The 141564-nt window shown below is 42.7% G+C and overlaps 5 protein-coding genes and 2 long non-coding RNA genes across 20 annotated transcripts; 4 read left to right on the forward strand and 3 right to left on the reverse strand.

Annotated features, from left to right (window-relative positions):
• Positions 1 to 17899: 17899 nt before the first annotated feature.
• Positions 17900 to 19283, reverse strand: B3GALT6 (beta-1,3-galactosyltransferase 6). The gene has a single exon (XM_010311455.2). It carries the CDS (start codon positions 19138 to 19140, stop codon positions 18097 to 18099), a length of 1044 nt encoding a protein of 347 aa, XP_010309757.2. The 5' UTR covers positions 19141 to 19283; the 3' UTR covers positions 17900 to 18096.
• On the forward strand, positions 19236 to 36284 carry SDF4 (stromal cell derived factor 4). 5 transcript variants are annotated; one of them, XM_075773335.1, is made up of 7 exons: positions 19236 to 19325; positions 21276 to 21644; positions 28120 to 28256; positions 28748 to 28861; positions 31739 to 31897; positions 33038 to 33213; positions 34795 to 36284. In XM_075773335.1, exons 2-7 carry the CDS (start codon positions 21337 to 21339, stop codon positions 34969 to 34971), a joined length of 1071 nt encoding a protein of 356 aa, XP_075629450.1. In that variant the 5' UTR covers positions 19236 to 19325; positions 21276 to 21336; the 3' UTR covers positions 34972 to 36284. The 5 variants fall into 5 exon arrangements, with proteins under 5 accessions (XP_075629450.1, XP_075629453.1, XP_075629451.1 ...); XM_075773338.1 differs by lacking the exon at positions 19236 to 19325 and adding an exon at positions 19544 to 19745; XM_075773336.1 differs by lacking the exon at positions 19236 to 19325 and adding an exon at positions 19546 to 19647.
• A 680-nt stretch (positions 36285 to 36964) lies between these two features.
• On the forward strand, positions 36965 to 64474 carry LOC104641877 (tumor necrosis factor receptor superfamily member 4). Of its 9 annotated transcripts, XM_075773004.1 has the most exons (15): positions 36965 to 37752; positions 39453 to 39589; positions 39739 to 39972; positions 40061 to 40121; positions 40444 to 40527; positions 41855 to 41969; positions 42097 to 42157; positions 42936 to 43058; positions 43419 to 43520; positions 43936 to 44002; positions 44555 to 44784; positions 45080 to 45205; positions 53318 to 53451; positions 54255 to 54367; positions 55641 to 56649. In XM_075773004.1, the coding sequence occupies exons 6-15, from the start codon at positions 41904 to 41906 to the stop codon at positions 55660 to 55662; spliced, it is 1044 nt and encodes a 347-aa protein (XP_075629119.1). In that variant the 5' UTR covers positions 36965 to 37752; positions 39453 to 39589; positions 39739 to 39972; positions 40061 to 40121; positions 40444 to 40527; positions 41855 to 41903; the 3' UTR covers positions 55663 to 56649. The 9 variants fall into 9 exon arrangements, 8 of the variants coding, with proteins under 8 accessions (XP_075629119.1, XP_075629118.1, XP_075629120.1 ...); XR_012838545.1 differs by lacking the exons at positions 36965 to 37752; positions 39453 to 39589; positions 39739 to 39972; ... (1 more) ...; positions 41855 to 41969; positions 42097 to 42157 and having other exon boundaries at positions 40136 to 40527; positions 55641 to 55747; positions 56537 to 56655; XM_075773003.1 differs by lacking the exons at positions 36965 to 37752; positions 39453 to 39589; positions 39739 to 39972; ... (1 more) ...; positions 41855 to 41969; positions 42097 to 42157 and having other exon boundaries at positions 40136 to 40527.
• Positions 64475 to 68675: 4201 nt separating this feature from the next.
• LOC142604708 (putative pleckstrin homology domain-containing family N member 1) lies at positions 68676 to 77536 on the reverse strand. Its single transcript, XM_075773077.1, has 11 exons — positions 77165 to 77536; positions 75868 to 75946; positions 75206 to 75352; positions 74272 to 74358; positions 73063 to 73135; positions 72272 to 72408; positions 70806 to 70952; positions 70461 to 70547; positions 70232 to 70307; positions 69728 to 69804; positions 68676 to 68952 (listed from the first exon to the last, which is right to left on the reverse strand). Exons 1-11 carry the CDS (start codon positions 77251 to 77253, stop codon positions 68878 to 68880), a joined length of 1074 nt encoding a protein of 357 aa, XP_075629192.1. The 5' UTR covers positions 77254 to 77536; the 3' UTR covers positions 68676 to 68877.
• Positions 77537 to 77735: 199 nt separating this feature from the next.
• Positions 77736 to 97547, reverse strand: TTLL10 (tubulin tyrosine ligase like 10). Its single transcript, XM_075773626.1, has 11 exons — positions 97445 to 97547; positions 93596 to 93761; positions 92548 to 92666; positions 91152 to 91272; positions 90426 to 90511; positions 90036 to 90207; positions 87886 to 88057; positions 85962 to 86102; positions 84557 to 84673; positions 79418 to 79511; positions 77736 to 78419 (listed from the first exon to the last, which is right to left on the reverse strand). The coding sequence occupies exons 1-11, from the start codon at positions 97545 to 97547 to the stop codon at positions 78076 to 78078; spliced, it is 1635 nt and encodes a 544-aa protein (XP_075629741.1). The 3' UTR covers positions 77736 to 78075.
• A 3789-nt stretch (positions 97548 to 101336) lies between these two features.
• On the forward strand, positions 101337 to 109650 carry LOC142604709 (uncharacterized). The gene is made up of 3 exons (XR_012838551.1): positions 101337 to 101435; positions 106848 to 107088; positions 107531 to 109650. It is a non-coding gene; the product is annotated as an uncharacterized LOC142604709 (long non-coding RNA).
• Positions 109651 to 119290: 9640 nt separating this feature from the next.
• On the forward strand, positions 119291 to 121988 carry LOC142604710 (uncharacterized). Of its 2 annotated transcripts, XR_012838553.1 has the most exons (4): positions 119291 to 119339; positions 119468 to 119534; positions 119971 to 120074; positions 121439 to 121988. It is a non-coding gene; the product is annotated as an uncharacterized LOC142604710 (long non-coding RNA). The 2 variants fall into 2 exon arrangements; XR_012838552.1 differs by having other exon boundaries at positions 119297 to 119339; positions 119468 to 120074.
• Positions 121989 to 141564: the final 19576 nt, after the last annotated feature.

The raw sequence follows: 141564 nt of genomic DNA on the forward strand, positions 1-141564 counted from the left end.
GACGCCCCTTCTCCCAGTAAGTAGTGAGTTCAGATCCATGCTGGGCCAGTACAGGAGTACTGGGCAGCCATTGGGAAAGGAGTTTGTGGGTTCAGTCCAGCCTGCAAAGAGCAAATAGTTTTTGCTTGCTGGTGGCCTTGGCACAGCAGCCCTGTTTTGAATGGGCTGTAAGCAGTGGATTATGTCAGCGTTCCTGCAAGGGGCCCCTTCCGGCCCTGCAGGGAGAACAGGGCACGTAGGGAGAGCTTTGTTAAAGGGTGCCATGTCTCAGCACGTTGCTGGGAAAAGGGGCAGAGGAGAGAAAGCAAAGGACATCTGCTCCCCTGCTAGCCTGTGCCCTGAGCCAGCAGGACACAAGCCTCTTGACCCCTGAGAAAAAGAGCGACGGGCCGGTTTACCAGCAGTGGTCAGCAAGCGTGAAGTCATGTTGTTGGGGGGGGGGGGCACGGTGCCTGGGGGGGCTCAGTCCTGCAGGGAGCAGAACGAGGTGCTAAGCACCGTCATGGTCGCTGAAGCCTTTAGTCCTGGAGAGTGCTGAGCCCAGTGCAGGATTAGGCCTAGTACGCACCATCTAGGCGGACCTAGGATGCAGTTCCCTGCTCTGGGATGAACGTCCCAGCCTTCTGTGGGTTGGGCTCAGACTGAGCATTGCTGTAACGTTGTCTTTGTTGGTTTAATTTTCTAATAACATATTTCATCGAGCAATGCAGCCAGACTGGAGCCATAACCCAGAACAGCAGTTGGCATGAAAAACTCTACTGTATTTCTGACACTAGGGTCTTTTGTAGCCAGGGTATGATGGTTTCAGCACCACTGCAATTGCAACCAAGTATTAAATATCCCAATTAGTGCAATTCACAGTTATCAACAACACTGGTTTCTTTCCAACATTCCCCCAGGACAAGCAAATGTTCTGTGTGAATCTGAAAGCTTCAGAAAAAGGAGGCGTTCATCAGTAGGATGCTGCAGTGTTTAATGTGTCGGCTCCAGAGCTGATTTGGGGCTGGGCAGAGGTAACACATTAGCTTGCTTAGGCAGCCAAGGTAAAATAGACCCACCAGCCCTAATCCACCATCGAAGAGGGGCATCCGTGTAGCAACGGGCACTGTAGCAATTGGCATTTGGTGGACTCTTGCTTGCAAACAGCAGAGCTGAGAAAAGAGAAGACAGTAGAGCTGAACTAGAATCCATTTGCTGCTTCAGCATCTGCACAAGCCTCCAAATGCGGGCATTTATTTTGCATTTCCACCTGCTTTGTGGAAATGAGAAGAAAGCTCTGCAAGATAGTCTTCATAGTCATGAAATGTTTAAGGGAAAAGCACAATAATATTGAAATAGTTTCTCCAGTTTGGACTGTAAATCCAGATGTGTTTCTGGCCGTGCTCTTGCGGGGCCTAGTCCCCGTCAGACCTGTGCTGCCATCTTCACTGTGTTACCCAATGTCGCCACATTAAAATACTGTTTGCCCAAGCTCATTTCACTAGGTTGTTCTAGATTTGCCCTGAAAAAAAAAAGGGGGGGGGGGGGGGAACCAATTCCTCACATTTCCTTCCCTCTAACCTGACTACCTAATGTCATTCACAAATAAAGGCATGATCCTCCAAACGCGAGCGTGTGCACTCACGGTTGAGCACACGCTGCCAGCGAAATGCAGGATTGACTCCCAAAGATCAATGATTACTAAATGATCATTTTATCCCAATTTCTATCTTTAATTATTCAATTTTTTTTTGGTTTCTCCACCCTCAGTTTCTTGCTCTGTAAAGCCAGAGAGGGAAACAACACAGCTGCAGAAAGTTGCTGGATTTCAAGAGTTAAAAAATGACAGTAAAAAAAAAAAATCATAACTGCCTTTTAAATAAACATCACTGTTACTGATCCAGTTGTTTATGACTCTCCGTTCCAGCCCATTTCACTGACAAAAGCCAAGTGAAATTAGCATTTGATGCCTGAAAAGAAATGGAAAGCCATAGGCCTCACATGAAAGGGGAAGCAGTGCAATAAACAAATCTGATTACATGGAAGAGGTTGCGTGCTTGCTTAGAAAGAAATCAGTGAATCACAGGTTGTTTTCAGTCAGAAGAAAGAACATATTCTGAATAATTCAAGGAATGGGGACACTGAGACACTTGGAGACCTCTGGTGCTGCTGGCAGCCTGAGGAGAGATGCCACAGCAGTCTGGGGGCCGGGTAGGACCATGAAAGGTGTCTCCCTCTGATTTTGTTCCTGAGCAGCAATGTCAGCAGGTTCCTTGTGCTCTGTTAACTCTGGGGGCTGGGGGTCTGAGCTGATTAGCTTGAGTTCAGCATCATGCTAGCATGGTTATAACGTCTTCCTGAGACAGCTGGCTTGTGTCAAGCTTGTAGAGGAGACTAAGATTGGATCTGAAGGATGATGTAGAGTTGTCATCTTGGTCTCCCTGTGCCTCAGCTCCCCTCTGAAATTACTCCATAGCACTGACCTTTTTAGTAGAGATACTATGAGGATAGGATGAGCCTGGGCAGTTCTCTGGTAATGGGAGCCCCTTTTAGTATCTGAGCTAAGTGGAAGGAGCTCCCTTCAGCTCCTAGTGTTCTGGCCTAGCAATTCTAACCCTGTCTGCAAGCATGGGACCTTCCAACTAGCTTCGTACCTGTTTGGTCATATCTCTGAACCTGTCTTTTTTCTTGACTCTGAATAATACAATTTCCAACTGCTATTAACTCAGCCTCTTACAATCCCCTGATCAAGGAATCTGCAGCCACTTCCAACCTGCTCCAGGCTTGTGCCTGTTCTTTTCCTAGAGGTTCTTCAAAACTGCACTTCCCATGCCATGGAGAAATCCCTGGTCAATGTGAGCCCTAGCCTGGACATGGAAGAGGAATGCAGTGGGAGGAAAGGAAATTAGGGCCTTTGATCTCTTATTTCATCTGCAAGGCATTGAGAGCCAAATGCTTTTGAATAAACAAGCTGTCAGAGGTAGGGAGTGAACAGATCCACATGGATTGGGTGGGGTGCTCTCTGCACGAGCCGACGTGGAACTGATATAAGGCAAGCGATGGGATGTTTCCCAAGCATTCCCCTGCCCACTGATGTAATCTCTCATTTGTCATGTGCCCTGGCTAAAGCTGATCTCTACGCAGGCCAAGGATGAGTGGAGGCAGACTTGCTGTCAATCTTAGCATAATTAATGTTGGAAGAGACCTCTGGAGGTCTCTAGTCCAACCTACTGCTCAAAGTGGGGTCAGCTTTGGGGGCAGAGCAGATTACTCAAATTTTATCCAGTCTCCATAGTTGGAGACTGCACAACTGGAACTTGGGCAAGCTATTCCAATAATTGACTGTTCGCATGATGAAAAAAAATTCTTTTAATCCAGTTCGAACCTCTCTTATTTCAACATGCCCTTGTCTCTTCTCTTCCTGCCATACACTCCTGTGAAGAGCCTGGGTCTGTCTTCACGCTAACTTCTCACAGGTATTGTAAGCTTGCTGTTAGTCCCCTCCGTCCCTCCGCAACTTTTCTTTTCCAGGCTAAAAGAGCCCAGCTCCCTGGGCCCTTGACCGTATTGATTCTCAGTAGCTTGAGTCTGGAAAGAGGCAGCCGAAGGCACACCCCCCTTCCTCGGTAGTGCAGGGAGTCTGTTCTGGGGTCCTCAGACGAGGATTTACAGACCTATGGGCAGGTTAAGGCAACTACAATGGGTTATCAACACACCAAACAAGAAGTAGAGGAAGAAATTCTCAAACCAGTGCACCCATTTGCATGACCCGTAGGTGGCTGGGTGCTGTGTGGCACCCAGGGATCGCACAGCTCGTAACATAGGAAGTGGGCTTCTGACATCACATTGCCTGTGGTCACCAGCCTTCCTTTTTCTTCCCAGGGTACGTACCTCCTCCCAGCCAAACAAACAAAATTCTCCCCCACTCCTAGTCCTGCCATCTCTCTGCTATGATCATGCAAACTTTACCCCTACCAGCCTCACTAGTCTTCACCGTGGTGATCTTTGAAGTTACCTCTATAGCTCATTTGGAAACACTGCCTGGTGATCAGGTCCCCAGCTGGGAGATGCTGACTTCACTCAGGCATTGCCCACTTCCACCGGCTCCTACCCATCACCCCAGAGCAAGTCCCTGGGCTAAACATGGCTCCGGGTCTTTTGCGGTTGTGCCCCGCTCTTTTCCAAAAGCAAATGGAGCAGAGACCTGTTGCTGGTGCACTGCAATGAGGATAAAGTTCCTCTTGTCACAGCTGGAATTAAAATCAAGGTCATTTTACCCCTACAAGTTCCTCCTTTTCATCTCAGTCCTTCCCCAAATAGGCATCTGCCTCTTCTTTAGTGACCCCAGCACTTAGGAGAACGGGGACAGGACATCCCTGCCTGGTGGCTGATTCCACCCAGTTGCAATGTTTATGTATTTCTTGCTGTCTCTTGCTCTTTGGGACCCTGCAGCTTCCTGATCACTGCGTTTCATTTGTCTCAGGTTTTAGAATTTATTTCGGTGACTCCAGTCCTGATGTCTGGGACTGGCTGAAAATAGTAACTCAGTCTGATCTTATCTGCAGCTATTAGAGACTTCAATTATATCCTCCCGGGACTATCTGTTACTCCTAAGAAATTAGATCTTGGTTATTGTTTTCTTACCCCTCTCCCTGTCCTCATAAACCTTCCAACTATGGGTTTTGCTTTGATGAAGCTGTTCAGGAGCCAGATTGGACTTTTACAAAGTGTAAGATAATCAGGCACTTCCCTCAGTCCAGCCATGCCGGGATCCCAAAGGCCTTTGATAGCTTTGCTTCACAATGCCCTGAGAAGCGGTAATGTTACTATCAATTTACTGAAGGAGACACTGAGGCACGGAGTAGTTATTAGTTTCATTTTAAGAACTATTTCCACTGGATTCTGTTGGAATAATGGATACACAGCACATTAAGAACTCGGGGCATTGGTTTGGCAGGCCTGCCCACAGCTACAGACCAACCTGATGGTAGGTTCCAGGAGTCCTGACTACAATTAATTGGTCAGTTCTTCCTTTATAATGAAAAAGTGACCAGCCTTGCAGGCTGCATTAGCCAGTGTTCAGCACCAATATCTTACTGCTCCAGCACTCGAGCAGATGTTACTTTGCTCTTCCAGGAGAGACAGGGTTCCAGGAGTAACTGCATCTTCCAGCACCTGGTTGAGGAGCTGGCTAACGTGAGTCTCTAAATCTGAAGGTGTGGAGAGCAGGCTGTCCTCTCCGTTCAGTGCATCACCAGCAGCTCTTCTCCATTTTGCCATGCCTCTTGCTAGGGCACCCTTTTGCCATTTGGTCGCATCTCCTTGAGGGAATCTCTCCTCTCCATCTCTCTACGGCCTTCCACTGCCATGGTGAGCCACCCACTGCTCTCTGCCACAGGGCAAGAAGCAGCAGCTGAGTGACCCACCACCCTGAAAAACTTTGCAGAATAGTATGCTAGACAGCAAGTCAGAGAAGAAAGATAAAACCCCACCAGACATCTTACTACCCAGGAGTTCCTATGAAATCAGAGCATAGTGATGGCAAAGAAAGCCAGAATAGCTATAACTTTTATAACTCCTTGTGCACAGCACCTCAGATTTGGGAAAAGCCCTGTGTGGCTGAAGATTGCCCTAACGTTCTTTGCAGGCAAACTCAGCAAGGTTTGGTTTTAGGAGGGGGGACAGTGTAGCATTCACAGAGAAGCCGTTTGAGAGGGACTATGAGAGACTAGCTGCAAATTAGGGCAGCGACGGCTGAGAAAATTGCACACGCGAGTGTGCAGTGTGTAAACATCTAAGGAACTACAAAAGATACCAAAATTGTCTGGGTTAGTTCCTGGCCTCCTTGATCTTAGCAGAGCCATAGATTCAGGCCTGGAGCTCAGCACGGCACATCTATAGGGGTGGTTTTCCAGTGCGAAGAACGCTTGTTTTATTGAGGTCAAGGCATGGAAAGAAAGACAAATATATTAGACAAGATAAGATCAGAAAGATTAGACCCAAAACTCCAGTTCTTAGCACCTCAATTGCTGGTATGTTTGCAATCAAGATCTACTATCTCTGGCTTGAGTCCTTCCCTAAAGTAAATATATAAAGTAAATATTTGTAACTCTTGTGGCTAGGATCTGTTCTGGATAAATGTTTTTGCAGTGTCTTGTGCTATGATGCTTCAAAGCCAACTGGAGCCATTTGGCACTATTCCAAATCAATTGATCACCAGCAACAACAACAACCTTTTCCTGTATTTAAAAAAAAGACAATGCTATTAATTTTCCAGTCCCCTCTTGCTTATGTATGGTGCACTTTGCACTAGAGGCTCTTGGCGTGGAACTCCTCTACTTGTCCAACGCTTTGGATTTCAATACTGCACATCAGCCTGCTGCCTGGAAAATAAACAGATGCTGTAAGAGGACTCACATGCCCTGGATCTTGGCTGTCAAGCAAAGCAGGGAATGACATGGACCACCAGAAGGTGGGGCTTGTGGCCTCAAATAACTAGACATTCTTTAGTCTCCCTGCCAACTTGCTAAAGCACGCTGCTGTGCCGGGCAGAGGCGATTGCCTTGGCGTCTCCAGAAATCAGGGCCAGAGAGATCATCAAATCGTGGGTAGCAGGGGGTGGATGTGCGGGCTTGTGGCTTTTTGAGTTTTCATCAAAGCATGAATCAGTGTCTAGATTTTTCCACATTTTTTCCATGTTTTCATTGAAACCGATAATAAAAAAAAAGAGAAGGAGGAGAGGATGTGGAAAGTATGGGTGAAGTTTGGATTTTATGCAATGTTTGTGACCTGGGTATAAAAGCAAAAGGCTATGACAGCTCGACGACAGTGCAGGAACGAGGCCAGAGCTGTGCCACTCCATACGCACGAAGACATAAATTCCTGCACGGACAGAACCACCGGCTGATCTGAGCGGGGCCCTAGCACCATGCTGGGACGCTGGGGTGGAACCCCACCAGGGCTCCGCTTTGCCTGGCATGCTCCAGAGTTCACGTATCTGAGCAGTAGTACGTGCAGGTCCGGAGACAGGGCGATTCTCAGAGCTGCTCGGTATTTCCCTCGTGTTGCTGTTGGGGAATTGTTTTACGGAGTGGGTGCTGTTCAGAATTAATAAGGACTTTGGAATCAGACTCAGAACAAATATTTATTTCGCCTGCAATAACACATAAGTATTGATAGCTCATTCCTTAACCCTACCTTTTCAAAATTATTTAACACTCCCTAAATTTCAGCATCAAGTGCCAGGTGAATGTTTTAATTAAAGATAATGAGTAATTAGTTCCATATCCCAGAAAAGACTCACCTGGGAAGCTCCTAGATTCAATCAATGTTGATAATTTTAATAGGTCTCATTTCTACATATTCTTTATTCAACCCAAAAGTTCAAGAAGGAGTCATACATGGACATTCTTTTGAACGGAATTCTTCTTTGAATTTTTTTGGGGAGGGTTTCCCTTAAGAAAACTAAATTTGACAACTCAAATCAATTGTATTTTCAGCTGATGAAACCACAGAAAAGCTTGACTGAAGGGGGGGCAGGGGCACAGGGCCTGGGGGGTTTGGTTTATTTTGGCTTGTTCTATAAAAAATGTCCACTTCATTGAAAAGCTATTTCTCTTCCACCTGCCAACCCTCCCCCCAACAACAACAAAGTCCTTTGATGTAAATTTTTTGGCCAGTTTTACCACAAACATACATAGACAAGAAAAAGTCATCCAAAGATTTTGGCCAATCATAGCTGCATTTTTTTCCATAACAGGCAGAGTTAGTTATCTTTCCATAATCCTGAGTTATTGCAGCTCCCAAATGGTGTCTAAACTTCACTATCATGCTGACCAAAATGTGGCTCATCAGTTTTAGTTCATTTGCTTTCTCCATTTTTGGGGGCTTTGTGGGCTTCTACAAAGGTTTCTCTTTAAAATCTAGGTGTGCGTCGTCAATCATTAATTACATGGAACAATACGTTGGCTCCATCCTCAATAATTCCTTCAGAATTACATTTCTGAATTGGAAAACTTTTTTTTTTTTCCCTTTCCTCCCCAATCATCCATTTGTGCCTGTGTTAAACAGCAGATACTTATTAGAGAACACAGCTAGATTTCAGTCATAAGCAACTGTCTGTTGACACTGTTTAGGTTCCTGCTCTGAGTCCTGTTTTCACCAAGGGACTCAGCCCGTTCTGTGCTCTTCAATGCACATGGTGACATCTAGTGACCGAATTGTATAGGGCAAGTAAACAGGAAAAGAAGGGTTCCAAATAGAAAGGTCTGCTTCAATAACAATTAGAAAGTTATTTTGAATTATTTATTGGGGGGGGGGGGAAGTCTTATTTTAAATCTTTGTAGCAAAGATGCAAAAAGAAGTGAGTTCATTATATGTATGTGAAAGACTTTAATTTGGATGAAAACGCATTTTTAAAAAATTGCAATACACATTTTAACTGTATTAGAGAAAATAGATAGACAATAACTACGTGGGGATGTCCCTTTAAAATAGTTGGGCATAATCCTCATCTGTGGCTGATTTGTTGCTTCGCAGCTGATTTCCTGAGGTCAGCAATAAGGTGAGGACCATCTGCTCTTTATAAAAGCAGCAAAAATAGTTCTGTGGGGTTTTTTTGGTGTGGCATGTTTGGGCTGTGGTAATGGACATCATTCTGTGGAAGCTGCTATTGGGTAAGTGGCTTTTATTTGCTATTTTCCTGGAAAAAAGGTGAGGTAGGTGAGTTGAAGGGCTTGGTTTGGCTCTCAGGCAGATAGTCTTTGAACAGTGCTCCTCTAACAACAGTTGGGCTGTTGCAAAAGAGGATGAGTTCGGATTTAGAGGAGAAGTGATGTATTGCTTGTCTATTCTGGCACCCTGTGTTATGTGGGGAGGGGGGAAGAGGAAAAAGAAAAAACTTTCACACTTCTCTGAAAGCTTATATTGGTTATCTGGTGTTGTGCATCAACTGCAAACCTTCAGCTGATGTGACCAGTTCAGCCTTGCTTCTCTTTTGCTATGTGAGAGCTTGCTTTTGGGTTAATAACCCCAGCACTTGATGAGAAGCCATCTGCAGAGCTAATCCTTTTAGCCTTAAAGGCTGACAGTTGCCACTGTAACTCACTGAGGATCTGCTGAGAGCGCCTACGCGTCCCTGACTTGGGGAAGTAACTCCTGGGAGTAACAGCTGGAAACGAACCTGATTATAAATACAAGGGGGAGTTAGATGGCTTAGTTCTGCTGTGAACAAACAGGATGGAAATCTGTTGGATTCGTACAGTTCTGGCGTGTTTCTTTTGAAAGGAAGAACTTATGATCAGCTTGTCTGCAAGATTTGGGATGCTCCCAGCAGCTTTTTCCTCAGCGAGAGGAGGGCCTTAGCCTAACAGCACCAATGACTAATTTAGAGCTTCTGATGTGTTGCCAGCTTCCTACATGATCTTGGACAAGTCATTTCACCTCTGAGCTGACTTGTTTTCACTGTAAAACTGATAAACTGTGTGCCCTTGGACACTGATTGTCCCTGTGTTTTCTATAATCCATTAATTCTATTTTTAGGCAACTTTCTTCGTTACTGGCAGAAATCTTTATATATTCGTCTTTGGTTGATGACCTGGGCAGCTTGTTTTGAATTATCTCACTTGACTTGCATTATTTGTCAGTTTTCTCCTCTTATGTTCACTTCAATAGCAATTTGATCATTTGTGTTGGAACTAAAACATCTAACATCATGTAGTAAAATAACTCACCCTAGATTCAGGGTCTTGTACGTGTGCCTTTATTTACTTTAGATTGCTTGGCCTTGGAATAATTTCTGAACTAGCTTTCTTTGGAATTGGATGACTGAGTTTGAAACAAGCTTTGAGCAATGAAAACTTACCGTGTCCCACAGACAATAATTTAAACACATAGGGTGGTTAGGTCCTAAGTAGAGCAAATAATGCATAATTCATGGTGTCTCACAGCAAACTTGGGTGTGGGGAGAAAAGGAACAAACCCAGCGAATCTGGTCCAATCCACTTGCTCCTGGTTTCCTCAGAAGCTTGCAGGAACTGATAGAGAATGATAACGAAACATTATTCTTTTACTATGGCTCTAGGCATCAAGTGGGGTAAATAAAGATTTTTGTTCTCCTTTCCTGAGATATTTGTCCTGACCTTGAGTTGGAGTCAAAAGCTCATTTTCTGTTCTTGCACTGATGTGGTGTCTCCTTGCTACTTGAGAAGCGGCAGAGGAAATACTGATAATTTGAAGTCTAAATTCTGTTTCTGAGGCACGCTACCCCTTCATGCCAGTGCAGTGGCGAAGCACAGATCAAGGGTGTTGTGCTGCCCTTTCTCCCCAGGGCAGGCTGGCACAGCAGGACTGAATGCACTTTTACTTCCATTAGGAACATCCTCCTCAGTACTTAGTTTTCCCTCAGAGTACGCTTGGGCACCGGGTGATCGTAGTGCTTAGCTGGATGTGATTATTGCAAAGACTCTGAATAGTGTGCAGTATTGCTGAAGTCAAATTTCTTTATCCCCTCTTACTAATACATAAATTGCTTTTTGTCCAAATGTAGATTAAAGCTGAGTTTGTAATGTGACCTAGACATTCAAAGCCATGTACCGATTAAGAGTAAACTGGGAGGAGAATCCAGCATCGCTTCTGTGGTTCTGGTTTTCTCCTACCTTAAATGCTGCTAGGGAGCAGAAGCACCACTGGTGACATGAGCCTTTAAAATGATACTGTGTCTGATTAGACAGGTGTAGGTTGGGACTATTTTGCTCTGGGAGCCCAGAAAAAAGGGGAAACCCCGAGGTACGTGATGAGCCAGGCTGAAATAGCTGTCTTGTTGGCTTGTTTCAAACAGATGCTTCTCTTTGTACTCTGGTAATTAGTAGATCAGTATCACTTCCATGGCTACAGCAGAACCAACGCACTCAAATTGCTTCTCTGGCTGCACACGGAAGTATTAACTGTGTTAAATCTTCTGGTTTTCAGTGTCTTGCATATAACCAGAAAATAACTTGATATTGTAACAGGCTACACGGTATGATCTCTTACAAGCTATTAGTGATGTCTTGGTTTTCAAATATACTCTCAGGAATTGCAAAAAATGATGGAAACTTCAGTACAGAGTTGCTACCTGAATAAAAGTAATAAGGGATCTGCTGACTTCCCTTTGTTGGCCTCCACAGTGTACCCAAGGTTACTAAAGAGGACAGGTGAGAACTCTGTTCAAGTGCAACTACACCATTTGTAATTGACAGTTCTTGAACTCAATTCACCGTTGGACTTAGTATTTCAGCAAAAGAGGCGATTGCCTGTATTATCTGGCAATCTTAGTGCTTTATGAATTTTAATTAAAGCTCAACACCATTGCTGCTGGAATGTGGTAGGTATGAAACTTTTGAATTTAATGATGGCCTATGGGCCAGGGTGCAAGCATGGAATCCAAACCCCCTTTTCCACGCTGCCACTTGGCTTAAGAATTCCAGAGCACCGAAATACTTCCTTGTTCCAGTCTCCCTTGATGAGGAATTTGACTTGCACTTCTCTTCTTAAAATGAACGTGCACGTGTTTACCTAGCACCGTATCTGTAAATATCTTAAAGACACAAATCTTACTATTCGGCTTACCACAGTTCTGAATTATACTATGTGCATAAATCTGCATACCTGCTACTCGAAATGAGAACTCCAGTGCTCTATTTCAAGGGAATGGTACTCTGGACACTTCCTCTCCTCACTTCAACTACTTAGATACCTATCTTAGATATCTTGGATAGCTACGCCGTATCTTCTTCTGCAGAAAGAACATCAGGTATGACACCTGGACACTTGGAAAGGGCTGGTGTTTCTCGTGGGCTTCTGCATGGTGGAAAAATACGTATCATAAGCTGCTGAAGATGTGCTAATTTTAGAGGTTAGCTGCACCCTTGCTGTGACTTTCTAAGTATGTAGATTCTGAGATGTCTTTGATTTCAGTGAAACAGCAGCAAAAATATTGTGTTGCAATCTTAATTCCACTTTAACTGCATCTTCATCAGACTGTAGTGGTTTTAAGTTACAAATGCACCGTAGAAGTGTTTTTATTATTACTTCTCTGTGCCTCTACCTCAGCAAATACAGCAATGTAAATACTTAATGCAAATGTCACTGAGCAGATGAGTTAAATGCTCACAGTGGGCGAGGTAAGAAGTGTACCGCTTGCTCTCCACTTAGGAACTAATCGATATGGCTAGCAACGTATGAAATCTGCCAAAGCTTTCCAAGTGCCAGAGGTGAGTGTGATACTTTGAGATCATAGTATTAAAAGGGAAAATGACTATTGGTTTTCTGGTCAGAGTACTTAATTACAAACACCTCCGAGAAAAATCCTAATAGGTAATTGAAGAATGGCTAGTGAGAACCAGGATGCTTCTGATCAAAAGCAACAACTTGGTCTACTCAGAGTTATCTTGTGCATCTGGGTCCAAATACATTGGTTTGTTTAGCTAAAAACAGAGGTGTTGCTCTGGGCTAGAGCCCAAAATGTGCTTGAAGGTTTTGGCAGAAGCAGCAGCAGTGAAAACACATTCAAAGAGAATGGACTAGCTGCTTCATCAGCAGAAAGTTAGTGCTACTTAAACTGCTCCAAGTGTTGAAATGATTTGAACAGATGTTATAGTGAAAATATTCTCAATTCTTTGTCAGAATGTTGCTAGTATTTTGGTTTTTTTAACAGAAAACAGGACTATAGCCAATGGTGTTTATCAATGTCTAACTGCTTAAAATACTTCTTAGCTAAGACCAGAATCAAGACACTTTTTAGTCAGAGAAACCCTTTTTCTGACTGCATTACAGTTTAAGTCATGCCCCTATATTGCTACCAATGTAAAATTAGGATGAACAGGTACCTGTATTTACACGTACACGTGTGACTCAGCGGTATTCCTTCAGGGTTCTGCCATGCGGATCGTCATTATTACTGATGTTAACTGAAGCAGTTTTGTGCAATTGCTTAAGACTGAGCCACTCCTGTGCCTCTCAGACAGTGGCATAATAAAATAACCACACTTGTATCTTTTCTTACATAGAACAAGCAATCATCTATACAGCAAAAGTCTTTTATTAAAAATCACAGCACACAGATCCTTTGGCCATTAAAGGCATACAGGAAAGGACATAAATACATATACAATACGCTTAGGCAATTACCATGAGTCTTCATCATCACAGATAGCTTCAGATTTCGAGCAGTTTATTTCCTATATCGATGCTGAGCAAACAAACTGTGTGCCACACCCCACCCCCAAATGGTAAAGTTATGTGGCTGCAAAAAAAAAAATGTGCAAATTCAGTCAATTGTTTAAAAGATACTCAGCACAGTACCCCACGCTAATTCTGTTTCATAAAGGCACACTTATTACGTAGCATCCTTCAGCTTCAGACAGGCTGTAAGTAGCAGACTGATCTGTTTCCAAGTTTCACTAGACATTACCTAAATAGTCTGTATTAGAAAGTAAAAACTGGCATATTATGTTGGCATAAAGCAGTTCCAGTTCCAAGGTAAAAGCATATCTTACACAGGTACATGTAGCAACAGATTTGAGTCTTGCAGGCAGTGTGTTCTAAATAAAATATACAGTAGTGTAGGTGTTGACAGTTTGTTAAGCATACAGCAGTACCAAAACCATGTTTCAGCTCTGATGCTGGAGCTGAACAGAAACTAATAGAAATGCAATGTTTAATCACCTTCCCATGCTGCTGAGCTTTGAATCAAACCTGCAAAGCTAACACCTTGGCCCCAAAACACTAGCGTTAAGACATGAAATGCAAATTTAAACACTCAAAAAGGCATTTCAACTACAGAAAACATAACATTTGTCAAAAGTATGACACATAGAAGCTGTATCTGAGCAAGCTTCACATAAACAAGGCTAGACATTCAGAAAAGAAAGTATTCAGTTACAGGAATAGTAATTTCCAAGTTGGGTGTGGTGGTTTGTTTTTTTTTTTAAATCTTGAACTGGCTATATAAATTCTTGAAAGCTTGAGGGTTTTTTTAAGTGGAGCAGTTAGCTTATTTAGTGTGGAAATTAATGTTTTAGCTACTTATTTCTACACACTGCAGTAATTAAGTCATGTTGCACATAACTTCAAAAAATCACTGCAAAATAAAATCAATTTTCTAGTGGAGTTTATGCCATTGTCAGCTTTAAATATTTCAGTATCAATTCTTAGATATGATCACGGAGAGAATACATCATGAACAATTAATTTCTCTATTAGCTCTGGTAGAATGCTAAATCCTAAATGCCAGATTTTAATTTTTAAAAAAAAAAAAATCTGTAAATAATAACAAAAACCTCAGTAGCGTTACAGATCAACTCAATGGTAGTCCTGAATGGACACCAACATAAGCTTATAAACTTGACACAGTTGCTTAACTTACAGCACGTAACACACCGATATCTAGAAAAGCTGACGTGATAATTTTTCCCCACACTAACAATAATATTAAAAAATGCAAAGTATTTATGAAAACTTGGAAACCAGCAGAAACACCATTTAAAAAAAATATAAAAAGCCCAAGATATCACTAACCTTTTGCCACTAAGAATGGCTACAAAAAAGAAGATAAATCTGTTCCTGGATAATTTTGTTTTCACTAAGGCCCACAACAAAACTTTCCAGTCTAATACAGCTGCTATAAAGACCAAAACCTGCTTATTTCTCAGCAGATCTAAACGTTCTCCCAAATGCTGGACCCACTGAAGTCAGACTCCTCCCCCTGACTTTCAAGACACACAAAGATTACATCATGGTTTTCAAGTATAAAAACAAGTATAAAACTTCTGAGATGATTTCAGGAATATGGAACCTGGTCCTGAGAAGGTATGAGAGATAGCTTGTAATTACTACTTTAAAAATATTCAATTCATATGTTGTTCAAAATGAGCTTTATATTTTGCTTTAGGAAAAAAATGGGCTCAAAAATTAATTTTGGATGGAAACTTTAAGCTTTAAAACTTTCGTGACTCACTCATGCAATACACAGATGTTTCTTGATTATTCAAAATAATATCAATAGGTCTTTCACATGCAAACTCTTTCTAGTAAAATATAAAAAATAACCTTGTACTAGTTAATGTTTTTCTGGGGTTTTCCACACAACATGTGGGATGTCCGCTCTCTCCCAAACGATTCAATTTGCTTTTAAAATACTAAAAAAAAAAAACAAACTAAACGTCATCTTTTACTTTTGTGGAATTTCCTGGTTAACCGGGATTTAAAGCTAAGTGCTATATTTGCAGTAAGGGGGTGTCTACTAAGAAAATCAAAGCCACTTACCAAAGGACAAGAATCTGTCAAGCCTTCCATGTTAATTTGTTTTGCAACTAGAGCAAAACATGGCTAACCTTACACAGAAAAGAGTAAAAAGATGCTGTGTCAGACTGAGATCCAGACATCAAGAATGTAAGAGTGGTCACCATTGTTTCGGAGCTTCGTCGTGCACCGAGACAAGCACCAGGCTGTGCTGCTGTCGAGATCTGCTCTGCCAGGTGGTGCACTTGTGCTTCACACTTGTGTCAGAAACTCTTCAAGAGAATTTCTTAGCGATTAAGTATTTGTACGCATCATGTCTTCCATGGGGTCAGATATCAGATGGAGATCCAGCATTTTCCTGCCATTAATTTTGCCAGGAATGAAAAAGATCTTTTTTTTTTTTTTTTGCAGGGTTGGGATGGGGGGTTGTGGGCAGGGAGAGTCAAAGTCAGCAATGTAAACAACTTCCATGAACACAGTTATTGGTAGAAATGGATAAACTGTACATTCTTACTAGCTTGAGAGACATGCAGCAGAGTTTTGATCTGCAGTTCAGATCCCAGTACTTTAAATAATGGCTTGTACACCAAAAAATTCAAGCACTGCTTGATATGTAATTTTCATGGACAGTACAGTACCTCCTTAAACAAATTTAAAATGACATTTAACTATCTTATTTTTTCTATACATAATACATTTTCAATAATTATAAATAAATACTCACATTACAAGCATTTAATCACATATATACACACAATACTAGTGAACCCCAATTGGCAAATAGATTTTTTAAATACTAAACCCAATTTAAAGTTCCTGTAATCATTAAATTAATGTTTTAGAATAGCATACCTTGTTGAAAAGCACATCTGCCTATCTGTCAATACATAAGCATGCATTAGAATGGACACATGCTAAAAACTTTTTTTCCTCAGTATCTTAATTTAACTTTGTTTTAGAAGGAAGTAAAAGATTTGTTTAAATTTTCAAACTAGAGAATTATCAGCCTCTGCAGAAGACTTTTCTTAATTATCAATAATTTAAGCAAAACAAGAGTAACAAAAAACCCCCATACTTGATTCCTTTGGTATGAATTGCTAACTTGTTAATTTAAGAAGCGAAAATACAGAGATATTGGCAGCCTTTTTTTTATCTTTGCAATTTGTCTCTTCCTGCAGGTGGGAACAGACACTGACCTAGGGAAAGGAAGAAATGAAATCGTATGAAAGTGCAGTGTGCAACAAACAGTGAAACTGTTAAGAATGCCCTTTGGGCATAAAAGTAAAAATTCTGCTTATGCCTAAAGATCTGTAGCTGACAGAAGTCAGTAGCTGTGTGCTAGTACTGGAAAAGTATTTGTGTGTTTTAGAGCACCTGCAACTCAAAAATGTTTGAATTACAGGCTTACCTAAAGCTTTGAAGATAAGTAACATGGTGAAACTGTCTAAGTGATCTGTTCTACAGCCAAGAATGTCCTGTCTGTGTTTACTGTTCAGTACTGCATCTGGTGCTGACAAGCTGCGTCAGTACTAGCATTATTTGTAGTGTAGACAGGACTAAGGGACGTAATCCCATTTACTGACATATCACTTGAACAATTAACTTAGACCTCCTGTAAAAGTGTTTTTAGTTCCACTAAAAGGTACTATTGGAGAGAAGGAGGGAATCCACACGGTCTAACTTCGGGGATCTAAATGTAACAGTCGGGCGATTAGTCTCCTTAGACTGCAATGTAGCTCCTGAAAAGAGAGACAAGGTTCTCCTCAGATAGCTGTTTGGGGGGTGAGGGAACCCATTTCTCTTGACTACATAGAGTTTACTTTCTTAGCTGAGGTACCCATGTTAGGGCAATCTTATTTGAACTCCAAATAGTTTCCACTTATCTAATACTGTTAAACTTAAACTTTATAGAAGTAATCCAGAACAATACAAATCTGAAGCCTACGTCTGACCTTGTAGTAGTCAATGAGATTACTTACTGTTGGGAGGGGAAATGTTTCTTCATACACAGTGTGTTTGGAGGATAAGCCAAGAACAACACCTATGCCTAACTGAAGGCTAGCTCTGTAGCATACTTGCCCCCAGAATAAGATATTTTATATCTGCCAAATACCATAGCTCATCCACCTTTCTAAATATACTTACTCCGTACCTGCCAGATAATTTATGTACATGTCTTTAAAACAACAAAAAGCTTAGAGACAAGTTACACAGAAGGCCTAATAGTTCCATTCTTGTAAATCAGAGCACTTACCAAAGAACAGACTCTCCCTCCCTCCCCTAACATGAATATGCTAGGTACAATTGTTCCCTTTACTTGACTGCTTGTGTCAATAACCAGCCACCCGTTCCCACTGGCAATAGCAACTGATTTGCAGCCCCATTAGAATCTTCAAACCTTGTCAAACTGACATTTGTTCCTTGCCAAGAAATAAACAGCAGATGCTAGTTTCACAATCTTACAGATAACATAAAGGCCTGTCATGATCTTTAGCAAATAAATCTTAGGGTCTGTTAAACACCTTCCAGCAACTTTTCATCCATGTTATCTTCCCCCAAACTTTCTGTACTATCCATATTTTGCAACCTATTATTTGCCTTCAATCCTGTCATATGAGCCTTTCCATGTTTTTTTGTCATCTTTCTTTTTCTTTAAACATCTCTACATCATGCCACACCAGTAGCTCTTAGGAGTTTCAGGGTTTCATTGACTGTGACATAATGAATCGTGCAAAAGCTTTTGAGTAATTTTTAAGCCCTAGTTACTGGGATTCTCCCCAAGTAACAGTAACCAAGCTCAGAGTCCGTTAACATTCTGCCTTTTCCTTCCTCAGACTTTCACGGGATGCCATCCTTCCTCTGGCAACACTGCGAAGGAGGCACTCCCCAATCATACATGTAGGAAAGCCTGAGCTTAACCTCTTCCTTACAGAGCTTTCCTTCTTTAGCCAGGGTCTGGTGCTTTTCCAGCATGTCCTCGATGCTTTGCTTATGAGTTACTATGTACTTATTGTTGCAACCCCGTGACTTATACTCAGTGTCAAAACGAGGGTCGTGCACTCTCTTCACATCGATGGGAGCTAGCCACACTCCCAGGGAGACATCTTCACTCTGCCACATGTTCAGGTAGTCTCTGCTAAGACGCAAATAGCGCACCAGATCCGCAGAAATCACATAACCACCCCCCAGAGCATATGGTAGATAGTAGTCACAGAGCACCCAGGCGCTCTCTTTCCATTTGCCGCCAGATTTGACTCGACCACGGCCAGAAAAGAAGCCCCAATAGAGGCGACGCGGCTCCTTGGCTCTCAGCTCCTCCACAAGCACATCCAAGCGTACGAAGGTATCGTCGTCGGCCTTCAGAGCAAACTGGAAGTCCAGGTGCAGATCCAGCCAGATGTACGTGGCCAGGACTTTAGCAGTCAGGTTCTCGTAGGAATCCCGCAGCTCTGGCAGGAGGAGGAGGTCTCTGTGCCGGCTCTGCTCTAGCTCCAGGCTACGAAGCTCCTCAGCCCCGAGCCCCCCCGTGCCGATCACAAAGCGGCTCCAGATGTCATCGTGCGGGGGGCGGCCGGCGGCCGAGAGCCACGTGCTGCGGATGATGCTGCGACGTTCGCTGTACTTGGGGCCGCTCGTAATGAGCACGGCCAGGAAGGCAGTCTCCTCAGGCGAGGGTGGTGGGGCTGCGGGGGGATGCGGCCCCCTGGCACCCCGCGGCGGCAGGGCTGCAGGCTGGCTGTGCGGGAGCCCGCGGGGGGCTGGCAGAGGCCGGAGGCCCTCGGAGGTGCACTTGGCCAGGTAAAGCAGGACCACGGCGAAGAGCGACAGGCCGCCCAGGCCCAGGGCCGTCTTGTGGCGGCACAGCAGGCGCAGCAGCTTCATGGCCGCGGGGCCTCGAGCGGGCCCCGGCCGGAGCCCCCTCCCTTCCAGGCCGTGAGGCCCCGCCCCCCGAGGATTTAGGCGGGAACGGCAGGAGCCCCGCCCCCGGGGGCTGGAACGGCTTACGGCCGCCGAGAGGAGACAAGGTTCCTGTGGGAACGCTTACCGCGCTTCGCCGTCCCTCAGAGGTGGTTTCATGTCTCCTTCCTGCCTTTTCCCCTTCTCCTCGGGAAAGCGGCGGCCCAGGTCGGGGGGAGGAGCGGCTCCGTCCCTGCCCACCTGCCGGGCCTCCGGCGCGGACCCGGTGTGTGCAGCGGCCGCCGCTTCTCTCGCCGTCTGCCTTGTGGGGGAAGGGGTAGGAGGAGTGGCCGCGTCCTGCACCACCTGACCGCGCACGGCGGCGCCTTGCGGCGGCCATCTTGCAATAGGGCATGCGACGCCGACATGTTGCCATCTTGGTTCCGGGCGCGCCGTGCCGTGCCGTGCCGTGCCGTGCCGTGCCGGCTGCTGGTTTGTGTCACGGCAGGGGAAGCCGCGGGAAGTGCCGGTGCAGCCGGGGGCGGGCTGCGTCTGGGCTGGCTCTGTGTCCAGCACTAAGGGGAGCTCTGGTGCGTGGCGGCGTTGCGGCACGGTATAGTCTTGGGAAAGTAGTCGTGAGTTGACTGGGTAGCTAGCTGTCCTGATTTCGTAAGGAGTGCTAGTGGCGTGTTACGTACAAAACCCAGTATTTCAAGGGCTCCCGAGTAAAATAGAGAAGCACAAAACTGGAGATGTACGTATAGCCAGGATCTGACAAGGAATTAAAAAGGCTCCTTCGCACTTGGAGGAGGTCTGCTTAAATATTAATTGAGGTAAGGAAGAGCACGTGAGCAAACACGCTCAAATTGTTAGCACGCCTTGTTTTGCCTTCCCTCTTTACCGGGTCGTGGCAGCCGCAACGCCCGGGTGGCTGCGGCGGGTCGGGGCGGACCCGCTGTGAGGGGAAAATGGCTGCCGCCAGCGGAACGGGCCGGCCTCCTGCCCTACTCCAAGATGGCGGCTCCGGGCCACTCACGCACGTATTGCGTTTTGACGAAGTTCCTACGCAGCGCTGGCCCTGCCCGCGCTCCTCTTTCCGCCCGTGTCTCTGGGACGGGAGTGGGCCTGGGGTCCTCCGCGCCGCGTGACGTCCTTCCGTGAGGAGCCGCCGCGGCCCACGCAGGGAGCGGGGCGAGGGGCAGCGAGGCCGAGGCTGGCCTCCCCGCGGCCTGTCACGGCTCTCGGAGGCTGCGTCCCCCTCCTGCAGGGAAGGGGCACGGCGGGCGCCCCGACCCTCTCGGTGAGTGCGTGTGACCCTTCCTGGAGCGGGGTCGGGACCGCCGCTGCCCTTCCAGCCGGTGGAGAGTTAGCTGTCGCCGCTCGGTCTGTGACTCCTGCTCCGGGCTGGGCGGGCGCTGCCTGCCCGGGGCTCTGCTGTGCCCGCGGGACCGTGGATTTTGTGCTCCTCGACGCTCTGCGGTCCTTTTCCCCGTCCCTGCGGTCTGCGAACTCGTACGTGGCAGCGATTTTCACGCCCCAGCAAGCAGGTCGTGGCTTGTCCTGCCGGCTGTTTCTTTTGTGTTTCCAGCTCGGCTTTACGTGGTGGCATTTGTAATCGTATTTCCCTCAGTCACCTCTTTCCCAAAAAAACCCACCTTTACGTCTCTCGAGCCTTTCTAAAGAGGCGGTCTGAGATCTCGTGTAAACTGTTGCGCTGTCATGGCTGTTTCTGCAGCTTGCTGGGAAGTGCAGTGCTGGTGTTGGGGTCACTGCACAGCTGAGCTCCGACAGTAAGTGCTCCCTGCGCTGGGCTGACTTGTCAGGAAGCGTCTGGGTTTGAGCTGTCAGGTCAGCTCATGCCGTAACACCAGAGGACAGTTTTGAGAGCAGAACTAGGCATTTTAAAGGATGCTATCTTCCAAAGTCCTCTGACGGGGGTTACAGTTGTGCAGACTGAAAAGATTAACATCTTGTCGTGTATTTATTATTTAACAGGCTTTTAAAATGCTTTCACAGCAAATACTTGTGTGTGTAGGTTCTTCTGAATTTTAGGGTGTTTTATTAGTGACATAATATTCCAGAGTTTAACTTGTGTGTGTTCTCTTCCTTTTTGTTTTTAGATCACTTAGTCCATTCACAGTAATTCAATCAGCCAATACTGTGAATCAAAAGGAAAAAAAAATGATGTCAAGACAGGCCTTTCTCTGCAGTTTGGGATCTCTGTATTTGTCCCTTCTGTTTGTATTTCTTCTAATGGATGTTTATGCAAGGCCTGCGAATAATTCGGCCCTCAAAGAAAAGCCAGCTGACAGTAAAGATGAGAATGAGATCTTGCCCCCAGATCACTTGAACGGGGTCAAAATGGAGATGGATGGACATCTTAACAAAGAATTTCATCAAGAAGTTTTTCTAGGAAAAGAGATGGAAGAGTTTGAGGAAGATTCGGAACCCAGAAAAAATAGGAAGAAGCTCATGGTCATCTTTTCAAAGTGAGTTATGTACATTGCCAAGAACAGTGCAGAACTTCTCTGATCTTCAGAGTAAAATTTGCAAAGTTTTCTGTTATATTTAAAAATTGTAACGATGAGGGGGAGAGCATCATACTATAAGCACTGTGTTCATGTTATTAAGGTATTAACATAACTGTATGAACCATTCTTGGGAGTGAGAATACGTGTGTTGAGAGTCATAATCAGTATACAGGATTGGTGCTGTGGTCTAGTAAAATCTGTGACAAAACATACTGTTTCTATTTGGAAAAAAACCCCAAACCAAACCCAAACAAACAAACTACTTAGCCTCTTGAGGTATGAAAATTGATTATTCCTTGGGCCAGGAAACCAGGAAAAAGTAATATTAATCACACTTGTATCTTAGATTAAGGAATTAGTAACGAAGGGCTTCCTTAGTGGTAGGATGCCTGTGCAGTGGATTAGAAGGATGGGAATTTGTTTCAGTTTTGTTCTAGCAGTAGTATGCTCTTGCTTTGCTGTAAGTTTAGTTTTGATTGGCAATCTAAGTTTCTTATGTATTGCTTGGTTTTATATTCAGTGTGGATTTTGGTTTTGTTTCTGTTGTGACTTCTGCAAATAACTGCAGAGGAAGAATACTGAGAAGACAATAGTAAAGCCAGAAGGGAAGAAAAGGGACAGACAGATAATGGGGTAAGATTGTGGTAAACAGTTGCTTTCTGTTCACAAAACTTCCTAGTAGATGCCAAGTGTCTAAAATGTGAGTGTTTCAAATTAAGTACATGAAGGTTAAAAGTAATTATGCCTAACTGCACATACCATGAATTCAGAAATTGATGTGACAGCTTTCTTCATTGTTAGCAGCGTTAACAAAACATTGAGCTTCTCAGAATTTAGAAAAAGAGAATGAAACATGAGAATTTTGTAGCCTTTTTGAAAACTTCATCTAGCTCTTTATTTGGTGTAAAATATTAACTTTACTTTTAGACATTAAAGTATTTTCCCTTTTATAAAGTGCTTGTGCTAGGTAAGGTTTGTGTCAGGTAATAAAGTGTCAGATGTTAGGAGGTCAGTAAACATAGTGGCAATGGCAATCAAAGTCAGTACATACTTTTAGACACTAGGTGGCAGAACTGGCCTTATTTGCATTTTTGCAATGGAGGATTAATTTTATTAGAACAGCTTAAATAACATTGGTGCTCTTAATGCTGATGACAATGTGGGGATGCACATGTACTTGAGATAAAATGAGAAACAAACTTTAACAAAGTTTTAACAAACTTTTTTTCTGCAAACTTTTCATTAACAGGGAAAAAATATCCATAATAACATTCGAATTTTTTTTCCTGGTGTTCCCCCGAGTAAAGGCAGCTAAAGCAAGTAGGCAAACCAGAGTGCCTTCTTCATTTGGAGTAGAGTCCTTTATTACTATGTCTGCTATTCAGACCACTCACTTCGTTGGTAGGGTATATACAGATATTAAGATTGTGCTTAGATGCTTTTATTTTCTTTATTGCTGTATGCTTATTGGAAACATTTAACTGGTGGTTAGTAGATGTCATACACAAATTGCAAACTCTGTTCATTTCTGTCTGTTACGGAAGAGATTGTCTTGGGAAGCTTGAAGCAATTGGATTCAAGATCAACTTCACGCAGATACTTTCTTAAAATTACATTCCGTCAGATGGTCAGATTAGAAATTAGAAAAGCGTTCTGAGGAATTTGGTTGCTTTCTAGACATGGTCTTAAAGGCTGAGTGACAAGAAAAATACTATGAACTTTTGTGAAAAGCTGGTAAGTCACAGGCTTCCAGATGCTTTGAAAATATTTTCTTTGAAAGCATAAAGAAAACACACAATGTATTTTTAATTAATGACAGCTGAGATTCTGTGGCATGCCAGTATGATATAAAGTACTCAATTCCAAGTATACATTATTTTCAGTAACCCTATTAGACAATAAAGTTGAAACATGGAAGAAAAGTTCCCCAAACCATGTTTTTCTAGGCAAGCAAGCTATATGTGACTGAAAGAACAAGTGGCACTTGATAATTTTGTATTTCAGTTTCTGAAGTCACTTTTTACTGGGAGGACAAGCCGTACTTATTTAAAGACGTGGTTTTTTACAAGTTAACCAGTACTTCTGCTTTGCCCTGTGAAATTAGAGTATCGTGCAGAAAATCCTGGGTGCTTCTTTTTAGTCGTCTGCCAAGGGTAAGTGTTCAGGTGTCTTCAGGTCAAGAAAATCTGTCAGAGGGACTTACTTAACATCCTTTCTTCTTGTACTTCTCATAATTGCAAAAAACCACATTTGCTATAGTCTCCATTTAAATAGTTTAAATTAGCCTGGAATCTATAAAAAACTCTTTTGCTCTATGGTGTAGTTTACCTTGTGTAGGTGGGTGTTGATGGGAGGGAAGGAAAAAAGATATCGAAAGCACTCAAACGTATTTATGGTAATGCTGATTTCACTAAATCGATGGCGTTGGGTACTAGAATTCGGTTTGGTGAGCCTTGCTTCAAAGGGTCAGTTATCTTTTAAATTACCTGTACTGAACAAAACCAATAAATTCAAGTACAGAAGAATGTAATGTGTGTGGCTTTCTGTCAGGGTGTTTTTGTGGTGATGGAGTTACTCAGCTTTCAAACTCAAAGAGGTATCCTTCTAGCATTTGCATTTTGCTGATGTTTTCAGCTACTTAATGGCAGCCCTAGTTGTGATTTAAAAGTTAATCTTTGTGTTAGCTAAGTACTTACCTTGATGGTCATTCATCAGGTCACAGGCTAAAATACACCTTCTGTTAATTACTACCGTGTACAGAGATGTTTTGGTTTATTTTCTTCTCCTTGTTTAAAAGTCCTGAACTTACCTTTTCCTAAAGCAGAACTTGTTCTGAATCCCACAGTGCTTCTAAGCATAGCTGAGACTTTACAGCTGTGACTGTTTGTGTTCAGACTGCACGTAGGGCAAGATCCGTGCCTCCTTAATTTTGGATTTCTCATAGCCTAACACAGAATTCATTTCGACTGGTATGCATTCTGTCTGTGGCAGGAAGATGCTAGTAACAACAGCTGATGTTGGGCAATAGCAGGTAGAATGCAGAAGGAGGAGAAGGGACATTTTAAGTTTTCCTGTTTTGTATCTTTGATTTAGATTACAGATTTGTATTATTCAGTTAAAAAACTGTTGGCTTTGTGTGCTATTGGAAGATTTCAAGTAGCGTGTGCGCCCCGATTTGTGTTTTTCCTAACCTGTACATTTAAATGTACATCTAATAAATTTTGCATACCACCAACTGTGTAAAGTAGAGCTTTGCTTTGGTTTCTGTTATTAAAAATTATTTTCTGGATCTGCTTTTCATTATTTGAATGAAACAGAAACCACCTCTAAAGTGATATGCATTACATGCTCAAGAAAATCTTTAGTCCTTTAGGTAAGATCACTGCCTTCCTGCTCCCCCCAATACCTCAGGCAGCATTGCAGTGTTGTCATTTAGGAATCTGAAAACCTGAGTGGCCAATATTTATTGATAATACTTTTAGGTGTGGACTTTTTGAAAGGTGACCACAAAAATCTGATTTTTAATGGCTTGTGGTTGAGAAACTGTGCTGAAGTGTTTAAGACTTGTTTTTCCAGGCTTGACATCTATATTCAATGCAACCCTTACTACATGCTTTTGTTAAAGAAAAATTTCCAATTGTCCTACAAAGTAGTATACTTGCTTGTTTCTTACTCAAAGGTAGTATTAATATTTAGGCTGTGAATAGATAATTAGTTTGAATAGTCAGTGAAGTGTTAACCTTGAACTTAGACATTATAAGGAGCTGTTGTAAATAATGGTATTTATCATGCTGCATCAACTACTGTCTGGGCTGTGGTTTAGCTATAATTTTCTCTGGAATGAGACAGATAAGCAATTAGATAAATTGCTCTCTGTAGTCTGTTTTTTTTAATTCAAATTTATGCTAAAAATTGTCTCTGCTTTTACAAAAGCTTTCTTTGCTGTCAATTCAGGAAATAGTACATCATATACCTAAGTTTTGATGAATTTGACATAGGACTCTAGCAGCAAACTATGCTGCTTGTAGAAAAAGAGCAATCGAGTTTTTGTTTTTGGTTGTTTTTTTTTTAGCTAGTATACCATGAACTTTGAGGAAATCATCACAAGATTTCTATACACAAATTTCCAAGGAAGGTTTGAGCAAACTTGTAGTTTGGCATGATATTCTTGCTTGGGTTCATCTTGTTTTCATGAACTTAAATTCTTTCTTGCCAGTAGTTGTTCCTGGGCAGTTTTTTTTTAAGGAGGGCATTAGAAGGTACCACTCTTTACTAACATCTTTTGAGTGTTCAGGCCTATCTGCCTTAGAAAACTGATTGCCCATCACTGTGCTATAAAATCAATATTCTGTGACTTACCAATATTAGGTTGTTAAGCAACATGTAGTTATCTAAGCTTGTCATTATTAGTGGAAATGTTTTGAGTAGTCGATTTAGAATGAGATAGTTATCTAAGGAAGCATGGACAGTCTTTTGTTTTTATTGTCTTAGATGGTAACCTCGCAGCAGGACCGTATCTTATGTTTCATATAATTGTAAAGTTGTAAATATTCCTCTCAAAAGCAGAAATGCTGTTTATGGACACTGAAAGAATTTCAGCTCATCTTATACAGTGGATACCTCTTAGTTCATGAAAATCTGAGTCATTGGAGACTTCTTGTGAACTGTGGTAGCAGATCAAAGGTGTGCTTTCATGAGCTAGAAGAGCAGTAAAATGGAATGTTTGTTACCTTTCTCCCTAGTTACAATGTGATTTACATGGAAAGTACGGCTTGGAAGTAGTTAAGTTTGATAGCTTTGATGTAAGGAAACTAGAATGTTAAATGTTGAGGGGAAAATACTTTGTTTTCCCTTCTCATTTTTGATAGTACCTATTCCGTATCAAACCCCACGTTTGTTCACCTGGTAAGTGCAAGGTGGTGTGAGCGGAACATGGCCATTTTACTGGTCTTGCCGTTGATACTGAAAAGTTGCTAATACTGAGCCTGTGCATATGTATGTGGAAAGATATGTTACAATATTTAAAACTGCTGATACTGCATTTATTAATACAGTTAAGTGTAGAAAATTAGGTGCTAGGGTTGTTATTTGCCTTTAGCTTTTAACATTTACTTGACATTTAAAGGCAAATCACATATTTAATGACTTGAGTTTCAGTGATAACACTTCAGTACTGTTAAGACAGTGATAGAAACAGATAAAAAAGACATAATCAAGCTGGGGGTTTTTGTGTTTTTTCTTTTTTTTTTTTTAATTCAACACAACTGGTTTTGTTATGCTTTAAATAGAATCTTGCCTCCTAAATGTTAGTGGTATCTCTTCAGTTTTAAATATTTAAATACGTCTTTTTTTGAGTAAATACTTCATGATATGCTCAAAAAACCCCTTAAAGTGGCATGTTACTGTTTTTTATTTGTTCTTCAACTGTAATTTTTATATTAACTTCTTTTTTATGAAATAAGCAATAATGGAATTGATGGTATGGCAGTGTATCTTTCTTGATAAAGCAATATCGGTAATACATTAAGGAGAATAGTGGATTGTCAGATTGGACATTTACTGATAATTTTAGTCAGGTAGAAGAAGTTTAGTTCTGTAGCTCAGTAGCACTGAGTACAAGCATATCCTTTGACAAAGCAAAATGAGCCTGATAACTCAGAAACCTAATGGAGAACAAATGTATGTGCAGAACTTTTAAATGTGTTAAGAACTAAAAACTATCAGCTGTAATGTATTACCAGAGATCAAGGTATAGTAGAGGAAACTTGGTTTGTTTGGGGTTTCTTCCACTTACAAGTACTACAGTCAAAGTATTAAATAGCTTGAAAGTCCTTGCACCAACGTTATTCACTTTTTTGGTTTAATTGTTTTCGCTGGTCACGATAGTTGTGATGTAATCTAGGCAGACACAGAGAGACAGTTCATCAGTAAACTTCAGAGATCTTGGAAGATCGAGGTAAAAAGGACTTAGATAAATTGAGAGGGAGTTAATGATTTGAGAGAATGTTAGAGAATAAACTTTTCAGTGTACTGAAAGTCTGTACCAGTTGGCAATTAACCGTTCGGAACCAATAGGAAATGAGTTAATATGCCATGAGTGATGTATTTGTGGTTTCATCTACTTAAAAAAATTACTTAAAAATATAATATTGAAGTGAGTTAACTTACAGCAAAGTGAAGTATGGCGGAACGTTTTTCACTGAGTAGTAACCTAGATGTTGTAGTTACTTAATTATGAAATAAATGGCTAACTTGCTACTTGTTTACTCTGTAGTTTGAAGAATGTACGACTTCTCAGAGAGAGTTATAAATATACTTTTTTCTGTAGCAAGCTGTTTGTTATTGTTGAACAAAGTAATTAATTTAGAAGCTAAAAATAATCACACCTCACCCCCATCCCCAATTCTAAATCTCGTTTGCTATTCATCCATAGGGTGGATATAAATAATGATAAAAAGATAGGTGCGAAAGAGATGCAGCGCTGGATCATGGAAAAGACAGATGAACATTTCCAGGAAGCTGTGGAAGAGAATAAAATGCACTTCCGAGCTGTGGACCCTGATGGTGATGGTAAGGTGAACAGTTCCTCCATCTCCTGATGACATCTTAAGTCAATTGCTGGTAGCCAAACCTATTGGCTGCTCTTTGTGCTGTGACAAAATCCAAGTTTCTTTGGATGGCATGTAATCACAACAGTTTTGATCAATACAGAAGATAATAAAGCAAAGAAGTAATGTGCTCCAGTCGGCACTGTAGTTCTGTGTTGACTGCTATGTTATTTCACTTCTGGTCATAGGAAATTGTAACAAGTTAAGTGGCTCTGCCAGGGATGGGGGTGAGGACGGTGACATAATTAGATTATTTTCATAAGGCCTGTCTGGTCTGAAGAAATATAAAAGTGAATCAGGTGATAGTATTCCTATTGTCATTCATAAAGCTTAGTGTGATGGTTACAGTGCTGAACCAAAAGATTTTTAGCGCGTACCATTTTAAGTAATGAGACCAAAAGTTCATCGTTTAAACATACTATGTCATGTCTGAGAGATGTCCCTTTCTTACAGGCCATGTGTCCTGGGATGAATATAAAATTAAATTTTTGGCAAGTAAGGGCTTTAATGAAAAAGAGATCGCAGAGAAGATCAGAAACAATGAAGAATTGAAAATAGATGAAGAAAGTAAGTGCGCACTGTTGGTGTGTGTCGGTTTTTCTTTTACTTAAAACCTAAAACCTGAATGTCAAAACAGTTCTTAACAGAACATGAATATTTTAGTTGTTCTTCTGCTTCTACACAAATGTAGAATGTGTAAGTCATTAGACAAAAATACTAGATTCCTTTCCAACTCAAATCTGCCTTCCCAACACTCTTGAAGTAAATACTTAACACTGAAAAATCTTGGTTGATTATTTGTTACTGCCTATTTAAATAGTTTTCAGTTATTTATGTTTAACAGTCTGCTAAAATTTGTCATACCTGTGTTGTCTGTGGGCCATTGTATTATTTGTTAATGGGGGAATCAGCTTCCCTGTTGCTCCAAATGAAAGGCAGCTGCTATACATGATTCCTGTTCTAAAATTGAGGAGGGGTGTACGTGCTACCAAACAGTGTTGTGTTTAAATAGGTACGTGCTTAGGCACTGCAAAGTGTACTAGAAGTTAATAGCAGAAGGTTGCCTAACAATTGTTTCATGTTTTGTCTAAGTTCTCTATAGAGAGATACCGATTCTTTAGGTTAGTGAGATTTGATCATTTCTTCCTTATTACTTTTGAAACTTTCATTTTAATCTGGCTTGGTATAAACACAACTCTTAACAGTGTAATCTCCCTGCTCCCCACCCCCCCATCTAAAAGTGTTTAAATTTACTGTTAAGTAAAACACAAAGCCTTAGCCTTTCCTTGCAGGAATTAGTCATTTAAAAGTGGGTTATGTTATATTTTCCATTTATCAAAAAGCAACTAAAATGCAAATGGGCCTTTGAATTTTATGGCAGGGAAAACACCTGTGCAGTGTGTTCTATGGCAGTGTGGTTAAGTACAGTTTACAGGAATGCTCATCAGATAAAAGATTTGCTGAATAAGGGAAGTGTGTACATAACCATTTTTCTATCTAGGTAACAAGCCTTGTTTGGGAAAATCAAGTTAGTTATCTACCGCTTCCTGAGGATGATAAGCTAAATTTATTTTCATACTCTAGTGCAGTGCAAAAGTACTCTTTTTCAGTCTGTATAATAAAAAATAACTGAATATATGGATTTTAGGGCATGTTCTGAGTCTTGTGCAGAAGCACGCTACAGTTTGGATGCCAGGCCAAAACTAGGGACACAACTTTATTTACCTTATGCAAATAAAGACAGTTTCAACTGACAGTTGAGTTTCATTTAAGAATGAGTAAGAAAGGCAGGCAAAGGGAGATTAACTTGTGACTTCTAACGTTTGGGGTTGGCTACACTGGAAAACTATAAGTGATTTGATTATTCTGTGTTTACGTGTATCCTTGACATAACAAACTTGCCATTTACAAATGCGTGCTACGATTCATACTGTGACTCTGAAGGATTTCTTTACTATTCACAAAAAACATTCACTGAAGACTTACCTTTTAATTGCAACTAGTGATTCAAAAATGTAGATGTGACCATTAGCATTTTTTTTCCTCTTGTAACTCAACAACCAAAAGCATGCAGGAGATATTTAAAGAGAGTTTATTAAATTAAAAAAAAAAAGTTTATTATCTGAAGACAGTAGTCTTTCAGAGCGTTTTTAAAACTTGTGAAAAGCAAATGCTTCAGATTTGTGTTTGTTAGTGTATTTTGCAGATAGTAGGGTGTGCTACACACAGTATTTTTTCCAGTGTGTCATTTAGAAAATGCCTACACCAGAAAAAGAATACTCTATACAGGTATTTTTTTTCCTGTTTGGTTATGTTCAGGACCACTAGGTGCACATAATATTCATGTTGTGTGTGGCAGGGTGTTTTTTTCTTCAAATCAGATGCGTGGTTTTAGCGGAAACTCATGTACAAATTATGATTCTCAGTTAAGTTTAGGAAAAATTCACTTAAAAAGTGCTTGTCTGCATGGTGTAAGAGGAAATGAAAGAAGTGGAAATGCAAAGTGATTTTGGTGCTGATATATTTATTCACACACATGTACTTCAACTTACTCCTTGCAGCAAAAATATTTCCCTTTATTAAATTATAGTGATAACTAAAATATATGCAGGGTTTAGGTCTGAAGTCAGAATGCCTTCTGATAGAGAATAGACAAGGTAGCTAAAAGGAGTAATAAGTACTTGTATCCTTAGGTAACTGAAAACTAAATGCATATCTTGGTGCTTAGCTTAGCATCGGTTCTTGATGTTTCCAAACTTCCTTTTGTAAGAAAAGGGTTGATTTTTTTGTAGGAAAGGGTTTGTTGTTCTATGGTTATTATTTGGGTAGGAAAATAATTGGTTGACATCTTCCTTTCCTGTAGATACTAACTAGGTGTGTGATGTCACAATTGCAATACGTGGAGATAGTGAATGTGAAGAATAGTCTACATTTGAAGAATATTTCAGTGTACAGGACTGTTTTGAAGTAGAAAACAAAAATGATTCATTCAGAAGAAAAGTACTACTGGTATTCAGGCAGGTGAAAGATTTCTGTTGGTAGTGGGCTTCAAAATACGAAAATAAGAAAAGAGAACAACAAGTACTGAACAAAGTTGGATTATTCATACCTCCTACCAGAACCGTCTAACAATACTGGTAGGACAATACTTTTCTCTTGATACCTTGAAGCTTTGGTACAGGTGTAGCTAAATCTTTATTCTCATCGCTTAATTTCAGTTCAGTTGTTTGGTTAAAGGATCTTTCCTAGTGTTTCAGCACAAACTAGACTAAATGAATTGCACTTTGTTTCCCCTTAGCACCCACCTCCCCTGCGAGTTGAACTGTAAAATAACGGGTTCATAAGTCATTCTTGTTAAACAATTGAATAACAGACTAAGGTATATTTTTAAGACCTTTAAAGAGATTGAACATGATAGCTTAAATCTTTTTCTTAAATTTCTAGCACAGGAAGTTTTGGATAATCTGAAGGATCGGTGGTACCAAGCTGACAACCCACCTCCTGATCTGTTGTTGAATGAAGAAGAATTCTTGTCCTTTCTTCATCCAGAGCATAGTAGGGGAATGCTGAAGTTCATGGTGAAAGAAATCATCCGAGATTTGGGTATGTCATTTTAAAACATGCTTTCCTGGGAGTTGTTTACTTGCAAACCATTTTATTGGGTAGACATTATTAGGTCATTGCACTGTTATTGGTCAATCTGAAAGGTTGGCACGTCTTGTTTGCTCTGTTCTACACATCTTCTAATGTGATGAGTAAGAAAAACTAACAGCACAAATGCGTGCATCTCTGTGGAGTTGTCCGTGCATCTCTCAAAACTAAATTTAGTTTCTGGTTGTTAAAGAACAGCACAACATTATATGTTAGATATTCTGAGTACTTCATACGAAGATCAGCTGACGCAACTTCACACTGAAGTGCTGCTGCATTGTAGGGTCACTGTAGCAAAGTAGTAGAAAAGGTTTGATGAATAGTAAAATATTATAAAATATATTGATGCGAATGTTCCATGAGGAGGGCAGTAATTACTTTGTGCTTCCCCAGTACAGCAGCCGTGTAAGAATAGTGACGTACCGTCATGAAAGTGGAAATAAATGGTTGAGGTTTCTAAGAAAATAAGTTTTTTTAAAAAAATTCATAAGTATTGGCACACGTGTTTTTTTTTTTTCTATTGAGTCAATAGTGATGCATATTTAAAACTGCTAGAACATCTGGATTAAAAAAAGAGAGAACTATGACTTTGCTTGTTGTTAGCTTAATAAATATGAAGAGTTTCCAGTGATACTCGATTGTGTGGCACGCACAGACAGAACAACTGCAGTACACAGTGTTTTATGAGGGTTAATTTACCTGAACACTAATACAAGGGCAGACTAGATACAGCTGTAAGAAAATTTCTGTTGCAGTACCTTGTTGAAAAATAAACAACAATTAAAAAAAGTTAAAAAGCCCAGCTTGTCACCTGGTGTGTCCTTCAGGTCCAGTGAAATTCTTTTTGTTTAGATTATAGATGAGTGTATATTTATTATTTTTTTAGCTTTCTAAAACATTGTATATGTACTATAATGCAGAGAGGTTTTGGCTAACCAAAGGTGTAAATGGTAACTATTCTCTGCTAGAGTCAGGATTGTGGGCTGCTGAAACCAGGCAGGCTGTACCAATGTACATCTGACATGAAGGAATTTATAATTTTTAATAGACATTAAGCTAATACTTTTCAGTTTCTATGTACTTTTGTTGTAGATCAAGACGGGGATAAGAAACTTACCCTTTCAGAGTTCATTTCATTACCTGTTGGTACTGTAGAGAACCAGCAAGCTCAAGATATTGATGATGATTGGGTAAAAGATAGAAGGAAGGAATTTGAAGAAGTCATTGATGCTAACCATGATGGTATTGTCACAATGGAAGAGCTGGAAGTAAGTCTTCCTTAAATAGTACTAATGTTTTCAAAACCAGCAGTGTTTTTTTTACTACAGGATTGAAACTACTTCGGAGAATATGAAGTCCAAAAATATTTGAATTAACACTACGGTGTGTGTGTCTACTTTACAAAACTTTGGATTATAGTGTTGTTCTATAGTGCTCGCATATAGTGTTATTAGCTTTTTGTTAAAGCGGAGGGGGCGTTTTCCTAGCATAACTCTTATTCATAGGTATGCTTTTAGGGTTTTTGTCACATAAACATTTGCATGAATATGAGGTGCATGAAAGCAAGTCACAGACTTCATTAGGTGCACTGGTTACTGAGACAGTTGTACTTTCAGTTGCAAAAGGAGTAACTGGCAACCTATGTATTAAAAAATAAAATAAAAAAACCCAACCAACGACGAACAAACCCTGGGCCTCAGTAGCCTAGAAAATAGTAGAGATCCCTTGTCTTCTTAGAGTGTTTTTCTTTTTAAAAAAAAAAAACAAATTATTATTTTCAAGTGTGGGTTCTAGTTTGTGGCTTTTTGGACTTTGGTTTGTAGAAGTAAGGCTTTCTTTTAATAATACTGTCTGCAGAAGAGTCTACCAAACAGCATGAAATATTTTGCACCCTATAGTTGTGGCAGTTTTGTGGCCAATCGAAGAGGCTTATGGCTCATTTCTGGCTTTTTGTCCTTTCTGGGTGTAAGAATGTACTTTGACTAGCAGAATTTGAACTGCAGCATAGGCAGTGTGAAAGGAGAACCTCTAAAATGTTGGTCTCCCTGAGACAGGATGAATGTTAAAGTTCCTAATCTTGTCAGTATGCAAATAGGTGGGTAGGAATGATAGTGGCACTATGGATAAACAGTTATAACATAGACAATGTTAATAGCCTTTTTACTGAGAATTTTCTTTTAAAAATAGCCGCTTTATCTGTCAAGTCTTTGTATACATATACACAGACACATCCACGCACGTGTCACATCTTCTGGGAAGAAATTGAAGATAATCTTGAGTCTTCTACATCATGAACTAAAATGCTGTGCTTGAAAACTTTGAATATATTTCCAGTTAGGTGAAGGAGCAAAGTGCTTTGAATGCTTTGTTTCTTAGACTTCTGACCTCTGTAGTGTCTGTCTGGTGGTTTAAAATGGAACTAGAAAGTTCTAAATTGAATGCGTTCTAAAAAGATTATCTCCAGAAACAAGAAAATTTAGGTCATACAGATCGGTAGTGTGTACCTTTTAATTTTGAATTGATATTTCTTCACTAAAGCCACCAGATTTAGTAGTTTGGTTTGCAGCCAAAATGTCAAAAATATTTTTATTGTAGACACTGGCATAAGCTGAGAAAATGTGGATTCCTGTTAGAACAGCTAAGGAAGCAGTAAATGGAAAAATAGCTAGAAGATAGATGTAAGCCTGTCAAAAAGATGTGCTAACACCTTTTTCCATGACTTATGTTCACTTTGAGGTGTCTTATGTTGGTCTCATAATTGCTGAAGCTTACATGGAGCTATGGTTCATAATTCTGATGTGTGGGAATGTGTGCTTAGTGGTTGAAAATTATTTTTTTACTTGTTTTAGGAATATATGGATCCTATGAATGAATACAATGCCCTAAATGAAGCAAAGCAAATGATAGCAGTAGCAGATGAAAATCAAAACCATCACTTAGAGCTGGAGGAGATCCTGAAATACAGTGAATACTTCACAGGCAGCAAGCTTATGGACTATGCGCGTAACGTCCATGAGGAGTTCTGATCCTGCTCACTTTTCTGGAGCTCTGAAGCACTTTCTTGCTTTCAAAGAAAAAACAAAAGAAAAAAAAAAAGAAAAGAAAAAAAGATCCAACCCCCAAACAGACAGAAAGTTACTTTGCTGCTATCTGTGTTACATGCCTACAGTGTGTTGTCCTGACTTAAAAAAAAACTTCCGTCCATACATAAGAGCTACAGCTCTGTTGCCTTCGGTATGAGGGGGGAAAAAAGGCCCGTAAATAATGGGGCAGGCCCTGCAGGACATCAGTTTGCCCTGTTTTGTACGGTTAATCCAGCTGAAGTTTCAGCTGCTTTTGGCTAATCATATCTGGTGGAGGCTTCTTAAATATTTAACTCTTCTTGGTGCCCTCGTAGCTGCTGATCCATGGAAATCACAAATAACACTGAAAGATGTTGGCTTTTTTGTAAAAGAGATTGTTGTTCAAATACGTGTGTTCTGACCTCATGAGAATATCCATACATAGACTGATTGGCTAATCTTCCGGTATTTTTCTCAGTGCATCTCAACCTACTTATGTGTTGTTGAGAATTTAATAGAAGTTCTCCCTCCATTGCTGAACTATCTTTGGGAGCTGTGGGGAAGAACTTATTTTAAATGTTACAGAGGAACTCTTTTGCATCTACTTTAAAAAGAAAACTGGTTATAGTGTGACAGGTTTTGTGTTTGCAACTGCACTGGGAATGTGAGAGACTTGAGATTGCTTATGTCTTAAAAAAATCAAATTTTATTCTAAAATGAAACAACAGAGAAGGTTTCTTTGTGGACTTAAAGATGTTGGCCAGAACAATGGTGTTCACTTAGGTGTATGGTTACTACTTAACTAAAGTTCATTGTTAAAACTAGCATAATTACTTGCCTCTGTGCAAATTAATGATGCTGATGAAGCTGGGGGAAATACAGGCTTTGCTTTTGAACTGCTTTTGCCAGTGCAGTGTACAGTCAGCACTTCAGAAGCTTGTTAATGAGTCTGGTTTTGGGTAATCTCTGAAAGCATCTTGCAACACAAGGGTCATATCCACTACTGTCTAAAATAGAAAATTTATTTTTACTTTGGTTCCATCTTTACTGTAAAAACCCCTCTTTCTGAAGGGTTGCCTGAAAATCCAAGTGAGATGTTATATTTGATTAAATTTATTCTCTTAATATAATGTAAATACAAGCATTGCTGTCTGTTTCTGTTTCAGTATTTCCTCTCTTCTTTTTTTTGTTTTTGTTAAATGGGTTGTGTCAGAGTCTTTTTATATACGTACATCTTTTTCTTTTTTCATTAAATACTTTTCTCCACGCTTTGGAAATGTTGCTCGTTTTAGGATTGTCAGTGAGTGGGGAAAAATTGAAACGCTTCAGAGGACAGACAAATTATAACATGATTTTGCAAGAACTGTGAGAGGGGGATAAATTTGGTTCATAATCTTGTGTTAAAATGAGTTTAGATTGTCTGCCACTACTGGGTTTGCGTGGCAAGGTTTTGGTAGCGGGGGGGCTACAGGGGTGGCTTCTGAGAGAAGCTGCTAGAAGCTTCCCCTGTGTCTGACAGAGCCAATGCCAGCCGGCTCCAAGACAAACCCACCGCTGGCCAAGCCAATCAGTGACAGCGGTAGCATCTCTGGGGTAACAGAGTTAAGAAGGAAAAAAACCCCTAGCGTAAGCTTTTGCAGCCAGAGAGAGGGGTGAGAAGATGTAAGAACATCTGCAGACACCCAGGTCAGTGCAGAAGGAGGGGCAGGAGGTGCTCCAGGCGCCGGAGCAGAGATCCCCCTGCAGCCCGTGGTGAAGACCATGGTGAAGCAGGCTGTTCCCCTGCAGCCCATGGAGGAAGGATGAGGGGGTGTAGTGATTCCACCTGCAGCCTGTGGAGGACCCCACGCCGGAGCAGGTGGAGGCACCTGAAGGAGGCTGTGGCCCCGTGGGAAGCCCGCGCTGGAGCAAGCTCCTGGCAGGACCTGTGGATCCGTGGAGAGAGGAGCCCACGCCAGAGCAGGTTTGCTGGCAGGACTTGTGACCCCGTGGGGGACCCACTCTGGAGCAGTTTGCTCCTGAAGGTCTGCACCCCGTGGGAGGGACCCACGCTGGAGCAGTTGGTGAAGAACTGCAGCCTGTGGGAAGGACTCATGTTGGAGAAGTTCATGGAGAGCTGTCACCTGTGGGAGGGACCCCACGCTGGAGCAAGGGAAGAGTGTGAGGAGTCCTCCCCCTGAGGAGGAAGGATTTTGCAATGTGATTGTTCACAATCTAGTTAAGACAAAAGTTTTAGCAATATTAGAGTATAATTATATAAATGTCCTGACTGCATTCTTGTATTATACTCTAGTTATTTGCACAATTATTTATAATTAGAGTGGACAAGTTCTATCTTGTCATGCCTGATTCTCAGAAAGCAAGTGCTAATTTACAGAGGGATTCTTGAGCAGCTGAAATATGATGATGACATTTGGAACTCTATCTTTCAATAGAGGCAAAGATTATGCATATGCAGTTTTAGTTTAATCTTCTGATAATGCGAGCACAAAATCCCTTGAAAAATACAAGGTAACACAGTATTTAGCTAGCAACTGCAAAAATGTTAAAGTATCTATTGTTGTTGTGCTATTTGCCACATACCTGATAAATCTGAAGCTTGAGGAACAACTGTGAAAAAAAAAAAATTAATGAATGCATGGAGTTCTGCACCTTAATGTGTTTTGTTTTTCTCTGCCAGAAATCTGGATCACACATTAACTAACAGCTGTAAGGATGAAGTGGACTGCATGGTGAGATTTGGAGGTACATGAGATTATTCCTGTCTTGGAATTTTAGAAGTTCAAACTATTCTCATTTGTCCATAGACTTACATATTTTTAAAAAGTATTTTACATGCACTCAGTCTTTCTCAGATTCTTGCAGGTCCTTTCCCATAGGAGAACCCTTATTTGCCTGCAATCCCTAAGGAATCTAGTGACTTTTGTTTTAAAGCCTTTTATTAAGCACTAGTTTTAAGTTCCATGTTCTTTTGGGTGTGTGGTTTGGTTTTTTTCTGTACACAAGCAATCTACCTACTGTTAATAGGACTTGGTATCTGAGTGCTACTATCTCATGGACAGGTTTCATCTTTCCAGAATCCAAAAGCTGGTGTAGGATATCTAGGATAACCACCTGTAGTCAGAATGATACATGTATATTAAATAAAAGCAGCGCAGGGTCTTACTTCTGACCCATAGCATGGCTCAACTCACCACTCTGAAGCTCTCCTCTCTTACTACAATCAGAGTAGCTGCATCCAGGCTGTTTTTTGGGAGCAGCCTGTTGCACAAGTGATCCCTGGGGCAATGCCAGGCAGCATTTGGGAGAGGTTAATTTGCATTGGTGAAAATCCAGCCACGGAGTGTACTAGAGCGGATAATTGCTGTGTTCTCTCCCCGTTTTATTTACTTGCATAATATGGCCACATCAAGCCTGGAAACACTTAAGGATGCCCGACACAAAAGTTGAATTCTCAAGATGATATACGAAGTTTGTGTGCTAACTGCTTTCATTGAATGAGGATTTGATTTGTATTAAAGCATCCTTAACAAGAATATTAATGCTTCATCATCATGGCTGTAGTATTTTGGGCGTTTTCAGTTTAAATGTGTATAGCAGAATTCTAGCCTTACCTTGTTTGTGAACATCAAAGGAGTTTGCATTTTCAGTTTCTTACTGAATAATAATTGGCTTATTGAATAGGTAAAGTCTGCTGCTGTTGAGAGAGAGAATTGGGGGGGGGAAATCTGCTTAAACGTTGCTGAGGAATGACTGAGTCATGAGGCATAAAGCTGCTTAAATGGCATTGAGTGTGATGCTAAATTGGGAAGAGATACGGATATTTCCTGCGTGCAGCTACCAAGTGTGAAGGCAGTTGAAGTTCAGCTGGTATGGTTTACTTGCTCTGTCAGCTTTGCTGCCTTTTGGAAAGAATGGCTGTAGGGTATAACTTCTTTTCCATAGTGGTGGTTTTCCAAAATGCTTGGAAAATAGGAGAAGTAGAAAAATAGTTACTGTTTTGCCTCACTTTTGTTTCCTCTTCCGCTTTTAAACAGTTTTACAGAAATTTAAGAAAGAAACGAACAGCAGCAGTTCTGGATAAAACATGCCATGATATTGCTGTTCAGTCCTCCCAAGTACTGCAGGCTAATTGGGATCCCAAATGTAACTTCTCTTCCAATCAAATCTCCTTTGCGTTTAGATGTAAATTGACTGTAGATCTGCTGTGGGAAGTCTGGCTCTGGTTTTTTAAACTAATGTAAATAAAACATCTTTGATTACTGTAGGATGTCTTGTTTACTTGGGCCTTTGCGTAAGAGTTGCTTGAGTCTCTTAGAACTGAAATTTAGATCCTAGATCAATAAGATCAAATTAGTAAAATTCTAATAGCGAACCTGAAAAGTTAAGCCCACTAATTCCCAGCATGATCACTTTTTTTTCTCTACTCTACCTGCCTGTGTTAGGTGAGGGCAGGACTCCAATGCCAGCGTGCTATTCAGCCGCCTCCGTTGCTGTCCTATCGTTGCTGGCTTGCACGGCTGGATGGAGCCGCCTGGGGGTTTGTGGTCCAGACTTAACGTGCTTCGGTGGAACAAAATAGGTATCAAAAGAGCTGCTACGTGAATATTGCATCCTTTGCTTTCACAGAGCGCACCTCTGCTGGAAGCTTTTATTTCCACGGGAGCAAATGGTAGGGGTAACACAGAGTCTCTGTTTTGGAGTCAGGAGCTTACTTCTCTTCTGTGGCAGTGCAGGGAGTCTGATACTAAGAGTCAAAATGGAGACTGCAAATGCTTCTCATCTGTAGCTTTTGCTTAGCTCCTGAGGGCAATATCAAGATGACTGATGCTTTGTGATTCCGCACTGTCCCTGAGAAGAGAACTGTATTAAGAACGTTGGGTTTTATGCAGCAAGAAAAGTCACAGGTCTACTGTTACCGGGAGAGAATCTGTCTGTACTTCGCCTTTTAAGGAGCAAGCCTATGTGGGGTATGTTTCATTTTACCTATGACTCTCATCTGTAAAGGTTTTCAGGCGTTACCTTTATATTGCTTTAATACTCTTCTTTACAGTAACAAGGATCATCGCTTCTAGTTCTCCTGGCATTCGACATCTGTGCTTTAATACTGAGAGGTATGTAGAGGCACTCTGTTTTAAGGCTATGAATAGAAATCTTTTCATAACACTATTCAGCATGCTTTCTGCCTATGAATATTTTAATTGTGAAGTGCACAAAATAGGTTTGTGGGGTGTGGGAAGAAGGATGGGGGCGTGGAGCACATGCTGGGAATTTCCCAGCAACTGACATATGTATTTGTTCTGATCACCAGTGATTTAGAATTGCTTCTCCAAGATTTTGCCACTATCAGAATTTTGCTGGGACAGTAGGGCTGCATTATGGTAGCTGTAGGCTTTTACTCACGTTTTTCTACTCTTTTGTTCTTGCTGCTGGCAGTCGCTATTAGCTGTTGCTTGGGATTGAAATGCAAAGAACATCAATATCCTTTCGGTGACAAATGCTGCAAGGACTGTGCCCCTGGTAAGTGATTTTCACTGGATGTTGGTTATACTTGCTCGATGTAAAATTTATCGGTTAATAACCTGTAGGTAGTAGAAAACAGCTTGACGGAAATATCATTCAAATGTAGGAAGCATAACATGGAGAAAAAGCGTTTAATGAGGAGACTTTCGTATCAGTCTAGACTGACAAAGATTATTTCTGTAACACACTAGATTTAGGAATCCTCCTTTCAGAAAGAACTAACGTGTTCCTGAACTACTTTTGTGTGCCTCAGTTTTCTTAATGTGTCAGTGAAAAGATGGTAGCATTTCTGTTACTGTCCTTTACCTATTACATAAAGAAGCTCAGAAATATTGCATCATAATGGAAAAAAATCAGGTAATTAATTCTGTTGCTAAAGATGTTTTTTAAGCTTTCTTTTGTAGCAAGGTTTATACTACTTAAGATTTGGGGTTTTTTTAAGGAAAAAGATACACTTGATTCATAGACAGAGATGAGCAAAGCGTAACTTCACAGGAAATGTGTGTTTCCTCCTTTCTTATTGTAGAAACTGAATGAGTCTGAATTCAGGGCTTTGCATGCATATGTGTGGTTTTTTCCACAATCTGAGTATCTCTGAAGGCAATGCAGTATTGAGAAACACAAATGCACAAATATCAAACCTCAAATACTTTAATAGTTGGGATTTCTTTACAGAAATGACTTGGTGATGAAGAGTAACAACAGTTAACAGGCTAATATTGCTGTTGAAGAGGCAAGCCCCTTAGCAGAAAGGATTCTTTTTAGTACAGTCAATATTTACTGTCCTAAAAAAAAACGGTACATCTGCACGCCTAGAGGGAGTGTAGATCATGTCTGTAAATGCAGTTGCAACTTATCTTGCATACGGCTTTATGTGCATATTTCAGAATAATTACTTCCTCTTTTCATAATTAAATCTACTGCACAACATGTATATGACATGAACTGATGCGGTAGCATTATCTTCAAAGATGCTAATTGGAATAAATTCAACCTTTAATCTAAGACTTGAGGCAGTTTATTGCATTATTCTCAAAACTACTTAAATCTGAGTGTTTCTGAACTCAATTTCAAGAAAGGCATACTTGTATGCAGATACAGATATGCCTTTATCTCTAGAATTTCAGTGTCAGGTGGAACAAAACCAACTTTCATCAGTTTTTTTGCATTGTTAGCAAATCTGCTGCTGTTGTGAAGAAATGCTTCCCCAGTAGAAATTCGCATTTCTTCTTCCTGATTGTGCAGATGGTAAAAATTTAGAAGTCAATTGCACGTATTGCGATCGCTAAAAATCCCCTGTATTTTGCCACTCAATACAATGCAGAGAGCATTAGAGAGAACAAAAGACTTGGTGCTTATTGTTTGCCTAGAGAATGGGAAAATGGAGAACCAAAATGAAAGAAACAGTCCATGAGAATAAGGACGTATTTAAGCTTAAGGTAAAAACCCTAGTCGTTAAAGCTGTCTATAGTCGCTGCAACCTGTGCGGTATGGAGAGAAGCTAGTGAGATGGAAGGAATATGTCTGACTCCTTTTCCAAAATCCACTCTTAACTTGCTGTTTCAGTTTGGGCAAGTCGCTCTGCTTACAAACCTTGTCATCCTAGCGCATCAGTCGGAGCTTCTGTGTAAGTGCTGTGTATCTTACAGGTTGGATTTTGTGGGTGAAAGCGTTCAGAGCTTGTTTGTCAATGCAATGTGTGATACACACATACTGTTTGGAACAGTGACAAATGCCTGCCTTACATTTTGTGCTGTGTCTGACTGTTTATGAAATGGAGCTAGTAACATCTTTGATGTTGCATGCCAATGTAGATGCGTATCGAAATACAGCCGCATTCTTTCATGCCTACTGGGCTTACAGAATGCCAACAGAAAGATACAGTTATTCTTGACTGCTTTGCTAATGAATTTTCTGCAAACCAGAATAGTAGTACATTGCCATCTTTTGCACCTATTTGGGAATACTTTGGCTTGAACTGCATGATTTATCTCATAAGGGAAGGCAGGATCTGTCATAAAGCCATTGTATTACACCAGAGATCAGATCTATTGCTATGCTAAAAACCTGCTTTTTTTTCCAAACTGACACTGGCTGCAAACTGTTATGTCTAAACCATATGAAATGGTGGTCTGGAGAAGTGGTATTTGGAATCCGCTGGGAGAATTATTTGGGGCATTGCCTCAGCTCTCAGCAAGTCATCAGGCCCCTATGACCCATTTTCGGTCATGCTATGGGTCAAAACTTTTAGGGATTCTGGCATGTCTAAATCTACTGAATGTTTTCAGCCAGAGTTGTAAGTGGAACCATCACTTTCTGGGCACTCTTTCATTCTAATGCATGAAAATGAAGGGAGTTCCTTCTGATAACAATCAGTTCCTCCTTCTACATGGTCTTTGTTTCAGGTGAAAGAATGAGAAGCCGCTGCACAGCAACAACAGACACAGTTTGTGCCCCCTGTCAAGACGAATACTTTAGTAGTGAGCACAACCACAACTTCTGCAAGAGTTGTACAATCTGCAGCACTAGTAAGTCGGCTGTATAGTGGTTATTTCTTGATACGAATTTGGGAGGCAAGCAGTCTTCATATCCTGTCTTATCTTTGTGTGCTCCTCAAAGGCTGATGTCATATAGCCTGTCACTTGTGATGACCAAATCCAAAGGCTGGGTTGTCACTTCAATAGCTGATATCTCCTGGTTGGTACTGATAGTAGAGCCTTCAAAGGGAAGCAGGCTTGCTCTGCCTGAAGACTGGTGTCTTCAGAATTATTAATAAACTCTGTTCTCTGCAGTTGTTTCTACACACAACAGATAGGCACAGAGTAATTAATTTTCTTTGCTGTCTTTATTTCTTGTCTCTCACTCGCCCTTTATTCTGTTGTTGCTAGGGAAGGGGAGCATGGAAGTGAAGAAGTGTGAGAAGACCTCTGACAGAATCTGCGTGTGTCTTCCAGGTTACATGCCAGATGTCAGATATACACTGGGAAGTGGTAAGTTAGTGATGTGCCAGACTCTCCAAACTTTTGCATCCGCTTCAGATGAGGTGGTTGTTATTTCTAGTTTAAAAGCTGTTGTCATTTGTCTCATTGGTATCTTCACACAAGTGTTATAGCAGTGGGGTTGTGCAAACTGTTGCTCTGTGATTCCTGAGCTGTGAGAAACCTTAATGCTCTCCTTGTACCCATAATTAGCCAGTAGAGAAGACAGGAAACCTTGCCAGTAGCAGCTTAAAATGAGCCACTGAGTATGTTGAGTTACTTCTGACCCAATGACTGTGGCTTTTAGAGGCTACGTGGGTTTCGTTGGGTCTGTTCTATAAGCTAGAGTACTAGTATAAGCTATTAGTGTAATTACTGTGTAGCTGTATAGTGCTAACTCAAATTCTGCCTCTTTCTTTTTTCCCAGTATGCTCACCATGTCCTGAAGGGTCCTATTCCATAGGGCAAAATGAAAACTGTCAACCTTGGACCAAGTATGTATCACTGACGGAAAAATGTTCAAAGCAACATTTTGGGTTTACTTCTGTAGCAGTTCATGCCCAAATCGTGGTGTGAGGAGTAAACCTGCAGCAGATGCAGTGAAACCATGTTCCTCATGACTCTTGGGAGCCTTGAGCACTGTGTACTGATTTGAAGCATCTGTCTGCCTTCCACCCTTTCTCTCTTCACCTAAGGCAACAACAGTATTCTCAGCCCTTTTTTTTTTTTTTTTTTTTTTTTTTTTTTTAAAAGCTCTGGATGCTTTGTGTCTGTAGCAAAAGGTTCCCTTGCCAAATGCAGCCATGTTTCGGGGCTGTTACATGCACAGATGCTAAGTAAAACAGAATGTCAGGGGTTTTCTCCAGTAATAACTTTAGTTAGGTTAGTTGTTGTTCACGTATCTGTAGAATCTAGGAAAAGTGAAGCCTGAGTTGGTATTGATAAAACAAGGATTGTAATGTTTCTCTCACTTGTTCCATGGAGATCACTTAAAGTCATTACTGCAACTGTTTGTAAAACTACACTAATTTATTTTACAACTCTAGCTGCAGCCTTCTTGGGAAAGATACTCTTCGACAAGGGACAAAAACAGATGATGCTGTTTGCAGCAACCATGTCACGCAGCCAGCTACCTCTCGGAATGCAACACCTGCTTTGTATCTTTCCACCACTGACAACAAGAATAATGTGTCGACTGCCATGTTGTCACCGTCCAGACCCAGTGTGATTCCTTTCATTTGCCCAGATACGAACAGCCCCACAGAGACTAACTGGGGTAAGGAGAGGGAATGACCAAGTCTAGTCTCTCTATGTACTCTTTTTCTATTTACATTGGAAATGAAATCACGCTCTTTCTCCGAAGCCATAGCTGTATTTTACACGGTCTTTCAGTGAGACGTACACATGATTCCAGACTTCTTGGTAATTTGCTTGGCAGCTGGGACTTTGGGCTTTGTGGTTCAGGGGCACTTCTGGAGTTCTAGGTTCCTTCTTTTGAAGCTGGAAAGCCATGGAAGCTCCAGCTAGAACCACGAATCTTCTTTAGTGTATTCCTCTGTTTTTCTTCCCAGGGTCTTTATCACTTATCCTTATTTGCCTGATACTGCTTATGGTGAGTGGAATGTCCATCCTCCTGTTGATTATCCAAGCAGCCAAAAAAGACACCAAAAAGAAGCCTTGTAGGAACAACCAGCAGGGTGAGTTTCTTTTTATGGTGAAAAACGTCATAAAGAAGGAATAATCAGGGCGCCCTATATGATAAATTGTTTCAATCATAATGAAGTCTACCTGGCTAAGTAGCACAGTGTCATCTGCACTTAATACCCATGGTCGATCCTCTATTTAGCCCTGATGTGCTGGAGGTCATAGTGTCTCAAGTTTGCATTCTTACAGAGCACAGATTCCCCTGCTTGTTGCCATGCAGGATTCTCTCTGATTTTAACTCCTCCTAGCTTTTTCCTCTCTTATTCCCTGCAAAAATGATGTAATGATTTTGTGCAGGGAATTCTATTTAGTGCAGAGAGGATCCAGAATTGACAGTCTTTTTTTAAAGAGTGTATCGTGAAGTTTTTTGCCTATGTAGAAATGAATTCTCTTGAAGTGTCTCCTGCAAACACAGGAAAGGTTTGGCTGAGAAGAGCTGAACCCTGTATTTAGAATTGAGTGACAGCCTGGCTCTTGAGTCAGCCCACAGCTGCCTCATGTTGCATTCACAGAGCAGTGGTAAAGTGTACTTTCACTGTTCCCTATGCTTGGTGTTTCCTAGCACTGGCTGGAAAGATGAGCACTGACCCAAACGTTACTCAGTCACCCATGAAACTAGAAAAAGTCCCTGGATTCCCTTTTCCTGCCCTTTCTACTCTGTACAGCTTTTTTTTTTTTTTTTATTGTTATCTTTCAGAAGGAAGGAGCTTTCGAATTCCTATCCAGGAAGAACAAATTGACTCCAATTCTAGTCTCATCAAAAACTGACTCCACATTATGTTACTGTTTTCTGCATTTCTGAGCCGATCGATTGTAACAAGTCATGTGACAGAGTGTTGTATGGATGTGTCTAACTGTTTAATTGTGCTTTGGTTCCTTTGGTTCTCGTTGAGCGTCCCCTTTTGCATTAGGACCCACAGGAGGAGCTGTTCTTGGTGGAATCCTGTGATTCTGAGGCGGATCCTGTACGCAGATCCCTGTTGCCAGGACTGAGTTGATATAGTCCTCTCTGCATTTCTAGCCAATTCTGTATGTAGTAATGGGCAGTTGTCTTTGGAATGAAGAAAGTGTTTATGGAGCTGTAAGAGCTGATCATTGAGCAGACAGAAAAACAGGGAAAGCAAAAGACTTACTTTATGAATGAGTTTATATCTTGTCTTACAATTCTGAGAAGCTAAGCAGAGCATGTCGCTCTCTTCTCAGTGCAGGGATCTCCAGTGTTTCAGTCTAGTCCCCAAATGAACTCTCCTCACTTTAGGTGGAGGATCTCCCATGATGAACCTACCCAGATTCCTTTGTGCTTCCATTTTTTCAAGTTATGGCATACGTCAGCTGTGCCTCCAGAGACAGTTGTCATTGCTGGTCACTCTCATGCTAGCTGTGCACCGGAATAGCACCAGAATTCTGGTGTTAGCTGTTAAATGACTGTTGAGATACGGCTATTCGATGCCCCTTTTCTCTTTTCTGCATTTCTTCAAACATACTCATTGAGAAATTGTCACGTTAACACGTTGAGCAGTGTCCCTGTTGTCAGGCCAACAAGTGGAATGGCTCATGATCACCAGGTAGGTCCAGATCTCCAGGAGTTTGGAAATCTCCATGGAGATCTTCATGTGTGTGGAAAGTAGAATATGTGGTTTGCTAGAAGGCAAAGGGAATGGTGATTTCTGATTAGAACGTTATTAGTGGAAACTGTAGTTCAAAATAGCGGGGAAAGGTAGAGTACCACTTGTCTAAGCTTTAGTAGTTGCCATGTATAACTAATGTTTTATCTACAAGACCTGTGCAACCGACACGCTGTGTGCTTCCTCTTGGTGGACATCCTGTTGTGCTGAATACCCTGGTGTGGCTATCATCAGCAAAGCTACTTCAGTCAAGCTTGGACATGTCCACAGTAAAATTGTTTAGCTTAAACCACTTTTGTGGGACTGGATTGCTTGCTGTGAACGTAGGGAGAAATCGCAAGCAAGTTTGGTTCCAGTCAGTGCTCTGGATTTGATAAAGTTAGTTTATGTCTTAGGTTTAGGAGCATGTACATGGACATTTAGAGTTTTTCTGCTGATGAACAATGATTTCTGTGATGGTTTGGAAAACAGTAATTCCTTAGATGTTCTCTGTTGGTAAGAGGCAAGAGCTGAACTCTTAACACAGCGCTGACTCCTTGGGCCTTCAAGCTTTGCATTTTAGCAAAGACATGCAAAGATCCTGTAACAGTGGACAGATGCCTAAACTGTGCTCTGACCGTTCCTCTGGATGATCACCTTGTGCATGCTGTCAGTGGAACCTGCATGCAGAACTGAAGAAATGTTCTTGATTCAGTCTCTGCATAGTTAAAACACCTGGTTGTTTGCCTGTACGCTGTATGAAATGAATTTTACTTCTGTCACATTTTACCACAAGTTAGTCTGTAGTTTTAGAAAGCATTCAAATTTTAGATAGCAAGTTCAAAATCTGAAGTGTCTGAGAGAAACTTGAAGTGTTATTGTCAATAGCTTTTGATGTAATTTAAATGCCTCAGTGTAAAAGTTCAAGAAGCAGTAAGTTTGGAAGTTAAATAATTCAGAACTGCTTTTCACTTCAGGTATAACTCCTCACTAGATAACTCATTAGAGAGAAGTATTTTATATACACAGTACCAAAGCATGTGCCACAATATACAACAGGAAGTGTATTCAAGGATACAACTGGTCTCTACAAACATGTTTTTAAACATATGTTTTCTTATATGTTATACATATGGTGCACTTAGCAGTGATTTCCTATTTGGAAGTGCATATACAGTGTATATAAACATTTGTATTATATACGAAGTGTGATAGTGACTTTTTGAAATAAATTGTGTTAGCAGCTAGATGTGCGTGTATGATGTGTATGTTATTTCAGCGTGTGCATAATTCTCACAGAAGGCAGGATCACCAAATGGTCAACCCTATGGCTTAGCAGGCTTTGAGTTCATGTGCTGCCTTGCCCCTACCTTTCTGTGCAACTTGAGAAAGCTAGAAAGCTGTGTGTGGAGTGGTTTTGGTTCGGTTTTTTTTTCCCTCTGTAAATCTCGCCTGGCAGCAGATTTGACCTGAGAGTTGCTGGGATGTTCGAGATGATAAGGCTCAGCCCCTTCAAAAGCATAGGGTCCCTGTTGTGAATGTAGAGGACTTTAAAAGTGTGCCGTGGCCTAAACACTGTCATCTTGCAGTGAATTGGCTGGCAAAGTGCAACGGAAGAATCCGAGAAATGCATTCCAGGGAACACCCAACAAATTCTCAGAAACAATGCTTATCAAGCTTGTAGGCTGCACTTGAGAGACAATAAAGCAAGCACCATGTTTCCATGTAACCGAGCAATGTGCAGATAACTAATGAGCTATCTGAAGTTGTGGGTTACATGGTGAAAACGCAGCCCACAGGAACAGATGAGCTGCTGGCTTGACAGAAGTGCTGCTGTGACAGCTCCTCTGTGGTGCGGGCTCATTAACCGTTTCCACGAATCTTAACTTGTTTTCTGCCCTCTGGCTCAGCTGCACAGGAAGATGCCCGAGTGCGCTCGCTTCTCGTGCTTTCCTACAGCCTCCCGCTCAGGAGATGCCCTCACGCTAGGGCCCGCGTTCCCTCTGGTTGAAGAAGGAGCTGGTGACGGCTGTGGAAGTGCACAGCAGAGGTGGGGGAGCCGAGGACAAGTTGCATTTTCTCACCAGCGTTTGGAAAACTGAAAATGGACAATTTGATGTCCTGCGTGGCTGAAGGCCCGTAAGAGCAAGCCCTCGCAGGCAGCAGTCGCTGGGTTTTGCGCTAACCTGTGAGCCAGGCGGTGCTGGCTGTACTGCTGTGGAACTGTATCCAGCCGCTGTGCCGAGATGTGTAATCCTATCAGAGGAGTTAAACCGTAATCACGTTTGATAGGATTGGAGGCATTTATAATTTGATTTTTTTTTTTTGAGGATTTGAGTGTTGGTAGATTGCCGGTTTAAATAAACTAATGTGATATTTCACACTAAATAAAGCAATAACTTTTTTTTTAAATTGCCACTTTCAGTCTTGTCACTCGTCTGTGAAAAACTTAGTTGGACTTTTTGTTCCAATCCTCCCTGAAATGGCAGAAGGTAGTTAAAAATAGGCAAAGCATCTTGAACATTTTGGTGCTGCCTTCTGCCCACGCTTGTCTTCCTTCGTGCCAGAAATGAAAGTCCTTTCTCAAAGGTATAGGCCTGTGTCACAAAGTAAGATCCTGTTTTTCAACCATTCAGATTTCCCCTTTTTCAGGCACTCGAGAGAGACAGTCTAAGTTGTGCAGCTTCCTCTAAGCTGATAAAGATAGGGCTGTACTGGAAACTTTTTCCGGTGTAACGCAGTAAGCTGAGGTGTCAGTTCTTTTATTCTGCAAACCAGTGCTAACTCTGGGTTTAGCATGAGCTGTACTGGCAGTTAGAGTACTTGGTAAGCCTATATGATTTGTGAATTAAATGCATCTTGGGTTGCCATAGAGCCTGATCCAGGAAGTCACTTAAGCACATGCAGAACTGTCTGCATGGATGTTGTCACTAAAATTTGGCCTCTTGATTGTTTTAAGAATGAAGATGGTTCACAGAGATGCTCAGAGGGCTGGAGCACCTCTGCTATGGAGACAGGCTGAGAGAGTTGGGGTTGTTCAGCCAGGAGAAGAGAAGGCTGCGGGGAGACCTTAGAGCCCCTTCCAGTCCCTGCAGGGGCTCCAGGAAAGCTGGAGAGGGGCTGGTGACAAGGGCAGGGAGTGACAGGCCAAGGGGAATGGCCTGAAGCTGCAGGAGGGGAGATGGAGATGGGATGGGAGGCAGAAATCCTTCCCTGTGAGGGTGCTGAGGCCCTGGCACAGGGTGCCCCGAGAAGCTGTGGCTGCCCCTGGCTCCCTGGCAGTGTTCAAGGCCAGGTTGGATGGGGCTTTGGGCAACCTGGGCTAGTGGAGGGTGTCCCTGCCCATGGCAGGGGGTGGGAACTAGGTGATCTTTAACCATTCTATGATAAGATGGTATTTGAGAGCCATGTTGGAAAAAAATTCTATAAATGAGCTAGGTTTTGCAGTTCTTGAATGCTCCTTTCAGACTGCGGATATGGCAATTAATATATGTATTTCATGTTTCAGTAGTTATTTAAAAAAAACCCCACACATCCCTAAGTTTATGCTTTTTATGTTCACACCCTCCTTTGTCTTTTTTTTTGTTTGTTTTTGTTTTTTTTTTGTTTTTTGTTTTCCCCTACAAGTATCTGCTGCTGTGGCTACGCCAGATCTTTTATGTGCTGTCTTTTCTCTTCATGTTCTCCTGTGACTTAGAAGCGCCTCAAAGTGACTCAGGTTTGCCACGAGAGATGTAAGAAAGGTCACATCCGCTGATATACGCCATACCAGGTACTAAACTGGAAAGGAAGTGCACACCTCTGTCTGGTTTTGGTTTCCCTCTATGAAATGTCAGTTATGTTACTACCTGGTCTCTGTGCTATTGGGATTGTCTGCGAGGAGTGACAGCTTTGGGCAGCCAGGCTGTGCAAACAGCCCCGAGGTGAGACTGAGACTCGTTCCGTAGGCTGAGGCGGAGCTGTGATGAGTGCATGCTGCAGGGTCCTCAGCGCTGCTCCAAGGACGGATCCAGGGTTCTTTGCAAAGCTCTAACTGTTTCCGGGTGAGGATTTAATTTGCCTCGTGTGGCATTACGTGAATCACCCGTGCCTCTGCCGTGTTGTTTGACTGCTGTGCCCCAAGCATTACCTGTGATGGGTTTGCAGGGCAGTAATTCTCCCTGCGTACCAAGAGAGGGCAGGCATTAGACAGGCACTGCTAATACCCCAAATCTGGAAACCCCCGAAGTAGCCAGTCGCAGTCACTGCAAAACCTCAAGGCTGGCCTAAAGGTCAGCAGAGCTGGCAGGAACCCAACAATTTTGTCTTCTAGTTTCAGGCTGCAGATCAGCTATTTGTCTTCAAGGGTTTTTTTACCCCAGTCTTTGGACGGTACTATGGGAGCCATCACTGCTGGTATGGTACCCTCCTGGGGAGCCGATGTCCCTGTGCCCCCCGGTCCAAACTTCCCGTGTGCTTGCTGCAGAATGTGCATCCTGTAGCTAGCAATGGAGCTTTTTACAGTGGGATGAAAACAATTTATGAGATGGAGCTTACGAGGCAATTTGTACATCGGTCTAACAAGTATCATTAGTCATTCAGAAATTACGTAGATTTCATGTGAACGACCTGTAGGAGAATTGGATGGCTTCTTTGGTCACCTATTATGGGTAATCAGACAATCTCTATGTCAGGAAACCGAATAATCTTCCCTAGTAACAATACTATGTCACTGGTGACGTTAAGTCCAAGGAGTGTCAGTAAAGCCACTGGACTTGCAAGAACTAATTACATGTTTGAGGAGGGGTTATGCTCTTTTTTGTTGTTTTGGGGGTTTTTTTTCTCCCTCTTTCCAAAAGGTTAGTAATCTGGATGGTTCAGCAAACTGGTGGCTCCAGTGACCCCAAGCAAAAAGGAAACTGTAAAATGAGGCTCCTGGCATTGTGTATAGCGTTCAGCTCATGGCGGGATAGCCTTAAGGTGGGCAAAAGTAGAATTCACAGCCAGTTCTGTAAATACTTTTAGGAGTGTGCGCCCTGAAGACAGAAGTACAAGTTGCAGCATAGGTGCACTTCCACGTGAGCGTGTCCTGGTTTCAGCTGAGAGGGTTAATTTTCTTCATGGTAGCTAGTATGGGGCTATGTTTGGGATTTGTGCTGGAAACAGTATTGATAATATAGAGATGTTTTTGTGATATGGACCTGTTGTTGTTGAGCAGAGCCAAGGCCTTTGCTGCTTCTCTGCCGCCCCGCCAGCGGGATGGCTGGGAGTGCCCAAGGATTTGGGAGGGGACAGTCAGGACAGCTGACCCCAACTGACCAAAGGGATATTTCATACTATATGATGTCATGCTCAGTTTATAAGGAGCTTGGGGAAGAGGAAGAGTGGGGGCGGCGGCATTCACAGTGATGGCGTTTGTCTTCCCCAGTCACTGTTACGTGTGAGGGAGCCCTGCTTTCCTGGAGATGGCTGAACGCCTGCCTGCCATGGGAAGCAGTGAATGATTTCCTTGGTTTGCTGTGCTTGTGCACGTGGCTTTTGCTTTACCTATTAAACTGTCTTTATCTCAACCCACGAGTTTTCTCACTTTAACTCTTCCAATTCTCTCCCCCATCCCGATGGGGAGGAGCGAGCGAGCGCCTGCATGGTGCTCAGCTGCCGGCCAGGGTAAAACCATGATGGGGTGGAAGAATCCACTGATTCTTCCTTCGTAGCTCATCCTTGAGCACTCCTCCTAGCGTTACGTGTGCAGGTCATGGTAGCACAGAGGAGGGAGAAGGGATTAGGAGATCTGTAACATCTTTTCTTCTGTTTCATCACTGTGCGCACTTATATTTCGACCTTTGGTCTTTGCCACGTGTTTCTGTGCCCCCCTTCCTTTGTTGAAGGAAGGAAAAGCAATCCATCTTCCCCAGGTCTCCTGCTAGAGTGAGGCCCCACACTTAGAACTGAGGTTCATTTATTGGAGACAGTCATAAAAGATCAAGGTCTCTTCATCCAAGACTGAGGAACTAGAGCCTGGCACGCAGGAGATGTTTCGGTTCAAGCTCCAGCACGAGCCCTTGCAGAGTCTCTCTTCAAAGGGACAGCAGCAGCATCGTTTGGATGTTCCTTTTTAGTGGCAACTGGGAACCCCAAAGCATTTCTGAACATCTCGGCCCCTTGCTTCTTCTCTTTACCTGCTCGAGACTGTGCTATGTCTTCCTGTTTCATGCAAAGGAGAAGGCACTGCATGATCTACGTGCTCAGACACCCTGAAGGCCACATTGTTTCTAACAGCCTTTTAACCCTTGGGATTATAGTTTTGAACAGAGGTCACGTGGATCGAAAGAAACTCCGCAGGCCACAAAACCGCTGCTCGTGTGTGAAGATAAAGACTGTAAAGATTCCTAATTTCTGAAAGTCTTGGTCAAATATTGTCTAGTTCATTCAGCTGCTGCTGAATAAAACCACCAAATAGGTGATGAGGAGTGAGAACTACTGGTTATTGATGAGCGAAACAGGCATTTTTTCTATCAATAGGTGCAGAAAGAGTTGGAAAGCCTACCGGATCAGGCAGCGGCATGGAACCTGGCAGTGTTGATGTACATCGCATACAGGACAGAGCAAGAAAGGGATTGACAGATGAAATGTCAGCTACCTTACATCAGAGACGGGTAAGGTTAGCTTTAGAAAACCCCCAAAGATTTTTAAAGCCAGGTAGTCAAGTTGTCTCTGAAAGGTCACTGCTGACTCTAGAGATTTAGACTTGGCGTATACAACTATTGTCTGTGATCTGACTGTAAATGTTCCATCATCTGGCAGTGTCTGTGCATGACTGTCATGCTTGAACAAGAATGAAAGCACGTAAAGACCAATTCAGGAAAAAAACCATTCAAAAATGATAGAGGGAAATAAATGATTAGTTTCTATTCTGATAAACACCAGGCATCAGGTACCACGTACGCTAACTGCCTGCCTGCAACCTTTGCCAGGCTTAAGGTTCCCTTGGGTGCCACCTGCCAGTTGTCTTGGCAGGACCTTTGGAGGTCCCTTCTCTATTGCTGTGTTTATGATGCTGAGTAAAAGTCTGATTAATGTTCATATTTTGTATTTAGGTAGTGCTAGTTATTAAGCCTGAGCTGCACCCCTGGGCAAGTGTCTCAGCGACACACAGAGCTGAGCCCGTCTCTTCCTATTCCTGAGTTACATTTTTCTCTGCACACCTCATGAATAAATGATTTGTCAGGGTTACTCCTAAGAGCATTTGTGACATGTCCCATGGTTTCTGTCGGTGTTGCCAGCTACTGTAAGAGGGTTTGCAGCCCTTTTATGTTTGTAGAGAGCCTACACGCTATCATTTAATGAAACTGGAAGCACCTGACCTCAAAGGCAGGTGCTGATGGGATGATGAAGAAATCTTGATTACAAGTATTTTGTCTTTCCTTCATGGGTCTTTTGTTCTTGTTTCTACATGCAGGTGAGACTAATACCTCTTTTACAGACTCTAAGACAGACACGCAGAGCCAGGGAAAGTGTTGGGCTGAATCGGAAGGAGTATCCTGTCCCATCCACAAGCTCTTTATGGATGCGGTGAGGAGCTTCTGGTGCCACATTTCCCCACTGTACCAGCCCGTGCTGGGGAAGGGACAAAGGGTAGGAGAAGGTGGCAGGGAGAGTTTGGCTAGCACGCTGTTTGCAAGGGCAGTAGCAGCACTTGTCATCAGGGCAGAGGTGGGTGCTCTGCCCGCACAGTGAGTTGGAGGGGCTTAGGGCACTCCAGGTATTCCTTGCCTTGTTGTATGAGGAGGAGTCGTTTCAATCGGTATTGCAGCCAGCACGCCCTGCGGTGAATCTTAACGTAACCCCATGGGAAGGATTTTGAAACAAGTTCTCCTTCTTATTAGCCTATTCTTTTGAGAGCCAGGGATAATAAAAATATCCTCGGAGTTGGTCAGGCCTTGTGTGCACTTCAGAAATGGTCATAACCGATTGGAGTGTATTGCTGCAGTGTCCCAGTGCTTTGCCTAATAACTTGTCTTCCTCATGAGACTCTGCTGAGTTCTGAAGGGGGTGAGATGAAGTTTTGCATGCTGCTGAGCACACCGTGTTTTCTGTGCAAGGGCAGCACCCTGACCAGTACGTGTAGACCTTCCCTGTGTTGCCCAAGCGTTGCGGTTATGCTGTTTGGAGGGGCTTGGCGAAAGGAATCCTGGCCTGGGGGACTGACCCCAAAACTGTGGTGTGCAGGACTTTCCGTGGCCAGCTGGGCAGCAGCCGCAGCGGGTGGTGTGTCTGTGTTTCCAGCGCAATGTGAATGGTACAGGGTTTGACAAGTGTGAGGAGCAGTGCTATGTGGGAAGAGAAGGGGATCTCCTACAAAGTAGGAGGCTTTTAGGTTCTGAAATGTAACAGTTGGCCTTCTAGGGGCATTATGTGGGAAAAACTGACGGCAGACACGTGCATGTTTTGCCTGTTAGCACCTAGTTTGGATGTTATCTCTTGATAGAAAGGTTTCACCTAGCACAGTTAAGAGTACGAGTAGTTTTGCAGCATACATTTTTAAAACTAGAAGGGTCCTTTGCATACCAAACCTATCTGATTATTTCCAACCCATGACAGGAACACAAGGAGATCCCTGAGTAGACCAAAGACTAAGTGAAAAGTGCGTCAACTGACCTGCTCTTTGAGATCCATAGGTGAATCTTCAGTAAGAAAGTGTAGAACATGCTGAAGGAAGAGTGCTGGTGGCTGTGTGGGAAGGTTATTCAGGCTTCATTGGCTGTGTATTAAACTGAGGAATTAACACGGCAAATGTCAAATGCTGTTGGCATGGCATTTTCTAGTGGTGCTCATCTCTTCACAGGTCTGACTCTCCCTTGCCTTGACCTATGTGTCATCACATGCTCTGTGGAAAAGAATCCGTTAAAAACTGCTTCTGTATCAGAACTCATCTGTTCAGTTGAGAATGAGGTTGGATTTTAAATACTGTCTTCACTGTGCACACATAAAAGCAACCACAAGCTCCAGGGATAGAAGCAAACCCCAGGGTACAGTGGAAAAATAGTGTGTGTGGCGGGGAGCAAGCAAGCTGTCTACACATAAAGCAGAGATGGGAGATTGCATATGCATCTGTATAAGGCAAGACATTTTGGAATTGAAACCCTGCAGCAGGTGATGATTACACGCAACACAGCTGTGCCTATGTACAATTTTGCTGAGCGGGTGTCTTTTGTTAAATCTCAGTGCTCTGGGGGTCAGAGGAGCTGTATGTGTCTCTAAAAAAGAGCCCATTGCAGCCGTTTTCAGCTTTGGTGCTGATTTTGCAGACCCTGGGGAAGACAGTATTCTTTCTCTTGGTTTCATGGTGTATCCAGCTCTGGAAAATAATTCAGGAGTTTCCTGATCCAGAGTGAAGGAAGTTGAAAACAATTAACAGAATCAGAAAATCTGAGTGCATGGCTGGACTTACTGTACCTTACAATCTGATAGTTAAATCCTTGAAGGTTTCTAAATTCATTAGGAACTCTAAGTCAGAATGAAATAGTCTGAATAGAGCGCTGAAGTTCACACACTAATTTCATTTGCTTTATTTTCCAATTGTATATAAACTTGCAAAATCCTTTGAAAATTAAATTACATGATGCTATGTCTCACTCCTAACCTTTTGTTCTCTTAATGAAGTTACTGATGTATGGTTGCTTAGCTCTGCTTTTTTTTAGAATTTGATGACGTAAAATAAAACATTTTCCCCGCCCCAAGGAAACAGGAACAGTGCAGTCACAAAAAGCACAGCGCCTTCGCAGTGTTGGGGAAAGCATACTTTTGCAGCAAAGCCCTGATACAAGCCCACCCTAGTGTGCTTTTGGGTTGCAGAGCTCCAAGACATGATTGAACAGACAAGTGAAGTCGGTCACCTCAAGATTCGAGCTTGCTTGCTGCTGGTGGTGTGCCTGTGGCAATGGACACAGCAAACTCTGGCAACGCCGTGCCAGGACGGTGAACTGAGAATAATCAGTAAAGACAAAATGAAATGCTGCCCCAAATGCAGCTCAGACAAAGGTAAGGGAATGATGTGTCGGTCTTCTTTCTGTTTCTCAATATTGTTTTCTGTCAACCAGGGTAATCATGTGCGGGGAACAGGTGTGTGTGTATGTGAATGTATCTTGAGTAACTGTATATGCAAAACAAAATGGAAAGGGCTTCCGTCCTGCCCCCCTAAATTCATAACGTGCCTTAGCGATAAACTTCAGAGTGGACTCATGTTTCAGATTTATTATGTACTCGTAATTATGTAGTAGGGAAGGGAAAACTAAGTTTCTGTGGGTTGGTCTTGCTCCCAAGGAAAGAAGGTGTTCACTTAACGCTGATTCTGAGCCCTTGCTCCATTCAAACGTGGTTTCAGAGTTTGTCTGTGCCATTCAGACTTCAGAGGGATTACAGGGGGCGATGCTCTCTGTAAGGGTCTCCTTTGCAATTTGTGGTCCTAAGGAGTGGGAATCATCCCACTCCAGTCCCTCCATTCCACTGACCTGTGCTTGTCCCAGAAGTCAATGGTCAGACAAGGTCTCAGGTGATCATTACTTACTATTCTTCCTAATTTAGTGCTGTCCGTAATGGTAGACAGAGCTGAGCAGTAGGGAACATGCAGCTTATTTCTATGACCTGCAGTGAGGAATGCACCATCTGCCTCAACTGACAACAAGGACTCCGAGTACCCTGTGGAAGGAGTGAGTGGACACGTGGGATTTGTGGGAATGAGCAATAAATAGGTGAAAAGCTATAGAGTCCTCAGTAGTGTGGAGACCCCAGGGTATTTCCCTTCCCACTGACATAAAGTCAGTCAGCATGAGGTAGGAGAGTCATTGCGTGGTGGGATCAACTGCAGAATCACCCACTAATTATATGCAGAAAGAAGCATCCCCAAGTTGTTCCTTTTTTGCTGCCAGACTTCTTAAAGTTTTGAAGGCCAGTAAGAGGAGGCCAGTGGGCAGAGGAAGATGTGGGCAGTTTCCTGGTTGCCCTGTACATTCCATCACCAACCTCAGGAAATAATCTTTGCTTGATCTTTGCTACTCACTGTGGGTTTCTAAGCACGATATTGAACTAGGCAGCATTTCCCTCTATATGTTTTTTTCTTTAAGGTTATGCAGCTTCCTGGTTGAGCAGCACTTTTCCTCTAACTGACCTCCAACTGCTTGAAGGACTGCTTGAGACTGTTTACTGATGGATCAGTATATATGATCAATCCTTTGCTTTCACGAACCTGGGTGCCTCTTAGAATTAAAGGTGGTATTTTTGGAGTGCAAGCAAAGTTCACAACAGCACCCCTCCAGAAACAGAGAACACAGGGTAGGAAGGTAGCTGGTTTTATGGCGTGGATTTAGACCCACTTCTGCCAACAGAGTGTAGGAAGCAGCTGCTGTTGTTAGGAAAGGCATGGAAAAGGAGCTCTAGCTTCACTGGCCAAGGATCTTTTGGGCATCCCTCCTCTCAAGGCTGAGCCTAAATGAGAAGAGCTATGGCAGTGTCCTGAGAGCTGACTGGATGGATAATTAATGTGTAGTGCTTCTCGGGGGCACTGGCAGTGCCCCCCTCATCCCCCAGTGTCTAAATCTGCGCAATGTAGTAAAGCAAACCTGCTGCCTTACTGCTGTCTACCATGACTTACGCTGGTATTCCAGGTAAGAGAGAAGGGCTACCATGGTGAGTCACGCAGTGCTCAGATAACCAAGGTGTCAAAATCTGCATGGTGCTGAATTTGAGTACTCTAAACTTTATCCAGTATCCCTGGGAGCGACATCTTTCTGGTATCCATTTGTTCCACCACATCACAGTAAGGAACTATTTCACCTGTGTCAGCCAGTAAGACTAATGGTTGAGTTAATTTCTGGCCTCTATGACAAAGGCAAATCTAACTTCTTTCTTCTTGACAGGAGATGACGGCATATGTCAAAACACCCAGGACCACGAATGCAAATGTCGTCAGGGATACAGCTGTACTGATAGTGCATGTCACTACTGCAAAAAGCTGCCTGAATGCGCAGAGGGCGAGGAGCTGGTTAAGCTTGGTAAGTAAAGAAACACGAATGACTCGAACAGCCAGAGTTCAGTATAAGTGACTGGCTGAGCAGCAGACAGTTTCCTTCACTCGTTATAACCTACTTTTGGGAAGGCTCATGATGCAGAGAGAAATGGCATTTATACTGTAGCCTCTCTGACTAAAACTCCTACTTTCCCTGTTTTATAACCCTTCCCTTCCTAAATTTGAGACTTTCACTTTTCATGCTCGGACTTTTGGAATCCTTTTCTTCCAAGCTGCTAGAACGGTCGGCAGGAGACTGTTTTACTCTGTGTTGCCTCTGAACCTTACCCCCTCTGCTATCAGATCAGACTGTTCTGTACCCCTTCTGTAAGGGGTCCACCCATATGTTTCCCAAACCCCAAAGGTGGTAAGAACTGCTTATGTGTTTCTTATGGGGGTGGGGGGGTAATTCGTAATGCAGAAAATGTGTAGAAGGAATGCATTATGCTCTAATCTGTTGTATCTCCATCTTTCAGGAAAGGCCACTAATAATTCATGTTCTCTTTTCTTACAGGCGTTTTAGACTTCACGTTCAAATGTAAACCGTGTGAGATAGGAACCTATTCTAATGTTAAGAATGGCAGGTGCCATAACTGGACTGAGTAAGCATTTATTGATACTTTACTTCCTTGGAAATATGAATGATAAAATTCTCAAATGATTAATTAGAAAATAAAATTGAATCAAAGATGAAATCACCAATAAGATTAAATGATGAGGTTTTTAAATTCAGCAATATGATATTTCACTCTCCCTTGGCTTCATAAATAGTCGATCTCAAAGCAGAACTTAAGACAAACTGCTGTGTATTCAACTTGCTTCCAAGTCCAGCTCAAAGTGATGCAGAATTATACCAAACATGGACATAACTTGAAATAAACAGACTAAAAAAATATGCAGATAAACAGTTGTAATGTAGGGTTATCTTGTTGGGGAACAGCCTTAACTTTACCTGTATTGCTATAAAAAGGAGAAAAAGGAAACAAGGTGTGGAAAGAGTGGAGGGAAGGCAGAAAGGGAGCCATGGGAAAGATTGGAGAGGAAGGAAGAGAAAGGCAGGGACATTCTAAATGTGACTCTTATTCTTCTTTTAGTTGCGAAAGTTCTGGGTTTCTAACAATCAAGCAAGGCAACAGTACACATAATGCAATGTGTGGTTTCCCTACTAAAGATTTGGAGAAAGGTACCATCTCACAATGACTTGTCTTTTTTGAGCCTGTAACTTTTCTCTACAGTTTTTCAGTTGGTGACTTGCTGCATAGTTATCATCCAGAGCTTGCTATCATGAACATTTGCTTTGAAAATGACCGTTGTATTTCTGGCACTATTAATATAGGTAGAATTGTTGACCTGGGCAAGGATTCCACTGTTAAAGCACCATCAGTAATAAAGGTAGAGAAAAGCCCAACAATTATCCTTGAACAGAGCACACTTATTTAGCAAATTATCAGAGTTTTCCATTGAACTGCTCTTGCTGTTTTGCTAGATTTTCTTAGGAAGACAATAGCTTAGTCATCCAGTTCCTTTATGAAATCAGTTGAGTCCACAGCTCCCAGAATTGAAACCTCATGTCTTATCATGAGTCAAATTAGATAGCAATAAGTGGGTACGGGCTTTGCAGGTACTGAGTATCTTGAAGACAGCAAGCTGCACTGCTCCTGCCTTTCCCCCCCACCCTTGTCCCTACAATGAATTGGTGTCTTTCAGATCTGGACCCTTTATTCAGAGAAATTGTTGGTTCTGCTGACACAAATTGAAAAATGATCCTACTTTTATCTCCCACAAGGCAGCCGCAAATGTGAGAATTTGGCTTGCTGCAATGCTGTTTAGAGAAACATTGAAGCCAAGTCCCCCCAAAACGCAAAACCCAAAACCAAGTAGATAGAACAAGTGATAACTGCAAGAGGGAGAGACATTGAGCAATGAAGAGATCAGGCATGTGGGGTTTTTGTACGAATGCTTCCTAGTACAGACAGTGATCTATTGTACCTCTGACTTAGAGCAGCTCCATTTTATTGTTAATACCTGCACTGCTTTTTTTTCCTTGGAAAACTGTTTTCCACTGAAAGAGGAAATTAATCTCTAAATTTCCTTGGAAGAACTGAATTTTCTTAATCTTTAATAATGATATTTAATTGCAGCTCCTGTTACGAATGACTCTCTGTATATCACCATCCTGGCCATCCTTACTGCAGTGGCTGTATTCGTTCTCATCTTGCTGACCTTCTTCTTGCATTTCTGCATATGGTCACTGAAGAAAGAAAAATACCCCACAGCTGACAGTAAGTGCACCTTTGTGGACTTCTATGTACCTTTTCAGTGGCGAACAACGTGCCCATCGATGCAGGGTCAGAATGGAATAAATTAAGTTGAATGAATAGAGTAAATAAGGATTTACTCTGTGATTATGGGTGGGTTACTTAGTTTCACGAAGATGCAGTGCATCACCTGGGTCTTTGTCCTTTCCTCGGAGAGAGGCTGTATTGGGGAAGGTAATGGGCAAGCTAAGAGACATGTGTGAAGACCTCTTGTGTGCGCAGTGCTTTTGCTTACTCTCACTGCAGATCTGGAACCTAACTTCCCTAGGCTGATGGGGGCTCCACAGCTGTCACACCATAGAGAAGAGACTTACAGCTGCCAGTTTCCAGAAGAAGAACATGGAGACAAAACACCAGAAGAAAAGTCTTGCTATTTCCACCCTCAGAGTCTACCATGAAAACAGATATATTGCAACGTGCTATGAGAATGGGGAGCTGAACTCAGCTTTCCAAAAAAAAAAAAAAAAAGAAGGGAGGGGCTGGGTGCGTAAAGCGTCATTATATACATCGCAATAAGGAACGGGTTTGGAGGGAGTTTTGCTTTTTCTTCTCAACAAACCTAGCATTTACAAACAAAAACTGCTCAGTCAGGCTGACATTCAGTTCAGTTGCATTGCATTATTGCAAGTTTCCTGGGTTGTTGGGCAGTTTTTTTTCGTTGATGGTCTTTTAATCTTTCTTTGGGACCAGGGACCCTTCTTATTGTTATTCCCCTTTGCATCTTCCACACGTGTGTCTGTGGTGCTCCCACAGATTGGTACACGCGTAGAAGGCTAGCGTACCACCATCAATCCCTTCAGTGCGACAGGAAATGCAGTAGTACCTATAGGGCACTCTGACAGCTTTCACAGGCTACGGGTATTCCCAAGATGTGTCCTGATGCTCATGTTAAGGGAATGAGGCATTGCGCCTAGCAACCATACCTAGTACTCTTCTCTACGCAGGCAGTGCTTTTCGCTTCTGCCAAATTGCCCTCTTTGTTATGCAGCAAAGGGCCATCACTCTTAATCCATGAGATATGCTCCTCTCCATCCCCACAGGAGGTGTTGGTTAGGCCAGTCTCAGCACGCAGAGATGCCAGTGTGATCCTGCTACGGCCACATCATTTGTGCTTGCAGAGATTTTTCTATGCAAGGTCCGTGATCCCCTCCAGGGAAACAAGAGCAAGAGGGGAGTAACATTTATCTTTCTCTTCTATAACTCAGCAGTCCTTGGTACCTGGAATACTGGATTACAAAAAGGAGACTTCTGAAAGGCTCAAATGAGGATCACGCTGTCTAGAAAAAGGCATTCAGTTTAATACTCTCTTCTCACCTAGTTTATGGAGTAGAAAAAAACAGTGGAAAACAGAGGAAAGCCCAACATTTGTTCTTGATGCATTTTTTCCCCAGCCCAGAAGAAAAAGAACCAGAGCATCTGCTGGTGTATACCAGCATAGCTCCAGTGACTTGATCATCAGCTGAAAGATGTTCCCCTTACTGAAAATTGTACCATGGAGTTGTTTTTTTTGAATGTTAGATCAGCGGTCCTCCAGTTTCATAGAGCTCTAACATGGCTAGAATTATTTGTTTTGCTTGAATGTCAAGGGGGCAGGGTTTCAGCTGGACTTGGTTGTTCTCTGAATTGACACTGATTTCAATTAAGAATCTAGCTTGTGGCTTCAACTAGTTAAAACTCACACATGTCCTTTTTATATATTTTTTGTGTTATGTGACTGCAATAACAAATTCAAAGCTCTGGATGCCTTCAGGTTTGGCCCTCTGGTGGAAGCTGCTTCGAGTAGGCTCTTTCATGACCGAATCAGCTCTGGGCAAAGATGAGTTTTGACTCAGCCTTCGCATGGAATGCTTATAACTATCTAACAGTATAGCCATTACATCACCTTCCTCCTCATGATTTCTTACAGATAATGTAAACAGCACAGGGCTTCTAAATTAAATCCTTACAGAATGATGAAATTTCTGTTAATTGCCTGGCTAACCACTCAGGGGGGATTGTTCCAAGTCTGAATGCCATGCTGTTTTAAGTAGGGCTCTGTGAAATGACGATAGCTGCGGAGCAGGAGTTATTGCCTCCTCAGACGTGTTGCAAAAGCACTTGAACAGAGAATCCAAAGAAGTGGGACAGGTTGTTACTACTTTGGTAAGCTAGTCACATAGCCTCGGTGCGCCAAGGCAGGCTTGGTGAGACTGGGTGATGATCTACCTGTTAGACTTTCATTGAGGTGACTCCATGCGTGGACCTCTTTAGGCAGCCCAGTCCAGTGACTGATTTCAAATCGGAGAAGAAGAGACATTTTGCTAGTTAAAATTTATATTATCCATTATGATTATGAGGAAGAATTGACTCTTTAGCATCTTTTTAAGCATTCGTAAACTATCGTCTCTCCTTGATTTCTCTAGACTCTTATCCTGCTTCACAAGCTGTGGTTTCTAGACCTCTTAGCCTCTATCTCTAAGCTCTTTCCAGTTGGTCCTTCTTGAAGCCTTTTCTGGAGGAGGTCTTGGCAAGCTTGAATAAAGCTGAAGGATTAATTTTATGATTCATGGACATGGGTTTCTTGCTGAACATTTCTTCAGTGATTATGAGAAAAGGAGCTATCCTGTCTTTTTTGCTTTTGTGTGTGTGTGTGTGTACATTATAGAGTCTTGCAACTGGGTGAAATAATTGTAAGGGAAAATGAAGTGCCAGGTGTTATCCCTTCACTATAATGTACTCCTCCATAGTCCTAGTTTTAATCTTCTAACTTCTCTGTTACTGTGTTTACTGCAGCTGACATCCGTATACCATATGACTTCATGTAGAGTGAGAGCAGTGATACTTCGCAACCCTAAAAGGATGCTGTGAGACATAATTAGCACTTTCAATGTACTACTGCCTTCTTTGATCCTCTTACTGTTAATCTTTGTGTTGCTGAGAATTTTTCCCGTAGGTATCTCCATGTGAAATTCACATAAAAAGAGAGAGTTTTCCTCCATTGCTTTGGGAAATGTGCAGATTCTTAATTGAGGTGAACTGGAGATTCACTCAAGGAAAGGTGAAAGCATTGGATTGGATGAAACAGGGTAACTTTTTTTAAAGTGTAAGATTGTCTCTGCCTTGTAAGCCGTTTTGCTATAGGATTTAATATTCTCAGAAGTCTAAACACTGGTTAGCAAAGACATTTCTTACAGTTCCTTCTATGTTGGCCATGTTTGTTCTTGGCTCTGTATAGACCCTTCTTTTTTTTAATGTTTTCGACAAGATTTATGATTGTGACCTTTTGTAAAGGTAAAATAAACTTGAAAATTGAATGAAGTGCCTATGTGATCTAATTAAGCAAATTGCAAAGCAAGGGGTTTATTCTTTAGATTGCCCCAGTGTTCTTGAGCACACTTCCCAAGTGACTTCCCCTCTTTTACAGAACTCTGGCTATTTCAGCAGTGTACCCCCAACCAAACTCTTCTGTCATTGAATTTTAGATTGGTGCACTTGCACTTTTTTTCCTTTTTTATGCAAGGAGCTTAATGTTTCCTGGCTGCTGGCTAGACCAGCTTTTCAAACTCACTTTTTTACGCTCTACCAAAGTAGCAGGAAACTGTGGCTGACAATTTTTTTGTGTTCCTGACGACGGCGGCGAAGCAGCAACATTTTGGGAAAAAAAAAATAAAAAAAATTCAACAGAGCTTGCTATTTGAGGAATGGTTGATTGGAGTGTCTTGTGGAAGTCTGTGCCTCTGGCAACATGCAGCAAATCTTGGTGAGGTGTACAAGACTTTCTGGGCTGTGGGTGTTGAATAGCCGCCACTATTGCCAGTTAATATTGAAACATGATGAACAGAGCCATATTATTCATTGGAAATTTGCACAGTGGCCTTTTGGGTTTCTATATGCCTGCCTTGAAGAACATTTCCACTTCCTGCCTACCTAATCACCTGACTTTATGGCTGCTTATTGATGGGAAAAGCAACCAATTTCCTGACTTCTTAAAGCTCCAATTCAGAGGGAAAAACCCAAAGTGTGAATCATTTAAGCCCTGGAGAATTTCAGTAAAAGAGCTGTTCTTTGCATCAAAGGAAATGAAAGCTATTGGCTCAGAACAGTGAGCTTGTAAGAAAACACTATATTTAAGTTTCCATTCAGAAAGAACAATAGCTTTATTTTATCAATGTGCAATTACTGCAATATTTGAATCAGATCTTGGCTGAATTTTCAGCTCAAATCCCACACTTTATGGGGTTTTTCAGGTTCTGATTTGAACTTCAGCTTTTTCTCTGTATATGGACTGTAGGTTGAAAAAGGCTTCTCCCTCAAATCATTTACATCTAATTAAATGTCTGTAACAATATTTTTTTTTGCTTGAATCTCTTTTCAAAGGAGAAAATAAAATATCCCTGAAAAATATCCCAAAGTTTCTAGAGGCTAATCTAGAAGCAACTTTAGAAATACCATGTTTCAGTAATGTTATTGTCTCATATATGTCAAATATGATATATGGTGAAATGTACAAAAAAAAAAAAAACAAACAAAAAAAAGTTCCTTGACAGTGCTAACAAAAAGGCAAATATGTAGTCTCCAAAATGACAACATCAAATTATGGCTTAACTGAGGATCTAATATGTCTTACACTATGCGTAGGTGAAGCTTAAAAGGTGTATTTCGTGTTTATGGAAAAAAAAACCCAATTTTTTGTGGGACAGTTGATAGCACTTAGTCCTTGTTTTATTAGGGGTTGTCTAGCACTTATCTTAAACTTGTCTTTGAGTTGTCCTACGAACTGAAGAATCTAATTGTAAAAAAAGTTCTTGAGCTGCCAGCGATAAGTAAAGACGTGTTGCCATTTAGTGGGAGTCTTTCCTAGATATTTATTTCATCATATCGGTCTGGGGCATGTTTGCCTTCACCAGCAACCTTAATGCTGTCCCTGACTTCACACGCTGGAGTCCATCCCGGAGGTAAGGATGTGGATCACCCCGTTACGGCCCCGGCTGGGCATCAGGGCTGGGGATGGAGCTGGGTTTGTGCCGCTGCTGCAGCCGCCCAGCAGCCAAGGACAGAGGGAGCTGCTCCTCCAAGGGCCGCATCTCTTCCCCGTCGGGAAATGCCACCAGCCCCGGCTCTGGGGTAGCTGGCGGTGTCCGTCTTTGGCCGTAAGAGAAGCAGCTCTCAGGTGGTGTCTTTGGTGGGGTTGGATGTGGGGGTGTCTGTCTGTCAGGCTGAGGTCGTCTCTGCACCCCTTCTGCTCCATGCAGGCAGGCTGCCGGACTCCGAGGGCTCAGCGCAGAACCCTGACAGCATTTTGCAGGGTTTGCGTGGCTGTTAACCCGTCTTGTGTGGCCAGCGCTGCTGCCTCTGCTCGTGGAGGAAATAGTAGATAAAAATAGCGTTGCACACGGATGTGTCCTGCTGCAGCCTGCATGTGAATGAGGACTCTGAAAAGCAGATAGCACTTAACTAAGAAATTTCTGGCACGGTTCTGTTTATAACAGGTGGAAGAAGTCTCCTACGTGCTGAAAAGTGTGCCTTTTCATTCTGCGTTCCGTTCTACTCGAGACAGCCTCACAAGCTGCCGGGGGTGTTGAGTGTCGCAGACCTGGTCGGTGAAAACTTTCACCATCTTAAGAGCCAGCTCTTTTAGCACAAGTGCTTTACTAATGCTTAGAAAGGGAGCGTTGGCATAGATGACACCGTTATCAAATTTTAAGAAGCTGTAATGCAACGTGGTTTGTGATTTCTTAGAAGCTGACGTCACCCGGCTGCGCCTGAGGCTGCCTTGCCACCCCTGGCGAAGGGGAGAATAGAAATTGGCCTTCAGGAGGGAAACCTCCCACTGCTCCGAGTTCTGGGATCTTCTGGTGCCTAGCTCTGATGTTAGAACCAAATTTAGCAGCTTTTCTCTGAGTAAGGTATGTTATTTTCCTGATGCCAGATCCAGTGTTACCATTTAGCATTTTGTGCTTCTAACCTGGATCTGTATTTCCGAATTTTGACTTCTGAAATGAAAAAGGTATGATGGCAAAATCGCAGAGCATGGAAATGACACCTAGCAGAGGAGAGGAGTTATTTTTCTGTCTTTGGTTTTGCGCACCTTCTCCAAAAGATTAATAAAAAAATTCTTCTCGACCAACGGTTCTTCAGGATTTTCTCTATGTGTAAATGTTTAAGAAACTTCACGCTGTTAAGACAGTTTTAAACTTTGTTTAAAAGAACTGTTGATGCTTAGAAGTGGCTTGCTGCTCAGAATCAGATAAACACCTTCCCCCACACTTTTAGGAAACGTGGGGTGGCAGTTGGGAGCGTAAGGTGATACCCTTTTATATAGTCATTCACTTACACAAATACTCATCAGGGGGTTTGGGGCCCCAGGGAGCTCTGGGGGTTTCTTCATCTTTCAGCTGCAAAAAAGCGTGGAGGAGTAACAGGATACGAGAAGTGCCCGAGGTACAGAAACAGCTTTTCTCATACCAGGGGTTTTGCTCAAACAGAAGGATACATGCAGGTAGTGTTTTCTCACGTTTCTGCTCACGTTTCCTGCAAAGTATTAGTGTTTTGAAACCGAAGAAGTCAAAACACTTATTTTCACTGGACTTCCTGTACTTAATTTGTTTTGTCTCCTTTCCCAAGGAAAGGGAAATTAAGCCATTGTGTGATTACACATCTCTCTTTCCAAATAACTTCTCAACTTAGGGCCTAGTTTCAGCCCAACCATGCAGAGGTGTTCAGGTCTTAAAAGCATCAGAAAAGGAGACTCATAAGTTATGGTGCTTGTGGGCGTACATTTCTTAGATTTTTTTTTTATTTTCTTCTAAAATTGTGGATTTTTTTTTCCCCCAAAGTAGATGAATCTGTCTGTTTTCTTGATTTACATGTGGCCGGTGTAGGCTGCATAAAGGAAAAATTGGGACAGAGCAGGGACCATGGGACCACACAAAACTTGTTCAGGTGACTGCAGCTATACCACGGATGCAGCCTGGATGATTAACCTACAGGTAACTGAGAATTTCTGTTTGAAATTAAATGCTGTGTTGTTTTGGTTCATAGCACTGTTTCCTTTTCAGTGCTACATATATGTAGAGTGGGGAGAAAATTCTTCAGGCGTTCAAAATCCAAATGAAATCCTTTGAAATCATCAAAATGAATAGATTTGATTCAACCTGGAGGTTTTGGGGCTGTTCTTGGAGAGTAGAAGACAGCAATGATTATTTGGGGAAACAGGTTTTGGTTTGTGAAAACTTCCAGGATTAACATTTTTTCCTTGATTTGGGCAGGGGAAAAAAAATCTATAGAAATGGGACTGTTCCCCATCAAGAGTTGCACTGTGCCTGCCATTTCAAAGGCAGGCAACGACTCTCCAAACCAACAGTTACTTGAATGCTGCTTTCTACCCATGGTTTCGGCTCAGGTAAACGGGTTTTATTTGTTGTATTTACACAGTATTTTACAATGTTTCTGATAAGAATAAGGCAATAAATATAGTCAGGAAGTTGAGAAAGATTTTTTCCTTGAGGCATATGTACAGCTGAAGTCAGAATCACAGCATCCTACATAGATCGCAAAACAGCAGCCGGTGGAGAATGGTTCATGTGCAGACCCTTATTCACCTCTCAGTCTGAAAGAAGCTTGGTTTCCAATTTCTTTTCTATTCTTGCTCATTCTTGCAGCTCTTCACTTTCTGTTGGGATCGCATTCAACATACCTTCTTGTCACTGCATGCAAATGTCCTACTGACATTTCCAGGATTTCTGAGGGACGATTGGTGGTGGCTGGAGAGTCAGCGTATCAAGGATTTTCTCTGGCTGCAACATATTTTCAGCATGTGAATATCCTAACTCTGCCAAGAATTTACATGCTAGATAAACATAGCCATGCTCGACTATAGAATAACCATATTCATTAATAAATACTCAGAGCCCAACATCTCTTCTGCTTTTAAAACATCTGTTCCTGATTCACCTTTCTCTCCTCTGAGCCCAGGCAGGGTTATCCACTGGGTAAGGTGTGCTGTATGTGCTGGCCAACAAAAAAATCATTGACTTTGAAAACTAGGACGTGGGTAAGGTCCTATTTTGAAGAACCTAGCTGGGACTAACTCCTGTTTACATGGGTATAACCTCCAGGGAACCAGGCTGGTAGTGCAATCATGGGTGTTTTAGGAGGTAGTGTGACATAATGTGTCTCCCTAGCTTCACGAAGTAGAGTCCAATGACCTGCCGCCTCCCCTCGGTAGTTCTGCTTATTTCTGTATGTAATTTCCATTGAAATCGGTGCAAGTTGAGTGCTTAGGCTATTCACTCCTAGAGTAGGTAGGTGTTTTGCCTAAGAGGACCCAAATTCAACCCCTGCTGACAGAGTGTGTTGCTTTTTTTAAATACCCACTGATATTTTACTGGACAAATGGATGAGTCTTAGCAGGAGAAAGATAGGCTTGAAGACACCTCCCTACTCAGGTGAGTCTTTTGTGGAAAAGGAGAAGAAAGTTGGGAGGTTGATTCATCTTAGGTGAGTCTATGGCTGGGAAAATCTCAGGCCTGGAAAGAGATATTGCTGCAGTAAAGTTCTCTGAAAAAATACCTTCTGGAGGTAGAAGAGGCATTTTTCATAATCCTCTGCTGTGGAACAGGTGATAAGGATTGGTTCTGTCAGGCTTCCTGCAAGAAGGGAACAGTTTGGTGGTGGAAGGGCATGCAAAGTTTGCCATGACACACAGTTTATTAGCCTATGGCAAGGAAAGTCACAGGGACTGTGACGACTTCACAAGGTAATCCATCCTCAAGGCAAGCCGGAGCACCGGTATTGCTCAGTTTCTCATTGGAATCACAAAATGGTTGAGGTTGGAAGGGACCTCTGGAGGTCACCTTGACCAACCCTCCTGCTCAAGCATGGCCACCCAGAGTCGGTTGCCCAGGACCACGTCCAGGTCACTTTTGGGTATCTCTAAGGTTGGAGACTCCCCAACCTCTTTGAGCAACCTGTCTCAGTGCTCAGTCACCCTCACAGTAAAAAACTGTTTCTCTGTCTTCAGACAGAACCTCCTGTGTTTCATTGCTCTCATCTTTTTTTTTTCCTGTTACATACCGGTAATTTCAAACTGTAACCTCCCCAGCATAGCGGATTTCTCCTTTGCCTGGATTCCAGCTAGGGGGAGTTTTCCCTTGAAAGAAGAAAAGAAAAAAAGGTGCTTTTCCTTCGGCTCCTCCTTTTTCTCCTTGCTATTCAGACATTTGCATCACCCAAAGCTGCTCGCTAGCTCCAGCTCCTTTTAGTTCTTCACTTTTTCGACCATTTCCAGTATTTCCTCTGTTACCTTGTATGTGACTGCAGTTCTGTCCTTGTCCACAGAGAGGAAAAGTAGATCTTCTGGAAACAGGATCAGCAGTCTTTCCTCAGAGTCCTGTGGAAAAGAGGCATCTTGGAGACAGCAAAAACATTCAGTAACTTCCACTCAGTGGCGCTCAGTCAAAGGCAGAATATGAAGTTTAATGACTATGACAATAAACCCAAACTTGGAACTGCCTGCAGCACCCAGTCAGAAGCAGCTTTCAGAAATACAACTGCATTTCCTTTTGTCTCTTAAATACTGCGAGACTTTGACCTGATTAGCCTTTTTTTTTCCCCCCATTATTTTCTTTAAGCAACGGTTGTACATTACCCCCATGCAGCCACTCGCCACTTGCACCATGGTCAAATACTGTATCCTTCCCAGATGCTGAATAGGTTTTCCTTCCCACTTCAGAATGGTGTTACACAACAGATGTCTCATCAGCTCCTTTTTCTTCCACTGTTCATCACACGGCACCTTTTTTTTTGAGACAGAGCAAAAAGATAAAATTACAAGTGTGATGTTTTTTCAGGATAATAGGGTGGTAAAAGAAAGGTATTTAGGATATATGCTTGGAAATTAGGAAAACCCATGACAAAGTTCCTAGTTTGCTGTAGGTTTCCCATCTACTTTAACAAAATCATGTGTACAGTGGTTTCATGAGCAGCAGCTGAGACAACCAAACAGCTTTAGCTATTAAAAGGGAGGGGTCTCATTTTCCTTCTCCCCGTCAGACGTTGTTTGAGACACTGGTTTGATCTGAATTAGAATTTCATCTTAGTTCAAAGCACTTTGGGCTTGGCATTCAAGTCCCTTTCTTAGGGGATATTTTCCTTTTCCTTCAAAGCAGTGCTGCCCAGCTAACAGGGGAGCGGGGCTCGGTGTGGGCTCACCGCACGCATGGCTGTGCTGAGTCCTGGATGGATTGCTGCAACCTGTATCGCATCCTTAGCTCAGGACCGCCTGGGCCAACTGCTGTAAAATCAGCTTGTGTCCACTAGCTGCACCCAAGTACATGAACTGTAGGGAACATCAGAAATCAGCAGCTCTTAGGGATGGGTGGTCTGGGGGGTACTTTCTCCCCCCAAAGTGAAGTCAGGCGTGCTGTTAGCCACAGCTAAGGTACAGCGCGGCCAGACAGTCTGTGCCATGCTGGACATCGAGGACAGCAGAGTGGGCGTTTAAAAAAAGGGGAAACCTTAGCAGAACCGTTAGTAAATAACACTAGGGAGGGGGGAAAGACAAGGTGGCTTTCCAGTTGACCCCTACCCTTTAGGAATCGGAGCGTACCACCACATGGGCAAAGGCTTTGGGAGGACTCATTGCGTGTCTGTCTGTGAACTCCCTGGGGCACAGCGGTACGTGGGTGTTTCCAGTGGCAGTGTCATCCTGCCATCTGGTGACCCTTGGGGATGGTGCAGCGTGTCGCTTGTGCGACAGGCGGCATGTGCCAGAGTTAAGTATTTTCTGACTGTAACTAAGAGGAAATTTAATTTTTTAAAAAATTTAAAATTTAATTAATTTTAATTTTTTTTTTTACTAGTATAGTAGTTACATCCCAGGAACAAAAATGATTAATAATTTTTCTAAAATCTCTCACGAGCACAGAGCAGCAGTTGCAAATTTGTGCGTAGCAAGTTTCCTTGCTGTAGCCTAGAACAGCACCCCCAGGTAACGCTACTGTTCCTTTCCACCCTGCATTCTAAAAATCCCTGAAAAACCCTGTCTACATTCAAAGCTGCCACTGTTCCCCATTTTCATCCCATTCTCTTTACGTCTCTTCTGCATCGACTCACCAGAAAGGAGATGTTGTTGTTGGGACTCATTGGGCAGTGAGCGTTTGCCACCTTGATTTGGCGCTGGAGGTGTTGAACCCATGCGTTGAAATCAGCTGAATTCTGGCAGCAGATGAGCCTGGATTCTATCATGGACCCTGTGCAAAGAGACAGACAGCCCCTGGGGCTGAGGCAGGGCGGTTGCGATCTGCCTTTGAGCCTAGCGGGTGAATTCTGGGTGCTGCCCCTCTGCTCTGTCGTTCGTTATCTCCACAGCCGTATTCCACCTGTGCTTTGATAGCTCATGATGAAACAAGCTCGTGTTTGGGTTTCGTTGTTCCTGATGGCAGCTACCGGCTTGGCGCTGGGACAGTTAGGTAGCTTCCTGGTTCTACGTGAAGACGTCAGCGTTTAAGTAGAAAATTAGAGTAAAGGTGACCCTATAATTCATATTGCCTTGCACGTGAGGAATTCTAGTTAACCCTAAGGCGTTCTTCGTTTAAGGCTGTGCACCAGTTGTGTCCACCTGTAAAAACTAAGATTCCGGATTCCATCCATCTAACTACGTCTCATCCCTCTGTGCACCTATAGCATATGCTGCATGTGAGGGTCCAGTCCAGACAGGCAGAGCATATTCTCCCGCATGGCTAACTGTTGGAGAGGAGGCATGTCCCTTTTTCAGTGGCCCTCCGCATGGCTACATAACCCCTCTCATCTTCTAGCCACGTAAGCCAATCTTTGAAGGCTAGATCGTGGGTATCACTGCTTTGTGACTATCACAGGCTCCTTCAGGAACTGCAGAACAGGCTTACCAGAAATTTCAAATGTGTGGCTGATTGCACTCACAATCTCTCTCAGACGCATCCCAGCAAGAGGAAGGAGACCCTGGCACGGTAGGGAATTGTGTTAGAAATTGGTTGGTAACAACAACAACTCTGTATCCCACTGTGGTCTCTCTGATGTATAGTGGAATGCTTTTCTGCAAGCCAGGCTAAAGAATTTCCCATCCTTCAAACCTTTGACTTTAAGGAAGTCTGCGTGGGGTGGCATTCAGCTCGTTGTCTGAAGACATAGGAAATCTGCGGTTTATTCATGTTTCCCTACCTGTAAAATGACCATCCTCCTTCACAAAGTGCTCAGAGATCAGGGGTGAGCTCCACCAATAGACCAAGGCAGGTGTTGAAAAGTACTTTGTGTGAACCAGATGGAATTTCATCTGCCTTGCAGCCTCCCCCTCTTTAATTCCTGCCCCATGCCCCAAACCACGTTAGAAGACTACACTCATGTTCAGGACAAAAGGGGCCCTAGTTTGCTTTTTGGATCCTGTATTTCATAAACGGATCACTTCTTTTCTGTGGCCTCTTACACCACCAATCTTAACTGATGGAGGGACTTAGATTTTTATAGACTCAATGTTATATGGATCAAGGACCTTCTTTCTGTAGTTAGAAAGTTTCCTAGTTTGGCGCTCTCTCTCACATTTAAGATGCACAGACATATATCAAAGACAACCATGAGGAGACACTGCCGTGCTGAAGGCAGCTCTTCTGGCTATGTCTCTCCTTGGCTGCTCCCCGATACACCTTTCCTGACTCTCTCTCCTGTAATCTCCTGTTCTTGTGACCTTCTTTCGATACCTCCTGGTTGATGCTTGTTCACTCGTACAGAATTGCAGTCCCTCTCTGTGAGTAAACAAATTAAGTGATAAGAGGCCAGCTGACATAGATCCTAGAAGTAGGCATATATGTGGAAACTGGCACTTCTGCTTCAATCCCTGGAGCAGATTTTCTTCCCTGAAAAATGCTGAAAAATGGAGAATTGTGAGCTACTGTGCTAGAAAACATGCCAAAGCTCCACTGAACTCAAGTGAAACATCTCTGTCTTGGCTGATGGGACCTGCTTGTGTCTGCTCCGTCCCGAGCCTTCCTCCTGGCATGTATGTGCCAGAGATATGAGCAAAGAGATATTTAGGAAATCTTGAATATGAATATGGATAAAACAAAGGGATTTTTATGCTTTACCTCATAAACCAATGCCTTCTTTGTACGGTCCACTGAAAGAATCAGCAAGTGGAAGGAGGACAGCACAAGGTAGCATTCACACATGTCCTGTTGAAATAAGATCAATTATAGCTTTCCTCCAAAATGTTTCAAAAAAATTTTTTAAAAAGGAAATGATATTTTTTCAAGCCTCTTCACCTTCCCTTCCTTTCTGCTGCTGTGGTGCTTGGTGCCTCTTTATGTACAGACAGCACTGATAGGCTGTCATGATTAGTGACTCGTTGGTAACGAGCTAAGCAGGGTTTAACTGTCGGACCGTCTTGCACTAGGTCACAGTTTGGGTGAAGCTTTATGCCAGTACTTTGTAATTTTATATCGTCTTTCCGTAGATGGTCTCTATGTGCTCCCTGAGCGCTAGGAACCAGACCAGACAGGGAGGTTTTATGTGTGCATACAGCCAGATAAACGGCGATGCGCAGTTAGAGAGGCGTGAATCCCTGACAAGGTTAGACTAGAGCTCACTTCCCTCTTCTGACCTCATCAAAACCAGGGTGATGGCAATCACACTGCCTTAGTTTTATCAGTCACCTCCAGTAGCTGTGGAGACGGCTCAATTGTTACACATACAAATTTGCAACCGTAATAACCAGTCCTTATCTCTCCGGGGAAAAGAATACAAGAAACTCCTGACAAAAAGGACGTTTTTGTTTCCTGGGGGAATGAATGACAACATTCATGCTGCTCAAGGAAGCGGCTATGAAATCCATTCAGCTTTTACTGGCACTGGTGAAAAAACTTGAACATATTAGCACTAACTCTTGAAAAATGTCAGGAGAAATTGTAACTTTAGTCAAGCACTGAGATTTGGCAGTTTTTTGGACAGGGTGTACGAAATCCATATTTGCCCCCACTTTATCCCTTGCATGTTACTCAGTGGTTGTAAGAGGATGATTACCTCTGTGCAATAACTTCGCAGAAAAACCAGGGAGGACCAAATAATTTCCCCAAGAGAGTGGATGCTCATCCCTTCCCAGCCGCTGATAGGCTGCGTGATCACCACGTCTGCTAGTTCCTCCTGTGTCCTTCCCCACAGCGCTTCTGTCTGGAGCAAACAAACGTTAGCATGCATTTCTTCTTCTAATCTTACCAGGAATATCCTATGAAGTAAGGCAATTAGAGGTGGGAAAATGGAAACGAGAGCCAAAGAGTAATGATTTATAACACTAGCTAAAAAAGAGAGAAGGGGTGGTTTTGCAGCCCAGACAGTGGGAGATTTGGATATTGACTGTATATGTGAATTTGCATAAATTGCTTCCCCTCTCTCTGAGCATCTTCTCTCAACGATAGTGATAAAACATGGTCCTAGGGGAAAAAAAAAACCCCACAACTGACTTGTGATGAGAAACTTTTTTGCATGTGAATTTGTAGAACAAAAGCTGAAAACCAGAGAGAACTGCTGGTTATCGCCTTTCAGAGCAAAGGGCATGACGTAGCCTCTGGCACTTTAATGGGATACTGCCTCAGGATAATGCCGTGGTGGGTGAGATAAATAGGCCCATGATTTCTTCTTTGATTCTACATACAAGTCTTTGCTTGCACGACCCTGCGCATACTCACATCTCCTGTTTCTGCTAGGATTGCAAGGTCCTTGGAATGGAGGGATGCCTCGCTCTGGCCTTCTGAGTTGGACCACATTCTGAAACGGAAGAGAATATAGAAAGGCATAGAAAGGCACTTATATGTGTTGCATTTAAAAAAAAAAAGAGAGAGAGAGAAATTAATTCTCAGCAAACAAAGAAATGCATGGACTTGTGACATAAATTTGATGTATTTTAGAATATGTTATTTTCAACAGGATTATTGGGTGGTAACAGCTCAGTGACGTCTAGAGAAAAAGAAATGCAGCAGATGCAGAATCAGAAAGCAGGCATGTCAAGGAATAATGCACCTGAACTGGGGAACGTACCGCTAAACGTCCCCTCACATTAAGCAGAGACTACGTCCTAAATTCAACACAGCACTTAGACTCCTAATTTTCTACTGGTGTTATATAGAAAAGAGTGTAGGGATGATGAAGGCACTCTCAGTGCACCTGCCTTAACGGACAAGGAAGGAATAACACCATTTTTTGGAATATGGTGAAATTATGGAAGGCAATGTCTAATGTAGCTCGACACTTGGCCTGAAGTAAAGAACGCTGGAGTGGTACGGTAACAGTCTTCACATATGTAAAAGACCACTTTACATACAGGGGAACAATTTTTTCTTTTTGTCTGTGGCACATAAGATAGAGACAATGGCCTAACCTGCATTAAAGGTTAGCTATGAGGAAGAAAAAAGTGGCTTGCCTGGGACATTGCAGAACCTTCATCACCGGAGGTTTTCAAGGACAGACTTGCATCTGTCAAGCAAGATTTAGGAAGAGCTGAGGCAGCTCCAGAGGTGGAAGCAGGACTAAAGACCTCCTGAGCTTCTTTTCAGGTCTCCGATCTGTCTCTGAGGTGTGACAGTCTGATTGAAAACATTCATTTCTGACAAAACACGCGCAGTGCTTGCCAGAGCCCCAGCAGTTAGATGTGACTGCCTGCCCGAAACAGAGAGTCATGCCCATGGCAGGAAGGAATGTTTCCACCTTTGGTTTCTCAAATGCTGATGCTCTGTCTTAAAAGACTGCGACACCTGGGCAGGCATATTGAGGAGAAGCAAGCAGGCTCTACTTAGCAGATTAGACGAATCTGACACTTAGTGTTACTGTAAATTCTGGCTAGAAAAAGGGAAGAGAAAGCTTTTCTTTAAGGGAGTCATATTTGGAAAGCAAATAAAGCCATTGAGTTTCAGTCTCAAGCATGAAATGTCTTTCTGTTTGAGCAGAACTGATCGGCTTGTTTTACATGCCCCCAAAATTGCTACCTACCTGGTCCTGTCTGTCTTCAGCAGCTCCACCTCATCCTGGCCTGTTCCTGCAGACCCAGCCTTTCTGGCGCTCAGGCTGCAGCATCCCATGCTTGGTCACTGGCTCCCCGGTCCACAGATGCTTGCTTCAAACTGATGCTGCAGCCACAGAACCACATGGATGCATCTGAACTACGGTCGATTAGCGTAAGCACCGGAGGGGAAGGAAACACGCATGTGCCCTTCAACTTACTGCTCATTTAAATTCCTCTTGGGTTACAAGCAGCAGCATCTGAGATGTAAAAGCATTTCCTGTTGGTTTTGAACATCTCTCCCTTCCTCCCCGTCTTCTTGGTCCCCCAAGCGTCGTTGCTTCCTGCTGAGATGGTGGCCTGATACAATAAGTACGTGCTGCTGCTTGGTCATCACCTCAACCAAATGAAAACTGAAAGAGAGTCTCAGTACCAGAAGATTAAATGTGCAAGGCATGGAGGATCTAATGAGTGAGGGAGCTGGACCTCTGCGAATGGTGGGACAAACTGGGGGATTTCTACTGTTAAGCCTTCGGTTTCATCTTTGCAGCTTCTCTCCCTGCCTTTTTGTGTAAGGACTTTGTATGTAAAAAGTTTGGCCTGTTTCTGGATTGCACCGGTCACATCAACATTGGTTTTAAAAGGGATGAGTTTTAATGTGGTAACAGTTGTCTCATTTTCTGTAGCTTTCCTGTAATTTCTGACTGGCTGGTTAAAGTATTGCTTTCTGCAGAAGAACTAAGAACTTACAGAAATAGTTACTGGTTTTCCAGTTGCAGTTGATACCTGTTTGTTTATATAAAGTGAAAATGAGCTGGACATGCACAGCACATACAAGTTTAGCTTTTATTTTCTTTTTACGTCTTCTGAACTTGTGAAAACCCGCTTGCTCCGTAACGGTTCAGAGGGTTTTTCCATGACGGTCGAAGAGCTGCACGTGCGGTATAGTTAGGACGGTTTGTTGACGGTTCTTTCTGGACAACAAGGCAACCTTTTTTCTAGAGCCACCGAGCTTCTTGGCAGAGTTCTCCCGCACTTTGGCAGGGCTTTGACCAAAGCGGCTGGTGCTGCCTGGTTGTGGCTGCAGAAATCGGCCTGTACACGGGGCAGCTCGGAGCTTCCAGGGTTGTTTCTGGCCAAGGTCTGCAGCATCCTCGTGATAGAGAAGCACAAAATGGCAGAGTGTCTTTAAAGGCAAAACACTCTGGCCTTTGAGGCGCTTGTTGAAAACCTCGAGAACCAAATCTGGAGAGGAAGATGCAGTTATGAGATGGTCTAGACACTCTGATGCTAAAGCACACGCAAAATGTCATGTGAACGCACAAAACAGCTGTGTGCACGGGAAGGATGAGGAGTGGGGAGAGGAAGAGGTTTCCAACCTGTGATCTGTGGCTTCTGTGGACTGTTGCTATTAAGACAATTTAAAAGAAAGAAAAAAAACAAACCTCACTTTTCTTGCATTCAGTTCAGCCAGCTTCAGCTCTGCTGGAAACATTTTAGGAAATCGGTAGGAAAAATGTTGTAAAACTGCTTACAATGCAATACAGGATATGAAAACACCCCAAAATAAACATACATACGCGCAGGAAGGTAATTGTATTTCTGAAAGTAAGCACAAGTAGGCTATTGGTAATAACCTTCATGCAGACATAGACTCTCCCTTTACTACTTCTCCTTACACCTACAGCGATAGCACAGAAAATCAGGAGTGAAAGAGATTTTGGTCCTCCATGCAGGAGCAGTTCTAGTTAATGTCTATCAGATTGCATAAGGATTTGTACAGTCTTTGTATAGCTCACGTAACAGTTGCCAGCTATAGTCGTGAAGTACAGTGGGGTACGCTGGCATTTTAAGCACTGCCATGGCTGTGTAAGGCACACTGTGCAAATCAAATTCCTGCACATTCAGAACGGGCATAAGAAAAACATGCAGGTGCAGTTTATAGAGTCACGGATTAAGATTTGGCCTTTTGTACATAAATATATAAGAAAACATTCTTTAAAAAAATTAACGACTTATTATTTTCTAATGGATGGATGGCTAAAAAGACCATAAATTTTCTAGGTCTGCATGGATTAGAATTTTCAGTGCCTTCTAAATTGCTTGCAAACTCTGCAGTGAGATGTCTTTATTCAGAGGCTGGTTTGGACCTACAGCTGATATAAACAGGAGTCTTTCCTCTGACAAGCAGTGGGGTGATATGACTTTGCTGCTGCTGGCCGCCCTGTGACTTGTTCACTTACCAAGACTCTCGTAGACTACAGTTGGGATGACGTCTTTCAGGACTTTGCAGTCGGTATGCAACGCTGGGTTTGCATTCATCTCCAGAAGCCAGACCTGGAAAAGGGGAATGCCAGTCAGGAAACTAGGCTGGGTCTCCCTGGAGCCAGAGCAGTGCCCTTTTACTGACTGAGTGAACACCTTGAGAGGTAGGAGTACTAATAAATCCCAACAAAATCCCATAACGCAGAACGCAAGCAGGACAGAATTTTCATAAGGATGGGATGAATTAAACAAAATCCCTTTTTGCATACATTTACATACTTGAGAACAACACTACGTGTTATTTTGTGTCTCCAGGTGATGCTCTTTAGATTAACTCTCGCTCTGTGTTTATTAACATACCAGTTTCCATGACAATTTCTAGTTGAGTTGTTTTGATACCATGAAATAAAGTTATAAGGAAACTAGGAATCATTTTGATTTGAGGTGGACACGGGATTAAAACTAAGCAAACAGGGCACTGAGTTTTCAGTGAGCCCTTGGCCTTGATTTCCTGGGTAAGCTTTAGTTTCAGGTAGAAGCCAGGTAAGATACTGATTTTACAGATCTATACCAGTGTCATCTCCATTTCCCTTTGAAATGCCAAGGTCTGAAGCTACAAGCCACAGAATGTGACGGTCCAGTGACAAAGCTGTGTGAAACCAAACAATTGACTTGCATATAATTCTGTTTACTATTTCTTTTCCCTATAGTGAGAGAAACTCATCTGTTCACTTCCTGCCTCAACCATATGGTGCTGCATCCTACACATGGAGGAGCTAGTCAGTGTTTTGTAAGGAAGGATATTTAATCATGTAACAGTCCCAGAATTTTACTCCCTTTTAATTTTTTTTTTTTTTTAATTTATTTATTTTTTTCCTGAAGCAGCAATGAGTTTACTTACAAGTACCTGTGAAATGAAGTCTAAGTGTTTGGTAGATTTTGGTGACATGATAGCCTTCACGTTGGCACTTTATTTTGCTGAGAACAAAATACAACAATAATTTTCACTTCTTTGAAATACTTTATTAAACAAATGAAAAGACTGGTAAGTGAGGGCAGTGAAATGTCTTTTTTTTTTTTTTCTTTTTTTTTTCCTAGAGGAGAACTGGAACAGCTGCTAAAAAACCCTGCTTTGCAGATGCCAACAGAGGGCACCTCAGTTACATACATCTTTCTTGGCAACCGCCTTCTGAGTGTTCATTTTCCTATTAAAAGTTCATAAGATTTTGTGCTGACAGACAAACTCAATGAACCTTCATAGTTTTCTTGATTAGGTTTTGCTTTCTTCTTCAAAACAAATAAAACTGACAAACAAGAAGAAGAAAGTTCTCTGTGACATCTATCATGCTGCTCATCATCTACGTTCCCCATTACTGTATTATCTGAATGTCTCATGGTTTTTAAATGCTCTTCAGCTCCAAGCAACCAGGGCAAGTTAATAAATGCCCTTTGTTCTATTTCAGGAGGAGCAGAGAGAATAAGGCCAAGATTCACCATATCTGTGTGAATATCTGTAATTTCATGGGAATTTCAGGTAGAATGAAATTACCGTGTTTCTCCCTGCATCTGGCACGCAGGTGCCTTGCTCAAAATTTCCTAGCAAGCATATGACAAAGAAAGGAAACCAAACCCCAGGATCTCTGTCCTTGACTGCCTAACCATGGACTGTCCTTTTTCTTTAGGCTTTTCAAGTGATGAGAACAATAATGAGAACACAGTGCCCCGTGGCGTTGGTCAGAAGTGTTGCTCTGGATGATTCTCAGGGATGAAGAGGTTACTGCTCCCTGCAGCCTACCAGTACACCTCCACGTTCTGTCCCATCTTAAACTTGCTCTGTCAAGACATCACAGGTAGGCTTAAAAACTTCAAATAGTAGGATTTTTCCTAGTTCTTGAAACAGCATGCTGACCACAAGCTGATGCTGCATTACACCAGGATCTCAGGTCTCGTTTCTTGTTCTTTGTATAGTGCTAGATGCAGTATTAGCATCTGCCGAATAGTTTTGATTTTCATCTAGTTTGATTACTATAATAGTCTCATTACTGTAGGACCATCCTTACAGCAGCAGTTCAATGGCTTTCCAAGGAGCATTGGATGATGAGACTAGGCTCTGTCAGGTGTTGACATGGTGGGTAACAGACAGCGTAAGACCTGTCTCAAGGGTCTGTTCCCTGCAGACATGGGCAGAGGTAAGATTTTTGGTGTGCAGGAAATGCATGATTTGATTGAGCCAGAGTTTTGGTCTGTCTGTGATCAAAAAAACATTTAATTTATTTAACTGTGTGGGTCTTTGCTGGAGCTCGCCAGGTGGAAGCTAAACACCCTGCTGGGGTCTCAGGGAGGGAGAGGACGTCAGTCCGTGCTCCCAGAGGCTCCAAGTGACTTGATAGCCAAGACTGAATGGGAACGTATATATCTCTTTATATCAGTACCGTTCCTAGAGAGGATGGCTGTAACATGCCTCAGAGCCCAAAGCCACCCACAGCAGGGCTGTCCTCTTCTGCATTCGCATAGCAGCAGCTGTCCAGGGAGCCTGACCTCTGCCTGGAGCTTTAAGCACCACTGAATCATGGAATCATAGACTCATTTAGGTTGGAAAAGGTCTTTGAGATCATTGAGTCCTACCGTAGAAATACCAGTAAGAACTAGGAGTAAAATAGCTTGTTCTGTACCTTATGTGGACATAGCTGAAGCCACGTGCAGAGTCACAAACCAAGGGCTGGAAGGGCTGCTCAGATGATGTTGACCCAGAAAGGGACAAGCTTAGCGATAGCGGAGACCACAGGCTAAGGCAGTGGAGTTCTGTTTTCCACAGTCTTAACAGGCTTTTATCAGATTTTTTTATCTTCGTGACCTGGAGTGGGCACAACCAAGTCTCCAGTATCCATGTAGTACCTCATACTCCCCGTGCGAATCAAAAGCTATGTCATTCAAATCAAAGGAACCGTCCCTCCTTTAACTAGTGATTCGAGCGTTATCTTCATTTATGTGCATCTATCACAAATTGGCAAATGGCTTATCTATGTTCAGTCTGTTCTCTACTGATAGATAGCCGAATCCCTTTATGGCTGATAAAAAATGTACACATCTGTCTTCCCAGCATACCTCTGGGGAGGAGCCCTTTTGCATGGCTGATGCAATGCTTTCTGAAAACAGGTTCCTTGAGCATATAAATGACACTGTCCTAAGCTGTGTAGTGACTTTGGCATTTACAATGCGGCACAAAGAAGCTCCAGAAAACAGTAGGAAAAAAGCCAAAACCAGCAAAACCACATCTGTCACTTTTGCTCCCTCTCCCCTTAAAGTACTTCATTCTTTGCTCGGCTTACAGACGAATGTGCAAAGCTCGACAGAGAGCCGTGGTTTCTGAGCAGGCCCTGCTTTCATAGTCCATGCTTCTAAGAACTCTGGGGCAGGAAAAACACCTTCCAAAGACTGAATTAGGATGCTGCAGGACCTTCAAGAATTATTAGGAATGATGCTGGGGGAATTTGTATCTCAGACAAATAAAGAAGAGGGAAAGGAATGCTAGCTATAAGACTGAACATATAAGGCCATGTTAAATCAGTATAAAGCAGATTCTACGTGTGCTGTGAAACAGGATGACGGGGAGAATAAGCTGTTGTGTATTGCAGGTGCAGAGGACGATGTCAGAGCAGGAATTGTAATGTCAGCCCACGGGAAACTGGGAGTTCGCTGCACCGACCAGTGGTAACTGCGGGTTGAAGCTGTCAGTGCTGCGTCCAGCTGTTGCACGCTGCCTCTGCAGGGAGCGTACGGGTGTCTCTTCATGCAGCGCTGCACCAGTGAAGAAGCAGCTCTGCTGCTCCCCACCAGGGGCAAGAAAACGTGCACAAACCCATGCTAAATAAATGCCTAAATTTCCACATTACTCTCTCTCAAAGGGAAGTTCCAGGTTCCGACTGACTCTGTCACCACTAAATGTCCAGAAATCCTCATCATTCTTATAGATAATACCTGTCAAGAAACAGATTTTGTTTATCTCTCTGTATGTAAAATACATGGGGATGTAATGGTCTTTGAACGCTGAAGTTTTCAACTAGCCAAGTCGGAATTGCCACAATAGAGTGATACTGGATCTTCTATTCTACTTAAAGTTTACACAGCCAGGGCTTTGCGTGCCAACGTTGCAAAAGACAATTCCCACTGCAATTTGAGAAGCACCAGTTTCTATGTCTTTGCCATTTACTCTCCCTTGCCATTGACTTCCCGTACAAAGGACTCTATTGTTCGGGTGCCTTGCCCACTGCTGCATACATTACTTCCATTCTTTATAGGGTTTGCTGTTCCCACTGCCCTTTGCTGGAATATGTTTGAGTTCCTTTCTGCTTTAGCAACAGCAGAATCTGCCAGATGGCTTTCTGTTATGTTTAGGCCAGGTGGTTTTGAAGGACTGTGCCGCATTGAAAGCACCTCAATCACTGTACTTAACATTTCCCTTTCCCTTTCTTCAGGCTTTGCTCGTCTGTGTTTCATTCACTCTTTACAAGTTCGAACTGTAATTCTAGCAGATTTTATAGACTCAGTGTGCCGACCTGTTGCTAAGTGGTGAACCTACAGTGAACATGGAGATGCTGATGCTGACGTCTGAATCGATAATGACTGATTCTTCAGCATGGTGAGGGGGAAGTTCTTCATTGCCTTTGATGGATACTCGGCTAGTGTAAATCAGTATACTTCATGTGATGTTAGAGGCATTACACGCTGATTTATGCTGGCTGACCATCTGGCATGTTGGGTTTCTGGAGAAAAAAAACCCTGAGTGGGCATTATAAATTCTCATACTCTTCAATACAAACTCTACTTCCCTGTGAAAATTCTGCACAGAACAGTTTCAGCTGCAGTAAGCACTTCCCATCCTGAGCTGTTAATGCCAGGGTTTCTCTGTGCAGTACATGTGCAGGCAATACAGGTGCCATGTCTCGATGCTGGACAATAGAACTGGAGAAAAAAAAAAGAATCCTGCGCTTCGTAGCTAACTGACTGAGTGTTCTGTTTGATTCCCAGCACCGGAGCCTGTGCCAACAGTGCCACACTGCTGGCATCAGACATCTGCCCAATATCATACTTAGTGTTTGACGATATTGCATTCGTACCTTAAAGTTTTCATCAATTAAAAAGTCACAGCCGATGAGATCAAAGTAGCCCAGTTTGCGATCCAGTTTGTGCTTGGCTGCCAGGAAGCACTGCAACATGATCTGCTGCATCCTTTTCTGAAACGGAAGACAGGGAACGGCGGTAACTGGTCATTGTGAAAGCCAAGGGCATAGGAGTCACTCTAAGTCACAGGTGCCCTCTTGGTTTAGGGACTTTTTTTCCTCCCCTGCTTCCAGCAGAGATCCTCTCTAGGCTTGGAAGGATGCTGCATTTTGCAGACAGTCTGTCTGTCTGCTTTGAGTTGACTGAAACCCCCTTCTTGAACTTAGTTCTCCAAACTGCTGCGGTGGTGCGTGAAGGAACCTTGGCCCTTACTCAGAATGAGCTGTCTGCGGAATCCGTAGCGGTGTTCTTTCATTTACTCCCATGGGTGTACCTAGATGTGAGCCGAACACAGCCATTGCTGACGGTGATGACTCACGACCGCCTCTCAGCTGTGCTGGACATAGTGTTTTAAAGAAGCCTGGTGAACTACAGCAACTTGCAGTAAGTGATGCTAAGTTTCACTCAATTTGGAGCTGAAATGCGCAGTGGGGAATTTCTGCATGAAGAGAGATACCATAAAGTTGGCTGAAAAGTTTCTGATCCCCTGAGAAACTTGGCAAATTCAATTAGATTTGCTTCTGAGCTGTTTTTCTAAACAAAAATGTATTTTAACAAAGTTTTTAGCTTTTTAATTTTCTTTGCATTTGGCTTTAAACTGAGAAAGCTGTGTCCTCTGCCCTTTTCATTTTCACTCCAGCAAGTGGAGAACTGCTGCAGTGTTAGACTCAGGCTGCTGAAATGAAGTCTCAGGGACTCAGATCATTTCTTCGCTTTGTTTCTTCTGTGAGACAGGAAGATGGTAAAAAAATCAAGCCAGTTGAGTCATCTTATCTCTCCTCTGTGATAAGATCTCAGGCCCTGATAGGATTTTCGTGTGGCAAAATCAGATGGAAAGTGAAGGGTGAGACCAAGTCAGACAGGAAAGAGACCACTGGAAGTGTAGTCTCTTTTCAGGCTAAGACCTGTCAGGCTGGGGAGCTCTCTAATATGTACTTTATTTTTTAATGCAGGACCACAGCATTGGGCGAGGAACGTGACAACCATAATTGCATTTTTATAGCTAGCATTTGCATTCACACTCTCTTTCTCAGCAGTGTACCCATTTTATTACAATTAAACTCTTTGAGTCTTCACTTCTGTGTTTAGCATCTGCAGATAAATGGTTACCATGGGACCATCAATACCTTCTCGCTCAGTGCATGTATTTCCTTGGGGGTTCCAGTGAACTGACGGGTTTTCTCCCTGTTTCTGTCACCCTAATTAGCCAGACTAGCACACCATACACTTGCTTACACTTACAGTAAACACAGTGAAAACCCAGTCCTGGGGGAGGCCACTGTTTTTTCTGAACTTCTCATTAACGTAGCTGTTGAAGTGCTCCATCCGCCAAACTGTCTCATCTTTCAGCTGGCTGTACAGGGAGTTCTTCTTCTGCATGTGCTGAGAGGTGGGGAAACAGGGCGAAGGGAGGATTAGACTTCTGGCACTGGAGAGTAACTGGGAACCGTCTTGCATGGCAGACGCCCCGCTACCCTGATTTGTTCCAGGCATCTGGACTTGGGAAGAACCCCGGGATGAATTTATAGAGGTGGAAGGACTAGAGCCCCTCGCTAGCAGAGCTAAACCTGAGTAAATGTGCTGATTGCCATTGTACAACACTGCCACAGGCAGAAATGTGCCTGACCCACGGGGACGCTGCAGAGGCAGCTACCCGAGGTTTCTGTCAAAGCAGTGTTTGCTGTGTGTCTACGTACGCATGATATGTCTGGACCAGTGGCTGGCAGATAGGGAGAGGTGCTTTCAAGTCGTAGGCATGATATTCTTTGGACTAAATCTGGTTCCAGTGTCCATCTGCCTAGTACTCTCCTAGACGAGAGGACATCTGGGAGAGATGTATGAATGTACGCCCAGAGGAAACCAAGGGGAGGGCTTCTCTCTTCCACCGTCTCGTTAATCCCTATGTCAGCTGGAGTTTATCAATAATGGGGTATTTACACTGTTCAGTCAAAGGCAAGTCCCCTGTCCCTGTGAAACAGCCGGGCTCAGCTGCAGCCCCATCTGTGGGATGGAGCTTCTGGTTAGTGATGACGGCTCTGCTGGCTCTTCTCCTTTGGAAATACAGTAGGAAAATGGCTGATTCCAGGTGGGATAAATGGGTAGGACGGGAATGCGAGCAGAATGAACTGTAATTTGAGGAAGTCTGGCCTATTACAGCCGCTCCTGTAAATTTTGTTTCCCTCCTCCCAGCAGGAACCCAGATAATTTATGTTTTGCTGATAAACACCTGTCCTTTGTTTAATATCACTTGTGCCATGGGATCCTACCTGAGCACCTGGATTCCCATGTGGATAGCTCTCTAGCTGAGCAAACAAACTATTCCAGGAAAACAAGCGGCAATACTGATAATAACATATATTGCAGGAAGCATCTATAATCTGCTGTCCTGAACTGCACTTCCGCAGGAACTGTAAAACTCCAACTGAAGTGGGCTTGTCTGATACCTCTCTAATGGGTGTTTTGCTAGTTCTCAGAACGCAGCGTGACGCTGGGAGGAGGGAAGGGCTTTAAAAGCAAACTGTTTTCTTCCTTCTGATTCTTTTAATTCTCTTTCATCATGGCCAGTTCTAACTGCTGAAGGGCCTCATTTGAAACAAAACCAAAGGTAGATCCGAGCAAGGCAGGCTTCTGTTTTGTATGACAAGAGATGTATGGGGGTACAAGCCAGAACAGTCTTGTTCTGTTATAGCTGTTATTTGAGAAGCAAGACAAGCAAAGATGGAGATTTAAGAATGATGGCTCTTGAAGAACACATCTGCATCTTACATCACTATGATTACTGCGTTTAAGCACAACAGGATCAGCAAAATCCTTTGCTGAGATTAGCGCTCCTCTGTGCTAGGTAGCCGCAATCAAAGGCTTCTTGGCCTAAGAAGCTTATAGTCTGCAGATACATGAGAAAATAATGGCAGGAAAAAGAGGTCCAGGGAAATAGATTGTCAGGTTAAGCCAGGAACTGGTCCGTGGCAGAGAACGGAACCATATCTGGTATTGCTTCTGTTCAGCCTTGGTGCCATGCCTGACCATAAGCCCACATCCATTTCCTGAAGTGCGTGGATTTTGCATGCACGAGGCTTTTTATTTTAGCCTTTCAAAAGTCTTTTTTGCTTCTCATCTCTCTCAACCACACCCTCCCTCTCTTCTGAGCCAAGTGCACTTAGTTTACCTGATTGGTGAGATGAATGGTCAGATCATCAGAAGCGGCATCATAATTGCCACAGGTCAACCGGACATAACCCTGGGCAAAAAATAACACGTATGGTGCTGTGCAGGCAATGAGGAGGTAAGACCGGACATCAAACTTCTTCCCTTCCAGGAGCAGAGGCTGGTGAATGTACCTGTCAGAGCAGCATTTCAACACGCGTCACCAAAAGTAGCCACGGTACGTGGTGATTCAAAGCTCGCGCAAACCCCACAGCCCCTTCGTTTCACACCACGGAGCGGATCCGTTGGTGCCTCTTGCAGCGCTGGTTTTAAGGTGAATGGCAGCAGAGGGCGCTTGTAGGAGAAGTTGGAAATGCCAAGAACAGCTCCTTTCGAGAGGAATAGTCTCGGGAGCAGAAGGTAATTAAAGATTTACTAACATTTACCGGAGAATATACAAAGTTTATGTCTGAACACAAAGAGCCCTTCATGCAGCACCATTGCTTTTATTGCCAGAGTGATGTAATCTGGGAATTGTTTCCCTTTGATGATAAAGGTTGCTGGATGTCTACGTAAATAACAAGGATATACTGTTAAAACAATCAATGCTAACAGCAGTTTTCAAAGAAATGTGGAGCCTCACTCTTCAGAGCATAAGCCATTCCTCACTAATAGAAATCGAGATGAGATCTAAGATAGAGTCCACCCGCTTCTACCCCGGCACTGCTGCTCATCCATGTCAAAGACCACATGTTGGTCTAACTAAGGCCCTTGGTCTAATTTTGTCAGGCAGTCGTTGTTTCGCTCTGTGTACTGGCTGCTGCATGAACATGGTCCAGCCTATTGCAAAAGCCTGTAAGATCATCATTCCAGTTTACCATTTTACAAATCGCTCTTACCCTTTTCAATGAGGCCAACCATCCCTTTGTTCTGAAAATAAATGTTTGGATGAATGTAAGCAGAAAATAAATGTTTGGATGATCATAAACGTAATTGCTTGCTTTGGCTAGGGCAGCTCTTGCCAAGGTTGCCGTGCACTGTGCTCTCTTGCGAGATAAAGATGCCGAGCCACGGTAGCAGAATGTCAGGGAAGTGGCACAGGGACAGTGTGAGGAATTGGTATCGCCACTTTGCCAGGACGTGCGATGATCACTACATAGCAAAATGTGCTTTTTCCATGCCAATGCTACAGCGTTGTCACGAGAGCAGCACATTGGCATTCCTGGCACATCATGAAAATGCCAGGCAATGTCATGCGTGTATGGGCACCATGAAGTTTAGGGTGCTCTGTACGCCGAGCTGTGCACACCAAAGCATCAAAGGCAGCTGGGAACTGCAGCTCCCAGGATAAATAATGAAAACATCTTTTTTGTATTTCTCTTGGAAAGTTTTATTCACTCATCTCAAAGCACTGAAGTGATTTAATGATAACGCATTCCTCGATTGAGGGACACTGAGGCAAAGGGAAGTTGAGTGAGTTGTGTAACAGTAAGCAAGTAACGTTCAGTAACTGAAGCTATTCTCATGGCTTCTTCTGCCTTATTTTTCCCCTTCCTTTTTCTGCAGTTCTGCGACTCTACAAAACCTTTTAGCAACGGCTGAGAGGGTGTATGTTGTACAAAGAAGAAACTGCATGGGTCTTTTATTCATGCAAGGAATAAAAAATAAAACAACCCTAGCCAAAAATTTTAGTGACTACTAGCCACTGCCTGTTGATTGAGGTCTAGACTTTTGCAGCATTGAGGCAGAGTTAAGAAGATATTTGGGAGGCTTTATTAGATTACATGGAACAGATGTTGCAGGTGTAAACTTTGTAAAATGCTACCTTTGTGTGAGAAGCTGGGATAATATCTAGTTTAAATTGCTTTGCTTTATGTATAGCAGTCATGTACAGAACTGTAGCATCTGGCCTTTTGAAGTCATTCTTAAATTTCCAGACAAAGGTAAACTCAAATCTTTCTGATGACAAAGATCTACCTTGAAATGACTGAAGTGTGAATACAAGGCAGGCTAACCAGAGAAAGAGCCTCTCTCCCACAAAATGAAAGCTCATAGGCTGATGAGATGTAGTGTAACCACATTAAATACCTATGGAACTATTCAGCTCTCCGAGGCCAGTGTGCTTAATCAAGCACAGTACTCACACATCAAGTCCCAGGCTTCGATCTCTACCTTTGCACTATTCTTGCCTGGGGAGCCTTGTATGGCACCCTCTTATTGAGTAGGTGTTCCTCAGAGCTCTGGAGCTTGGCTTGAAGGGTGTTGACAGCAGCGGGATTTTTAAGCAGGAAAATTCCTCGACCTTGGTTAGAGCAACTTGGTTTGCAGATCCAAATCTGTTCTTCTGCAGAGAGAATGAGTCTATTATAGTATTGTGTGTGGTCTGAAACACTGATGTGCCAATTAGTAGGCTCTAAAAACTGCTCACTTGAACATGTGTGTATCTATATACATACACATGCATATAGATATCAATTGTTATTACTGTGTATACTTTTATGAAGATTTTAGAGGATCACATAGCTACTTAAATTGGTTGCCACCATGATTAAGGGAATTCACCTTTGCAAAGCTCAAAAAAGGCATTTCTCTCATCTTTTAAGTCCAGGCGAAAAGATTCTGGGAAGAATTCTGCCATCTTCAGTAACCTATGGGAGAATCAAATAGAAGTTGAAAACCCTGACACATTCATTCCTCTGTTACTTTCAGAAAGGATGGTTGCAAGTAGAAACTTAAGACATGGCGCTTTTTTCCTGCTTGTAGACAGTTGTGTGTTTGTTGTATGTTTTTTCCTGAGCTACCTCATTCCGTAAGCTTTCAAGAATATATGTTAGCCTTAAGATGTTCTTCATATGCTCAGATTTTTTGAAAACTAGCTGGGATGGCTGCAGGTAACCATGGTACAGGATTGCCATTTGTTTTTTTGGTAGGTCAAAAATATAGGAGCAGAAATGGCAATAAGCTTCTCTTATATTTACAGTGTCTATGGCACAAGAAGTTGTGGCCTTGCAGTAGGACGATGCACCCAAAACAGGGGAATTACTATGACTCTTGTCTTTGGGGGACCTGGCACTCCTACAACTCCAGACACAGAGAAAGAAGAAATTCTGTCTCTGATGTATGTACTTCCGGAAAAAAGTGATTTTTCTAGAAGATAAGAAAGAAATAAACCACCATACAATTTATATCCTGTACTGTTAGGCATCCAGAGGAAACTGGTCCTTTGTTTATGTGTTCTCACTTTCTGTTGGCATTCTGGTCAAGGTTCAAAGAGGTGGGAGTTCTTACTTGGAATTAGAGCTCCTGCTGATCTTTTTCATCACCCGCTCTTGCTCTCTCAGGCAGCATAAAAGCCCTATCTTACTGGTGAGGACTCTGTTGTTGGGAATCTGGTAGAGAAGCTGTTCGCCTGTATAAGGAGAAAAAAAATAAAACAAAACCTTGCCCTCATTGTCCTATACATCAGAATCTGGAGGATAAAGCTGACTTTGTCACTGTTGACTTTCACCATTTTGCTTTAAGGCAAAAGGTAGTGACCACTCACAGAGCAGTACAATCACTTGTTGTAAATGTGTTTCTGTCCGACCTCGTAGTGGAACAGATCGACCTGATGGGGCTTCATGAAATAGTGCATCCCTTGCACACTCCAAAGGTGCCACTGCCATCACACCGTTCCAGCTGCAGAACTGCATTGGAACATAGCCTGTCTGCACCGCCGTGTATTAAATAACTTCAGTAACGGAGCAGCCTGACAAATAGCCACCACATTGCCATCAGAGCTGGCAGGAGGGGGAGGGCGGCTGCTGTACGTGGACTGGTTGGGTAGTGATAACACGCTCCATCTGCCACAGGAAAGCCCGCAGCTCTGTGCCACGACGCTCAGGCTTGCCAGGGCACAGGTCTTGACCAGCTCCCAGAAGTAACAGCATCGGCCCATGGGTTGTGCTTAGGGAGTTTTGTGTTTGTTATGCTCTAAAGGTGCCAGGCAGAGGCATTGCTGTGGGAGTCCTGGATTTTAAGCTTTCCTGGTGGGAAAGCTGTGAAGTCAGGATGCACCGATGAGACAAAGGGTAGAGTGCGGTTCAAAAAGTTGCTTGCTAATACAGTGGAGTAGTTTGGCTTTTAGTGATTCTGTTCTCCCTAGATAGAGATAGCTGGGCCTTGCGATGTTTGGGTGACCCATCCTGAGCTCACTTTACTTCTCCCTTCAAGTGCACCCTTCCTTCCTTTTCTCCTCTCCCCACCTCCACTGTGGGGAGCGTCTCTAAACGCGAGGCACCTCCGTATGCAAGGTCCAGACTAGTGCTCGAGAGGTGCCAGAGTAGGCTGCATGCTATTCCTGTGCCACAGTGCTGTACTGGTCCTGCTGCAGCCTGTGCGCTAAGCCGAAGGGGGTGGACTGCCATTCAAAAGTGATTATGATGCTTTGTCTTTAATTCTCTGCACTGCTTGGTGCACTATACCTACTTCATCTTTTCTCCCAAAGCTGTTCTTTTGTCTAAAATCTTTTCTTTAATCACCATGGCTATCCAGCTCTGATGTCTCCTCTGAGGTCTGCCAAGAAGTTGAGGTTACCTGTTTCTTCTACCCCCAAATGACCTCCTCTGCCCTGGGAGTCACAAGTCCAGGATTCTCAAGTTTTTCCCACCACCCTCTTCCACTCAAGGTCCACAGGCACCTCTACCTTCTTTGAAATGGTAATAGGTCTCTTGGCACTTGATTTCACACCATTTCAGTGCATAATCCTCTCTTCTGTTGTCATAGATACGCTGCCAGCCTCTGTTCTGGCAGTAGATGCTCACACTGCATATGGAAAACAAAAAAAGCAAAGTAGCCTCTCTTCTATTAACAAATACTTAGTTAGCTCATATCCCTTGAACTCCTAATAATTTTCTCTGGGAGCCTGACCTAACATGCCCAGAAGCCCCTGGCTGGGGGATAAGGTGGGAAGCGTTAATTAGAATGGCTGCTGGTGGACCTGCTGGTCTGAACTTGAGTGGGTGTGAGAGGGAGTAACTGAGGATGCTAAGAACATTGTGATTCAGCAGCTCTAATGAGAACCTGTACCATTTCAGGAGGGTTTTTCTAATTAGGATGCAGCTGGTACCCATGGAATAGAAATGTTCAGAGTCCAGTCTTAATAAGGAGCCTCTCTACTGAAGGAGTTTAAGGAGAGATGACAAGTAGCAATAGAAAAAGCTGTTTATAGGCAAAACTATGGAAACATTAAGGAAAGCGCAGTTTGCAGCAGAAATTCTGTGGTGCTTGCTGGTGACAACATCTAGAGAAGAACACCTATATGCTGGAAAGAACTCAGAAAGGAATGAATGGAACTTCTGATCTGAAAATTTCTCTTGGGCAGAAATGTCTTCTGATTTTTCATTTGTTTTTACATTTAGCACAACAGAATGTTGATCAACAACAGTGGTTCCTAGCTCTAGGGCTGATGCTAGCAGATTTGCTGCGTGGTGTAGCTAAGTGGTTTCTGAACAGCCCCAACAGAGAAACTTCCATTAAACAAACAGAAGTATTTTGTTTCTTTGCAAAGACATAGTAGTTAGCTACTTTACCAAAGGCGGTCGTCCAGTGGGTACTTTCCATTTGAATTATTTTTAAAAAGTTCCCCAGGTGTACCACTCCAAAAAGATAGCAAATCGAAGGAAAATTACTTGAGGCCAATGGATAATGGATAACATTGCATGTTTTCTTATATGGTCATATGACCTACTTACAGCCCAGCTCCATTAGATCCACTGATATAAAAATATGGTCCTGCTCCCATTGGTACTTTTGGTATCTCTTCTTCTGGCTGTTTTTCTTGAGGACATGCCTTACTGTGTGTTCTCTTCTCATTAGACTTGGCTTTGTCAAGCTCCACTGCAGAGTTGGTAGAAGTAGCTGCAAAATTGGAAATTGAGAAACTTCAGATGATCTGGGATCTTGTCTATAAAATCCACATCTAGAAAGACAACCGTTACAGAAGAAATTACTGTAAGGTAAGGGACCGCTTCAAGTGATTTTACAGCCATCACTAGGGGCATTGTCTTAAAACAATTCAGAAATTATTGCTAATGTAACCTGGTGGCAGGTACCACGGTATATTAAGTGGAAAAACAGAAGAAATATAATAAAATACGTAGTAGAAGGGAGCATTCAGGGTCTTGCCTGATACAACTAGACTGTCATACACTGTGGTACTGTTGGAAAAAAATATGGTATGTGAGCAATTTCTGTCTGATCAATCTTCACGTTGTTCAAATGTTCTCTAAACAGATCAATGGCATTTTAGTACGTAAATGGGAGGGACATTATCAGTTGAATGACAGTTGGATATGAATGAAAGAATGGCTGGTAATGGGAAATTTTCTTTTGAATATGGTTGCTGGTAAAGGACTTCAAAAGGGCACACCGTACAGTTTCAGAAGTGGTATCTGTTGTAATGATGTCATCAGCCTCAAAACCATTGCTGGATTTATCATCCATTATCTTGGTCATAGCAAGAAAGTTCTGTTCATTGTCTGATTTCTCGGCTGGTAACTCAAAGGAATTGTGAGTCTGGCACTTGCTTCCAGGACAGCTCATGACTACTTGTCTAACAAGCATTTGAGATATTGATCCCCAAATCACTGGCTCCAAACCTATGGAAAACATACAAAGGATTAATACTTCCAGGGGCTGAGAAACTATGCCTCTGGTTTCTTTTCAACTTGGCTATGCACAAAACGTTCGGGAACAGCAAAGTCTGTGAATAGAAGAAGTCCACTCTGTCCTAGTTCCGTTCCCACTGGGATGAAGTGGTAGCAGGGAAGGAGGGAGCAGGAAGAAAGCAGATGACTAGACTGGAGTTATCTACTCTTTGGTCTGGTCTTTTATCATTATTTATTATGGTACATCCTGTGATCACATGAATGAAAACTGTCTCAATGACAAAATTCCTTTGACTTAAGTGGAGCAAAGGTTTTGGACATTGTTATCTCTCATATTTTACAAGCACTTGTTTTATGTTTTCGTTGCACTCCACCTATGAGCACAGGTGCAGTCCACAGTGAACTCTGTGCCCACAGTTATTCAATTTCCCAGCAGGCTCCCACATCTGGTTCAGTTTGCTTTGGAATAAAGGAAGTAGATTGCAAAGTCTTTGAGGTGGGACTGACTATAAATTTCTGCTTCATGTAATACTTGGCACCACAGGGTTCTAACAGTAAAAGCCTCAGCCTTGTTACAAACTGCAGCATTATCAGTGCTGATCCCTGGACTCCTGCCTTGAATTTCCTCTTAAATTAAACCCAAAACAAACCAAAAGAACATACTAAACAACCAGTTCGAACAAGCCGGGGCACAACATCCACGATGGAAAACTCTGCCTCGGCAATGTCTTGTAACCGACTGAAATGTGTTTTTTCCACGGTGAATTTTAAGCTGCCTGTTACTGGTTCTGCGGAGCTGAGACTAACGCGTGCTCGTGGCAGGACGGTGGGACAGTTGCAATGGGGAGGACTCTCCACCAGAGAGCGGTGCCTGGCTCTTTGGTCACTGTCTCATTTTGCCATCACAGCACCAGACCAGGCGAAAACATAAGATATTCTGTCTTCCTCTGGAACAGACTGTCATTAGCGACTCAGTCAAATTTTTGGAACAAACTGTTTGGAAGTAGCTCAAAGACAGGGTTAGTGCATTATGCAGGAGCGTCAGACAAATTAAAAGACATGCAGACAAGTAGTACAGCTCAACTGTTTCCTAGCCCCAGTGCATTTTACGAAAAGGTTGTACCACAAAGCAGTACCACCCCTCCAGCTACTGGTATCTTCCGCGAGGGAGGCTGATCTCTCTCCTCTGCCTTAGCACTGTGTGTTATAGTGCTGATCTTGTTACTCTTTGATATGGGAATGTAAACGTTTATTTATCTATTTTTAACATTTATTTGCTCATTCATACCTCCTACGAGAGCTTTTGGCTCTTTTTTATCGTCTCCCTCCTTGGCTGGATTGCTAAGAAATTATTCAGTTTTAAACAGTCCCATTTATCCTGAGACATGGACACATGAACTTTCCTGCAGTGGGTGCAGTGCTGGTAAGGTATTCTTCCATTAGTCTGAACACGTACTTGTCTCTCCCTCTCTAATCCTTACACAGAGACCCAGGGCGTGGGAGCCTTTTATCTTCTTTCCTGTCTAATTATGGAATCTCCCAGTATTAAAGGCGAACCTTCATTTCATCAAATCTTTTGACATGTATTATTTAAGCATGAATCCCCTTAGTCTTCATTTGTTTGTGTGTTTTGCATCCTTAGACGGCTCGTTACTAAAGAGGTAAGGAGAGACGGGGATGCGGGGGTTATTCCCGTCGCCTGATTGCATACGTTTCAGGCAAGGGCCTTTCCACTTCTTTATCAGAGGTGGGATTAGATGCTTGTTGCGACTTGAGCTCTTGGGAAAGAACAGGCAGAGTGGCTTGGCTTGCACACCTAATCGGCAGAGAGAAGCGGGTATTTCAGAGGCTGAGTTCGTGCATCTGAACTCAGTTCTACGTTGTCCTGTGAAAGAGCCTCTCTCTGCCCAAGAGGTACTGGTGGTGGGGACGGGGGAGAGCCCCTGGGGAAGCGCTCCCGTAATGCGTCACGTAAACTGGCAGCATGGCATTAAGCAGCGTGATTCCCTTCAAGAGAACCCCCACGGAGATTAGCTTCGTGGCGAGTGCGGCCAATAATTTACATTGCTTGAGACAATTTTGAATTCGGCTCATTAATTTCTTTGGGAATTGTGTGTTGGTGGTGTCTGTATTGGCAGCTTCTATCTAATCTCAGCTCTGCTTTCAGTGCACACAGGGATAAACCCACTGGCAGGGAAATGCAGTCTGCTTTGTGTCATTTGCTACCAAAAGGGGAAAAAAAAAAAAAAAGCAAAGTTTAGAACACAGAATTTCCTTTTTCCCTTTTCCATGTAAAGGAAGGTTTAACAGAATAGTAGCTGACTGATTTCTCTAGAATGCAGAGTTTAAATCTAGCTGAAATTTTCATTTAAGAAAGCTAAATGATCTAATCATTTTTCTAAAGACAAGCATTGCCCTAAAGGTTACCTCTGTATAAAAAAGGTTTTCGTTTGAAACAAATGAATATATTTTTTACTGCCAATGCACGGAGCTGAGTTCAACAATGAATACGTCAGAAGAATAATACAAGTAGGTTTTGTCATTGAAAGATTTGTGGCATTTCAGCCAAATTCTCTCTCCTTAAAAAAGTAATGGTTTATTTTCAAAGGAACTGCTTGCTAATGGATAGCTTGTATTTTTCTTCATGTTTTCAACAAAACACTTAAAATGTTAGTATAAAATATTTTCACTAGATGCTTGTCAGCCAATATCAATAATTTCTCTCAAGTTATTTTAGAAGCAAAGGGATGGGCTTGTATTTTCACAGGTTTAAATGAAAATGGTATAATTATGTGCAATATGTCTGTAATTCATGCCGTACGTTAGTGGCCAGCACTTTGGGTCATATAAGAAGATATAACTCCCTTGACACTGGCATCAACTGAGAACCTGGTCATAGGACTCGGCACAATTAATAGCTAAAAACAAGGATACAAGATTCACCTCTGTCAGCTGATAAGGATCCAGCCTGTTGTTGGTTACTTCCTTGCATCATGGATTTGGTCTTCTTTTTCCTCTTGGTTGGCACAAAGGCCATCTCACCCTAGCCTGCAAAAGGAAAGATCATCATCAGCCAGTTTGCCAGAGTCATGAGTGATCAGGGAAAGTTTGTAAGATGTATTTTATCTCTTTGTCATCGTTTTCTCTGTTGATTGTAGATGCCATCTTCTGTGTTTTTTTTCATTTCTTCAGAATCGCTATTTTGCCATAGTTGTTTAGCTGGGAATACATAGGCTCCACTTTCCACCTGCAGCTTCTTATGGGTGGTCTCCAGCGATGAGCTTGTTGGTGGCTGTGCTGGGGATCTGAGTGCTTTTGTATCTAATCTTTGTGCTCTTTCTACTGCCTTCCCATTGATAGCACTCGATGTAGGTCTTGGGTTGCCTTGTAAATTTGCTGTACGTAACTGGGTGCTTTCCCTAAGTCTGCTGCTCATGGTGGAGCAGAGTCCAAGAGCTGTTTTCAGATCTATCTGGGATTCTTTGTCTACGGCATCTTCAGGGTCAGCTTTGCGATAAAAGACAGGCTTCTTTTCAGGAAGCTTGAAAGCTGAGACCCATTTTTTTGTCTTTGCGATGGATATGAAAACCACAAACGAGATATTCTATCTGGAGAGAGAAACCGTAATCCCAGATAATTGTTGGACATGGGGCAGGCAGAATAATTTTAGCAAGTCTCATGCTTGGAATAGTCAGTTGTAAAACAGAACTTGTTCTGAGTCAAGGCTGCAACTATTTTGTAGGAAGGATGCTTACCTTAGCATATGGTAACTGAAACACCAGCTAGAATTAGAGAAGGAAGTACATATTTGCTACTTTGACTTACAAACAAAAGTAACAAATAGTCTAAGAACACCAAAGAAATGGAGCGTACATACTGTGTGGTGTAAAGTCCGTAAGAAGGACAAATGCAAAAGTGCTATTTTTGTAAGTATTCTTATGTAGGAAGATGCAGGGCAGTAAGCTGAATTATAATACTGAGCTACTGAGTTTACAATCAGATCTACTTAAGGAGTATTTCCTGTTAAAGACTGGCCTCCCCCAAAGTGATTTGTTGGCGTGGGCAGGCACGGACGCTGGACAAGCACGCCCGTGTCGCTGATCCGCTGCGCCGGTGGCCACGCTGCAAAGCCGTACAGCGCCAGCTCCCTGGGCTGCACGTTTGAGTAGTAATTGCAGAATTGAACCTGCGTGGTTCTGGAATTCTCATTCTACAGTGCAGTTAAAGATGGACTGCTCAACTCTATTTGTTCAAACAAAGTTTTATTTTCAGCTGGAGGTCAAAGACCCCTGCAGTTTCTCCTGATGTGGCATGTTAAAGAAAGAAAAAAAAAACCAAAACTGTCTGAAAAAAATCTGAGGCTTAGAGAAAGGCAGGTGCTGTGGAACTTCTTAAACCTCAGTCTGGCAAAGCCACAGGGGAAATGAGGGAAATGAGGGGGAAAAGGGTTCTTTCAGACGCCGGTGGAAGGTAAGAAGTGTGGGTTGGCATAAAACACGGCAGCTGTCACCCGAAAGAGTCTGGCAGAGACAGTGAGAGGAAGCTGTAAGATCCCCTGGAGAGTGAGGGAATAAGAACCTGTTCCTCTAACGACACTCTCGCCCTCAGACTGGGAGGAGGCATCCTGGCAGGCAAAGGACCGACAGGAGTTTTTAAAGTGGGGATTTGTTAGACTTAGGTGAGGGTCATGGCTCCGGCACAGTGCCTGGGGCAGAGGCTGCTCTGCGTGGAGCTGTAGAGGAAGAGGGAACATCGTGGAGTGGGGTACGGGGTGGGAAGTGGGGGTTTACGTCCCGTGAGGTTTGCGTTTGCTAGTCCAGTTGCAGTAAGGAGCCGTGCAGTGCTTTCTGCTGCACTCGAAAGGCACAGGTCAGGAAAGGAGTAAGGCTCAAGCATGTCACTGAAAAACGCATATGAAAAAATCCTCATCACACTGAGGAGATACTTTGTTTTATGTTCCTCTTCCCGTTGTCCCTGCTGTGGTGTCGAACATCAAAAGCAGAAATCTTCCTCTCAGCCAAAAGCAGCTCTTTGTTCTGCTGGCCTTCTACTATTTCCTTCTTTCTTATCCCAGCCTTTCCCTGCAGTTTCCTTTTAGGATAAATGCTTCTCAGAAGTTTCTCTTCTCGTGTTGTTGAGCACGTACACGTCACTTCCCTGTGAGGCTGCAGGACTCGGACTGAGCAAATAACTGCTCGTGAGGAATTAATGCACCCAGTGGCCTCACAGCTGGCATGTGTCTTTCCGTCTGGATACCAAGTTGTATGGAAGCTATTTTACACACTCTCCTGGCAAAGTGAAAGTATCTTAAAACAGTAGAAAGAAAAGTCTGCAGTAAGTGAAAAGCCTCCTCCTTATGTCTGTTTAATGATGTGTGTCTCTGCGGCACCTTCTTGGTGACAGGTACTAATACCTACAGGGATTGCTGCTGATGCTAAAGAGATGGTGCTGTTGTATCCAGAATTTATGAAAAGCATTTTCTATCAAAGAACAACATTTAGGCATCATCTTGTTTGTCTGGAGAGGTACCACCTACCTGATCTGCAACAACTCAACAGAACGGTGAAGTGTTTTTACCACGGTATCTCTGATGACAGCAGGTTGCCCGGTTTTGGTGATCTGATGAGATCTCAGAGAAGAGGCTTCAAGGATTTGCCATGTTATGTTTGGAGTAAGCGCCTGGAACATTCACTCCAAATATCATAATACAGAAGCAAATAGCTGTTTAGTTTATCAGCTGGCACCGCTGTCATGAGATGACACGAAATGGCTTCAGCATCTTACTGATACATCACTCTGTGCCATTTCTTCATGCAGATTAGAGAGGCATTCTGTACAACTGCAACTTCTTGCCTTTTAGCCCCTTCTTTCAGGGGCTAAACCCATATCTTAAGCTAACAAAAAGAAATGGAAATTCTAACCTTTGCTCAGCAATTGCTAAATACTTTAGCAGAGCTTTAACAGCTCCCTGCCTTCAGTTCAGAGAACTTGCACTTGACTTCTAGTCAGGCCACAAACAGCTTCTAAAGAAACAAACCATCCCGTGATGGAGCAGGTTTGTGCTCTGGAAGAGTACAGACTGGTCTTATTTCATTGACTGAAGAACGGTGGATTTACAACAGCAAGCGGAGGCTCAGAAACCCAGCCTGCTTCTGCTTCATCAGTACCGCGATTCTGGCGCGGTTGGGAGGTTGGGAAGCCTTCAGCGCTAGAGACACAGGCTGATCCTAGCAACAGCTACCTGGCTACTGCTGGTTGTCACACACGGCGTTCCGATGTTAAAGACGCAAAGGGATTTCCACAAACGTGTGTGCTCTTAGATGAAGCCGGCCAACGGCAGTGCTACGGGAGGGCTGCTGAGCAAACCCGCATGCGTGTATCGGAGTAGAACTGCGTAACAGAAAAACAGGAACACCAGTTCAGTTCTCTGAGTGTCTGCTGGCACATTTTTGCTTGTTCTTCCGTGGCTTTCCTCAAGTCTTCTAAAGATCAGGCTCCACCTCTGCTCGAGACACCCTTGCCACTTGCACTGCTCCAAACAGCAAACCAGAGAGTCCGATTTCATTCTCTCCGGTGCACAATCACCGATAGGACAACAGATTAAAGACATGAAAAGACATAGTCTATAACATAGTTTTCCTCTCTGAGGCAGAGTTTGCATAGCTCAGGACTTTGCTGGACTTTCTTAATGCTGAGTACTGGCGTTGGTCCAACGCAGCGTGCGCTATTAAGTTTGCCAAGATTAAATCAAATTGTGAAAACTGGTAACAGGGCAAAATTATCATCTTTTAAATCCTCGTAACTCCTTCTGTTTCTTCAGTGAACAGAGGCAAATCCTTCTGCAAAGTTCTGAAGAGCAACTCAGAGGCCAAAGGCAGCTGGTGCAGCGGCTCTCAAGAGCCAACCAACACCGCTCTGTGCAAAGGTGAGGGCTGCATCAGCAAATATATCCGTGCGATACAAGTGGATCTGCAGAGAGAGGGAGCACACCTTTTCCGTAACGCGTGCGCTGCGGGCACCAGATCTTCAATGCCATCCGCTACTGGTGGGACAGGGTGAGTGCCTTCCCTGGTTCAGCTCCATCCAAACAGAATCCAGGCTGTGAGCTCAGAGAGCACCCAAGAGTTGAGCCAAACTATGCTGAGGAGGGGTGATCATGGGACTTCTGTGAAAATTGCGTGCCAGATGTGATCAAAAGCACACCTGCTAGCTCACTGATGGCCATTGGAAAAGGCAGCGGTGACACTGTCAAAACACAGCTCACACTGATACAAAATGGCGCTGATTTAAGAAAGACATAAATTCAAACATATTTTTAAAAAGGGGAATAAACAAATGATAGTGTGAGATAGCTGCCAGATACAGACATTTCTCATGGCAGAGTCCCTATAGTTGGTTATCGAATCCCTGGGGTCATTTCACAGTGTCACTAAACTGCAGCTACTGGTGAGCTGAGCCTACAATAACCCAGGCATTAATTAGGTGGAAAGGAAAGGAAAGAAGAGAAGAGAAAGTCCTGCATTCCCCTTTTCATCCCAAACCTCGTAAGGTCCTACAGGTGTTTCCAGGAGTCTGGGAATGCTGGGATCCATATGGAAAAGAAACAACTCTATGGTTTTGGGTGCTTCTCCAAAACGAAGTTCTAACCAAATGGAGTGCATCTACTGCCAGGTTTATGACTAAATGAACTATTTTAAGACTATGACAAATCACTATTTGTATAAGAGACTCTCCTCCCTCACATTTTTGTTTTTATTAGACCATTAATTATCTGACTGCAGTGAAAAGTGGCTAAAACAATGGGACCTTGATTTTTTCAGGCAGCTGCTATGTGCTACCGAACTAGCTATAATAAAGGATTTTGACACTTATGGACCCTCAGTTAAAAAGGTAAAGAGAGAAGGGCCTATTTATGTAGCCTTAAATTCCACTGTATATATAGATTTTTCTGTCCTTCAGTGCAGGAGCAAAAAAAAAAAAAAAAAAAAAAAAAAAAAAGTGGATTTTTTTATGACCTCAGCTGGATATGCACAAAGAGCAGGTCATATCCAGGGTTAACATCAGGAGATAAAGCTTGGAAAGGTCTGCATTTACTGCCAGGCTTTCACACTTCCAACTGCAGACACAACAGTTCAATTATTGGCCTACCCAGAAAACTTCTGCCCCACCTGCCAGAAGCACCTGAGATGCTGAAATCTGCTCTGTGAGGAGAGAGATCCCCGTCCAGGGAACACAGACAGCACCTCACGGTTCAAACAAGGGAGGAAGAATGAAAAATCCAGCAGTAAACCTGTGTTTAGGGCAGCTCCCCCGCCCCATCCCCCAGCCAAGAGGCATGAGAAAAGTTGGTGGAACGTGGAATTTGGCTCAGATTCAGCCTCTCCCTGGGTCGGCCCTGCATCCTCCAACGTGGACGTGCCAAGCCGGTGTGAATACTCTGGCACTCCTCCCTGGCAGTCACGGTGACCTTCAAGAACATTCTCCCTATTTTCCCGTTCGTGCACAATGCCTGTGATTAGCTCCAGCGCTCAGGCGGAGACGTCAGGACCCTGTCCTCGCCTTACCTTCAACCCTCCCGGCTTACCTCTCATGGCCAACCCACCCAACCTCATCTCTCTGCTCACAGAGGGAGCGGGAGGAACGGCAGCGTTGCAACCCGCAGCACTGCAAATACTTTCAGCAAACGTTACACCCTCTAGGAAATGTTGCCCAACTGTTGGAGCAGGGGAGAGGCAGGCAGTTACAGAGCTAAAGGAGGCATCTCCTTCACCCGGGACCTGAACACGGGCTGCTTCAGGTTTCCTCTGCGGACAGCGAAATGAGACGTTCCTTAGAGAATTACTAGCGAAGACTGAACCATGTATTTGCCCTGTGTTTTGAGATCCCAGCACAAGCTATTTAAAATATTTTACTATATTTTATTAATATATTTTTATATTTTATATATTCTATTTCTGTTTTAACATAAAAATAGATTAATACTATAATATATTAATATATTTTAATTCATATCTGAAATTGGACACCTATTTTCCCACCCTTTTCTGTTGGAATCTCTAGTGCCAAGCACATAATTCAAAGGCGGCTGGAGGTTTTTCCTTTGGATGGGAGGAGGCGGGGAGGGGAAAGGGCCATTCGGCACCTCTCCCTCTTGTACCCAGCTGCCTGTAGCCTCCATCTATGTAGGAGGCCACTAAAAACTGAGTTTTGTAGAACTTGACCAATATGTTTAAAAGTCATTAGAGTAAGAAATGACAAAGTGACTGTGTAATCCTTATTACCTTGGAGAATCAGGCACAAAAAGATAACGTGCAATGGAAAATAACGCGTACTGCCAACACGGGTACGGTGAGAGACAGCGCATGTTTAATTCAAAGTAGTTCTTGTGTCGGAGAGTTTCTGTGACTTGATTAGCTATAGAAGCAACATTTGAGTTGTCTGGTTTGGGAACGGACACTGGGACAACTTGCTGCTGCATTTGGTCTGTTGTTTAAGTAAGTGTAGAAAGGCGGGATGTTTTGATGTGAAAGGCCCATTTGCATTCCGTATTTCTGAAAGTCTTATGGGATCCATATGAAATACAAGTACAACAAACTAGTCCCTCGACTATAAAATATATCAAGACTTACATAAGAAATATATTTCCACTATAGAAGATGCAATAATAAAGTTATAATTCTTTTTCAAGGCTCTCATGAAATCCAAGCTACAAAAGCAAGGAGCGCTGTATAAAACAAAACCTAGTAAAAATTCAAATATTAAACCACAGAAAATTCCTTTAAAAAAAAAAAAAAATGTTGTACATCGTTACTTATGCAGAACCTCAAAGCAAGCAACTGAGCCTTGCTATTCAACAGCCAGGAAAACCAAACCGAGAGCTCACGGCACGTGGTGACACACGCTACAGGTCTCAAAGTCTGAATTTCTCTCAGTTTCTGGACTCGCCTAATGGACTGATTTCACAAAGCACACTCTGGAAGGAGGCAAGCTACATCGACACGCGGTAAGATTTTCTTGCTGAAGGAAACAATCTCAGCTTTACTGCAGGAATGTTACGCTTTTTGATGCTTCTCTCTATAAATAGACGAAATTTAAGGACAGAAAACTGCTGTTTCTGTGGCTTATGAGAGATGCCTTCGCAGGTCCCGACCCTGGTCGCCCCGGTGTGCAGGTGAGCAGCACTATTCCCTCCAAAAGCCACGAAGCCAAAAACCAGCATCCGGAGCTGGGATCAGCAATGCCGGGGCTGGGTACCAGCTTCAGCCGTGGGGCGACAGCAGGGAGGTTTCACCGCGTGCTGTCGGTGGGAGAGCGGCGCTATCGGGACGATCTCTTTTATTCAAAGATTTTTTAGGAGTGACTCATGTGCTGGTTGTGATATGCTCCGAGTGCCCTTTTCCACAGCTGACTTGGAGGGTCGGAACAGCACGTCTCAGAAAACAATCTTTTAATCACATTTGGAGGCTGCTTCCCCCACCGCCTTCCCCCCCCCCCTTCCAAATAGAATAATTCCCAAAATACCTCTGGACCTGAGACAAGGGCAGTTGCAATGTGGGGGTGTTTTCCTAGCTTGGCATTGCTATTTTCCAACAGTAGCAGTGTTTTTACAGATTTTCCAACAGCAGCAGTGTTTTTTTACAGAGACTGCTTTTCCAGGGGGTTACAGCACCATCCGGGAGGGAGAAACCCACCGTGTGGAAGCAGCTAGAGAGGACTACGCACGGTCACGCACTGGTATTTTCCTGCGTGTGCAGCGGGGCTGTAGGGGTCAGGAAGGCTGATCTCCCCTTGGTTCTGCAAGAAAACCTCTGTGAGAGGCTGGGAACCTCATGTACTCTTCTAGAATTCAGTTTTCTCACCTGTACAATGGAGAAAACTCCAACACCTGTACAATGGAAAAAAAACAGACCCAAATATTTACATGTTGTGGACTTCAGCAATAAGGGGTGATTACAAATTGCTTTGATATGTTTATTAAACAACGCATACTTGGGCGTCCCCCCCCACCCCCAAATCACGCTGCAGGATGGGGTGTGCGGGTTGTGTTTCGGTACCGGAGGGAAAGGAGTAGGAAGCAGCGCAACACGCGTCGCCTTTCCCAGGGAGGCTTATCAGCCTAGCCCTGTCTCTTACTGCGCAGCAGGCACGCAGGATCCCCAGACACATGGAAATTAATGATTAAGCCCAAATTGTGAAACAAAACTCTGCAGTTAGGAGAAGACAAACCCTTCCAGATTCAAACATGACATCCAAGGGTTTTTTGGCTGGCTGCTGTCATAGTTTTGTACTGAGGCCATTCAAAATCACCCTGCAACTGTGCAAGGTTCGGCACAAGTCCCGTTTTCACGTAACCTGCCAGGAAAACCCTGCCCGTGCAAGGATGCTCACCCACCCCCTTCCCACAAGGGTTTCTTGCAGCACAGTGGGAAAACAGCACTGAGATACCAGCTAAATCCCAACTCACACCTACATTCCTGCATCAACAAGGGAATTCTCTGCACAGTGATTTCACCAAACCAGTTTCTCATAACAGGACCAGTTTTCAGGGCTGCTGAGTGCCCACAGTCCTGCTTGGAATCAACGGAAAGACAGGAGCGCATCACTTCGTGAGAGCAAGAGCTGTCAAAGAAAAGACTCTTGTCGATCATGGGAAAAGGAATTTGGCCTGAAGTGCAGTGAAGTCTGTGGAAAACTTCCAAGGGTTTCATCTGGCTTTGTATCAGTATTTTAAGGAAACTGGGAATATTACCTAGAAAATGCACTCCCTTTCTCTCCCTCTTCACCTGCCTCTGTTGCTTTGGTTTTGCTGCTTTGTTTTTGTACTGAACCCTCTCTCTGGTGTTTTGTTCTTCTGCTTTGTTCTGATTTGGAGCTGCAACTTAAGAAGCAGCAAAGCGCTGGAGTAACATTACCTGCAGCCAGCGATCCCAGCTTAAGCAAAATCCATCCCACCATCCAAGGTGTGGCAGCAGGAAAAAGAAAGGTGAGAACGAATTAAAGCGAACAGCCGTCATACGTGGTCCTTCCCACTGCTCGGGTTTCCCACTGCTCAGTTCCAAACCCAGCAGCACTGTCTATGTGGGGCAGCTGCCTTCGCCGAGCGGCTCCTGGTAGATCCACAGAGGCTCCAATTCTGTGCGTACACCTCGTAGCCACCGCTGTACGTCACTGGGTGCTTCGGTCGGGACTCACGGCTGGACATAAGGCAGTCCTCTGCCCAAAATTGTGACTTCCAGCAAGCTTCCACCCCTCCTCCTTGCCATAAGAACGGACTTTGTGACCAGTCCTCCCTTACTCCCACCAGTAGTTAAGTGACCAAACTGCTTTCCTCTTCCAGAAATAGACCAAGGGCTCCACCTGAACGTGTTTCATCCGTTTACCTCCTGACGCCTCATTAGCCATCTATCCGCCAGCAGCAAGAACACAGGACCTCCCCACGAAGGCCAGACCTGAGGCCAGTCCACCCTTGTACCTCGTCCCCGCCGATGAAAAGCGGTTCAGCGGACAGAGTGCTGAAGGCTGCGGGACACCCAGCTGGAAGAGGCACGGCTTCACGGCACTGGAGGCAGCGTGGAAAGGTGAGCACTGAGGAGAGGTGAGCACTGAGGAGGCAGAGGTGAACCCAAAGGGCTGGTGAAGCCGGGACAGAGCTTTCTGGCCGTGCTCCACTTGCCTCTGGTGGAGCTGGACCGCTCTGCAGCCAGGACCTCTACTGTCTTGAAAAAATAAAAACAAAAAGATAATACGTGGGAAAAGTTTTTGGAAAAGCGTCATGCTCCCTGTGTGCTTTTGCCTTTGTTTTTCTGTGCTGTTTCTAAAAAATGCTCTCGCCTTGTTTGAACTCCTTCCCTTCCCTCCTATTCCCCTGGCTTTTCCCCTGTAGGTAAGGAAGTGACCTGTTCTCGACACAGCATCCAAGGCACATCCTGTGACTGACGCCGGTCCCCAGGCTTGACAGAAGACTTGCCAGGTTCTTTGCTTCTGGGTGGACCGTGAGAAGCCCTTTGCATTTTTTTTCAGGTGATTTAATCCGCAGTTGGCCGTGCTGCAGATGGCTCTTTGCTGCTGCAGGTGCATCGCTGCAAGTGGCACATGAAATGCTGGGCGTTCTCAAGGGCACTGAAATATGGTTCTTCTGAGTTGTCTCCATGCAACAGGTGATGGCTTTGAGAAGAACAAAGCAGAGGACCATTTACAATAAAAGCGGAGCGTGCTTTGGTGAGTACAGAGTGGTTGCTCTGCAGCTGTCAGTGATGCAGAACCTCTGTGGCTGGTGGGAAAGGAGTGACTCTGGGCTGCGTGCGAGACCCGGTAATGTTTGTTTCACGCTAACAAAGGCAGGAGCGCTGCAGGCAGGAGGAACAGGTCTTTGCCTTCCTGCCCAGAGAACTCCGCTAACGCATCTGCTTTCTGCTCTGCGCCATTGCTGAGGCTGTTGTTCCAGCAAACTGACACAGCATCTTGGTGTTTACAACACTAAGCAATTCCAACCTGCGCCAGGTTCCATCCACTGCCCTAGCTCACAGCTTTCCCCTCGTTCGGGTCCACTCACCCCCTCTTTTACCTGTCTCCCAGACAGACAACATCAGCCTCTCAAATCCAGGGTCTTACTGACATTGCTATGAAACAGGGTTATGAGCTTTTGTAAGCACAACTTATGCCGCACAACGAAGACCGAGCAGTAAAGATCAGCCTTTTACCTGCCGCCTGTTTGCTTTGCCCGGGTTACGTTGTGCCAGAAGGAAAACCAGAATCCAGCACAAGGCAGTAACGCACAGACACTGGCACAGAGCTGGAGGAAGCGGTTATAAAAGAGCTAAGAAGCTGCAGTGGAATCACAGAGCATGAAATTTATTGCTACAGGTACCCTGACTCACAGTGCCACAAGTTTGGCACTGACAGAGGTTTGGGTCAATGCTCGTGTGCTACAAATATTTTTAAATAAGCTCAAGAGAAACCAAAGCTGCTTGCCATCGCAGGTGCACATGGAGATTGATGCTAAGGCTGTGCTCTCCTGCAAAGCAACCTGTCTGGTTTGGTGGCAGGGAGGCAAGAATGTACCCCCCTCAAAGAACACGCATTTCTGGGGTATCTGGAGGATGACAGGATTGTGTGGCTCATCCTTGCACCAGTGAAATACCAACATTAATAATGTCAGCAACTCACTGCCACATATATAAATAAGGTCGTGCTTTCTAAAGCTGGATCCAACACCGAACAAGAACTTTAATATTAAAAAAAAAAAAAAAAGGCGGTGAAAGGCACAAGGGCCAGGTTCTGATTTTACTCACACGAGAACAAATCACATGTGACTTCATTGGCTCCAGTTTCCTGCCTGGATAGCCGACCGATTGGCCTCCGGTTTCTTACTAGGATAGCCCACTTCAAGAATTCCTAGGAAATTCAAGATGGACACGAGCAGGAGTAGCAGTTGTGCATTGAAGAGAGTGTTTTGTTTGTTTTTTTAAAGATAAACTACTGCCCAGGTGTTGCTCTTGCCTGTTGCTTTGGCAAAGGGTGGCCATATATTTGACGCCACCCCCCCCCCCCCCCGTTTGCCTTTGCTTGCTCTGGTCACTCGGTGTATACGTTCAAACTCCGGGGAAGGGCGAGGGTGAAATTGCGTTTCATTATGGAATGAAGCCGTTATCCAATAGTCACCTGCACTGATTCACTAGCAGAGTGATGCGGCTTCTCAAATCATTTGTGGCATTTTCAAAGGTCGTGGGGTGTCGCGCATCCAAATCCCTTGAATTCCAGTTTGCTTTGGGCACTTTGCTGCCTTGGCTCTTTCCAAACCGCCAGCCGTCAGCTCCCCCGTCCTGTCTGCACCCTCCTGTACGTCTGCGCAGCTGGAATAACCGCGGTGCCCTGACCGAACTTCCCTACCACAGCAATGCTGTCCGCGCTACCAGCGGAGAGCCGATCTGTAAGGGATGAGACCTACTTCACACCTAAAGCCATCCCTGTTTATGGCGAGCTATATGCCTTTGCCTCCCCAGAGGAGTTTCACTGTTCTGTTTCCTGTGGTGTTTTCTTCAGGCGTTTTATTTCATATACCACCCCGGGAGACTCTCAAAAGCTTTCTAAGTACAAACGATTGCTTGGCAGGACGTTTCTCATTGCTGTACCAGTCAGGGTAACCAGGCATGCGTCCTCTTTCAAACACGCCTTTGGTTCCTTTCAGAATCCACGGCTACTCAAGTCTGGACCTGTCTCTCGGATGCCTCCAGGACTCCGAAGGGAAGGCAGTGAGCAGGAACTCCTGGGATCAGGAGGCTCCACCCACCTGCCCTCCTTGGGAAGGTGAGGGGGATGCCCGAATGCCTCCAGAAATGAATTCCTGCTGAAAGCTAGTATTCCCATAGTCTAAGGGCAAACGATGGCAATCGCTTCAGTAGTTTTACGGCAATCAGATTGTTAATATGTGTCGTGCCAGTTATTTCTTTCTGTACCTTGTGAGCTCTTCAAACCCTGACAGGGCCCCATCTGTTGCTGCGAGTTACTGGCAAAGCGTGTTACAGTCCAAAAAAAGCAGTTGCTTCACGGTGTCAGATGGGGCCAAATTTTCATGCGTGTTGTCAATCGTGCTTTGCATTAACCACAAAGACCATCCCACGGAGCCATGCTGCTAGCTATTTTTAAATTTTTCCCTATGCAGAGCAACCCAGTAAACTTAACCATTTATTCGGCATAGCCAGTCATCTGCAAATGGTTTACACCGCTGCCCTAGAGCTTCAGATGAGGAAAGATTCCCCTGCAGTGCTCCGGAACTTGGTTTCTCTTTTGAGCTACTCAATTAGCATCTGCCAGTTCAATTCCTCGTGAGATAAATGGGTGCTGCGGGCGAGGCCGAAGAGCCCCTCACCTCAGCCTGGTCTCTAAGCAGCAATAAAAGGTCATTGTGATTTTGGCAACATCAACCTGGAATAGATGTGGGCTGCTCCCTTAAGAAATGGCTATACATTTGTGAGCTGTATGCAGATGCAACCTGTAAATTCTTTTTTTTTTTAGAAACATTCAGTCTTCTGGTGGCTTTTTAAAGAGCGAGCTAGCTTCTGTTTCCATCAGCTACCAGCACCATATACTTGTCCCTTACTGGAAAAGTACAGTCTGCTATGAATAACCACATAGCTTGATGACAGATGAACTTGTCTTTGATTTATCCAGTTTATGAAAATGCCCTGAAGGGCTGGTTAGGTATCACTAAGCATCTGACGGTTACAGCTCTGGCCTTGAATCGTCTTACCAAGATCGACTGTTACTGTACCGAAAGAATGATTAACTCTGCGTTTCATTTCCACAGAAACCGGCTCTCACTGCTGCTTAGGCAATACGTCTGTGGGGAAGCACACCTCGCAGTATAAACAGAAATGGGTAAAACTATTCGCGTACGTACAGTTAGAATCACAGCTGACCTCTCAAGTTGAACCTATAGCATTTACTGGCCAAAAAAAAGTCATTTTTTTCCAGGATCAGCAGTGGTTTGACAATAGTACCTGTGAATAGAAGTAGGTGGTTTTAGTAATGGTACATCAGAGAGAGCCACTGGAGGTATAAACAGGAAAAAATGGGGATATTCTCAGGAATAACAGGAATGAGGGGCACGGCAGGCTCACACCCACATCTCTGTGAAACCCCCTAAATATACCACATAAAGTATGTATATGCTGAGCCTTTGCAAGATGGGGAACTTTCATCCAGGACTTAGTCCTGACTGAAACCATAAAAAGGTTCCAAAGCATTAAAAAACCCCAGATTCCTGGTTGCTGGAATTTGAAAGCTTAAGCAAATCTGCTTTAATTTTTGTAACCACAAGCAAATGCAAAACCTTTACATTACAGCCAATACCGACAGTTAGGGCCAGCTCCGGGACAGAAATCACAGTAAGCGTTAGGCGTCCGGGGCACGGGTAAGTTTACAGAGGCTCAGGAAATGCGAAAGGCGTTGGGTCTGAGCTGCAGCCCAGCAGAAGGGCTGTGTCTGGGTGCCAGGAGCTCTGCGGAGCACAGCTGAAGGGATTTGATATCCAGTGATTTGTAGTGGGAATCACCTGGCTCCCCTCCGAACCCGACCAGCAGCTCTCTGGCACAGCACTGAGGAGCTCCAGGTAAGAAACACGCCTGTCTTTAACCAGGCTGATCTGTTGCTGTAGCACCTTGGAGTCGAGACGTGGGTTTGTTGTGCGAGGGTGCTGGTCCCTGGGGTGTTTGCGCGGAGCTTCGCTGCCCTGCGCGCCGTCCCGGTTCCTGGCTCGCTCCCTCTGCGCCAGCCTCTTCCTCCAACGCGGCGCAATGGTTCCTTCTCCTGCCCGGAGGAACGGTGCGTGTTGGGGAGCAGCAGGACTTTCTCCTGCTCTGCTTTGTTTTCCTGCTGTGCTCTAGAGCAGGGACTCGCGGGCGCTGGCATCGATACGGGTAAGGAAGCAGCAAAGTGCAGTGGATGGGAAGAGAGGGGGGGACTAAACCTCTTGCCATTTATTTAGCTACCAAGTTAGTGTAGTATTGAAATAAAAAAAAAAAAAACAAAACCAACCCAAAACAAACCACAGCCTGCCCCCCCATATCCCCTATCCAGGTAAAGGGCAGGAAAATGGGATATAGCAGGGAATGGGGGAATGGGAGGCTGCTGGGTCCCACCAAAGTTGTGCTTAAAACTTCTAAGTTGCAGCTATGGGAGCAATCCAATTAAAGAAAGAGTTAAATGCAGGCTGTGTCTGATTCCCTTTGTTCACCATACAACCACAGTTAACGCAGACTCTTCCTAGTCTTCTGCTTGCTATTTTTTAAAGTCTTTATAGGCAGTGCCTTTGTTCCCAACCAGTTCTAAAATGGCCTTGATTTTAGGACCCGTTCTAAGGGAGATAAAGGCCAAAGAAAGCAATCTGAAAGAGCTGTGTGTTATTAACTCATCCTAGTGTGTTTTCAGGTTTCCCTTTATTCAGTGGTCCTCAAGGCTTTTTCTCTCGCTCTGCATGCATTTATTGAAAGGATAGGCTCGCAAGCAGTCACCAAATAGCAGATAGTGAATAATGAGTTAGGCTCGCACACAGAAATCCAAAAGGGTTTGTTTCAAGTGGTGTTTGGTATGCAAATAAAATTAGCAATCCAAATGAGGTTGTTTCTCCTCGGTGTTTGCTCAGCCTCTCCCTAGCTTTGGCTCCCAACTGGAGGAACTGAGCTGATGCTTTCATGTAGTCTCTGAAGTGAGCTGCGTTTGGACACCAAGATGAAAATGGAATCTCCGTCAGATATCAGGTCCTCTTGGTTCTTCCAGCCCCCCCCTTTATGGCTGTTTAAAGGCGAGCAGCAGTCTCAGAAGGTGAGAGTGAAACGGGGTGCAGAAGTGCCCCAGGGAGGCAGCCGTGCTCCTGCATCCTTGGGCACCCCGAGCAGGCTGCGGGCTCTGTGCCGTCCCCAGGGACTAACGCTCTAACCCGAACTTGGAAGTAGTTTTGATCCCGTGTGCTCTTAAAGCAAGTTCACAATATACGGGGGGGAAAAAAAAAATGCTGTTGCCTTGAAAAGGTCGATGGTTTGATAGAAGTGTATATTATTCATTAAGCAGCTTCTTTAATACTTAAATCCACTTTTGTTGAGTAAAATGATCAAATAAATGATGTGTTCGTAGTTTCTGTAGTCTAAATGTCTTGAACTTTGTTCCTAAATCAGTTCCGATTGTAACAGTTGTGCCAGGAGGTGCTTGTTAAATTTACTGCCTTGGGAGCTGGCTCCACCTTTCCTTGCCTAAAATAAACTGACAAAGGAGTATGAAAAGAGCTTCTCCCAAGCAGAAGTTTCTTAAAGGGACTAGGTATTCTATTTTTTTCTTCCCTACCACCTAAGTATCTAAATAGCCTTCTACACTACATTTAGGGCTGATACTCTGAAGATGTAAAGAACACCCGTACCATGCTGAGAACAATCCTCTCCATCGGTGGGGCTTTTGTCATGCTTAAAGGTGGTATGAAGTTATTTTAATGCACTGGAGATTTTATTGCTTCATGATGACTAATAAAGTATTTAGAAGGGTTCAAGCTGTTTTTTTTCTCTGTAAATGTTTTTATTTTTACAAAATACTAGGAAAACTAAATGCCTTTTCTTTGCCTTTTCTTAGCTCCCTGTTAGAAATCTCTGGTTTATTTTTGCTTGTTTTTTAAAATTGTTAATCGTAGGAGAGGAAAGGAGGTACTAAACTTTTTTAAAACCCATACATTGCTATGCCAGTACGTTAAACGTTAACGTTAGTAAGTTAAAGCCAAATAAGACGACTGAATACTTGGAGTCTACAACAAAGTCTCTTGGTTATTTTCTTCTGCAACTGTCTGGACAAGTTATTTTCTGTGTGTGCCTGAGTTTTCCCAATTTTAACGTGTAGGTAATACATAGCAATCTGCTTGCAGTGCTGTCTTCAGCTAATAGTTGCAAAGTGTCTGGGGGAGAAGGGGACGTTGCTCTTGTGAGATGAAGGGCACGGCGTTAACAGACTGGTGACGGTGGTGTTTAGCGTTATGACAGCAAACAAAGCCAAGTCTGAGCCCTTTCCTGGTCCTCATAAGCTGCAGTAGGAAGCATCAAAAATACTTATGTTCTTGTGGGAGGCAAGCAACCAGGAGGTGTTTGAGGGCTGTGTTTGGCAAAATGCTGTCCCCGGTCTGATGCTGTGCTTGATCACGCAAAGGCGTAATGGACTGTCGCCTGATGACGTAGAATGTACTTGCATATTTTACCTACTGCTATGTAAAATGTAATGCAACAGAGTCCTCAGAACTTTTTTTTGTACACCCTAGCACAAGCTGTAGGCTGGTAAATGGATATTTAACTTCAGGGGTACCTGTGATCACCTTAGAATGTTAAGCATGTTGTAATAAGGGCTTCAGGGTTTTGGGGGAGCAAATAAGGTTGAAAAAAATTCTTTTTCACCACTTTAAAGCCAATATTTGTCACTGCTTTTCAAAACTTCCAGTATAAAACCATTTTAAGTCTGAGATTAATAAAAGAGAAGCAGATGAAAATGAAAGCTGCTCAGTTTCTTCCAGCCCTAATACAATAATTTACTTACAAAGTGTTTTTACTGAAAAAAACCCAAAACCTACTAGGTTACAAGACTGAAAGCAGGGATTAAGAAGTCGTGCCTGTACCTAGAAACCAGAGATGGTGCTGGGTACTCTCTCAGGAGTTTCTGTAGCCTTTTGAGTACTGCTGCAGATATTACAAGTAGCTGGAAAGTTCCTACTTGCCTTGCTCTTACGATAAGTCCGCAATCAACAAAGCAAGATGTAATTACACTAGGCAGAAAAGGATTGCTTCAGTTTTCACCTTGTCTGAGCGCAGGCTATTCTGACAGCAAATACATCTTTCTACTCTCTGCTGCTCAATTCAGATAACCTACCCAGGGTGGTCCCTTGCCACTCAGAGAGAAATAGTGGTTTTGCTCAAATAGGTGTTGCTGATTTCCTTCCCGCTGATTTCCTTCCCACTGCTTTCCTCAGAGCGGGATTTATTTTAGAACCTCTCCCCCTTTGGGAAGGTGGTGTCTGTCTTGCTAGTTCAAGGATCATAGGGTATTCGAGTCAAAAGTCTCCTCGGCTTTTTCCAGATTCAGATCAGGAGTTCAAGTAACATTCAATATATATATATATACACACACACATACATATGTTGAGGAATTACAAGAGAGAGTTTACTGCTTGCGCTCTGTGAGAAACACTAGGCTCCTGGCTTGGGTAAGGACCGGTTTTTCTGGATAAAGGCTTTTTTTAGGTGGGAGCATATTAAGAAATTCCTTACCTCCCCCCCTGCCCCGACACACACAATGGCAGGTCCTTTGTTTAGAAATCACGGATATTTCAAAGTACAGCTTGCTGAAATAGTAGCGATCGGTTTCAGTCTCAATGTGGCTGGCTAGACCTTTGAGCGGGGCGAGGATAAGGCAATGTTTCCTCTAGAACCCCCGTTCAGCTTCAGAGAGGTGCAAACCCTTCGGACAGAAGTTGTGTCAGCCCAGCACAGTCCATCTGAAGCCAGTGCAGGAGCCGCAGAGCTCTGGAGCGCGCTAGCCGTGCAGCTGCATCGGTCCTATCCAAAGGAGTAGAGAATACCCTGAGGAGCTGGCTGCATCTCTGTACTGAGCTGTACTGAGAACGGAAATTATGAGACTGAATTCAAGCATTGGGGAATACTGTTTACGTGGCTTAAACACACAGAGATCTGCATTGCTTTGAAATAAATTCAACTCAGAGATTGGTTGAGATTCAATTCTTTTATTAAATATACAACTAAAATGCCTAAAATTAATAACATAAGCTCTAAGGCAGTGAAACAGCATGCTAAATAGCATGGAAGATATAAAAATGTATTTATACAATAGCAGCTAATGAGACTGTTCTTCCTACTCTTACAAAGAAAACAATGTTTCTGTATGTATTTATCCACACAAGTGGATTCTAGTGATAAAAACAGTGACAGCAGAATATTCATCAGAATAATTACAGCAAGCTACTGGGAACAGAATATGTGAACACAGCATTAAGGACTACAGTCCTATCTTCAGTCTCTTTGCCTTCTCTGAGAATGTTTTATGCATACCTACCCTTCCAAATTGAGTGTATAGGACATCTCATGGGATTTTATTTTTTTTTATTACCAATTTATCCAAGAACACATTTTAATAAAAGGCATGTAGTTCTTGTTTTCACTTGCTAAAAGGTGAAATTTGTTTCATTTCAAGAAACACCGTAACTCAAAAAAAACCCCCTTGAACATCATGTTGAGCATCTCAAGAAGACAGAAACAGAAACAGTGAAGCTTCCAATAGGAGACTGTAGCTTCTGTGAAATCCAGGGGTAAGGGTTGGACAAAGAGAGGCATATAGAGGAAAGGAAAACAATAAATCTGTCAGCGGAAGTTCAGGGATAGCACAGCTAAAAGTATAAAGTGTAGTGGACTAACATCTTGATGCGGCACTGTGATATACCAAAAGAAGGAACAAGTTTCCACACAATAATTGTACTATGAAAAGGAATACCATTTGTACCCTGCAAAATGAGACTTGCCAGGGTGAGTCATTTTAACCAGGACATAGATACCATCTTCACCATCTGAGCAGTTTTGGGCAAGGCGATTTCCTAACTGGGAAATTCCTGACAATTTAGTGAGACTTGATGCGGAGAACTATGCTATCTTCATTCTCGCGCCTCGGGGCACAGGATGCTCATCAGCTGAGGTCAGGAATACATTCTATCATGCTACTCCCTACCACCGCTGTTAAATTGCACAACTAGGGGTGCTGTATTAAGAAATCCAACAACTGACATGGGCTGTTGCTGCTTCTCGGTATGGGGAGGATAAAGGCTGGTAGCCACGTGTGGGGAGTCAGAGCACTTCTCAGGGAAAACATCTTTCTTATTGTAGAATTTGACTAACTACATCTCAAATAGATGATTTGCTGAACTGAGGGCTTTGCAAATCCTTTTTATCTTATAGGATACCTTTAAAAGTACTTTTCTCAGTGTAAAAATAAAGCAGACCTTATTCAAAGTTGCATTGTAGTAGGAGTGCACTGATCCATTGCTGAATTTGACGCATTTAACAAATAGTTTCCAAACAGAAGCAGCTACTTAAACTGACAGCAACCTCAGATGACTACATGGTCCAAGTTTAGCCAGAGAAATTCTCTTCATCTTAAACAACAGCAAAAAGCCTCAGTGTTTTCTGTATTGAGTATCGGAGTAACTCTTTGTGATGAAGATTTTAAGATTCAGAAACTATTGACTTCCTATGCCATGGCACTGGGAGCTTTCAGCCGTGCTTAGTCTGTGGTCTTACCATCATTGGGAGTAACGATGGTCTCTGCTTAGCTGATTTAGTTTTATGACATCTTTCTCAAAGCTACTGGGTTGTTATGTCTGCACCCATCAAATTTCAGGAAAGTCTTACAATAGGTCCAAAAGTTACTAACATACAGATAGCTAGCGAGTACAGGAGCCTAGTTTCTTAGGGAAGCAAGTTCAGAAAACATACCTCGACCTACCTACATATTATGGACACGCAAGCTTATACTCTCTTTTCTCACCTCTCTGTACTTCTGCAGGCATCGCAGTACGTGTTTGACTGTTACCAGGACAGACATAGAACCAGTGCACTTGAATAAGCTTTCAACGTAAGCCCCAACTCCAGTGAGAAGACATCAGGCTTCATTGATTCTTCTGACAAAGGCAAGCTTTTTCCTCCATATTTCTGCCAAGACGAAGATTTTTGCCAATGCGATTGACGGCATTACCAGACAGTATTAGACAAAAATAGCTAGATCTAACTTTGCCTGGTAAGACAGCAATCAGCAGGCGCTCAGGCTAAAGGAAACCACCAACATTAAAGGACTTTCTCCAGATCCAGGACTAAAAGATAGGGCAGGGAAAGGCTGAGGGCCTTTCACTTAGACAAAGCAATAACCAGTAAATATTTAACTTGAAATACTTGCTGATTATGAGGCAGTACAATTATGAAAACACAACTGTTTCCAGTTCACTGGTATGGAAGTTAAAAAAAAAAAAAAAAATTGTGAAGAACTTAACTTACCAACAGCTCTGTCCACTGCATCCCTCTTGCTGTGAAATCGCTCACCATGGCTGTGTCTGGTGCAGCTCCGCCAACAGTAGCACAGCAAGACTGTGGATGCACGTGTTTCAGCTGCGCTCTAAACACTGTGCCCTCAACAATATTAAGCCTCCTCTCAGTGAGACAACTTTTTTAGAATTAAATCTGATGCAGACCAGGCTTCGGACAGCTCTTAAAACATCCTAAGAATCAGTACTGCCTGAGGAATTGCTCACCCGTGGAACTGATTTAAGCGAAATGAAAATCAGTAAGAGAAGGGGAGGGAGAGAAAGATATTGAGGCAAAAGGGGATTTTTCTAGGTTGCCCCTGGCTCTCATGACTAACTGTCTCTAAGACAAGACTGAATGGATGCTTTCCTAAGCATACATCATCATGGGGGAGGGAAGGGGGGATTTCCCTGGTCTCCGTTTCTTTTAAGGTGACATTCCTGTGCCTGCCATGGATGCCCAATTAGAGTTATCTGCTCTCTTTTTTTTTTATTTACTCAACTCCATCCAAGGTTAGGACCCATACTTTGTTTTAAGAAGAGAAGATGGATGGGTGGTAGGTGTGCGCTCCGATTCATCTTCTTTAAATGCTTGTTAAAAGCCAATTTGCAGAGTCACTCGAATTTCACACCATTTCCTCAATCCCTTGTGAACCAGTTACTTATTAACACAGAGGCTAATCAGCAAAGAACGCTTCTCTGCTTCTTCCTTCTCTCTCCTGTTTTCCTGAGAATTACAACCTGCAAGGGCAAACACAAAACTGAGCTTGTTCCAGTCAACCGGTGGAGTTAAAGCAGGCACAGCCAGCTCCTTTCAAGCTGTTCCCACTGCAATGGGGAGAAGTTTAAGTTATACACCAGTTGGTTCATTTTTCCTACTTTCTATTATTACCTAGTAGTTTTGGCAAGGAATCGTACGTGAACTTTACTGCAAAGGGTTGAAAAAACATTTAGAGATTTCCAGTGACAAAGGCAGAGAATGCAGAATTTGCTTATATACCACTGCGTGGCTACACCAGGTCTATTCTGGAGTAAAGGAGGGGATTAACACTAAGTTGAGGACGAGGAAAATGTTTTGGTGCTGTGATTCAAACACAAATCAATACTTGGAATCCATTTAAAGATCTGAGGCGAGGAGTGTGTGGTCAGAGTGTGTAACATTGCCTTATATTTCTCACAGAAAGGAGCTGAAAACCAACAGGTACAACACTGAAGAATCGGTACAAGGTTTGCGCACCATTCCACCTCCGGTTAGATCCCCAAGAGGGCTAAAAACCACTCCTTGCGTAAGGATGAATCTCAGCTTGTATAGTGGACTATAAATGAGTTCCGATATGAATTCTTATCCTCTGCAGATGGACCAGGTTGTCTGCAGAATACGGACTTGGATTAATCGGTCAAGGAGTCAGAAAGACCTACAGGGTGAGCAAAGACTGGCCCTGAATATGTACGTGCAGTTCAGGGAGGAGGCATTAAATATCACTAAATAGAGGAGGGCAAGATTTGCACCCAATTTAATCCCCAAATTTGGCCTGCAAATATATGCTTTGTTTGAGATACGCAAGCAATCCCAGACTCTGCTTGCAGAATCAGATCTTTAACGCAGCAAGCAATATTACCAATAGCAGTGCTGAAGCTTGTGCTTTTTTACTAAAGCAGATGGAACTGGACTCTCTGGCTCTAATATGATGTGATAGGTCCCTAAGATAACACTCTTACAGTAAGAAGAGTTCTCCCCAAGCACTTGCTCCTCTGTTACCCAGGAAACTTGTTTAAATCTGACCTCTATGTCATTTGAGAAAAGTACTTTTTTCCTTAAGGAGTCTCGGCTTCTAATCAAAGCCTCATCCGTTCTCAGACTCGATGCAACGGTGTACTTCTACGTGAGCTGCTACACAGTTAGAATGAATTCTTGTGAGGTGGTAGCTCTTCATGTGCCTCTGCTTGGTTAGGTAGAGCAAGGTAAGCATTCAGTAGCTGTTCCTTGCCTGGGTTAAATTCCTTTGTTTCTTAATGGAATGATAAGAGTGATTAACCCACCTGTTCTATAGGCTGAAAGCACTGCCTATAACAGGGCAGGTGATAGGGTTGAAAGTTCATAGGCCGTTCAACCATGGAGGTATAATTGAACTGTAATTGGGAAGAATGACCTTTGCAGCCAGTATCCTGTCCTAACCACCTTTCACAGCCAAGCACAGCAACCTACAAGCAAATCTTTCAGCCTCCTGGCCAAGAGCTGCACCATGCAAACACATCGCAGCTCTAACCAGCGTTTGGAGAGAAGAAAGCATTACCATGCCTCTGAGAAGACACACATTTTGTACGTTTGAGCTGACATGTCCTGTCTCACCTCCTTCACAGCAACATCAAGGTTCAGTAGCAACTAACGGAGTGGTTTCCAGCAACTTTTTTGTTGGAAGTAGTTATGATTATAGCCATTTACTATATCTAAAAATACTTGTTAATATGATTGCCAACATCCTTACCCTCTCGTCCAAATGTTCCACTTTGGCCTAAATTGGTCTTTCTGTGAGAGCTCTTCCTGATGCATGTTGTTGTTTGGTTCACCCTTTAAACATCGTTACCAGACAGTGTTAGAGTAGATCCAAAAAATCCAGCACTGTCTAGTAAGATGCCCACAGAGGACCATAGTCTGTCCAGCAGTTGGAGAAATGAAGCATCTATTAATGATTCCACAGTCTTCAGGATGTCAGTGTTCCATAAAAACTAACAGAAACGGCTTGAGAAAGATGGCCTTACATCACTGGGTGTGTAAATAATTTACCAAATATGCGATGGGCAGAAGGACGATATTTGATATTAAAGGATAGCTTGAAAATCATGGTGGATTTCAGGAGACAAAGATAGTATAAGAAAGAAGTTGATTCAATAAAGATCTAAAACAGAAACATAAGGTTAAGGTCTATTTAAATATGATGTAAAAGCAGGAAGATTTGTTTTGTTTCTTGGCTTCCTCACTCCCTCCTCCCTTTTGATTCACAAAAATACCAGCTGATTCAAGTCTTTCCAATCAATTAAAAAGACATACTGAAAACTGGTATATAAAGAAAGAAAACAGTACTACGAAGGGCACAAAATAGTGACAAAGATGGCCTAGCATTTAACACAGTTAGTTGCTTTTACAGGAAATACTTTGTTGTATTGGCTTTAGTTTAAGGGATGCAGACAAATTTGAGGCTTAAATAAAAGTGACAGGAGACTTAGGTGTACAGTTGTTAGACAGTAATGTAATTAAGCGTAGTGAATACTGACAATAAAATTGATAAGGTATCTGTCTGCTTTGTTGTTTGTGGGTTTTTTTTCAGAAGAAGGGGAAGTTTGCTGTAGCACATCATGCAACAGAAAAGGTAAAAATCTAGCACACGCTTCTCAGCATTGAGCATTTCCTCATGTGGGAGTTCCGTGCCGCGCTAAGTGGGGCTGTTCCTCTAAGGGCTCCGGAGTTTGGACTCTGTCACTGACCCACTGCATCACCCAGGAGGAAGGGAGCAAGATTTGTTTCATCTTCCTCACCCCTTATTGTTGGTCTTATGTCTCAGGGTAGTAAGGGCCTCTCACTAGGTGATAGCTTAAGAGAGCTCTGATCTGCGCTATATACTGTGTAGGTACTGTTATACTGCCTGTAATATTTATCCTAGCCATAAGATACTCGTAAGTCTTTGTGGATCCAGCGCAGTATTTCACATGGTGTATATACAACCTTTCTCTCAGACTAAACTGTAAAGGAATACATTTCATCCAAGCTATGCTTCAGTGAATCCTTCAGTTGACGCTTCAGGATAGGGTTCAGGGAAACAGCCAACCTTCTCGGTGCAAGTAATTAAAACCTGCAGCACACCATGTATCAGTGAGAGATCCCGGGGGGAGGTGGGATGGGGGGGGGGGGGGCAGGATGCTGCTATTGTTGTATTTTGGTGCTTAACACCTGCCAGGTACACTGAAACACCTGCCCGTAAAGCCATGTGTCAGATAAAAACATCTAACAGCAATAATACCCTTTCCTCAGTGATAGGCTTTATAAATCATTATTTACAGTACCTTTAATATCTGATAACTGAGAAGTATAACTTCCTGCATTGCTTTAATTCTCAGTAAAGAACAAAAAGCCTCCAAGAACCATTTAAGATGACATTCTCACTTCCACTAAGTCTCTTTAGACTGAGCTAGTTCTTTCAAGGTGACTTTAACAAATATAATTGATTTAGGGAAAGAAACCTCAGAGGATAAGAATCAAGCCCATCATATTTTAAAATGTATTATAATATTAGTCCACTAAAGTAATAAAAACAATCAAGGGGAATGGGAGTTAAGTTTCGTTCTCTCTCTCCTGCCCCCCCCCCCCCCCCAAGAAATGACAAATGGATCTAAAAGTATATCTGTATAAAAATAAAATTTAAAACTTATACATTACATAAAAGTTCAAAGTTTTAAAATAAATGGCTTTGCTATTAGAACATTCTACTGCGGAAGAGAAGTCTAGAGGAATTGCTGTGAAAAGGAAAGAGTAAGTTACAATAGCAAAGCTGAAAAAGTAAAGTCCACTTGATTTCCACAGTCTAGTTCTTGAATTATCTTATATTTAGATGAAAAGAACATTTTGATTTTGAGAGAAAATTACGAACAAGAAAACTCAAATGTTACATTTCAATAAAATGTTTACTTTAATTCTCTGGAAAGCTACCCTTGTTTAAAAGTAAATAAAAAATAACATATTTGGAAAGAAGTACCTACATTCATCTTTCTTACTGCTGCAAAACTTAACATTTTCATTTGAATGCATTCTATTGTTGCATTATCAGATACGTGCTCTGTTCCACATTCTGCACGGTTTTCTATTTACAGGCTCACTCTAACATTATTTTATCATTCTAGAATAAGGACAAGATTTTCTTATGTTTGCTTTTACCCTTTATTCTAGAACCCAAAGCATTTAATTTTAAATTTACTTATGCTTGGGGAGCTTTGCCAGTCAAGCATGGATTTCTCTACTGGCCACTAACCTTTGTTTCCAAATTCGCTGTTGAACTTTTCCACGTTGTACACGAAACACCATCATCATCATTACCAGGCAGTATTAGAAAAACAGAAAACATCCAATGCTGCCCAGTAAGATGGTAATGGCATCTCAGGATCATGAGCTACAAACAGCAGATACACCACAGGCTAGAAAGCCTGACTATTTGGGGGGGGGGGGGGGGGGGGGATGACACACAATACCTCCTGTAGCTGTCCCTCCCTTGTGATTTCAGCAATTATCAATTGCTATTCATTTGGGAGAGGTGGACGCAACATCGTTCTGAAAAATTATCCCAGAAATATTTGTACAGGTCGTGTAGTCCTGGCTCTTCCCACCGTCCCACGCCTCCCCACACACACCTTCAGAATTGTCACTTACCAATAAGTGGTCTTATTTATATTTACACCTAATGAAACACACTTATGAACTGGAAAAAAAAAAAAAGTAACAAGATGGTATTTGAGATAAGGGCAATTACAGCTAACCTCATGCCCTATCTGCTAGTGCAAATTAAAAATGTGGGGAAATGCAAAATCCAGGAAGCAACACAGGTTTGCAGACTTTGGAATATGACTCTTACCTTTCTTCCAGTACCTCCAACCATTTAAACTTTATCTACTTTTTTATATAAGCAATTCATGTTTGCTGATTCCTTCAGTCATCTTTTAATCTGATTTATATTTGGGGAGTCCAAAGATCTTGCAAAGCATAGTTATTACAAAGAAAGGCTGCTTTTTTGCATTTTTGGGGGTTTTGGTAATTTTTATCAAGATGACACTGAACCTCATCGGTCCCACTAAAGCAACTAACAAGCAGACATGCTCCACTTAACCGTTACAACAGAAAGTGTCTTTCCTACATCAATAAACTAAAGAAAGTCAACAAGAAGGAGAATTAGACAATAGCTCTTTGTCTGAAGTACCCTACGTGTTAGATGCGATAGTTGTAGCTGAAATAAAAGTAGGTAGAATGGAGGCTTTCTAAACAATAAAACCCCACGCTGTGTTAAACTCTGTTTTGATACATAACAACCAGAGCTGTTATCCATTTAATATGGGTAATAATAATTTGCTAGAACAACCACAGTTTACAAAAAATCCCATGATGCTTATTTATAATTAGAGCAAAAATATTCAATTGCATATGACTTTGGAACCATCTGACAAGAAGAATTTAAGAATAAGGTAAGATTCTGGATAATTTTTACCCTTTTTGCCTGAAGTCTAGTGTCTTGCTAGGGTGAGATTTACGAGCTGCCCTATTGACAGAACAGTAAAGCAGAAGTAGCCAGAATTTTGAAGTTCTCATTCTGTTGCTTCAACTTCTATTTTAGAGGGCTTCATGGCTTTTCCCCCCTTTTCTTTCCTGGCTGTAATGTCTCTTTGCAGTCTGGGGATTTTCTTTTTCAATGACAAAAAAAAAAAAAACCAACCCAAAAAAACCCCAAGAAACCACCAAACAAAAAACTTACAGCTGTTTTTCAAGTAAGGTAGGTGCATTAAAAGTAGATGTTTGCACAATTGTACTAGAACCATATCATACAAAGTCTCACTTAATGACCAGAATTAACTGATACAAGACATTCTCTTGTAGTGTCCCATTGGTACTGACATGTCAGGTTTTTAATAGTGCAAACAATGTGTCTTTCATTCCTTGAGAAATTACTCCTTCCTATTTGGCATCAATACTGGAGGCTAAACAGCTGATTTTCCATTAAGTCCTTAGAGAATGAAGGTGATGAACACATACAAAGAGGCCTGGATCGTCCGACCTAAAACTCCTAACAAATGAAACCAGACTGTTGATAGAAAAGTTCATCCAGCAGTGCAGAATCACAGGCCAGAAACACATCGAGAGGTTCTACCTGTGGATTCTGCGCTCCTCTCTGTTGGGAGAGTTTTCTGGTTCTGGGGAGAAGATATTTTGAGGGGGTTTGGACATTGATCCAAGAGCTGCCAAAAACCACGAGTTGTTACACTACAGACTTAGAGCAAAGGATGCTGTTCCACATAGGCCACTTCTTCAAAAATCCATTCAAAGATTTGTGTAAATTCATGAAACTTGGTCCCTTGAATATGCACTATAATACGATATATCCCGTTACTTTAGAGTGAGCATGGGATCAGATATTTGAATCTACCAACCTAGTTCTGCCCTAAACACAACGTGCTATCCCCTTTGCTGCAAATGGAAGCTGCTGTGTGGATACAGTTTGCCAGTGCTTCCTACAATTGTGGTGGACAAGGGAATGTTTCTCCCTTGAACTTGGACTAGAAAATACCTGAGATGTCAGTGCTTATAGAGAACATAGAGGGGTTGGTTTGGTTTTTTTTAAGATGTCCTTTCCAGTTGATAAAATGGCCTTTGCTTGATCTTAACATTTTATGCAATGGTAAACTTGGAAAGCTACCAGGGAACTACTTTCTTACTTAAAAATAGTGACTGCAAAAGGAAAAAAATGCATAAATATTTTACATTAGCATTCAAGTGCACCGTCATTGCCCCACCTTCTCATGACAGGGAAGGGAGTGATGCTAAGTGTGTCACAGACTGTCAGACCCACTGCGAGATGGGAGGTTGTGAAACCTGCACCCTTGCCAATTTTTCTGAACTCTGTCAGAAAATGCCCTGAGCTACCAGATCTAGCTTTAGATCTGACTAGATGACCTTTATCAGCCCAACCCAAACTAAATTTTCTATGACCTAGTATTTCTGATGACTTCTCAAAGATGCTGTAAGGGCAATTCAAGGCAATCACCATTTAATTTCTGATGTACTGGAAACCAACCCAACAGGAACAGGCGTTGGCATGATCCTGCTGTTTTCCAATGGTGCAGGAATATTTCAGCCTGATGCAAAACACTTCCACCTGTGGCCCAGCTAGAAGGTGACATCTCCTGCTTTTACGAGCATGAGAGAAAAACTGTCCTAGAAATACACTCTAAGCTAACAAATCATGGCGCTAAGGCATTCAGCAGCAATCCTGCCCCTCCTGGGTCTCGGTGGATCTTCCCCTATGCCAGTTTCTTACTATTGGAACCTTTCAACAGTTTCAGAGCTGTTGCACTGACCCAGATGCATGTTCAAGCCAAAAAAACCATGTACATAAATGCCACAGACTAACACTGAAAAGGTATAAAATCCAAATCTTGCCAAGAGATTCAACAGGACACTGCTTTCTGTGTCCAGAATGTACAAAACAGTGCCAGTGCACTGATATCTAGCAAGCAGTGTTATACCTCCTATCATTCCTGCTCACCAGAGGTGGAGAACACCTAAAATAGATATTTCAATAGGAAAGGACAGTGTTGGTTCTTTCTGCAATAGGTGTAGGCAAAAGGGAAAGTCAAAAGGGATAGGAAATGAGGAATTTTTTTAGGGACTTTTCTGTTAAGAACTTCTTCACCTTCCTGACTTTGACATGTTTTGTGATAGAGAAAAACCCTTGAGGTCAAATTAACTCTAAGCTTAACTCTAGCTCTCACTAGAAATGCCCTTCCTTCTACTAATGCTGCTTGGAAGGTCAAAGTTTCTTCCATAAAGCAAGGTGAGTGCATTAGATGGGCTCATTGCAAAAAAACCCACAAGGTATGCGAAGGGAGCACTGGCCATTTTTCATCAGCACTACACAACAGTCAGGCATAGTCTGTCCGTAACCCTCAGCCCAGGTGTTCAGGCAGTTCTCCAATGACCTGGAGAGAAACACAATTGTCCATCTTAATTTAAAGCTCCTTCATTTCTTACCTCGCCTTTTGCAATTGCAAACAAAAGGCTAAGTAATCTATGAGGGGGTGTGCTGCTACAAATACAAATACACCGATTCTGAAAGAAATGAAATCGGATCAACCAATTCCCTTCACACATGCTGAGAAAAAGACCAAAAAAAAAAAAAAAAAAAAGGTGTTTTTAATTAGAATCCTTTTCTTAATATAGCATCTCCTCTGCTGACAATTTTTACCATTCATTCATTCTGCTCCGCCCTGACTCTCTCTGCTAGACGGCCACTTACAAACTCTGTACAGCGGACATATACCAGAAATCAGGATACTGAATGTGGTGGAGTTCGGTGAAGACGTTTGGCCAGTTGCATTCTGCCTCCACTCCCCACAGCGAGTGACAATACAAAATGCAAGTCATTGCCATGTCAGGTATATCTGCCAAGAGCAGGATTTGACTCACAGTATATTCCTATGAAAAGACAATACTGTAATGTTACACAATCAGAAGTTAGGGCAGACCTGCTAAGTCACCCAGGCCTTCCTCCATGCTTCCTCCATATCTTGATAGAACTTTTTCTCAAAAGATTCCTGTGTGTTAGGGCTGTCCTAGACTGGGCTCCTGAAAGCCCTTCCATTAACCACCTCCTCTGCAATGTCCTCCAACTTTGTTTCCAGTGAAAATATGGACTCTTTACTGCTGTACAGTGTATCAAGAGAGTATGGTGAGCACACCACAGATCAAGCTGCTGCTTCCAAAGGAGTTACAAACACCACCTTCACAAACGTATCGGAACTCATCCCAGCACTACGCTGACTTCCAGCCAGAGCTTCAACAATCACTTCTTAAGGCTGTCCTGTATTGACTTCCATGAGAGCTAAATACCTGAAGATTAAGTCAACCAGCGGAATCTGCATCTGGAGTTAAAAAAACCCCAAAACCCACAAACAAAAAAAAAAACCCAACAAAAAACCCACCACAAAACTAAACCAAAAAACCCCCACCTCTGCATAGGTTTCATATCTAAGCTGGGAAACGGTAGCATGCCACAACAATTACAAAAGCACATATTTCTTAGCTGCATAATGCAGTTCTAATAAACAATCCTTATACCTTGCTGTGGTGTTAATCATTATTGAACCTGACAATGGCTGGTGAATTTTCTTTTCAAAAATTTGTATAACTTATGGCCTATCCATCATCACCATGCAATGAAAATTATGTCTTTTGTGGGGAAAAAAAAACAATTCTAACGTTGTATCAGACAAAAATACTGTGAAATAGTTTCCAAGAGGACCTAAGTCCTTCCTAGGGCTCTTTTCGGAACTCTTTGAGAGCTAATCCATTAAAATAATAATAATAATGTGCTTGGTTTGCCTAACTGCTCTCAATAATAGAACACAGCACAAGAGAAAGATCCTTGTGTCCTCTTCTGCACAGTACTGCATCTGCTTAACGTCTTTTCCCTTTAGTGCCATAAGGGATACTTTATATATAAAACAAGAAGTTCCAGAAGTGAATTATAGATAACAAATTCAAGGGAAACAGGAAACTTACACTACATACAAAAATGTGGCAATTTTCTGCTTATATTATAGCAGTCAAAAGACCAAGACCAAACCTTGATCTCTGCTGTTACATATCTACAATACCAAATCAAGTTAAAGAGTTTATATAGCTCTTAGCATCGTAAAACTGAGACCACAAAGTTAACTTTTTCTTATCGTGGGTTTAGTACACAGAGTAGCTGCTACTTTAAAAGTTTAATAGCAACCACTATGTTAGGAAAATGATTTTATAAAAATTAGCTTAAATGGATAAGTGTAATTTTTTCCTATCTTTTATTTAAGAAATACATTTTTATCTTCGCTTTAGCATGTGCAACTCTGTACACAGGATGGAAGGAACTTTCACAATTCTTTTTCTTTACTACAGGAGCTGCCAAATGTTTCATAAACTAAGGAATGTTTTGCCTGGTGTTCCCCAAGAAGGTTACTCGGAGACACAGCCAATACCATAGAATCAACATACCACAGCCACCTGCTAGCCAAGGCCAATGACAAACTCCAAGGCACAGAACCCCCCAAAAGGCATGGCATCCTGCACAAATGAGTTACGGATTCTATTAACCAGCTCAACCTGAAGACAAGTCAAATGGAAGCATTCACTTCTAATGCACACATTTCTCAGATGAATCCTCATTTTGCTCCCAATAGTAATTCTAGATCTTCTGCTTTTTTCATGCTAAATCCCACACGTTTGTTTCTATCTAGTTCAGCAAATAAAAATAGTTTGTTGGAAACTGCTAGCATGCTTATTTCCCATTGGACTAAAAAACAATTTCAGCTCATTCATTAAGTCTGTTTCGAGTGAGACTTATTTAATACCTAGCAAACACATGAATTATTAGTATTTACCAAAAAAAAAAAAAAAAAAAAAAAAAAATTAAAGAATTTCCAAACTATCCAACCAGCTTGTTGCTCACATTACCATTGCCAGTGAAATAAGCAATTCAGAGGCGTGAGAATTAGAATTTCTGGTTCCGTAGAAGATGGCATTTGCTTTTAGTACACGCTATACAAATGAGGCGTTAGCACACAATTAACAGCAATTAAATGTTTTGTCTGGAGAGAATAGCACTAAGTTATCATGGCAGAAGCAGGACCAGTCTAAGATACATCATAAAAATAAGATAAAATCTCCAAGCCAATTAATCTAGCATATACCTAATATACTGAAAAAGAAATCCTTCCTTTCACCACCTTCTTCTCCCCAAGACAGTATTTTATAGGTAGGCCGGCAAACAGGGGGAAACTATACTTCAGTCATACGCAGGCTCTCTCAAAAGTGGCAAGTTGAGAAGAGAAGGAATGAAAAAGACAGGAGAGGAAGGGAAACATGGAAGAAGGGGGTTATAACCTTACCGTTGTGAAACATCAAGGCACAAAATGCAAAGTAAAAAAACCACAATGCAAAAAAACCCACCACCAAAAACCCCAAACGCCCCATCTCATTTTTCCAAGTCCTCAATAGTGTGCTTTCTCTGGCTGTTCGGTACCCATGAAATATAAAACCGCCCTAATGGTCGCCCAGGTTACCGACTTCATTTAGTTAATCATCACCATTATTACCAATGTTCAGGCCTTGAGAAAAAAGGAAAGAATGACTGAAGAGGAGTGGAAAACAAGGAACTTAAATGAACCCCACCCCCACTTTTTTTTTTTTTTTTAAGCAGCACTAGTAATTAGCTTTGTACCTATATTACCTTCCTTTCTCCTCCCCTCTTCTACTTCCTTACCTGCCTCCCCCACTCACTTCTCAAGTACGAGGACAAAGTTCCAGCAGCCTTAAAACAATCGGTTATCAATTATCCTGCAAGCAGGAATACAGAGATGACCATTTTTACCCAGGTAGCTGCAGGTCTGAAAAAAAGAATGCAGCTCCAGTGGGGGGGGGGGGGGGGGAGAAATGACTTGTTAGCTAACCTGTAGGACTGAGCCTTAATCAATAGTCAACGACGATGAAAAGAACAAAGTGTGTGAAACTTAAGCCTTTATATCTTCGAGCTCCATCAGATAAAAGCTATACCTGGAGTTTGAAAGGACAGACAGGCTTATTTGAAAGCTTAAAAGCATCAATGCAAACTAAGTTCTGTTTTAGAGTTAAGACTACTTATTGATTCCTGATTACTTCTGCCACAACCTAAGATTAAATAAAAGTAAACCCCTAAAACTGACTTATCTGACCTCAACGACAGAGCCATTTAAAAACACCTCATTAAAGTGAAACGTGCATCCCAATTCTGAAATGCAATTTCCTCGAGCCACTTTCCCCTGCCCCAAATATGGTAAGAACATTCTAATTAACTTGTTTTGCAAACAAAATGTCTAACAAATGAACATCTGATTGCACGTACATTTTATGGCCAGTTTACATTTTTGTAGTTTTAAATCTCATTATGTGCCTTTTCAGTAGAAATGCAGAAACTTATCACTTCCTCCATGTTTTTTAGACTAAGGACACTAAGAAAACCCTATTTCCTACATAAGTAAACCATAGCAAAAAAAAAAGGAGAAGCCTAGGAGAATTTTTAAAGTGTTATGAATGTCATATTAAAACAATTCTCAAACACTGTAATTAATGTATATATTTTAATACGTCCATTCATTTTGAGTCTAATTAAATGAAAAGCATTGTTTCAGGGAGGATTTTTCTTATCTTTCTGAAATTAAGAAGTGCTACTCAATTTTTATACAGCAATATGTCTCAGCAAAACCGTGTCACCAGGTCAGTCTCAGGACTCACACTCCTTCGAACTCGTTCACTGCGCGGATCGACACTTCCGTAAGTGTGTAACAGGGGCAGGCTCCAGACCAGGACTGCCCAGTATAACCATGAGAGGAATTTAGCCCCTGCTCCATCTGAAAAACTGAACAGCATCACTGTATCTGGCATTTATGGTTTCACGCTGGTGACCCCCAGATCTCCGTGACTTCCATAAGACATCAGATTTTTAAAGTTCTGATTGTTAGCTTCCCTGAAACGTATTAAAATAGCCAAGGTTGTGTTCAGGATTACCACTGCGAGTAAGTTAATTCATGTGAGGAATACCTGTGCCTTCACTGGGATCATCACTTTGCTGTGCAGAATGGGAAGAGCAGACAGAACTCAGCGTTTAGCTGACAGTTTCCAAAATCCTGGCATTCTGGGGATTTTCTACAATTCTGTAACATTTTGGTCACCTGAAATTAGTTGCCCATATACCAAGCAGTGCCTTTTAACAGCCCGATTTCTCATTCCATAATAATTTATAATAACAATTCAAGAGCTAAATTAATGAATTTTGAGAGTGATTTAGACGCCCACAAAGCAAAGGTGCCTTCAAAAGTCTTGTCATGCAACACCTCCAGCTCTGTGCAGGCACTTAACTCCAGACACCCACATTTGCGAGCGGCAACATAAATTCAAATTAAAAAAGGTATCAAAACCAATTAAAAAGACTGAGACCGTTCCTAAATTTGCAAAGTCAAAATTAAATGTTTAGTCCTGGCAATAAAACCTTTTAGCTGGCTGGAATGTTTTGGTATTTGCGTACAGGTAGAAAAAGCACACAATTTGTTGTTATTAATGCTGTTCTCTGAGATTCAAGCCAGAGTAAGCTAATCTGTTACAGAGGAGTCTAGAATAAAGCAAAATAGTATTTAAATGATAGTTTTTTCAATTAAAAAGTTAAGTCATCTGAATTTAAATACTTGCAATTACAAGAAGAAAATGTCAGCCAAAAAAAAAAACCATCAAGAATTAACCTCACTGAAAATGAGGGGGTAAATAAACTAGCAATATTTCTTGCATTCATAACAACTTTTTTCAGAAAAGAGCTGTTAAAGACCTTGAAACGAAATAAATCAAACAGCATTTAGATCGGGACAAGCTTTGCCTCTTTATTTCTGAAAAATTAGATACTCTGAAATTATTCCGGCTGAAAGCCGAAATTCTTTCGAGCTTTGTGCCTCGCAGAACTTTCCAGAAGGCTGTTTTACTAAAGGGGTGGAGGGAACGAGTGAGCAAACATTTTCTGCTGACTCCCTCAGTGTCTACAAAGCCAGCCTAATGCCTCTTCCTGAATCTGGGCAGATGAATTATACAAGAAGCCTGCTTGCTTACAAAACACCTCTTACTTCTCATCCAAAATTATCACATCAACACTATCACCTACCAGCTGCCAACCAAATTATAAAAGACGAGAAAGGGCTTTTTAGGTACCTCGATCTTCCAGTCTGAGAAAGCAGCCCAGCTATTGCATCCAACCCACAACTAGACTTCACACTTCAAAAATTAAGCAAACCACTTTGTTTTGTCTTCTGTCTCTTTGGTGTCCAACTAGCCAGCGCAAGTAAAGGCTAGCCACAGCCGGCAGAGGTAGCACCACAACGAGAGAGAACTAGCACGAGAGTGAAGAGAAGACATAATTATGCTCATTTTGTCGTGCATGAAAAAAGCCTCAGGTAAGAAAAGAATAAACAAAACGAACCCAAAATGGCTCCTCCATGCCATGAGCGGAAACCGATGACTAGAGCAGAAAAAGATCTTTCTTTGACTTCCACTTAGTTTAAACAAAAATGGTGTTTGAAAAGTTTCAAATCTGTTTCCTTCACTTCCAGCACCCTATCTGAAGAAGCAGTTTTAGCTCCAAAGAAGTAGAGAAACTAAAACTAAAGGACTGGGCATTTTGCAATTGCAATAAAATGCATTAAAATGCCAGTGAATTTAAAAACTAACTGAAAAATGGATTTCATTACATAGAAATTGAAAAGGAGTCGATAGCATAGTTGCATTTAGAAACGTCACTGTTGTTAGTACCGAAGCTGGATCCTCTTTGAAATGCAAGGATTCCCTTTTGAGAGAGCTCTCTTAAATTTTATACTCATTTTATTTTAGTCACAATAAAGCTTTTCTAAAGACGTCTTTTTTTTTTTTTTTTTTTTCCCCAAGCTCACCATGACATCTTGGTGAAACTAGCTTTCCCCCACTGGCTCCCTCCTATTCAATCTCTTGGTTCTGCTTTTACCTGCCCTGACTGGTTTGGCTAGTTGTAAAATGAACGTTTGAATTCATGCGCTGTTCTCCCCTCCCCCATAACTCTGAGCAGACAAAACCTGATACGTATAACAAAACCCTCTTTAATCTACCTGGGGAAAGAAGGAGAAAGAGAAAAGAGGACAGAGTCCTATAGAAAGTTGAGAGGAGAATATTGATGAACAAGTTACGGAAGGCATTAAAGGCATTAAAGAAGTCATTCTTCATGCTAGTTAGATCACTTTTTACCACAGTACCTGGACACTATGGCTTACCAGGACCATGAACACACACACACGCAAGCAACTTCAGTGCTGGAAGCACAACCACCTTCTCCCAAACCAAGATCATCAGCCTTCAAGTGGGTAATAAAAAGGATGTAATGATCATCATCAGGAGAGTGAGCACAAGAGTTTTCATCTTCCAATCTTCCCGTGTCCTGGAAAAGACGAACTTGGAGCGAGAGGCTTTCGCAGTGAAATTCACACGAAATATAAGATGACAAAAATATAACTGTACCTGAAAAAAACAACACACTTCTAAATTGTATTAGCCTACTGAAATAAAACCAAAATTTTTTTTTAAAAAAAAGGAAAGTAAAGGATTAAAACGTGCATGGTTTTCTTCGCAGCCCAGAGCGATGTTGCTTGTTTAAGCTGGAATTGAGAAGAGACGGCGAGTGTCTAAGGCTCGTCTTACATGTAGTCCTTCACCCCTCCCTGCGCAGGTGCATTCCTTACCTCCAACCAATCTCCTTGCCTCTAGCCATTAACAGGTGTGTCCTCGGGTTTTGGGAGCGGCCAGGGCGAAACCGAGTTGCGTGCTGCAGACGTGCTGTGCGGGAGACCGGCCTCTCGAGGGGCTTGCCGAGCTGGCCACCTCTGCCAGGCTTTAACAAAGAATGAATTATTTACCAAGCGCAGATTCAGATTTGATACTGCTGTTCCACGGTATCTCTCCTGCTCCTGCTATACACCCTTAAGATTTGCTTAAGAGCAGAGGTCTACAGGCAACCAAGAGTTGAGGATGAAGGGGCGTTCTTCTCCCACTTTAAAATCAACCTCCAGACGCTCTTCTGTTGCCAACCATTTGCCATCTGCCCACTGCCATGACTACCGTGCTGCCGAGCTGATATTTTAAAAGCCAACTAATTGTTCAGCCAGTCTGAATATGACTCCCGTTGAATCAGAGATTAGATTATTTAACTGGAACTCTCGTATGTCATCTAACCTACAACAGAATAGCAGGGACATCAACAGGTTGATGATCACTTTTCCAAACAAAAGATGCAACATATACAGAGACAATCTAAAGCACAGACAGAGGCAAGGACTTACTGAAGGACATCCATACAGTTTTGCTGGTAAATTCATAAGAGATGATTTTTTTCAAAAGCTTGAATCCCATCACCATCTAGTCTTGACATGCAAAATAGTTTGAGAAACTAATAAAAAGTCCAACCAGAACTCAGGTCTTCCAATATATAAGCTAATAAGAGCAGAGGCCTACAGCTGGACTCCTGTGTCCATTCACAGGCACCATGATTGAAATTACAATGACTACAGAACTCTTCAGCCCAGAATTCTGCAGTATTTACTCCTCAGGTGGAAATTACATTTTTGATGTGGGCATACGGGAAGACTAAAAATAAAAAAAAAGTCCTTATTTTGGTCCTATATTTTGGCCACGTCATGCGCTATCATGAAACATACTTCTCGTTCCCCATACAAAATGCGTCTTGGATGGAATCTCTTCGATGACATAACCTAGTTTTGAAAGTATTGAAGGATGTAGAAAAGGGGTTCAGTTCTAAGCATGTTTAGTAACAGAGCACTTAAAGCAAAATTAGAACTGTGGTTTTCTTAATACTGTTTTCATTCCCTTTCAAGGCAGTTTTCAGAAAATTCTCATCAATGTCATGAAAAAAGAAAACCAAGTAAAATGTTTTCTTCTTGTTATGAAGGAAACACACTCATATTTCCCATGAAAGATGTAGCTAATGAAACAACAAATTATCATGTTAATTAGCCCAACTGGCAGAAGAATTCCCCTAAGACACAAGTTATCCTCCTAACTAACTCAAGAGAAACCTTGGAAACCTTTAGTTGTGAAAGACTGATCTCCCCTGCAAGGGTGTTACACAGTTTGCAGTTTGATTATACTGTCAGCTGTGCTTCTGAGCGAGCTGGCTTTTTCCTTTTAATCTCTGGCTTGCTAGAGCTGTAGCTTCAAGACACAAATTTCTGCCTGGGACAAGTTCTTTTGGAGAAGAAACTTATGCCTGAAATAAGTGAATCTGCATTTGTATACCCTCAAAAGAATTTAAGTCAAAGTTAATAAATAGCTTTCCAAATACAGGAGTTCTGCGTCCAATGCCTTGGCAGGCATATTTAGGATAAATAGCATCTATAAACTATAGAAAACTACCAACCTCCTAGAGATGTATCCCATTGGGATACATGCACTGCAACTGGGAGATGTGACAGAAGTCTGTGGAGACATGTCTAAACTATTGTTTGTAGGTGTGATGCTAGAGTGACATCAGCCACAACATAGGTGGTAAAATCCTGGTGCCACTGCCCTACATTTCCTAAAAGATTAGGTCTCATTGATCTTTTTAGCTGTGTCTTGACAGTGATTCAACACCCAAATGAACAAAACCAGCGCAAGTCTGTCAGCATATGCTGCAACACCATCCTGTTTTGTAATATAGATACAGCCTGAATCCACATTAGGCCAGACCACCTGGACGTTGAAGACATTTATTTGATATTTTAACCTGTTTGGACATCAGTTGCTTTGATCTATTAGAAATCACCTTCCTGTTCTCCCTCTGAGTCACCCATCACTAAAAATTTTGAGACAGTTCATGAATAGTCAGACAATCCGACCAATCAGCAATACTTAGTTGACGCACAAGCAGACCTATTTTCTCTTGCATCAGTAAATGGCCAGGACATGGCTTAGTTACATGAATTATATTCTGATTCAACCATTCTCCGAGGCCTACATCTGTTCGTGACCTCTCACCGCCTGTCTGAACAAAACCTGGATCTCTGATCCCTTTGAGGCTGGCCAAAACAAATTCACATCTTTCCCCTTCTGTACTACATAAGTCACCACCTCCCTTCATAAACCACCGTGGGCCACCATCTCCATCTTGCCTGTTATACAAGCACCTGCCTGGAGCCATTCTCATTCTGACTTGTTTTCCCTGTGTCCTATTCAGCCACCCCCTAAGTTTGGGCAACAGCAATTATAATCCACACGGTAGTAGTCTGAGGATCCCTAGAAACTCTTCCAAAGAAAGCCCATTTCCCCACAACTGGACTTTTCTACCCTTCGTTCATTTATAATGTTCTAGCTGGCCTGGACAACACATGAAGAACTGAATTATTGTGACAGAATAAGGCAATCAGATCTTTCCTCAGAAAAAGAGTCACGAAATGACTGCAAATGACCCTCTCTGTTATCAGCAACAACAACAAAAAATTAATTAGCAGCAATAAACTGCACTCTGTCCTGGGTTAATACACAGGAACCATTTGATTGCAAAGACAGCGTATCTACATGCGACATACTTGTTTGATGATAATCCTAAACACTTCTCTACCATATCAATCCCATCTCTATGTGGCTATTGTACCTTGTTTCAAGCCAAGAACAGTAGCCCATCTTTTACACTCTATAAGGTACAGGTCAGGAAGACTTATCTGGTGTCTGTATCAAGAAAGTTATGATAATTTTTTTCACAAAGTTCTTTGATTTCTCTAAAGCTCCCACTTGAAAACCTCATGTGTGATAATATTAGTGACTGACTGCTGATCCGACTTTTTGAAGTCTCAACTTAATGTCTGGATGTTTTTCAGCCCAACAGCACAGTGATTGTGTACCTTATGAAAATCATGATGTTAGCTTGAAAACATCTATGAAGAATAAGTACATTGGTTTACATTCAGGAATTGAACAGGAAAGATTAAGAGAGCTAAAATGACTTGCTCAAGATCATATAGAGAAATCTGTAGCAGAGCCAGAATATCCAAGCTATTACGTTCCAGCCCAGTACTTCAACTTCTCATACCTTCCTACTCTATTCCGCTCAGTTTTTCTATTGACACCCAGTGGATTATACTGCCATATAGTATTCTGAAATTAAAAACAATTATAATTTCTATTTTTTCAAAATTTATGAACTCCAAACCACCTATGTAGATTAGAAATAGTAATGTACTAGCTGGCCTCAGAAGTACCCAATTTTTCAATAAATGATTTACAGAGCAAGAACACTAAGTAGCAGCAGCATTTCATGGGATACATATAATACAGCAGAAGACTAAGCCATACAATACCTACTGGTGCCTTATAATTATCTCGTCACTTGAATTTCTCTTATAATACAGCAACAGTAATCAAATCTTCTTCTGGTGTTTGCAGAGGTGAGACTTCTCAATGGCTTTATGATCTTTGAACATCAAGCTTGAGATTTCATTCATGAAACACTGTAATGAGGTATTTATGCTGAAGGTGTTGGCTCTGTGCTTTATAAAGCTACACGAAGTACAGCAGAGAAGACCTTATTAAGTATTTTTCACCTGTGAAAAGATTAACATGTGAGTTATCACACTTAATAATAAAGTGCTCATTTTTGTGGTTAGCAAAACAATTCAGCTATATCTGGGCCATCAACACTCAATAGCAAACCAAATCCCCACATCAATAATCCTTCCTCAGGTAAATGCAGACAAGCTAAAGTGAACAGGAATCTTTCCCAAATAGCAGTTGGGTGAAAACTGCAGGTTTTCACCCAAGAAATAGAGATATACAACAGATTGGCTAGTATTACTAAATACTGTGTGTCCTGGGGCACTTGGTGACTGGTACCCAGCAGTGTAGCTAATTCTACTTTCACAATACAAAAATCAGGGGACAGGCTAGCACAGAATGGCAAAGTATTAAAAAGTGGGATGATAAACTGAAGAAGAAAAAAAAAAAGACACAGTTAACATAACTACACCACAGGATGTCACTGACACCAAAAGTTTGGTAGGAAACAAATGATCAAAAGAAAACACTGAAAATGGCTATAGGAAAATGCCCATGGCTTTAGGCTGGATAGAGAAAGAACGGATGCAAGCACTCCTGGCCACACAGTTCAAATGTAGCATTTCTTGTGTCAAAAATAAACGTCTCCTATCAACAAATCATTTCACAGCCATTCTTGATAGCAGTTCACTCATCTAGTTTCAATAAACTCCTATTGAGCAGTTCTTGAAAATAGACTACAAAACACATCGGACTTCATAGAATCCCAGACTGGTTTGGGTTGGAAGGGACCTCACAGCCCATCCAGCTCCAGCCCCCACCATGGGCAGGGACACCCTCCACTAGCCCAGGTTGCCCAAAGCCCCATCCAACCTGGCCTTGAACACTGCCAGGGAGCCAGGGGCAGCCACAGCTTCTCGGGGCACCCTGTGCCAGGGCCTCAGCACCCTCACAGGGAAGGATTTCTGCCTCCCATCCCATCTCCATCTCCCCTCCTGCAGCTTCAGGCCATTCCCCTTGGCCTGTCCCTCCCTGCCCTTGTCACCAGCCCCTCTCCAGCTTTCCTGGAGCCCCATTAGGGACTGGAAGGGGCTCCAAGGTCTCCCTGGAGCCTTCTCTTCTCCAGGCTGAACAACCCCAACTCTCTCAGCCTGTCTCCATAGCAGAGGTGCTCCAGCCCTCTGAGCATCTGATCCAATATTACAACAATATTACAATTCTTTGCTTGTATTGCAGCTCTGCAGTAAAGGGTCACATCAGTGCAGATCCATAAAGGTGTTTACTTCTTTCATCTGAGGGTTATAGCCATTAGTATCACTTCCTGCATCACCTCAATCTCTTTCATCTTCTGGCCTGCACTCAGCAACTCATTGCACAATCCTTAGAGCTAAAGGCATGAGACTAAACGTGTGGAATCCTTGGTCCTCATTTGTTTGTGGAGCAAGCCCCTGCACTCAACAGCGCTTCTTAACCCAGCACCCGAGACAATCGCAGCAGCACACGTTGCCAGAATTACTAAATTCTGTGCAGATGGGCGAGTCCACTAAATGGAAGGCTGATACGTGAAACCCAACTGTGTTTGTGAGAGCAAAGTTCAGTTCAAGGCACCACCTGTCAGGTCAGGAATAGGAGTCATAGCAGGAGTAACCTTCCATGTCTTAACAAGTTAAGCAAGCAAAGGAGGAGGGGAGAAGTGTATTGCTCTCTGCAGCGTTTGGAGAGGTACAATAACCTGGAGGGATAGCTTGCATGCAATCAAACAGTCCACAGCTAAAACATGTTTTGCCGGTGTTGGTGTGTAAGGTCACAGGTACCTTTCACTGTTTCTTTACTGCTCTGAAGATGACACAAGCGGTGGGCAGGCAAGTCAGACGAATCTGTGTTTATCTGAACACGGAAAGAAAGTTTTATAATCTTACAAGCCTTACCTTCTCTTTGCCCCACTCTTTGCAAACATGCTAACTTAAGGCAACTATCCAATCTGCCAGACTTAAGTTATGTTTCTATAGGGCGGAAGCTGGTGAACAGCAAAAGGTAAAATGTGACACACACAAAACCCAGAGCGACGTGGCATTGAAGAGAGCCCCAGAAGAGGCCATCAGCTGTCCCATTAATCAATGCACAACAGCCTTGAAGGGGCCTGGTTTGCAGTGTTGTGTATCTCTGTCTGTTAACAGGTAGAACTGTTCCTGTTCCAGTCAAAGCAAACAGAGGAAAAAGAGCCTAATGACAGTGTATTAAAATGATGCTACGTCCAATTTCTGAATGAAACACCCCTCAGAGTCAGGCAATGAAACTGAGCCTCAAAAGATGATTGCCTAGTCTTTTTGCTCACCTTCTAAATGGTCTTGGACTCTGCACATTATTTTTTGAGAATCCAACTTAAAAAACCTTCCTCAAGACCTTGCTTGCAGAGATGCTGAGCAACAGCCCTCACTGAAGTCAATGAAAGCACCACATTTCCTATCACCGGGATTCCAATCCCATATCTGAATTGAAGCCTATACTGTGGTCATCAGTGAGTCCCAGCCAACCCCATCCTCCTCTGAGGGAAAACTAAAAGGGGTCACGGAGCTCCTAAACAAAGATCGGAAAGTTTCCACCTTCTCCTTCTGGCTGAGTTGCCTGCCACTCCTCAGTGCCTATTACAGAGCGCAGCAGCTTGGCATCTGGGTTTGCCTGAACTCCCATCTGCCTACTCCCCATTTGGACACAGTTGAGTGAAAAGAAAAAGGGGGAAAAAAGGGAGGAGGGGTGTGTGGAACAAAGTCTTTCATCTTCATAGCAGCAAGATTTTAGATCTAAAGAGTTGGGACTCTCAGCTGCTTTAAATTGAGGGTTACGGCTGCCAACTGCCAATCTGAAGCTACATATTAGTTTTCATCCAATCCTGTGTTGTTCAGGCCCTTGCTTTTCTTGCCCTTTGTTTCCTCTCAGATCAGTTAAGTGGAAGCAGGTGTTTTCCTACCCTGCTAATCCCTACTACATTCAGACAGGCCCAGCAACTGCTCCTGTGTCCCAGACAGGTAAACGGAGCCAGCCCTTAGCTGCTGTGGAAGGCAGCCACGTTCATGGCTCCATACCGCAGCCCCGTTAAATGTTGTTCCTGTTGCATGCAGTTTCATTTCGTGTTGTTTCCCTCTTCACAGTTCATCCTTACACAGACTTTTGTTCTTAAAATGAGGATTTCAAAAAATGAAGTGAGGTTTTGAGCTGCTTTAGGAAGGTCTGATAGTTAATCCATTCCTGGAACATGGCAGGGTCCTGAGTGCAATACCAGCGAAGGCCATGGCAATAATACTGTCTTCTTGCATTATTTCATAGTCCTAGAGACAATCAGTCCAGCAGAGCTCTTGTAACACACTATTTCACAAAATGCGACTGTGCTTATTTTAGCAGCACAAATTTGCAAATGCCACCAGCCCCCAGACTTTAAGTTTTACTGACAGACGCCACACAAAGATCTAATCTAATCGCAATTCAAACACAGAGCCCTTTCTTGCAGTGGAACAGAAGCACTGTCTTTCAAAGATGTGCAGCCGTCGTTAGTGTGCAGCCCTGATTCATCCTGGGTTTTAG

Source organism: Balearica regulorum, chromosome 21 (genome assembly GCF_011004875.1).
Source record: "Balearica regulorum gibbericeps isolate bBalReg1 chromosome 21, bBalReg1.pri, whole genome shotgun sequence".
Lineage (NCBI taxonomy): Eukaryota > Metazoa > Chordata > Aves > Gruiformes > Gruidae > Balearica > Balearica regulorum.

Bases quoted from the DNA above. Each gene is read 5' to 3' on its own strand.
- B3GALT6 (XM_010311455.2), bottom strand. From the start codon at position 19,140: ATGAAGCTGCTGCGCCTGCTGTGCCGCCACAAGACGGCCCTGGGCCTG.
- SDF4 (XM_075773335.1), top strand. From the start codon at position 21,337: ATGATGTCAAGACAGGCCTTTCTCTGCAGTTTGGGATCTCTGTATTTG. The intron at 21,645-28,119 runs GTGAGTTATGTA...ATTCATCCATAG, and splicing joins CTCATGGTCATCTTTTCAAA to GGTGGATATAAATAATGATA. The intron at 28,862-31,738 runs GTAAGTGCGCAC...TTAAATTTCTAG, and splicing joins ATTGAAAATAGATGAAGAAA to CACAGGAAGTTTTGGATAAT.
- LOC104641877 (XM_075773003.1), top strand. From the start codon at position 40,386: ATGGTAGCTGTAGGCTTTTACTCACGTTTTTCTACTCTTTTGTTCTTG. The intron at 43,059-43,418 runs GTAAGTCGGCTG...TGTTGTTGCTAG, and splicing joins TTGTACAATCTGCAGCACTA to GGAAGGGGAGCATGGAAGTG. The intron at 45,206-53,317 runs GTGAGTTTCTTT...TTCTATCAATAG, and splicing joins TTGTAGGAACAACCAGCAGG to GTGCAGAAAGAGTTGGAAAG.
- LOC142604708 (XM_075773077.1), bottom strand. From the start codon at position 77,253: ATGGGATGCTGCAGCCTGAGCGCCAGAAAGGCTGGGTCTGCAGGAACA. The intron at 70,548-70,805 runs GTAATGTACAAC...TCTTTTCCACAG, and splicing joins TGGCGAGTGGCTGCATGGGG to GACTCTGAGGAAAGACTGCT. The intron at 69,805-70,231 runs GTATGTAACAGG...CCCTTCTTGCAG, and splicing joins GTTACAGTTTGAAATTACCG to GAAGCCTGACAGAACCAATC.
- TTLL10 (XM_075773626.1), bottom strand. From the start codon at position 97,547: ATGGCCTTTGTGCCAACCAAGAGGAAAAAGAAGACCAAATCCATGATG. The intron at 91,273-92,547 runs GTAGAGGTGCCT...CTCCTTATACAG, and splicing joins CTATTACCATTTCAAAGAAG to GCGAACAGCTTCTCTACCAG. The intron at 79,512-84,556 runs GTACGAATGCAA...CCCCTTTTCCAG, and splicing joins TAATTGATGAAAACTTTAAG to GTCTGGCTTCTGGAGATGAA.